General features: G+C 39.9%; 1 protein-coding gene and 1 non-coding gene across 2 annotated transcripts; both read left to right on the top strand.

The window, feature by feature from the left end:
* Positions 1-36,981: 36,981 nt before the first annotated feature.
* CDR2L (cerebellar degeneration related protein 2 like) lies at positions 36,982-99,236 on the top strand. The gene is made up of 6 exons (XM_053708880.1): positions 36,982-38,536; positions 42,825-42,937; positions 43,103-43,251; positions 44,492-44,656; positions 50,297-50,567; positions 95,334-99,236. Exons 1-6 carry the CDS (start codon positions 38,458-38,460, stop codon positions 95,916-95,918), a joined length of 1,362 nt encoding a protein of 453 aa, XP_053564855.1. The 5' UTR covers positions 36,982-38,457; the 3' UTR covers positions 95,919-99,236.
* On the top strand, positions 51,315-51,430 carry LOC128646331 (U5 spliceosomal RNA). The gene has a single exon (XR_008400276.1). It is a non-coding gene; the product is annotated as a U5 spliceosomal RNA (small nuclear RNA).
* Positions 99,237-128,244: the final 29,008 nt, after the last annotated feature.

Below are 128,244 nucleotides of genomic sequence, written 5' to 3' on the forward strand. Positions count from 1 at the left end.
ATATGCAAAAATCCATGGGGTATTATGTTATTATAGCTTTAATATAGGAAGTATATTTTGAGCCACGTACAACTCTGTTTACCCTTCACATTCAGAGACTGCTCTCCAGTGTACTATATGTTGCCATATTTAGTATTTCTATGTACTGCTATATTGGAAGTATGAGATGCCATTGCTGTTCCCTGAGTAAGGCAGTACTTGGTTAACTGATTCAGGGACATTATATAAATAATATGCTATATTTCCTTTATCTTATCTCAGAATGGAAGTTTATTCAACTTAGGATATCCCTGAATGAGGGCTCATGCTGGCCCATATAACATGCAAAAACCCATGGGGTATCATGTTATTATAGCTTTAGTATAGGAATTATATTTTTATTCAGTGTTAGCTAATGGAGGTAGGGGTTTCCTAATAATATCTTAGACCCCATAAGACTTCATATGATAAAGTATGCCTTTAAGAAAATAGTACTCGCATATTTTGCATATAGTAAAATAAAGAATACCCCTTTATCTTAAAAGGGGCACCTATAGCTATAACCCCTTACATTCGCCTATCATTTACTAGTAATACTCATGGGCTAAGATTGCCCACTACTTGTCAACTACTACTTCATCCCTAGTTTAGCATATATTAGGGGGGCTCTGTGGCAAAATGCATATACTATTATATTAGGGTAAAAATGTGTTGCTTTGTCTGCTAGATTATTCAACTGTGTGGACCTTTGTGCTTGAATGCATGTAGTTTCATGTATATATTATTGAGCTATATCCAAAGTTTAGGCTGTACTAGACATGCCGTTCACTACAATGTGCTGAACCCTATAGAGCAATCTGTTGGCATAATTTTAAAGTAAGGGTCCAATATATATCAGGTGCCATATAATGATTCCCCCCCCCCCCCCAAACTGTTTAAGGTAGAGAAAACACTATTATAGCATTGGGTCAAAGAGTGGCCCTGTTAACATTTGTTCCATTCTTTACCCATCACCTATATATTCTTTTTTTCCTTTTTTTTGCTAACACATCTTCTGTTGCCCAAACTGAACTGCATGTATTGCAAGTTATGTTGAATATATCAAGGACAAGTACAAGCCTGCATATGTTGCGAATTGGTCATTGAAATTAGGCTTATACTAAGTTGGTTGTTTTAATCTGTGTTATTTGTCCTTTTGAAAATGCACTTAGGTAAAATGAGGTAATATACATAGCTAGAAAATGTACCTTTGGGTAAGGATATACTTAGATTATACAGATGCGAAGACATGCTTGTTTAATCCACCATGTAAATCCTGATGTATGTCAAATGAGCATGTTGCCGTGATGTTTTTCTTTGCAATTTTATTTTTGTCTGCCATATTACCTCAATAAAAAATTATTTAAAAAAAAAACAAAAAAAACTGCAACGCAGCATTACGAGTCTTGTCGGTATAGGTTTACCGCAAGCCTTTTAGCCTATAACGCAAGGTCTTAAAAATGACGTTTTTTTAATGGGATTCCCATAGCGTTTGCCATTACGAGTTTTGCGTTCTGGCTAAAAAAACGCATTACAGCCTAAAACGACAAGATCCGTAACACCATCTAAAAGCAGTAGTTATGAGTTTTACGCTACAAATCTGTAACATAAAACTCATAACTAAACTGCTACAAAGTACACTAAATACCCATAAACTACCTATTAACCCCTAAACCAAGACCCTCCCGCATCGCAAATACTATATTAAACTTATTAACCCCTATTCCACCGCTCCCCGACATCATCACTACTATAATAAAGTTATTAACCCCTAAACCGCTGCCCTCCCACATCTTAAACACTATTTAAATATTATTAACCCCTAATCTGCCGCCCTGCCCACATCGCCCCACTATACTAAAAGTTATTAAGCCCTACACAGCTGCCACTATAATAAACCTATTAACCCCTAAACCACAAGCCCCCCACAATAAAATATACTAAAGTAAACAATTAACCCTTAAACCGAAAGCCACCGACATCACAATAAACTAAATTAAACTAGTAACCCCTAAACCTAACGCCCCCCTAACTTTAGATTAAAATTACAATTGCCCTAATTTAAATTAAATTAAAACTTATCTGTCAAATTAAAAGAACTAAGTTTAAACTGAGAATTAAACTAACATGACTATTTAACTAATATTAAACTAACTACAAATTAAATTAAACTAAAATACACATTAAAAAAATCCTAACACTACGACTAAATTACAAAAAATAAAAAACACTAAATTACGAAAAATAACAAATGAAATTATCCAAAATAAAAAAATTACACCTAAATCTAATAGCCCTATCAAAATAAAAAAGCCCACCCAAAATAAAAAAAACCTAGCTTACAATAAACTACCAATAGCCCTTAAAAGTGCCTTTTGTGGGGTCTTGCACAAAGATATCAGCTCTTTTACCTGTAAAAAAAAATACAAAAAGAAACCCACCAACCAACCAACCCCCCAAAATAGGCATTTAGTTCTTTTGCTGCCCAAACCCTATTCTAAAAAAAACACCAAAAAAAACCTTAAAAAACCTAACACTAACCTCCGACAATCCACTTACAGTTTTTGAAGTCCCGCTTAAACTATCTTCATCCAGGCGGCAAGAAGTCTTCATCCAGACGGCCTCTTCTATCTTCATCCAGACGGCGAAGTCCTCATCCAGGCGGTGAGAAGTCTTTATCCAGGCGGCATCTTCTATCTTGATCCCTGCGGAGCGGGTCCATCCAGAAGACATCCTGCGCGGATTATCCTCTTCATACTGTCGCCGCCATACACTGAATCTTCAATGCAAGGTATGCGATTCAAGATGGCATCCCTTGCATTCCTATTGGCTGAAAAATTTGAATCAGCCAATAGGAATTAGAGCTGCTAAAATCCTATTGGCTGTTCAAATCAGCTTAGGTTTTATTTCACAGGTAAGTTTGTATTTATTTTAACTAGGTAGTTATTAAATAGTTAATAACAATTTCTAACTAGTCTACCTAGTTAAAATAAATACAAACTTGCCTGTGAAATAAAAATAAAACCTAAGCTAGCTACAATATAACTATTAGTTATATTGTAGCTAGCTTAGGTTTTATTTCACAGGTATGTATTTAGTTTTAAATAGGTATTATTTAGTTTATAATTGTAAGTTTCATTTAGCTCTATTTTAATTATGTTAAAGTTAGGGGGTGTTAGGGTTACGTTAGGGTTAGGTTTTGGGGTTAATATAGTTTAATTTAGGTTGCTGCGATGTGGGGGGCTGGCGGTTTAGGGGTAATAGGTTTTTTAAGTGGTAGTGATGTGGGAGGCCAGAGGTTTAGGGGTTAATAGCTTTATTTAGTTGCATTATAGTGTGGGCGAAGTTTGGGTCGCGGGGTAATAGGGGTTAATAACTTTAGTATAGAGACAACGATATTGGGAGTGGCAGATAAGGGGTTAATAGTTTTATTTAGGTGGCGGCGATATTGGGGCGGCAGATTAGGGGTTAATAACATTATGAAGGTGGCGGCGTTGTCGGGGGCAGCAGATTAGGGGTGTTTAGATGTGGAGTTTATGTTAGGGTGTTAGGTTTAAACGTTATTTTTTTCCCATAGACATCAATTGTGTTGCGTTACGGAGCTTTTCATTCCGTGATCGCAGGTGTTAGACTATTTTTTTACACCTTCTCCCCATTGATGTCTATGGGAAAAGCTTGCACGAGCACGTCAAAACAGCGCTTGTTTTTGGTGCGGTATGAAGCTTAAAAGCACCATATGGCACGCACAAGCTGGGTTTTTGAAAACTTGTAATGGCTGCGCTATTGGGGGTTAAATAACGCCACTTTTGTTGCATTCATTAATTTCCCTATAGTGCGCATAACTCGTAATCTACCCGTAAGTTATTTAAGGTTTTTTAAGGTTTTTTAAAGGTTATTTATTCAATAAAGGAGCTGCGGCCAAGTTGCACCAACCATTAAAGGGACAGTCAACACCAGAATTTTTGTTGTTTAAAAAGAAAGATAATCACTTTATTACCCATTCCCCAGTTTTGCATATCCAACACAGTTATAATAATACACGTTTTACCTCTGTAATTATCTTGTAAATAAGCCTCTGCTGACTGCCCCCTTATTTCAGTTCTTTTGACAGATATGCAGTTTAGCCAATCAGTGCTCACTCCTAGGTTACTTTACGTGCATGAGCTCAATGTTATCTATATGAAACATGTGAACTAATGCCCTCTAGTGGTCAAAATGTATTCAGATTAGAGGCAGTCTTCAAGGTCTAAGAAATTAGCATATGAACCTCCAAGGTTTAGCTTTCAACTAAGAATACCAAGAGAACAAAGCAAAATTGGTGATAAAAGTAAATTGGGAAGTTGTTTAAAATTGCATGCCCTATTTAAATCATGAAGTTTTTTTTGGACTTGACTGTCCCTTTAAGTCTGCTGTCATTATTTACGGGGAGTGTTGGGGTTTTTAAAAGGTGGAAAAATGTGTGATTTTTTTGAAGGGGCCGGAAGTTGACGACATAAAAGGTCATGGTAAGAACTCCCATTTAACTAAAAGGAAACAAGTAAAAATCAAACTTGCGTTCACATTTACATTCCAAATTTACTTTGATCCCTTGGTATCCGTTGTAGAAAAAAATGCACATATCTTAACTAGGAAGTAGCTAGTGATTGGTGGCTACATGCATTTGTCTCTATTCATTGGCTCTTGGCATTGGCTCACCAGATGTTTTCATTTAGATCCAGTAGTGCATTGCTGCTCTGGGGCTATCTTTAACTATGAGTTTAATCTATTGGCAGAGAGTTAAACACAATGGTTTATACAAGCAATTGTGTAAAAAAAATACTCTAATATATTAGAGCATTTTCTTTTTGCACTTTTATATCAATTTAAATATGTTATTATTTTTTTTTTATATACCTTTCTCACTTAAAATAAGTGTAAGAGCATTTTCTTATTACCCCGTTGCTTGCATATAAGGGGTTAAACTGTTAGTCGACTTTTTAACAAAGGATACCAAGAGAATTAATTAAATTTGATAACAGAATTACATTGAACAGTCTGCTAAATTTGCATCCTCTACCTGATCCATAAAAGCTTCATTTTGACCCTCATGTCCCTGTAATTTGCTATTTCATGTGGCAGTTTGCTAGTGAAGAAATAACAACTGTGTATAAGTTTTGCCTTTTTCTATCTGTAAACTTCTGTCATTTATTTTCAATAAATACAAATAATAACAGGTGAACACAAGTAGCCCCAAGCAACAAATATGTGTAGTAATTGTCTGGTTGATGTATGAATCACCATAGTTGTTCTGGACATGACTCAGCATATTTGAACCTATTATTTAACCCCTTAAGGACCAAGGCCATTTTTCAATTTCTTTCCCTTAAGGACCAGGGCTATTATTACATTTCTGCGGTGTTTGTGTTTAAGCTGTAACTTTCCTCTTACTCATTTACTGTACCCACACATATTATATACCGTTTTTCTCGCCATTAAATGGACTTTCTAAAGATACCATTATTTTCATCATATCTGGGATCCCCTTTGTTCAGAAATAGCAGACTTGTATGGCTTTGGCATTGCTTTTTGGTAATTAGAAGGCCGCTAAATGCCACTGCGCACCACACGTGTATTATGCCCAGCAGTGAAGGGGTTAATTAGTGTAGTGTAGTAGACAACCCCAAGTATTGATCTAGGCCCATCTTGGTATATTTCATGCCACCATTTCACTGCCAAATGCGATCAAATGAAAAAAACGTTAAATTTTTCACAATTTTAGGTTTCTCACTCAAATTATTTACAAACAGCTTGTGCAATTATGGCACAAATGGTTGTAAAAACTTCTCTGGGATCCCCTTTGTTCAGAAATAGCAGACATATATGGCTTTGGCGTTGCTTCTTGGTAATTAGAAGGCCGCTAAATGCAGTTGCGCACCACACGTGTAGTATGCCCAGCAGTGAAGGGGTTAATTAGGGAACTTGTAGGGAGCTTGTAAGGTTAATTTTAGCTTTAGTGTAGTGTAGTAGACAACCCAAAGTATTGATCTAGGCCCATTTTGGTATATTTCATGCCACCCATTTTCCCCTTTCACAAACTTTTTCACAAAATTTAGGTTTCTCACTGAAATTATTTACAAACAGCTTGTGCAATTATGGATAAAATAAAAGGTTGAATATGAGCGCAGGGTGATACACCAAACTCCTGAAAAGACCTAAAAGTCCCTAATATAGGCCAGAAAATAGTACTATGAGATAACAGAAAACAGGAGCGCTAAAAAGCTAAAGGTGTCTCTAAACGTGAATATAATTAAACCAGGTGTATCCTGCAAATAAAGTGCTATCAAAAACCAAAAACTAAATGAATTCCAAAGTGCTGTTCATTAATGGGGTGTATATACAGTAGAAAACGAAATACTTAATATTTCAAGTTACAAAAGGGTATCCCTTTAAACAGTGCACTAGTGTTCTTAGAATGTATAAAATACTGAGGTTGAAAAAGAGACCCAAATCTTACATTTAAAAAAGGGACTATGCAATTTAAATATACTTCATAAAACATAAAAGAATGATATTAGACAATTCTCTTAAAATTTGTATAAATGCATAAAACTAACGGACGTCTCCGTTAAAAATAAAAATAAAACTCAGGTTGCCACCACATAAAAATATATAAGGAAGATCCGTTATTGGGGGCCAATGGAACTAATAACAGTTCAAGTTGGAAAGATATCAGGAGTAAATTCCAAAGTTCATACTCTAAGTTAGCGATCAACCGCAGGCTTACCCCCACACTGTGTGTGTTCTGAAGTTTCTGTGTTCAAAGTTACCGCCGTAGCGGGGTGACGTCACCTTTATGGGCGCTGTCCTGGATCGGCCTCCTGATTGGTCCTTTATCGGAGCGGCTTTAGAAGGTAACTGAAATTTCCGCTGCCAAAGTATCTGCTCTTAAGTGTATAACAACACGCAAGATACCTTTGAAAGAGTGATGTGTGAAAGAATTAACTCTGTCCAATCTCAAACTGAGGAGCTCTGATTTTTCTCTGCGGAAAAGTTCCGTGCAGTAGTGCCCTTGTCGGATTCCTGTCGACCTTGCTTGCCAATAATGTCAGTCTCTGCCGGTCCAGCTGACAGTTGCAGATTCTTTGTTATATCAAGGGTCATGACTTCCAACAGCAATGCACACTCACAAGTGTAGCTCCAGCTTAGAATGTGAATAAATAACTATAGTTGTGACTTCATCAACGCGTTTCCTCCCTATACAGGGCTTTTTCAAGATGAGTTAGTCACAGCAAATGCACCTTTTTAAAGGTATATCCCAAATTTCATTGGTCCAAAGTTAATTGGTAGTTTACTAAAGGTGGAATTTTATCTTGAATTGCAAAAAAGAATTTCTCTTCAATATTTAAGGTGGTATTGGCAGACCTGATTAGTGGGGCAACCAATCCTATGCAGTATATTTCATAATATTAAATAAATAATTTAATATAAGAATTAAAAATGTGAAAAATGAAAAATAAATAAGTATACTGAATTATTACTAAAATAATAATGTAACATAGTTTACTAGCAGCATAACTGTAATATATCATGATTTGACACTTAAGTAAATGCAATATACACGTGTGATATAAAGATAAAACAGATAAATATAGGGGACTTAAAATTAGTAATATCTTAGTCTAACCGGTAACGACATAGCTAGTCTAATAAAAAAGGGGAGATATCCAACTCAGAGTTTAGACCTGCAGGATATAATGTGTCATACTTATATATAAATTCAGCCTCTTTCAGTTTTAAAAATTTTTCTATGTTCCCTCCTCTCCAATTTTGTTTAATATGCATTATCGCCCAATATTTTAAATCTTTTGTATTCCCATTATGTGTATGTTTAAAATGTTTGTACAGATTAGTGTCTTCAACTCCTTTCTCAATGCATAAGAGATGTTCCCTTATTCTATCTCTTATCATTCTTTTAGTCTCTCCAAAATACACCAGATTACATGTGCATTTGATAACATAGACTACCCCTTTTGTTGAGCACCTTATACATTCCTTAATGATAATTTCATCTCCTGACTTGTGCAAATGTATAGTACTTCTTTTGTCGCTATGCTTGCACGCCTTGCAGGAGTAACAGGGGAAAAAAAACGGATATCTTTTCTCCATATAATTCTTTTGTGTGAAGCATTGTTTTTTATTTCCATTTCGAGCACTAGGTGCCAAAATAGATTTAAAATTTTTTGTTTTTTTAAAAATCATTCTGGGTTTGTCTGGGAGTGAACTTCCCAATATGGGGTCAGCTTTGAGTATGGACCAATGTTTGTTTAAAAATCTTCCTCATAATACCATGATCAATGTTATATTCCATAAATAAATGGGACATTTATCTTTTCTGTATTTCATTGGGGTGTTTTTGTTTATATGAAAGTAGTGCTTCTCTATCTGTCTCTCTTGCCCTATTTACAGCCCTATTTACAACCTCGTCATTATATCCCCTATCTTTAAATTTGTCAATTAGAGTTATAATTTGATTTTCAAAATCTGAGGGTCTGGAACAGTTCTTTTTATTCTCAGGCTTTGGCCAACAGGGATATTATCCTTCCATTGTTGGAGGTGGCAACTATTAGCATGTATAAAATTGTTGGAGTCCACCTCCTTAAAATGTGTCTTTGTTTCCAAACTCTTATTAATTACCATAATTTCTAAGTCTAAAAAGACAACACTTTCTTTACTATAATCAAATGTAAAATGCATACCCATATTGTTGGCATTCATATCAGAAAACAAATTTACTAACTCTACTTCGGACCCCCGCCATATTATCAGGACATCGTCTATGTACCGCTTATAGAGCACGAGGTTCGCACCATAGTCACTATCCTGGAAGAAAGACTCCTCCCAGCTGCCAACAAACAGGTTGGCGTAACTTGGTGCGAACCTCGTGCCCATAGCGGTACCCTCTATCTGTAGATAGAACTTATCGTTGTACATAAAATAATTATTTTTCAATATAAAAGCTATACTCTTTAGTAGAAAATCCTTTTGCTCTGACTTCATGTCTGGATCAGTGTCTAGATATTTCTTAGTAGCCTTAATACCCTTCTCATGATCTATTATAGTGTATAATGAAGTTATATCTCCAGTAACTAAGATGAGATTATCTTGCCAGTCTATCTGTTCTAAAATATTGAGGACTTGCGTTGAGTCTTTTAGATATGAATCTAGTTTTTTGACAAATTTCTGTAAATAAGTATCAACGTATTGTGAAAGATTTGAGGATAATGCCCCTATGCCCGAAATGATCGGTCTACCCCGGTGGTTGAGTCAGATTCTTATGTATCTTGGGAAGGAAGTAGAATACCGGGACCCTAGGATGAACAGGGTCCAGGAACTCCACCTCCTTCCCATTCAGTATTCCCACATTTTTTCCTTCTATTATTAATTTTTTTAAGAGCAGCGGCAAACTTATTTGTAGGGTTTAAATCAAGACGTTTATATGTTTTATTGTCACCCAACAGTCTCATAGCTTCTAATTCGTAATAGCTAGTGTCCATCACTACAATCCCGCCGCCCTTGTCGGCGGGCTTGATAGTGATCTCACGATTCTTTTGTAGTTTTTCTAAAATAAGTGTGTCTTTTTTGGTCATATTCTTTTTTAAAAATTTTGATGGCTGACTTTTCTTTAGATCCCTTAAGGGCCATTTGCTCAAAAGCTCTCCAGATAGTTTCCTTTTGCAGAGACTGGGTTAAACGTTGACTTTAATCTGAGATTGGTGTGGACAAAATTATCTTGTTTTTGTTTTAGCTCTATTGGTTGAGGCTATTTCAAGAGGACTTTTCATGTAGAAACGTTTTAAAGTAAGGTTTCTCACAAATTTTTTATATTGATATGAGTATTAAATTTATTTAATCTGCTACTGGGTGCAAAAGAAAGGCCATGACTGAGAATTCTTACCTCGTCGTCCTGTAGGGCAACACTACTAATGTTAAACACCCCATTTTTCTTCACCTCCCCCTTTTTGCTTCTTGTGCTGATCCTACTTCCTCTTGTCCCTCTAGAGGTCTTTTTTTGCTTTTGTTTGCCCATACATTTGTCTTGTTGCTTTCCACAAGTTCTTTTTGAAGTGCCCTCCCTCAGAGGGCTCTTCCCTAAAAAAGAGGCCTCATTCTCTCTATGTCTTATTTCATCAGTTACATAATTGAGGGGGGTATACCTATTTCTCACTGGTGTTTCCCATTCATCTTTGTTGTCCCCAAATGGGTCTATAGTCCTATGTGGTACTGGTCTATTTTGATCTGAATAATTATTATAGTTGTTATTTCTTGCCCCCCGAATAGTATTCATTCTGTCTATCATATCTATTGGAATTCCTATAGTCATAACTGTCTTTATAGTATGTCCTATTATTATAGAGTAGTCTGGTCTCCAAGATCTATTATAATCCCTACTGTCTCTCTCGCTATTTCTATAGTTATTATGCCTCGGGAAATTACTATTATAGTTATAGTTTCTATTTTCTTTTCTTTTATTATGGTTAACTACTGTCCATTCCTCTTTAGAGGTTTGGATTCTATATTACTGGTGACATTATCTGTGTCTAGATTTGGTTTCTTTGTGTCTCTATCCAGCTTTTTCCATTTGGTTTTTTAAGATATCCTTATTCAATGTGTCTAGCCTTTCAATCATATCTTTTTGTTTATCTTTAAAGGCCATCGACTTTTTATCTTTCAATTTATCTTTAATTTCTATTATATCTTTCTCTAGATCTACTAGAGTATCTTTTCTAGATTTCTTTAAGATTTCCATTAAATCTCCTGAAGCTTTAGATAGTACATCCTCCCATTCTTTTTGGAAAATCTCTTTTAATGGAAAAGCACATGTTTTAGTTAGAATCAAACCTTTAGGGATTAGACCCTTTCCAATATATTTATTAAGGAAGACAATCTCAGTTTTTTGTTTTAATTCCTTAACTAAGAGTTTTTCCAGTTTAATCATAATGTCTTCCAGACTTTCAAATTCTTTATTACTCTCTATCTCATCTTCTTTATGTTCATGTAATTCTTTATATAAGTGATCCCTAAATTCAAAGATGTCTTCCATATTAGAAGGAGGAGACATCACTATGTGAACTAGTAATTTAAATAAATGTGATATTCAATTAAGTCAATTTTAGAAAAAACTCTTCTAATAATTTATATTTATATTATATTGTGAAAAATTATAATAAAGTGTGAAGTATATTTATTAAGGAAGACAATCTCAGTTTTTTGTTTTAATTCCTTAACTAAGAGTTTTTCCAGTTTAATCATAATGTCTTCCAGACTTCCAAATTCTTTATATCTTTATATCACACGTGTATATTGCATTTACTTAAGTGTCAAATCATGATATATTACAGTTATGCTGCTAGTAAACTATGTTAACATATTATTTTAGTAATAATTCAGTATACTTATTTATTTTTCATTTTTCACATTTTTAATTCTTATATTAAATTATTTATTTAATATTATGAAATATACTGCATAGGATTGGTTGCCCCACTAATCAGGTTTGCCAATACCACCTTAAATATTGAAGAGAAATTCTTTTTTGCAATTCAAGATAAAATTCCACCTTTAGTAAACTACCAATTAACTTTGGACCAATGAAATTTGGGATATACCTTTAAAAAGGTGCATTTGCTGTGACTAACTCATCTTGAAAAAGCCCCTGTATAGGGAGAAACCGCGTTGATGAAGTCACAACTATAGTTATTTATTCACATTCTAAGCTGGAGCTACACTTGTGAGTGTGCATTGCTGTTGGAAGTCGTGACCCTTGATATAACAAAGAATCTGCAACTGTCAGCTGGACCGGCAGAGACTGACATTATTGGCAAGCAAGGTTGACAGAATCCGACAAGGGCACTACTGCACGGAACTTTTCCGCAGAGAAAAATCAGAGCTCCTCAGTTTGAGGATTGGACAGAGTTAATTCTTTCACACATCACTCCTTCAAAGGTATCTTGCGTGTTGTTATACACTTAAGAGCAGATACTTTGGCAGCGGAAATTTCAGTTACCTTCTAAAGCCGCTCCGATAAAGGACCAATCAGGAGGCCGATCCAGGACAGCGCCCATAAAGGTGACGTCTCCCCGCTACGGCGGTAACTTTGAACACAGAAACTTCAGAACACACACAGTGTGGGGGTAAGCCTGCGGTTGATCGCTAACTTAGAGTATGAACTTTGGAATTTACTCCTGATATCTTTCCAACTTGAACTGTTATTAGTTCCATTGGCCCCCAATAACGGATCTCTTCCTTATATATTTTTATGTGGTGGCAACCTGAGTTTTATTTTTATTTTTAACGGAGACGTCCGTTAGTTTATGCATTTATACAATTTTAAGAGAATTGTCTAATATCATTCTTTTATGTTTTATGAAGTATATTAAATTGGCATAGTCCCTTTTTTTAAATGTAAGATTTGATCTCTTTTTTCAACCCTCAGTATTTTATACATTCTAAGAACACTAGTGCACTGTTTAAAGGGATACCCTTTGTAACTGAAATATTAAGTATTTCGTTTTCTACTGTATATACACCCCATTAATGAACAGCACTTTGAATTCATTTAGTTTTTGTTTTTGATAGCACTTTATTTGCAGGATACACCTGGTTTAATTATATTCACGTTTAGAGACACCTTTAGCTTTTTAGCGCTCCTGTTTTCTGTTATCTCATAGTACTATTTTCTGGCCTATATTAGGGACTTTTAGGTCTTTTCAGGAGTTTGGTGTATCACCCTGCGCTCATATTCAACCTTTTATTTTATATATCAACTATTGGGTCCCTTTTTATGAGCTGCGGGTGTCTGCTTTAGGATTTGTAGTGATATTAATTTATACACATTCACTAACACATAAATTAATTTTCAAATAATTTTAAAGAATTTTCTAGTGGATTTTACTTCACACTTTATTATAATTTTTCACAATATAATATAAATATAAATTATTAGAAGAGTTTTTTCTAAAATTGACTTAATTGAATATCACATTTATTTAAATTACTAGTTCACATAGTGATGTCTCCTCCTTCTAATATGGAAGACATCCTTTGAATTTAGGGATCACTTATATAAAGAATTACATGAACATAAAGAAGATGAGATAGAGAGTAATAAAGAATTGAAAGTCTGGAAGACATTATGATTAAACTGGAAAAACTCTTAGTTAAGGAATTAAAACAAAAAACTGAGATTGTCTTCCTTAATAAATATATTGGAAAGGGTCTAATCCCTAAAGGTTTGATTCTAACTAAAACATGTGCTTTTCCATTAAAAGAGATTTTCCAAAAAGAATGGGAGGAAGTACTATCTAAAGCTTCAGGAGATTTAATGGAAATCTTAAAGAAATCTAGAAAAGATACTCTAGTAGATCTAGAGAAAAGATATAATAGAAATTAAAGATAAATTGAAAGATAAAAAGTCGATGGCCTTTAAAGATAAACAAAAAGATATGATTGAAAGGCTAGACACATTGAATAAGGATATCTTAAAAACCAAATGGAAAAAGCTGGATAGAGACACAAAGAAACCAAATCTAGACACAGATAATGTCACCAGTAATATAGAATCCAAAACCTCTAAAGAGGAATGGACAGTAGTTAACCATAATAAAAGAAAAGAAAATAGAAACTATAACTATAATAGTAATTTCCCGAGGCATAATAACTATAGAAATAGCGAGAGAGACAGTAGGGATTATAATAGATCTTGGAGACCAGACTACTCCTATAATAATAGGACATACTATAAAGACAGTTATGACTATAGGAATTCCAATAGATATGATAGACAGAATGAATACTATTCGGGGGCAAGAAATAACAACTATAATAATTATTCAGATCAAAATAGACCAGTACCACATAGGACTAATAGACCCATTTGGGACAACAAAGATGAATGGGAAACACCAGTGAGAAAATAGGTATACCCCCCTCAATTATGTAACTGATGAAATAAGACATAGAGAGAATGAGGCCTCTTTTTTAGGGAAGAGCCCTCTGAGGGAGGGCACTTCAAAAGAACTTGTGGAAAGCAACAAGACAAATGTATGGGCAAACAAAAGCAAAAAAAGACCTCTAGAGGGACAAGAGGAAGTAGGATCAGCACAAGAAGCAAAAAGGGGGAGGTGAAGAAAAATGGGGTGTTTTAACATTAGTAGTGTTGCCCTACAGGACGACGAGGTAAGAATTCTCAGTCATGGCCTTTCTTTTGCACCCAGTAGCAGATTAAATAAATTTAATACTCATATCAATATAAAAAAATTTGTGAGAAACCTTACTTTAAAACGTTTCTACATGAAAAGTCCTCTTGAAATAGCCTCAACCAATAGAGCTAAAACAAAACAAGATAATTTTGTCCACACCAATCTCAGATTAAAGTCAACGTTTTAACCCAAGTCTCGGCAAAAGGAAACTATCTGGAGACTTTTTGAGCAAATGGCCTTAAGGGATCTAAGAAAAGTCAGCCATCAAAATTTTTAAAAAAGAATATGACCAAAAAGACACACTTATTTAGAAAAACTACAAAAGAATCGTGAGATCACTATCAAGCCCGCCGACAAGGGCGGCGGGATTGTAGTGATGGACACTAGCTATTACGAATTAGAAGCTATGAGACTGTTGGGTGACAATAAAACATATAAACGTCTTGATTTAAACCCTACAAATAAGTTTGCCGCTGCTCTTAAAAAATTAATAATAGAAGGAAAAAATGTGGGAATACTGAATGGGAAGGAGGTGGAGTTCCTGGACCTGTTCATCCTAGGGTCCCGGTATTCTACTTCCTTCCCAAGATACATAAGAATCTGACTCAACCACCGGGTAGAAACCGATCATTTCGGGCATAGGGGCATTATCCTCAAATCTTTCACAATACGTTGATACTTATTTACAGAAATTTGTCAAAAAACTAGATTCATATCTAAAAGACTCAACGAAGTCCTCAATATTTTAGAACAGATAGACTGGCAAGATAATCTCATCTTAGTTACTGGAGATATAACTTCATTATACACTATAATAGATCATGAGAAGGGTATTAAGGCTACTAAGAAATATCTAGACACTGATCCAGACATGAAGTCAGAGCAAAAGGATTTTCTACTAAAGAGTATAGCTTTTATATTGAAAAATAATTATTTTATGTACAACGATAAGTTCTATCTACAGATAGAGGGTACCGCTATGGGCACGAGGTTCGCACCAAGTTACGCCAACCTGTTTGTTGGCAGCTGGGAGGAGTCTTTCTTCCAGGATAGTGACTATGGTGCCGAACCTCGTGCTCTATAAGCGGTACATAGACGATGTCCTGATAATATGGCGGGGGTCCGAAGTAGAGTTAGTAAATTTGTTTTCTGATATGAATGCCAACAATATGGGTATGCATTTTTCATTTGATTATAGTAAAGAAAGTGTTGTCTTTTTAGACTTAGAAATTATGGTAATTAATAAGAGTTTGGAAACAAAGACACATTTTAAGGAGGTGGACTCCAACAATTTTATACATGCTAATAGTTGCCACCTCCAACAATGGAAGGATAATATCCCTGTTGGCCAAAGCCTGAGAATAAAAAAGAACTGTTCCAGACCTCAGATTTTGAAAATCAAATTATAACTCTAATTGCACAAATGTAAAGATAGGGGATATAATGACGAGGTTGTAAATAGGGCTGTAAATAGGGCAAGAGAGACAGATAGAGAAGCACTACTTTCATATAAACAAAAAACACCCCAATGAAAATACAGAAAAGATAAATGTCCCCATTTATTATGGAATATAACATTGATCATGGTATTATGAGGAAGATTTTAAACAAACATTGGTCCATACTCAAAGCTGACCCCATATGGGAAGTTCACTCCCAGGACAAACCCAGAATGATTTTTAAAAAAACAAAAAATTTTAAATCTATTTTGGCACCTAGTGCTCGAAATGGAAATAAAAAACAATGCTTCACACAAAAGAATTTATATGGAGAAAAGATATCCGGTTTTTTCCCCTGTTACTCCTGCAAGGCGTGCAAGCATAGCGACAAAAGAAGTACTATACATTTGCACAAGTCAGGAGATGAAATTATCATTAAGGAATGTATAAGGTGCTCAACAAAAGGGTAGTCTATGTTATCAAATGCACATGTAATCTGGTGTATTTTGGAGAGACTAAAAGAATGATAAGAGATAGAATAAGGGAACATCTCTTATGCATTGAGAAAGGAGTTGAAGACACTAATCTGTACAAAACATTTTAAACATACACATAATGGGAATACAAAAGATTTAAAATATTGGGCGATAATGCATATTAAACAAAATTGGAGAGGAGGGAACATAGAAAAAATTTTAAAACTGAAAGAGGCTGAATTTATATATAAGTATGACCACATTATATCCTGCAGGTCTAAAACTCTGAGTTGGATATCTCCCCTTTTTTATTAGACTAGCTAATGTCGTTACCGGTTAGACTAAGATATTACTAATTTAAGTCCCCTATATTTATCTGTTTTATCTTTATATCACACGTGTATATTGCATTTACTTAAGTGTCAAATCATGATATATTACAGTTATGCTGCTAGTAAACTATGTTAACATATTATTTTAGTAATAATTCAGTATACTTATTTATTTTTCATTTTTCACATTTTTAATTCTTATATTAAATTATTTATTTAATATTATGAAATATACTGCATAGGATTGGTTGCCCCACTAATCAGGTTGCCGAATACCACCTTAAATATTGAAGAGAAATTCTTTTTTGCAATTCAAGATAAAATTCCACCTTTAGTAAACTACCAATTAACTTTGGACCAATGAAATTTGGGATATACCTTTAAAAAGGTGCATTTGCTGTGACTAACTCATCTTGAAAAAGCCCTGTATAGGGAGAAACGCGTTGATGAAGTCACAACTATAGTTATTTATTCACATTCTAAGCTGGAGCTACACTTGTGAGTGTGCATTGCTGTTGGAAGTCGTGACCCTTGATATAACAAAGAATCTGCAACTGTCAGCTGGACCGGCAGAGACTGACATTATTGGCAAGCAAGGTCGACAGAATCCGACAAGGGCACTACTGCACGGAACTTTTCCGCAGAGAAAAATCAGAGCTCCTCAGTTTGAGGATTGGACAGAGTTAATTCTTTCACACATCACTCCTTCAAAGTTATCTTGCGTGTTGTTATACACTTAAGAGCAGATACTTTGGCAGCGGAAATTTCAGTTACCTTCTAAAGCCGCTCCGATAAAGGACCAATCAGGAGGCCGATCCAGGACAGCGCCCATAAAGGTGACGTCTCCCCGCTATGGCGGTAACTTTGAACACAGAAACTTCAGAACACACACAGTGTGGGGGGTAAGCCTGCGGTTGATCGCTAACTTAGAGTATGAACTTTGGAATTTACTCCTGATATCTTTCCAACTTGAACTGTTATTAGTTCCATTGGCCCCCAATAACGGATCTTCCTTATATATTTTTATGTGGTGGCAACCTGAGTTTTATTTTTATTTTTAACGGAGACGTCCGTTAGTTTTATGCATTTATACAATTTTAAGAGAATTGTCTAATATCATTCTTTTATGTTTTATGAAGTATATTAAATTGGCATAGTCCCTTTTTTAAATGTAAGATTTGGTCTCTTTTTCCAACCTCAGTATTTTATACATTCTAAGAACACTAGTGCACTGTTTAAAGGGATACCCTTTGTAACTTGAAATATTAAGTATTTCGTTTTCTACTGTATATACACCCCATTAATGAACAGCACTTTGAATTCATTTAGTTTTTGTTTTTGATAGCACTTTATTTGCAGGATACACCTGGTTTAATTATATTCACGTTTAGAGACACCTTTAGCTTTTTAGCGCTCCTGTTTTCTGTTATCTCATAGTACTATTTTCTGGCCTATATTAGGGACTTTTAGGTCTTTTCAGGAGTTTGGTGTATCACCCTGCGCTCATATTCAACCTTTTATTTTATATATCAACTATTGGGTCCCTTTTTATGAGCTGCGGGTGTCTGCTTTAGGATTTGTAGTGATATTAATTTATACACATTCACTAACACATAAATTAATTTTCAAATAATTTTAAAGAATTTTCTAGTGGATTTTACTTCACACTTTATTATAATTTTTCACAATATAATATAAATATAAATTATTAGAAGAGTTTTTTCTAAAATTGACTTAATTGAATATCACATTTATTTAAATTACTAGTTCACATAGTGATGTCTCCTCCTTCTAATATGGAAGACATCTTTGAATTTAGGGATCACTTATATAAAGAATTACATGAACATAAAGAAGATGAGATAGAGAGTAATAAAGAATTTGAAAGTCTGGAAGACATTATGATTAAACTGGAAAAACTCTTAGTTAAGGAATTAAAACAAAAAACTGAGATTGTCTTCCTTAATAAATATATTGGAAAGGGTCTAATCCCTAAAGGTTTGATTCTAACTAAAACATGTGCTTTTCCATTAAAAGAGATTTTCCAAAAAGAATGGGAGGAAGTACTATCTAAAGCTTCAGGAGATTTAATGGAAATCTTAAAGAAATCTAGAAAAGATACTCTAGTAGATCTAGAGAAAGATATAATAGAAATTAAAGATAAATTGAAAGATAAAAAGTCGATGGCCTTTAAAGATAAACAAAAAGATATGATTGAAAGGCTAGACACATTGAATAAGGATATCTTAAAAACCAAATGGAAAAAGCTGGATAGAGACACAAAGAAACCAAATCTAGACACAGATAATGTCACCAGTAATATAGAATCCAAAACCTCTAAAGAGGAATGGACGGTAGTTAACCATAATAAAAGAAAAGAAAATAGAAACTATAACTATAATAGTAATTTCCCGAGGCATAATAACTATAGAAATAGCGAGAGAGACAGTAGGGATTATAATAGATCTTGGAGACCAGACTACTCCTATAATAATAGGACATACTATAAAGACAGTTATGACTATAGGAATTCCAATAGATATGATAGACAGAATGAATACTATTCGGGGGCAAGAAATAACAACTATAATAATTATTCAGATCAAAATAGACCAGTACCACATAGGACTAATAGACCCATTTGGGACAACAAAGATGAATGGGAAACACCAGTGAGAAATAGGTATACCCCCCTCAATTATGTAACTGATGAAATAAGACATAGAGAGAATGAGGCCTCTTTTTTAGGGAAGAGGCCCTCTGAGGGAGGGCACTTCAAAAGAACTTGTGGAAAGCAACAAGACAAATGTATGGGCAAACAAAAGCAAAAAAAGACCTCTAGAGGGACAAGAGGAAGTAGGATCAGCACAAGAAGCAAAAAGGGGGAGGTGAAGAAAAATGGGGTGTTTAACATTAGTAGTGTTGCCCTACAGGACGACGAGGTAAGAATTCTCAGTCATGGCCTTTCTTTTGCACCCAGTAGCAGATTAAATAAATTTAATACTCATATCAATATAAAAAATTTGTGAGAAACCTTACTTTAAAACGTTTCTACATGAAAAGTCCTCTTGAAATAGCCTCAACCAATAGAGCTAAAACAAAACAAGATAATTTTGTCCACACCAATCTCAGATTAAAGTCAACGTTTAACCCAGTCTCGGCAAAAGGAAACTATCTGGAGACTTTTGAGCAAATGGCCTTAAGGGATCTAAAGAAAAGTCAGCCATCAAAATTTTTAAAAAAGAATATGACCAAAAAAGACACACTTATTTAGAAAAACTACAAAAGAATCGTGAGATCACTATCAAGCCCGCCGACAAGGGCGGCGGGATTGTAGTGATGGACACTAGCTATTACGAATTAGAAGCTATGAGACTGTTGGGTGACAATAAAACATATAAACGTCTTGATTTAAACCCTACAAATAAGTTTGCCGCTGCTCTTAAAAAATTAATAATAGAAGGAAAAAATGTGGGAATACTGAATGGGAAGGAGGTGGAGTTCCTGGACCCTGTTCATCCTAGGGTCCCGGTATTCTACTTCCTTCCCAAGATACATAAGAATCTGACTCAACCACCGGGTAGACCGATCATTTCGGGCATAGGGGCATTATCCTCAAATCTTTCACAATACGTTGATACTTATTTACAGAAATTTGTCAAAAAACTAGATTCATATCTAAAAGACTCAACGCAAGTCCTCAATATTTTAGAACAGATAGACTGGCAAGATAATCTCATCTTAGTTACTGGAGATATAACTTCATTATACACTATAATAGATCATGAGAAGGGTATTAAGGCTATTAAGAAATATCTAGACACTGATCCAGACATGAAGTCAGAGCAAAAGGATTTTCTACTAAAGAGTATAGCTTTTATATTGAAAAATAATTATTTTATGTACAATGATAAGTTCTATCTACAGATAGAGGGTACCGCAATGGGCACGAGGTTCGCACCAAGTTACGCCAGCCTGTTTGTTGGCAGCTGGGAGGAGTCTTTCTTCCAGGATAGTGACTATGGTGCGAACCTCGTGCTCTATAAGCGGTACATAGATGATGTCCTGATAATATGGCGGGGGTCCGAAGTAGAGTTAGTAAATTTGTTTTCTGATATGAATGCCAACAATATGGGTATGCATTTTACATTTGATTATAGTAAAGAAAGTGTTGTCTTTTTAGACTTAGAAATTATGGTAATTAATAAGAGTTTGGAAACAAAGACACATTTTAAGGAGGTGGACTCCAACAATTTTATACATGCTAATAGTTGCCACCTCCAACAATGGAAGGATAATATCCCTGTTGGCCAAAGCCTGAGAATAAAAAAGAACTGTTCCAGACCCTCAGATTTTGAAAATCAAATTATAACTCTAATTGACAAATTTAAAGATAGGGGATATAATGACGAGGTTGTAAATAGGGCTGTAAATAGGGCAAGAGAGACAGATAGAGAAGCACTACTTTCATATAAACAAAAACACCCCAATGAAAATACAGAAAAGATAAATGTCCCATTTATTATGGAATATAACATTGATCATGGTATTATGAGGAAGATTTTAAACAAACATTGGTCCATACTCAAAGCTGACCCCATATTGGGAAGTTCACTCCCAGACAAACCCAGAATGATTTTTAAAAAAACAAAAAATTTTAAATCTATTTTGGCACCTAGTGCTCGAAATGGAAATAAAAAACAATGCTTCACACAAAAGAATTATATGGAGAAAAGATATCCGTTTTTTTTCCCCTGTTACTCCTGCAAGGCGTGCAAGCATAGCGACAAAAGAAGTACTATACATTTGCACAAGTCAGGAGATGAAATTATCATTAAGGAATGTATAAGGTGCTCAACAAAAGGGGTAGTCTATGTTATCAAATGCACATGTAATCTGGTGTATTTTGGAGAGACTAAAAGAATGATAAGAGATAGAATAAGGGAACATCTCTTATGCATTGAGAAAGGAGTTGAAGACACTAATCTGTACAAACATTTTAAACATACACATAATGGGAATACAAAAGATTTAAAATATTGGGCGATAATGCATATTAAACAAAATTGGAGAGGAACATAGAAAAAATTTTAAAACTGAAAGAGGCTGAAAGAGGCTGAATTTATATATAAGTATGACACATTATATCCTGCAGGTCTAAACTCTGAGTTGGATATCTCCCCTTTTTTATTAGATTAGCTAATGTCGTTACCGGTTAGACTAAGATATTACTAATTTTAAGTCCCCTATATTTATCTGTTTTATCTTTATATCACACGTGTATATTGCATTTACTTAAGTGTCAAATCATGATATATTACAGTTATGCTGCTAGTAAACTATGTTAACATATTATTTTAGTAATAATTCAGTATACTTAGTTATTTTTCATTTTTCACATTTTTAATTCTTATATTAAATTATTTATTTAATATTATGAAATATACTGCATAGGATTGGTTGCCCCACTAATCAGGTTTGCCAATACCACCTTAAATATTGAAGAGAAATTCTTTTTTGCAATTCAAGATAAAATTCCACCTTTAGTAAACTACCAATTAACTTTGGACCAATGAAATTTGGGATATACCTTTAAAAAGGTGCATTTGCTGTTACTAACTCATCTTGAAAAAGCCCTGTATAGGGAGAAAACGCGTTGATGAAGTCACAACTATAGTTATTTATCACATTCTAATCTGGAGCTACACTTGTGAGTGTGCATTGCTGTTGGAAGTCGTGACCCTTGATATAACAAAGAATCTGCAACTGTCAGCTGGACCGGCAGAGACTGACATTATTGGCAAGCAAGGTCGACAGAATCCGACAAGGGCACTACTGCACGGAACTTTTCCGCAGAGAAAAATCAGAGCTCCTCAGTTTGAGGATTGGACAGAGTTAATTCTTTCACACATCACTTCTTCAAAGGTATCTTGCGTGTTGTTATACACTTAAGAGCAGATACTTTGGCAGCGGAAATTTCAGTTACCTTCTAAAGCCGCTCCGATAAAGGACCAATCAGGAGGCCGATCCAGGACAGCGCCCATAAAGGTGACGTCACCCCCGCTACGGCGGTAACTTTGAACACAGAAACTTCAGAACACACACAGTGTGGGGGTAAGCCTGCGGTTTGATCGCTAACTTAGAGTATGAACTTTGGAATTTACTCCTGATATCTTTCCAACTTGAACTGTTATTAGTTCCATTGGCCCCCAATAACGATCTTCCTTATATATTTTTATGTGGTGGCAACCTGAGTTTTATTTTTATTTTTAACGGAGACGTCCGTTAGTTTTATGCATTTATACAATTTTAAGAGAATTGTCTAATATCATTCTTTTATGTTTTATGAAGTATATTAAATTGGCATAGTCCCTTTTTTAATGTAAGATTTGGTCTCTTTTTTCAACCTCAGTATTTTATACATTTTAAGAACACTAGTGCACTGTTTAAAGGGATACCCTTTGTAACTTGAAATATTAAGTATTTCGTTTTCTACTGTATATACACCCCATTAATGAACAGCACTTTGAATTCATTTAGTTTTTGTTTTTGATAGCACTTTATTTGCAGGATACACCTGGTTTAATTATATTCACGTTTAGAGACACCTTTAGCTTTTTAGCGCTCCTGTTTTCTGTTATCTCATTGTGCAATTATGGCACAAATGGTTGTAAATGCTTCTCTGGGATCCCCTTTGTTCAGAAATAGCAGACATATATGGCTTTGGCGTAGCTTTTTAGTAATTAGAAGGCCGCTAAATACCGCTGCGCATCACACATGTATTATGTCTAGCAGTGAAGGGGAGCTTGCAGGGTTAATTTTAGCTTTAATGCAGAGATCAGCCTTCCACCTGACACATCACACCCCCTGATCCCTCCCAAACAGCTCTCTTCCCTCCCCCAACCCACAATTGTCCCCGCCATCTTAAGTACTGGCAGAAAGTCTGCCAGTACTAAAATAAGGTATTTAAAAAAAATAATAATAATAAAATGTTACATATGCTGATGTGTAGGATTCCCCCTTAGGCCCCAACCTCCCTGAACCCCCCCCCCCCCAAACAGCTCTCTAACCCTCCCCCTCTACCTTATTGGTAGCCATCTTGGGTACTGGCAGCTGTCTGCCAGTACCCAGTTTACAAAAAAAAATGCTTTTTATTTTAATTTTATTCAATATTTCTGTAGTGTAGCTTCCCCCCCCAAGACCAACCCCCCACCCCTCCCAGATCCCTTAGATGCTTTTTTTATTATTATATTTTACCCACTTTATATAAAATCATTTTCTGTAGTGTAGCCGTTCCCACCCGCTTCCACCCTGTGCACCGCGCCCGCCCCCCTGTGCACATGCGCGCCTCTGTGCGCGCCCCCCGGACATCCCACCCACGATCCCGCCCCCTTCGACGTCATAGGTCACAGGGTATGTCGCTGGTCTTTAAAGACCAGGTTGTGTGCGACGTCCCCTGTACGACATGCGGCGTTAAGGGGTTAAATGAGATTTAAAGCTATACAACCTGGTACTGAGAAATAAGCCTGCACTGGCAGCGCAGTAATTCCCCACCCCCAGTGAGAGCGGGAGATTCAAGAGGAAGTTTTAGCACGGTGTGCTTTGCTCTTAGACTCAGAGCAGTTGGCTGTGCCGATAAGCTGTCTGCATATTACTTGACTTCCCCTTCTGGACACTCAGGTGACAGGTCTGATCTTTGTGTGGGGCAAGCAAGCGGGCCACTGATCCTGGGCCCAATACTGTTATGTCAGTATTGCAGGGCTGGAGTGGCCTAGCACCAGACAGTGCAGCAATACAGGCAGGTGGCCGTGGGATCAGGAGTCAACATGCCACTTGTCCCTTTGGGGCCTATCTATCAAGCTTGAGGACCCGTGTTTCTTGCGAGCCTGCAGGCTCGCCAGAAACACCAGTTATGAAGCAGCGGTCTAAAGACCTCTGCTCCATAACCCTGTCCGCCTGCCCTGATGAGGCGGACAAGAATCGCCGGCATTCAACCCGATCGAGTACGATCGGGTTGATTGACACTCCCTGCTGGCGGCCGATTGGCTGCGAGTCTGCAGGGGGCGGCGTTGCACCAGCAGCTCACAAGAGCTGTTGGTGCAATGCTGAATACGGAGAACGTATTGCTCTCCGCATTCAGCGAGGTCTACAGACATATGATAAATAGGCCTCTATAAGTCTTTTTATACAAAGTAAGTTTGGGTTTTGTGTGTATATCATAGGGGAAATGATCGTTATGACATTTTGTGCCAAAGAGAGGATCAATTGTTTTTTTGTATTTCAGTAATTAACAAAATAATCTTACTTAAGTACTGCTCACTTACATAATGTTCTTGGAATGGGTATAATGTGACATGCAAGGAAAAATACTAGCTCAATTGTTAGTACAAAGTATTTTGATCTCAGCAGTGTACGTTCCTCTTTTCTTTGATAAAACACCACTATCTTGTTTGATTTAGTGCCTTCCTGATCCTTTTTCTATTGTGCTTTATGCATTTTTTTCTGCCAGATTATAAGATAATTTATTAAAATACATATATAAAGAAAACAGACCTGTGGGGCAGAGATCAATAACAGCATTATTTAATAATTACATTTTGTGCAGAGGTTGTTTTGGTTGAATGCTGATCACAAGTTAATATGATTGTTTTTGTATGTGTTTGGTCATATTTTTGTATTATGAAGAAACAGAAGATATATTCATTAAAGCTTGGTAACCATATGAGAGATGTGGCAGGACTGTGAGGTCCCTAATAGGGAGCAAGAGAGGAAAATATGCTGGCCACTTAGTAGTGATTCAGGGTTAGGTTGCAAGGGTTTAACTAAGTCTTGTAAGTCTTGCACTGTCTTCAAACTACTTTAAACAAAAAAATACAATACAAAAAAATAAAATTAGAATAATTTATGTTGTTAAATATATATGAGTGTATGTGTGTTTATGTGAGTGTGTGTGTGGTTTGTGTATGTGAGTGTGGTGTGTATGTGGTTTGTGTATGTGAGTGTGTGAGTGTGTGTGTGTGTGTGTGTGTGTGATGCGTGCATGTGAGTGTGTGTGTGGTTTGTGTATGAGTGACTGTGTGTGTGTGTGTGGTGTGGGTGTGTGAGTGTGTGTGGTTTGTGTATGTAAGTGTGTGTGTGGTGAGTGCTTATGTGAGTGTGTGTGTGGTTTGTGTATGTGTGTGTGTGGTGTGTGTGTGTTGTGTGTATGTGAGTGTGTGAGTGTGTGTGGTGCGTGCATGTGAGTGTGTGTGTGTGTGTGGTGCGTGCATGTGAGTGTGTGTGTGGTTTGTGTATGTGTGTGTGTGGTGTGTGTGTGTGTGTGTGTGTGTGGTGTGTGTGTGGTTTGTGGATGTGAGTGTGTGTGTGGTTTGTGTATGTGTGTGTGTGGTGTGTGTGTGTGGTTTGTGTATGTGAGTGTGCGTGTGTGTGTGTGTTTATGTGAGTGTGTGTGTGGTTTGTGTATGTGAGTGTGTGGGTGTGGTTTGTGTATGTGAGTGTGTGTGTGGTGTGTGCGTGTGAGTGTGTGTGGTTTGTGTATATGAGTGTGTGTGTGAGTGTGTGTGTGTGGTGCGTGCATGTGAGTGTGTGTGGTTTGTGTATGTGAGTGAGTGTGTGTGTGTGGTGCGTGCATGTGAGTGTGTGTGGTTTGTGTATGTGAGTGTGTGTGTGTGTGTGTGTGGTGCGTGCATGTGAGTGTGTGTGGTGCGTGCATGTGAGTGTGTGTGGTTTGTGTATGTGAGTGTGTGTGTGTGCGGTGCATGCATGTGAGTGTGTGTGGTTTGTATATGTGAGTGAGTGTGTGTGTGCGGTGCGTGCATGTGAGTGTGTGTGGTTTGTGTATGTGAGTGTGTGTGTGTGCGGTGCGTGCATGTGAGTGTGTGTGGTTTGTGTATGTGAGTGTGTGTGTGTGCGGTGCGTGCATGTGAGTGTGTGTGGTTTGTGTATGTGAGTGTGTGTGTGTGCGGTGCGTGCATGTGAGTGTGTGTGTGCGGTGCGTGCATGTGAGTGTGTGGGTGTGGTGCGTGTATGTGAGTGTGTGTGTGTGGTTTGTGTATGTTAGTGTGTGTGTGTGCGGTGCGTGCATGTGAGTGTGTGGGTGTGGTGCGTGTATGTGAGTGTGTGTGTGTGGTTTGTGTATGTGAGTGTGTGTGTGTGGTGCGTGCATGTGAGTGTGAGTGTGGTGCGTGCATGTGAGTGTGTGCGTGGATTGAAAATGGGAAGGAGTGGGCTGCTTTGCCTTAAAATGCCAGGGCCTATTTTTGATCCCAGTCCGGCCCTGTTGTACACAAAGCAGTAACTAGGGATTGTACACAGGGACACTACATTAACCCCTTAATGACCACAGCACTTTTCCATTTTCTGTCCGTTTGGGACCAAGGCTATTTTTACATTTTTGCAGTGTTTGTGTTTAGCTGTAATTTTCCTCTTACTTATTTACTGTACCCACACATATTATATATCGTTTTTCTCGCCATTAAATGGACTTTCTAAAGATACCATTATTTTCATCATATCTTATAATTTACTATAAAAAAATTATAAAATATGAGGAAAAAAATGGAAAAAACACACTTTTTCTAACATTGATCCCCAAAATCTGTTACACATCTACAACCACCAAAAAACTCCCATGCTAAATAGTTTCTAAATTTTGTCCTGAGTTTAGAAATACCCAATTTTTACATGTTCTTTGCTTTTTTTGCAAGTTATAGGGCAATAAATACAAGTAGCACTTTGCTATTTCCAAACCACTTTTTTTCAAAGTTAGCGCTAGTTACATTGGGACACTGATATCTTTCAGGAATCCCTGAATATCCCTTGACATGTATATATTTTTTTTTAGAAGACATCCCAAAGTATTGATCTAGGCCCATTTTGGTATATTTGATGCCACCATTTCACCGCCAAATGCCATCAAATAAAAAAAAATCGTTCACTTTTTCACAAATTTTTTCACAAACTTTAGGTTTCTCACTGAAATTATTTACAAACAACTTGTGCAATTATGGCATAAATGGTTGTAAATGCTTCTCTGGGATCCCCTTTGTTCAGAAATAGCAGACATATATGGCTTTGGCGTTGCTTTTTGGTAATTAGAAGGCCGCTGAATGCCACTGTGCACCACACGTGTATTATGCCCAGCAGTGAAGGGGTTAGTTAGGGAGCATGTAGGGAGCTTGTAGGGTTAATTTTAGCTTTAGTGTAGTGCAGTAGACAACCCCAAGTATTGATCTAGGCACATTTTGGTATATTTCATGCCACCATTTCACCGCCAAATGCGATCAAATTGAAAAAAAACGCTACATTTTTCACAATTTTATGTTTCTCACTGAAATTATTTACTAACAGCTTGTGCAATTATGGCACACATGGTTGTAAATGCTTCTCTAGGATCCCCTTTGTTCAGAAATAGCAGACATATATGACTTTGGCGTTGCTTTTTGGTAATTAGAAGGCCGCTAAATGCTGCTGCGCATCACACGTGTATTATGGCTAGCAGTGAAGGGGTTAATTAGGTAGCTTATAAGGAGCTTGCAGGGTTAATTTTAGCTTTAGTGTAGAGATCAGCCTCCCACCTGACACATCACACCCCCTGATCCCTCCCAAACAGCTGTCTTCCCTCCCCCACCCCACAATTGTCCCCGCCATCTTAAGTACTGGCAGAAAGTCTGCCAGTACTAAAATAAAAGTTTTGTTTTTTTTTGTTTAAAAAAATAAAATAATTCTGCTGTGTAGGACCCCCCCCCTTAGCCCCAACCTCCCTGATCCCCCCCAAACAGCTCTCTACCCCCCTCCTCTGCCTTATTGTGCACCATTGTGGGTACTGGCAGCTGTCTGCCAGTACCCAGTTTGAAATCAAAAGTTTATTTTAAGATTTTCTGTAGTGTAGCTTACCTCCCTTAACACCCAACCCCCCACCCTCTCCCAGATCATTTATATTTTTTATTCCCACCCTCTCTCCCACTGAGTCCCACCTTGTGCCTCTTCCACTTCAATTTATTTTTTTGGCAGTTTCACACGTGCACGCGCGTGCACGCTCCCGTGCACGCGCGTGCACGCTCCCGTGCACGCGCACACGCTCCCGTGCACACGCGTGCACGCTCCCGTGCACGCGCGCGCACACGCGATCCCGCCCCCCTCCTCTACTGATGGCCTCCCTGGACACGCTCCCACCCACCAACGATCATAGCCGATGCAGAGAGGGCCACAGAGTGGCTCTCTCTGCATCGGACTGCTTAAAAAAGTTATTGCAGGATGCCTCTATATCGAGGCATCACTGCAATAACATGAAAGCAGCTGGAAGTGATCAGGATCGCTTCCACTGCTTTCAAAGACCAACGACGTGCAGGGTACGTCCTTGGTCGTTAAGGACATTTTTTTGGAGGACGTACCCTGCACGTCGTTGGTCATTAAGGGGTTAAAACAGTAAGGGAACAAATATAAATTAGAGGAATTAAACATTAGACAGATATTAACTCACCTTAAATTTTTTTTTAAAAAAAATGAAAGGGACACTAAAGTCAAAATTAAACTTTCATAAATCAGATAGAGCAGCAGTTTCAAAATACTTTACAATTTACTTCTATTATCACATTTTGCACATTCTTTGTATATAGCACCAGCTCCTACTAAGCATGTGCACAAGTTCACCGGGTATACGTATACTAGTCTGTGATTGGCTGATAACTGTTACATGATACAGGGGGCCGGCAAATGGTGGGGATAAAACTGTCAGAAAAAAAAGTGAAATTCAGAGTAAGTGTTATTGCATTGTCTTTTTATTATGTGCTTGTTAATTATCATTCTACTGTATTTAGTGGTCCTTTATGCATACAATAATAAAAATCTCTCAATTCTGATTTATGTTACTATTTAAAACAGAATTTGATTAGATAATTTAGCTTTTTGAGATATATGTGATATATATGTATATCCTCAAAATTAAATTGTGTTTAGGGCAACCAACACCAGACCACACCCAGGAATACCAGACACATAGAAACTCTAGAGCAGCATTGCACTACTGTAACCTAAACAAATCTAGTCAGCCAATGACAAGAGACATATGTGTGTAACCACCAATCACCATCTAGCTCCCGCTAGAGCCTTGCTGTATCTAAACCTATCTAGGTATGCTTTTCAATAAAGGGCTGTTTTTAAGGGCAGTTGAACCAGGCATCTGCCCAAGTGCCCCAATTTTTTTCTACTCGTGCTCACCCCTGCCTGTAGATTAGCTTGTGTTTAATGTTATGTGTGACACTATTGTTAACATTAAACACACTTGCTTCCTTATCTTATATATGTTTGTAAACCAAAGCTTAATACTTCAAGAGATCAATGGAAAATTAACACTTTATTCCTTAACTATCCTGCAACCCAAGTCTGGGAGTCTTATTTCTTCTGCTGCATGTGTTTAATTAGGCTTGTCAATAGCCTAGACTCCAGTATAGAACCTTTTTTTAGTGTAGGCTGGAATTCCACAGGCTAAATCAGCTATTTCAAATGCTGAAATAAAGGTAAATGAGATACTTGTAAACAATTTAATACACTCCAGCAGGTAAAATAGATAATTGGGAACAATTTAAAGGGGAGAACAATTTGGGGTAAACTTTCCATTTAAGCTCCACCTGGTGAAGCCCTCCATTGTCCTTACCCAGCTTAAGCTATAGCTGTACACATTAAACTGCATGGCCATTGATTGCAAGGATTTTTTATTCACATGTGCACGCCTTCAGTGCTGGCAGGAAAAGTGCCAATTTGTTTAAACAGAGGTCTAAGCAACCAGCGAATGGGTTAATCACTTTCTGCTCATTATATGCAGCTTGATTCCTATTAGCACATTTATTATTCTATTATTGTATTGTTTTATAACCTCTATAACACTTTGTCAGTATAAACCAGGTTATAAGTATACTTTATTTATTATTATTCTTTAAAATAACCTCCAATAAAAATGTATATACGAAACAATTGAAATTAATATTTATTCCTAAATTCTTGAGATTAGTTAAATTTATAAACACATTGAAATATTTTAAGTAGAGACTAGCTTATGAGTCAATTATACACGTTTATTCCATTATAATATTCTATACCTCAGATCATAAAATATATCTCTAAAATGAACCTTACTTACAATAAACCCCACGTATGAGAATCCCAGCACAGTCTATAATTATCCAGCTTAGTTCACTCCAAGAGGCCTATTTATCAAAGCTCTTGCGGACCTGATCCGACAGTGCGGATCAGGTCCGCAAGACCTCGCTGAATGCGGAGAGCAATACGCTCTCCGTATTCAGCATTGCACCAGCAGCTCACAAGAGCTGTTGGTGCAACGCTGCCCCCTGCAGACTCGCTGCCAATCGGCTGCCAGCAGGGAGGCGACAGGAATCGCCACAATTCTACCCGATCGAGTACGATCGGGTTGAACTGTGGCGATTCCTGTCCGCCTGCTCAGAGCAGGCGGACAGGGTTATGAAGCAGCGATCTTTAGACCGCTGCTTCATAACTGCTGTTTCTGACGAGTCTGAAGACTTGCCAGAAACACGGGCCCACAAGCTCCATACGGAGCTTGATAAATGGGCCTCCAAATATCAGAATATTCTTAGTTAAACAATATAACAAAATACTTTAACAGCCAATTGATATGTCAACTTTTGTGAGCTGAAATAACCTCTTATTTAGCCACCATAAAACAAGTTTTCAAATATATCACAATAGCTACAAATAACTTAATACACCAGAGAACCTTAACTACAATAACCAGTTATATGAGATTTTGCAATAGTAAAACTGATTTATAAATATAAGTACAAATTCTTTTATCTAGCAAATAAGATTATCTAGCATTGAATATGACTGGTTCGAATTTACACAGGACTATGGATATAACTTAAAACATCAAATATGCCCTTTAAATTACCAGCTGCAATCTAACTATAGCTATAGAATACCTTGGATTTAAATATTATATATATGTACTTAACAACTTTGTATACTTTACAAAATAACCAAATTAATGTTTCAGCTTTTTCAGAATTTCTTGTGGGTCATCTAAGAAGAATTTAGTCCTCTATTGCCAGGATACAGGCCTCAAAATTGTTATCTTCCTTTGTCCAAGAAAGTGTCCCAAAATGGCAGACAATATACTTGGCACAAAGCCTGTGTATTTTTCTCTCCAAACGTTATGCTTCTTTGAGTATGTCCCTTGTCTTAGTATGGGTGTGGGTTCTTATTCCACATAAAAGAATCCCTCATTCTTTTCTTGAATCATTCCCACAAGATTTTGATAGGCCCTCGGAGCTTGTCTCTTTGATGGGTCCTTAACGGAGCTTGTCCCTGATTGACTCTGGGAATGTAAACATCTCATAGGCTATTTGGGAAATGTATAGGCTCCAACAGTCAATTAATTTGGCTGTCATACCAGTTTTAGTCCTTTAGGGGGCGGCAGACAACCAGAAATGCAGTTTCATTATCACTACTGCTACAGCTTAATATCTCACCTTAAAATGTTTATTCAATATACTATAATTTCTTGTATCAGCAAACGATGCGTCCGATGCACATGGGACTATATAGTGCGATTTTATCTAAGTATTTTAATATCAAACATGATATATTTCTCATAATATTTTAGAAGATGCCTTTAAAGTTGTATTTGATTATTATCCCATATTCATATAAATACAGCACATTCCCCATTCAGTACACCTCTTGCTGAGTGCACAAAAACATATTACACAATTTACAGCACCAACTACACATGCACTTGTCAGATGCCTGAAAAATAAAAAGGATAGGTTATTAATTTTGAAATAAGTTGGGCATTTTAAATTGACCGTATAGCTACTTATTAGATTCAGCAAATATTTATCTAACATGCCACTGCTAGGCATTTTCACTCAGATCTACAAATATTCGTTTATACAATTTATTTGGACAGTCTGAGGCATATACTTAATGTTTGAAAACTATATATATAATTTGTCCAAACTTCAAATCCTTAAGACTTCTATGTTTTCAAAAATACATAGGTAAAGACATGTTAAAATCTTAACTCTCAAGCTTTCAACTTCCCATATTAATATAAATATTGCATATCTGTATATCTCTTTCTGAGTGTACCACTTTACTCTTGGAAAAATCAAGAAGATGTTATTTGTTTCATACATCTTTAAAATAAGGTTATACAGTTGTTCACTTAATGTATTACAAACCTGAAATGCATTTCTCAGATCCATGAATATATACTTTTATACAATACTGAGGTATACCTTAACTGAAAATTAAACATAAGTTGTACTTTAAAATGAATGTCAAAGTTACAATGCAACATGTGTTCCTGCTAGCCATCATGATGTGTATCTGGGGTTCAGGGGCAATTAACAGGTCTGTGCTAATTACTATATCCTCAGAATTTCGTTTGCATATCTGACTTATATATGTAGAGAATCGTCTCCAATGCCCCAGGATGCATCTTGGGTAATTATCAGCCCCATGTTTACCCTTCCTGTGGAGCTATGAGCTTCAGAGGCTTAATTAGTGAACAATTGTATCATCACTTTTGTTTTCCAACTTGTCTTAAGCAGTGAGGGGGCAGGGGCTATAGTGAGACCAATTCATATCAAATTAGATATTAGCCAAAATTAAATATTATATTATGTGATACATCTGTAGTTTATTTAATGTTACTTCACAGGTACCCTGACAACTTTTACTCATTTCCCCCAGTTAACTCACTTAATTTGACAATATCCTTTGAAACCTTGAAAATTATAGGATAAAATATGCTTTTCTTCTCTTTTTTTTCTCTTCATTCTCCAACCTTTCTCTTCTTTCTTTCGCTTAAATGTCAGACTCTCCTCTCTCTATCATTTATGCTCTCTTTACTCTCTGCCTTCTCTTAATCTCTGCCCTCTTCACTCTCTTTCTAATCTCCACTTTCTCTACACTATCCTCCCTCTCCATTCTTTCTCTTCTCACTCTCTTCCTCCTCTACTCTCCTGCTCTTCTCTATCTCTCTACTCACGGTCTCTCTCCATACCACCCTCTCTCTACCCACTCTCTCTCCCTTATCTCTTCTTTTCACTCTTTCTCATCTATCTTTCCCCTCCCAGTCTCCTCTTTCACTCTTGCTTCTTTTTCTTTCTTGCTCTCCCACTCTTTTCTTGCCACTCCCCCTTCACTTTCTCCTCTCTCTCTCTCTCCAATCTATCTATACCTCTATCCAGTTAGGAATAACTACAGGCTCTCAGGGGACTCCACTGCTACTGGGCCCATCCTTTTAGGGGGCCCGCTGCTGCTCAAGAAAAATTAGATTTTAGAGCAGCTTGATATGGGACTGTAGTTTCTAATCACCACTAGAGGTCCCTAAACTTGTGACTGAGGGCCTAATATTCAAAACCTCGTTGTCATGGAGAGAAATCACACAGAATCTGTGTAATTTTGATTTATTTTTTGCAATTGTAATGTAGGAGTCTCTGTTTCACATAAATAACACTACATGGCAACATAAACATGTCTCAAGATAAAATTTGTGTTTCTAACAGTTTTTTTGTTGTTTTTTTAAGTATTTTTATTAAGTCTCCAACAGTGCATAAAAACAATACAGAAACATCCAAAGGGCGAATGCATGAGCAATAAGAACAATGTTCTTGAAAAAAGAAAAAACAAAATAACCAGGTGTTACAATTGCTTGGACCTTTGGTGCCATAATGTTGGGGACCATTTTCATACAGTTTTATAATAAAAACAATTGAACAACATAACTGTTATTTAAACATGAATCTACATCCAAGAGCTGATATACACACCACACGTCAACATCCCACAATATCGGCCCGTACTAAGATTTTCATCATAACACAACGCATCTCCACCCAACCCTCTTCATGCGTTTCCTGAAATATGTCCATGAGTATCTGTTTGTATCCTCCCTATGACTCAAATCTCTGCGCCACATAAACCTCCCACAGAGCCTGCATCTGTGCGTATAAGTCTATACATTTGACCTTCATATAGTGATACTCCTCCAACTTCAATAAATCATTGCATTTGTGAACCCACTGAGCTATACTAGGCACGTGTTGTGTCTTCCACCTCTGCGCCAATAGTATTTTTATACTATTACTCAATATGTGAAACATCTTTTTTTTGAGCTGATGGTAACCTTTTGGGACTGTACATAAACAGCCACATCTTGGGATCTAGTGGTAACACTTTACCTATTACTTTAGAGGCCTCTGTGGCTATGTTTTCCCATATTAGTGCTATGGCAGTGCAGGACCACCATATATGAGTCATCATCCCTTTCTCTAAGCCACATCTCCAGCATACATCGTTTTGTGTGTTAAATAGCGTATGTATCCTAACTGGGGTCAGGTACCACCTGTGTAGAATCTTGAAATTTAGCTCAATTGTGTTAGCTGATACAGAAGATTTCGAAACATTATAAAAAATATTATTTGCTTCCCTGCGGTCAATATCAATGCCCAGTTCTTTATTCCATATCTCTACATAATAAGGAATGTGTCCCGGGGGTTGTAGCTGTAGGAGTTTATACAACAGTGACAGTGAGTGGTGCACAGGTTCCATAGCTGTGCACATTATTTCGAATTGTGTCATGGGTCTTATCAGATTCTTCCTATCACTGTGTCTAGAAATGTATGAGATGCATTGGTGATGAAACAACCAATTTTGAAAGATCAAGAGGCCTTTTTCCATCAACTCTCCTCTCGTGTATAATGCATTTTCTTTTCCCAATTGGAACACCTGTAGGGTCCCACGTGGTGTGCCTGAACTATAAGATGAGAGGCATAACCCCGGGGTGAACTCTCTATTTTCAAGCAAGGGTGTCAATGGTGAGTATTTAGATGATATGTGTGGAAACCTCATCAGCACCTTGTCCCATACTTTAAGTGTCTCCCCGCCTAGCATGTTTAAGCTATCATCCCTAGATGGACCTCCCTGAGCGGTCCAGCATTGTGATGCCAGATGGCTGATGCCCGCCACTTCATGTTCTATTTGGACCCAAATTTTATTGTGAGGACTATGTGACCAATCCAAAATCCTTTGCAAGTATATAGCAAGACTATACCTCGTGAGATCAGGGGCTCCCAAGCCTCCACTATGCAGAGGGGTGCACATGATATTTTTATTTATCCTTGCGTGTTTTTTGTCCCAAACAAATTCTAGTATTTTAGCTTGTAAAGATGGAAGGAAGGAGTTCGGTAAGGGTATGGGTAGGGCCTGCAATACATACAATATACGTGGCAAGACGTTCATTTTAAGTTTCTAACAGTTTTTAAGCGCCTTGCTGTACATACAAGACTTTCTAGAATATCTCACCTAAGCGGCAAGGTTTTGAATATTCGGCCCTCAGAAACACTCAGGAAAAAAATAGAGAGAAGACTGCCCAGAAAGCAAGCAGTTTAACATGATGGCATATAAATTCTAAAAGAAAATGACAATGACAAGAGACAGGTGTATCTACCAATCAGCAGCTAAAATTGCTGCTCCTGAGTCTTCCCAGGTATGCATTTCCCCAAAGGATACCAAGAGAACAAAGTAAATTTGTGTTATATAAATAGATTACAAAGTATTTTTATAGGACATTGTACACAAGAATTTTATTTGCATAAATGTTTTTTAGATTATCCATTTATATTGCTTCATATAGCCCACCTGGGAGTGTTTCTGTAACAATGTGTAGTTTTGCTTATTTTTAAATAACATAGTGCTGATTTTCAGACTCCTAACCAAGCCTCAAAGTTTTAGATGTATACTGATGTATATACAGACTCCAGCTTGCTCTTGTTTGTGTAAAGGGTCGTCTTTTATATACAGGGAAGGATGGAGTGTTTGCTCTTCCTTCAATCTCAGCCCCTTTCACTTGGTGTCCCAGCCTAACTTCATCAACAGTGCTAAACTGGGAGCTTCTAAGTACGTTTTTAAAAGTTTTTGTACTGGATGTTTAGATCAGTAATCTGTGCATATTATTCTTTATAGTAGTGTCTATTACATGTAGTTATATGAAAATTGGTGTACACTGTCCCTTTAAAGTGTCATGCTCTATAGCTGAACCACTAAAATGTAATCTTCACTTTCATGTCCCTTTAACCTGTTATATTAATTCATGATGTGAGCAATTTGAATAGTCAGAAAGTCATTTAAAAAGCTTCTCCCAAGATGTTTTAAAATGGCATGTACTGCTGCTGTTGAATCATAAGGTAAAAGGGGTATAACCGAGGGAACAACAGCCGCAGGGTGGGTGAATATTACTATTTAGCTTACAAAGGAGACATCACATATAGTGACACAGTGGTACAGCAGCAGATTTATTCTGCCGTCCAGCACAGCAATGGTTAAGGATGCAGCGTATTCCGGTGACGTGTAAGGGGCTGGTATTTAGATGACCAATAAGCGGCTAGCTATGCACACTGGGGATGTAGGGGGCGGGGTTTGTCGGTCCAGGCCTTGGGATGCTGCTGGGGGATATTAGCGGTCCTCGGGCTCAGTGACAGCGGGGCAGCGGCGGGGCTGGGGCAGTGAAAGGGAAGGGTGACACCGGGGCTGAGCAGGGTGACAAGAGGGTGGTACCGAGACCGTGACAGCTGAGTAACACGGGGACTGTGACAGGAGCGTGACACGGCGACAGGGAGAAATAGTAAACCCTTGTTGTATAGCTGATGCGGGGTAGCTGGCACTGAGCTTGGGCCGTGGTTATTAAATGACCGGGGGGTTGTTTATCAGTGACAATGTATTGCAGAGAACTATAGTGTGACAGAGACCAGGTAACGTTATATTGTGTGACAGGGACCAGGAATATTAGTATTGGGTCAAGGATAACTGTGGCAGATAATAAATATAGTGAGGAACAAACATGGGGTATTAGGGGAGACTAGACATATTGAGGGCTGGTGTATTTAAACACAGTAACAGTGTCTGACTATAGGGACACAAGTACCCCAGATACTAGAGGACAGGACCAGGGATATTAGTAGATTGGTATTTGACCAGGGATATTAGTAGATTGGTATTGGGTCAGGGATAACTGTGGCAGATAATAAATATAGTGAGGTACAAACATAGGGTATTAGGGGAGATTAGACATATTGAGGGCTGGGGGCAGGGGTATTTAACCACAGTAACAGTGTCTGGCTATAGGGACACAAGTACCCCAGATACTAGAGGACAAGACCAGGAATATTAGTAGATTGGTATTGGGTCAGGGATAACTGTGGCAGATAATAAATATAGTGAGGAACAAACATGGGGTATTAGGGGAGATTAGACACATTGGGGGCAGGGGTATTTAAACACAGTAACAGTGTCTGGCTATAGGGACACAAGTACACCAGATACTAGAGGACAGGACCAGGGATATTAGAAGACAATAACTAGGGTTATCAGAAACAGGGCCAGTATTAATAAGAGCAAGTGGTACTGGGCAAATGAAAAATACATGGAAATGGACCTAGCGTTAGGGAACTATTATCTTCTTTAACAATGATGTGACAAGCAATGTTTAACAGGAACAGTGCCAGCATATTTGCAAGGGATACAGGTACTGAAAAGATGAAGGACAGACGCACTAGGTCTGGATATAGCAAAGATAGTAACACAGGAGCTCAGTCATAGGATAGTGCCTTTATATACCAGACCCAAGGGCCAGTTGTAGCAGGGACAGTGACTCAGGACATATTCCAATGTATTAGGGACTGTGACATATGGGATAGGGAACATAGCCTAGTGCCATAGGGTAATTGACCAAGCATAAAGTAAATAGTGATCAAAGATCCACGGATACCCTGTTGCTTTCTGACATCCTGTAGACAGAACAGGGCAGGGACACATTTGAGGCAAGGTATTAGTGTGTTCCATCCACAGAGTTTCTGCTGGGCTTCAGCAGAGTTTTCACTAGACTAACTTCAGCACTTTCTGGTTGAGAGGGCAGATGCTGGGCGCAGGAAGAATGGAGGAGTTCCACAGTGAGGAGGAAGAGCCTTGGTACGACCACCATGACCTGGAGCAAGGTGAGGGCAAATGTAGGGTCTACTCATTTCACTGCAGCATCTCACTAATTGCTATTTGTGTAAAAGACACAGCAGATTCTTGGGGATGAAACAGCAGGAACAAAGGCATTAATAGATTATGTGAAACTATTATAGTCTGATCAATTTTAATTAAAGATAACGAAGACCAACTGTAAATCTTCCAACACCAGATTAGACAGCATCACTAGGGTTAATAGTCTGAGCTCACTTGACAGGTTGTGACAGCGGGAACGTGACAGAAGGAGCTTTGTGTCCCTGTGAGTGACACTGACCAATGTGATAGTGCTAACATTTACATGAAAATATACCAAGCTATAAAATAAGATACATTTATGGGATTTTTACATAATCTGTTCCAAATGTAAATATCTTATGGTCAAAAATATTCATTTGCCAAGTAAATGCTTCCGCATGAGAAATGCATTTCCTGCAGTAACATGGTCAGAATCACATACACGTTCCATAGAATTTTAGTAATATTATTACTTTCTCCTTTAAATGGAAATAGTAAGACCATCCTATTTTTGTTTTTTTTAAGTCTGCATAAACCATCCAGAAAATCAAAATGAAAAGAAGCGTAGCACCAATTAAACTAGGCACAAATATGTATGTTATGAACTAGTTGTTCAGCCTTTGTATAATAAAAGGTATTATTAATAGAAAGCATTAGTGCAGGGGTGTATTGCAAGTCATGCTTGCCCAAGGTGATGCACAATTTGTTATTGTAGCCCTATTGTTAGCACTATATTGTTTTGAGGATCATTTTTAAAAAGATTATTGCCCATTTTGGTGTACACTCTCAAAGTGGTTCTCAATCTAGTACAACCATCATAGGGAAACTACTAAGGTTGGTTGCTATAGGGCACACAGCTACAGGGAGACCCGTTTGGATGTGGATATAGTCACCTGCAATCATGATTAGAGTCTTGATGATTGTCATAACATTTGTATCTCATTCTACAACCAAGAGTTCTGTTCTTTCTCTGTACTATAAGATTAAAGGGACATAAAACCCCAAAAGTTTATTTCATGATTTAGGTAGAACATACCATTTTTAAACAACTTTCCAGTTTACTTCTATTATCAAATTTGCTTAATTCTCTTGGTATGCTTTGTTGAAGGAGCAGCAATGCACTACTGGTTTCTAACTGAACACATGGGTGAGCCAATGACAATCGGTATATATATATGCAGCCATCAATCAGCAGCTAGAAAATAGGTTCTTTGCTGCTCCGGAGCTTTCCTAGATAAAGATTTCAGCAAAGGATAACAAGAGAAGGAAGCAAATTAAATAATATAAGTAAATTGGAAAGTTGTTTAAAATTGTATTCTCTATCTGAATCACAAAAGAAAAATTGGGGGTTTCCTGTCCCTTTAAGCAAAAATATCTTCAGCGTCTTTGGACTTTGTATATCACTTAGGTTTTAAAGAGCCAAGCAAAACCTTTGGGAAGCCAAGATAACGGATTGACACAAACATAAAGACACTTTACGCTTTAGGATCCGGAAGTAAAATATTGGAAGCCACAGCTATAATGTTTCCCCTAATAGAAGGGGCTTTACACCAGACCATTTATGAGGTGTTACCAAATACTCAGCAAGATTACAAGTAGTGCGTAGTGAGTTTTCTGTGCACAATATGGTCTTTTCGCAATCAATTTAAATTGCGCAGGTATTACAAGACTTGAAAAATCACGATTGCGTGCGCACACGTCCGCCTTTTACGCAACAATCCTTTACGCACTCGTCGAAGAGATGTAGTTAATGCTTTCCGCAAAAAAAAAGTTTCACAAAACACTTCAAAAATACATTACACAGTAGACTTGCACTCATTAACACTGTCTATTAAAAAACATATTGCACACAAATGTTATAAGGGCTCAAAGATACAAGATTGCGGGATTTAGGGAAAAAAAAGCAGATGCAGGGATTTTACATTGACTTAGATACACATACATAGAGAAACATGGATTTCTATCATATAGAGATATGTTTAACTATGGAGATAATGAAAATATTTTACATTACAATCTTATGCACATTAAACAATATCTCAGATGTATTTTCAATCCGATATTCTCATATAGATCTCGAGATATCTACATATCTAGATAGAGATATATATATATATATATATATATATATATATATATATATATATATATATTAATATACATATCTCACAATAAATAGATATATCAGTCCATATATCATCAAATATAGAGAGAAAGTTATTTAGAAATAAATAGAACATATTCTGTTGCAAAAACATTTTCGCAATTTGAAATATTCACATTTTCATGTACCCTTTTTAACGAGAATACGTCATGGGCTTTGCGCATCATATTAGGGTTTTTGAGTTTTTCTCTATTTGTCTTCTCCATTGACTTCAATTGGGAATATGTGAGCACGCATGCAATTTCACGGTTTGCAACTTGTAATACCTGTGCAACCCCAAATGTGAAAAAGCCATAACACGCGTGGGGTTTTCACAACTGATTTGCCGCGTGACTTGTAATCTTGCTCACTGTGAGAACTGCATAACCAATAATAATAATTTGAGGCCATGGATCCTGCACTATAGCCTCAAATACAAATACCGAGTGCTCTTACTGAAGTTGGTGGAAAAGGTAGTACGGCTTTTGATTGGCTGTACCACCTGCTTTGTTTAGGTTAGAATAAACAACAAGATGCCTGTTTCACTTGCTGTGATGCATTGTTTAGTTTCTCCTTAAAGCGACAGTCTACACCAGCATTTCTATTGTTTAAAAACATAGATAAACCCCTTTATTATCCATTCCCCAGTTTTGCATAACCAACACAGTTATATTAATACACTTTTATCCTCTGTGATTACCTATCTAAGCCTCTGCAGACTGCCCCCATTATTTCCGTTCTTTTGACAGACTTTCATTTTAGCCAATCAGTACTGACTCCTCAGTAACTCAACGGCGTGAGCACAATGTTATCTATATGGCACATATGAACTAACGCCCTCTAGTTGTGAAAAACTGTCAAATGCATTCGTATAAGGGCTAAGAAATAAGCATATGAGCCTACCTAGGTTTAGCTTTCAGCTAAGAATACCAAGAGAACAACGCAAAACTGATGATAAAAGTAAATTGGAAAGTTGTTTAAAATAACATGCCCTATCTGAATCATGAAAGTTTATTTTTGTCTAGACTCCCTTTAAGTATGATTATAAAAAAATACTGTGAACATGGTTACATGGAAATAGGAGATAGAGCTGAGCTTTCCTTATGAATATTCAGAGATACTGTGGGTCTGTTTATAGCGTTTGAAATAAATCACTTGTCTGTACTGTTGTCATGTGATTTTTGAAATGTCAGAACAATGGAGTTTTTTGCGTTTGTTTTGATGCATTCCCATAGAACGTAATGTATAAGAGAGACTGTATTTGACTGATGAAATGTGAGTTAGGTTCATCCGGAAACTGACAGTTTGGTTTGTAGATCTAGAAGAAATGTCAGTCTTATTAGTACTGAAACACACCGGGACATAAATAATTTATATTATTACGTGATCTTCATCAATTATTTTATCCAGCGTTGAAAAGTTTTAACCCTGAGCATATATGCATAATAGATAGATAGGAAGAGTATTGTAACAAAAATGAAACCAGCATTATAAGCACTTAAATGTGTGTATATTTATACGAATAAAAGGTATAGTAGTGAAACGGAAGGTTTAAGTGTCTGCAATTATCCATTATCCCAATTGCTTCCGCTCAGCTCTTGGGAAGGCTCTGCAGATAGTCTGGTTTTGATTGAACATGCATTCTGTAGTACTGCTGATGTGAGGGAGCAAGGCCATACAAAAGGCTGCATGCTTATAGTGTTTCTGCCTCCTCATTGGTGGGGGAGGGAGTGAGGAATGCTGAAAACGGTTAACCCCTGCTGTCTGCTGACCTAAAAATGTTAATAAGAGAATGAAAACATACGAGTGGTAACAGAATAGCACATATAACTATGCTTGAAGCGTAGCAGAATTGACTCAGACTCTTTGGGTTTAAAGGGACAAGGGAGGATATTATTAGGGTAATTGTGCATGATGGAAGTGATTCTGGGTAAAAGGATAAACTAGAAATGTTGAGTTTTACATCTCCAAACGGGCACAAAATAAACATTGTGGTTGTCAGTATGGTGTTTGGTCCATGTGCTTCCACTACATGAGAGAACAAGGTGTAATATAAGGAGATTAGGTTGTACATGTGCAACGTCACTTCATCTCTGTAATCCGCTCCACAGATCTGCACCTGGCAGCCGAGCTGGGGAAGACTCTCCTAGAGCGCAACAAGGAACTGGAAGTGTCTCTGCAGCAGATGTATCTAAGCAATGAGGAGCAAGTGCAGGAAATCGAGGTAATAGGTGACACATTCCTATTGGTTTATAACAGAAGAATTCTAGTGCGGTGCATTATGGGTCACACAGTCTTGTTATAGTAATGCTGTTAGGGAAAATTTGCTGTAAAGTTTGGATAACCCTAAGGTTGTTACTTACTTTGTTCACATCCTTTCTGTTGGCAGTACCTGAGCAAACAACTAGACATGCTGCGCCAGGTGAACGACCAGCACGCCAAGGTGTACGAGCAGCTGGACACTATTGCACGTGATCTAGAAATGACCAATCAGAGACTGGTCCAAGAGAACAAGGTGGCTCAGCAAAAGATAGTAAGGTAAGGAGCATATTGAGATAAGGAGAGACCGAACGAGATGAGTGTGAGGGGAAATAAGGGGAGAGAAATACAGGGAGATCGGGTAGATGGGAATGTGGAAGAAAATTATATACAGAGAGAGGAAGAGCGCTGAGGATATACACAGAGAGCGTGGAAGTGGCGAAAAATGCTCAGCAGACCAAGATGAGGAAAGTGATGCAGTATAGACTGATATACAGTTAGAAAGTGATGCAGGGCAGACTGACATAAGGATGAAATGACATGCAGGACAAACTGACATACAGATGAAATGAGATGCAGGACGGACAGACAGACAGATTGAAAGAGATGCAGGACACACGGACAGACAGATGAAATGAGATTCAGGACAGACTGACATACAGATGAAATGAGATTCAGGACAGACTGACATACAGATGAAATGAGATGCAGGACAGACTGACATACAGATGAAATGAGATGCAGGACAGACTGACATACGGATGAAATGACATGCAGGAGAGACTGACATACGGATGAAATGACATGCAGGACAGACTGACATACGGATGAAATGACATGCAGGACAGACTGACATACGGATGAAATGACATGCAGGACAGACTGACATACGGATGAAATGACATGCAGGACAGACTGACATACGGATGAAATGACATGCAGGACAGACTGACATACGGATGAAATGACATGCAGGACAGACTGACATACGGATGAAATGACATGCAGGACAGACTGACATACGGATGAAATGACATGCAGGACAGACTGACATACGGATGAAATGACATGCAGGACAGACTGACATACGGATGAAATGACATGCAGGACAGACTGACATACGGATGAAATGACATGCAGGACAGACTGACATACAGATGAAATGACATGCAGGACAGACTGACATACGGATGAAATGACATGCAGGACAGAAAGAGGGTAAGAAAGTTATAAGAAGGTGCAAAGGGAAACACAAAAAGAGAGAAAGATAGAAAAAATAGAGAGTGAGAAAACAGTTGAGGAAAGAAAGACAAGAAGGACAGAATGTGACAGGTTTGAGAGACACCAATAGAATGAGAGCGCACAGGGGACAAACTATAGCACATAAAAGAGGGACAATACTGACGAATGCCAATAAAGCAGCAAATTTATGTGACATTGTTCCTTTTGTTTGTAAATTGTCGTTTTGCCTGGTTGCATTTGGTGCACGTGAGGCTTTACACTGTTTAATCTCCTACAGTCTAACAGACACTATAGAGGGGCTACATAGACAAGTGGAGGAGTTGCAAAAACAGCTGGAGGATTTACGCAGTCTGGACCAGGTGCGCATCAGGCGGGAGAAGAGGGAGCGGCGCCGCACAATCCACTCTTTCCCCTGCATTCGGGAGCTGTGTGGTAACCCAAGGTCTGTGCAGGAGGTCAGGAGACATAGCCTAAAACACTGGGAGAGGTCAGTGGGCTTAGCTGAGGTCTGTGCAGAAGGTCAGGAGATGTAGCCTAAAACACTGAGAGAGGTCAGTGGGCTTAGCTGGGGTCTGTGCAGAAGGTCAGGAGACGTAGCCTAAAACACTGAGAGAGGTCAGTGGGCTTAGCTGGGGTCTGTGCAGAAGGTCAGGAGACGTAGCCTAAAACACTGGGAGAGGTCAGTGGGCTTAGCTGGGGTCTGTGCAGGAGGTCAGGAGATGTAGCCTAAAACACTGAGAGAGGTCAGTGGGCTTAGCTGGGGTCTGTGCAGGAGGTCAGGAGACGTAGCCTAAAACACTGAGAGAGGTCAGTGGGCTTAGCTGGGGTCTGTGCAGAAGGTCAGGAGACGTAGCCTAAAACACTGGGAGAAGTCGGTGGGCTTAGCTGGGGTCTGTGCAGAAGGTCAGGAGACGTAGCCTAAACACTGGGAGAAGTCAGTGGGCTTAGCTTGGGTCTGTGCAGGAGGTCAGGAGACGTAGCCTAAACACTGGGAGAGGTCAGTGGGCTTAGCTTGGGTCTGGTCAGGAGACGTAGCCTAAACACTGGGAGAGGTCAGTGGGCTTAGCTGGGGTCTGTGCAGGAGGTCAGGAGACGTAGCCTAAAACACTGGGAGAGGCCAGTTGGCTTAGCTGAGGTCTGTGCAGGTCAGGAGACGTAGCCTAAAACACTGGGAGAGGCCAGTGGGCTTAGCTGGGGTCTGTGCAGGAGGTCAGGAGACGTAGCCTAAAGCACTGGGAGAAGTCAGTGGGCTTAGCTGGGGTCTGTGCAGAAGGTCAGGAGACGTAGCCTAAAACACTGAGAGAGGTCAGTGGGCTTAGCTGGGGTCTGTGCAGAAGGTCAGGAGACGTAGCCTAAAACACTGAGAGAGGTCAGTGGGCTTAGCTGGGGTCTGTGCAGAAGGTCAGGAGACGTAGCCTAAAACACTGGGAGAGGTCAGTGGGCTTAGCTGGGGTCTGTGCAGGAGGTCAGGAGATGTAGCCTAAAACACTGAGAGAGGTCAGTGGGCTTAGCTGGGGTCTGTGCAGGAGGTCAGGAGACGTAGCCTAAAACACTGAGAGAGGTCAGTGGGCTTAGCTGGGGTCTGTGCAGAAGGTCAGGAGACGTAGCCTAAAACACTGGGAGAAGTCGGTGGGCTTAGCTGGGGTCTGTGCAGAAGGTCAGGAGACGTAGCCTAAACACTGGGAGAAGTCAGTGGGCTTAGCTTGGGTCTGTGCAGGAGGTCAGGAGACGTAGCCTAAACACTGGGAGAGGTCAGTGGGCTTAGCTTGGGTCTGGTCAGGAGACGTAGCCTAAACACTGGGAGAGGTCAGTGGGCTTAGCTGGGGTCTGTGCAGGAGGTCAGGAGACGTAGCCTAAAACACTGGGAGAGGCCAGTTGGCTTAGCTGAGGTCTGTGCAGGTCAGGAGACGTAGCCTAAAACACTGGGAGAGGTCAGTGGGCTTAGCTGGCTGGATGAGGTTATAGAAAATACTTTAGAACTAGATATCTGCCCTTATTTCCTTCTAAAGTGTAAGTTAGTTTTTAGGCTAACCTTATGCATATGGGGGCCATTCTGTAGTTCCCTCATAGCATTGTCCATAGCACCTATTTTGGAAGTCTCCAGCTATGTACATGATATTCAAAATGAGGCCTAAGCAGTGATCTATTTAGTGCATAATAACCTCTGTTTCTGTGCTACTAACCCTCTTCCTATGTGACCAAGTACCTTACTGGCATTACATGCTAAGCTCCTGGGGCGCGATCCGATATAGATCGTAGTTTGCGGCGCAAGCGAGGGAACCCCCGCCGCCCGCAGTTTCAGCTCGCAACTCGAGCTATCCTATATACGGCGCCGTCAGAGGCTAAAGTGCCGTAAATCTGACAAACCAGCGATGTCCAGAAATCTGCGTAAGTACAAATTTCTGGAGTCGCCAGTGATTTACGGCACTTTAGAAACTGACGGCGCCTACAAAACCTGACTAAAGTATTAAATCCCCCCTACTGTCTAACACGCCTCCCAAACATAGCCCAACACGTCTAACCCTCTATCCGCTATCCCCCCTCACTATCCTAACAATAAAAAATGTATTAACCCCTAAACCGCCACTCCCGGACCCCTCCACCAGCTATATTAAATCTATAACCCCCTAATGTGAGCCCCTACCCCGCCGCCATCTACCTTACCTACCCCCTAAAGTGAGCCCCTACCCCGCCGCCATCTTACATTGTAGCTATTTTAGGGTTTATATTTATTTTACAGGTAACTTGGTATTTATTTTAACTAAGTACAATAGCTATTAAATAGTTAATAACTATTTAATAGCTACCTTGTTAAAATAATTACCAATTTACCTGTAAAATAAATCCTAACCTAAGTTACAAATACACCTACACTATCAATAAATTAAATAAACTACAAATATCTAAACTAAAATTCAATAAAATAAAATAAACTAAATTACAAAAACAAACAAACACTAAATTACAAAAAATAAAAAAATTACAAGATTTTTAATCTAATTACACCTATTCTAACTTTTAATTTAGAATAGGGTAGGGAATTTTTTTTATTTTGGGGGGCTTTATTATTTTATTAGGGGGCTTAGAATAGGTGTAATTAGCTTAAAAATCTTGTAATTTTTTTTATTTTTTTTTATTTTGTGTTTGTTTTTTTTTGTAATTTAGTTTAGTTTATTTTATTGTATTTTAGTTTAGATATTTGTAGTTTATTTAATTTATTGATAGTGTAGGTGTATTTGTAACTTAGGTTAGGATTTATTTTACAGGTAAATTGGTAATTATTTTAACTTGGTAGCTATTAAATAGTTATTAACTATTTAATAGCTATTGTACTTAGTTAAAATAAATACCAAGTTACCTGTAAAATAAATATAAACCCTAAAATAGCTACAATGTAATTATTAATTACATTGTAGCTATCTTAGGGTTTATTTTATAGGTAAGTATTTAGATTTAAATAGGAATATTTTAATTAATAATATTAATATTAATTAGATCTATTTTAATAAGAATTTAGTTAGGGATGTTAGTTAGATAGGGGTATTAAACGATATTAACTACGATATTAACTATATAAACAATATTAACTATATTAACCCTAATATAATTAGGGTTAATATAGTTAATATATATAATATAATAACTATATTAACCCTAATATAATTAGGGTTAATATAGTTAATATAGCTGGCGGCGGTGTAGGGGGATTAGATTAGGGGTTAATATTTTTAAAATAGATGGCGACGGGGTAGGAGCTCACTTTAGGGGGTAGGTAAGGTAGATGGCGGCGGGGTAGGGGCTCACTTTAGGGGGTAGGTAAGATAGATGGCGGCGGGGTAGGGGTTCACTTTAGGGGGTAGATAAGATAGATGGCGGCGGGGTAGGGGCTCACTTTAGGGGGTAGGTAAGGTAGATGGCGGCGGGGTAGGGGCTCACTTTAGGGGGTAGGTAAGGTAGATGGCGGCGGGGTAGGGGCTCACTTTAGGGGGTAGGTAAGATAGATGGCGGCGGGGTAGGGGCTCACTTTAGGGGGTAGATAAGATAGATGGCGGCGGGGTAGGGGCTCACTTTAGGGGGTAGATAAGGTAGATGGCGGTGTAGGGGCTCACTTTAGGGGGTAGGTAAGGTAGATGGCGGCGGGGTAGGGGCTCACTTTAGTCGGTAGGTAAGGTAGATGGCGGGGTAGGGGCTCACTTTAGGGGGTAGGTAAGGTAGATGGCGGCGGGGTAGGGGCTCACATTAGGGGGTAGGTAAGGTAGATGGCGACGGTGTAGGGGGATCACATTAGGGGGTTATACTTTTAATGTAGGTGGCGGCGGGATCCGGGAGCGGCGGTTTAGGGGTTAAATACTTTATTAGGGATTGCGGCGGGGGATCGCAGTTGACAGGTAGATAGACATTGCGCATGCGTTAGGTGTTAGGTTTTATTTAGCAGGTAGTTTAGGGAGTTACGGGGCTCCAATAGACAGCGTAAGGCTTACTACGGCTGCATTTTGTGGCGAGGTGAAAATGGAGTAAGATTTCTCCATTTTCGACGCGTAAGTCCTTACGCTGTATATTGGATACCAAACTGCGCTGGTTTGGTATACCTGCCTATGGCCCAAAAAACTACGGGCGAAGGCAGAAATATACGGGCGTAACTTCTATGTTACGCCGTATATAGGATACCAAACCAGCGCAAATTTTGGCGTCGCCGGCTTTTGCGGGGGACACTGCATATCGGATCGGGCCCCTGAACGGTTTAGCAAACTTCAAATCATCTGAATGAAGAATTTCCAAGTCCATATACCCTTTTGCAAATGACCATTTAGTCTATAATTTGCTTCCTATATTCAGAATTTTGCACTTTTCAATTTTCATAAAAATCGACATCTCCTCGAGCATCAACTATGTTAAAAAAAAATGGAATTACTTAAAAAAGACACACTTTCCCCTAAAACCCCGTATTGGTATCACTGAAGAATATGTTAAAGTGACATGAAACGCACAATTTTTCTTTTGTGATTCAGAGCGTGCAATTTTAAACAATTTTCCAATTTTGTTCTATTTAAGTTGCTTTGTTCTCTTTGTATCCATTGCTGAAAAGCATAACGAGGAAGGTTCACTACTGGGAGCTAGTTGAACACAATAGGTAAGTAATGTGCAGACACCAATGAGCAGCTAGATTCAAGTAGGCTGTTTATGAACCTTCCAAGAAAAGCTCTTCAACAATGGATACCAAGAGAACAAAGCGATTTAGACAGTGGAAGTAATTTGGAAAGTTGTTTAAAATTGCATGCTCTGTCTGAATCATAAAAGTTCAATTTTGACTTTACTGTCCCTTTAAACAAAACAGGCCTTGAACTAGCCCCTGATGTATAGCAATAATGACTTCCTACTCACTTGAATGGACTCTTATTAATTACCACCTTGCAGATGAGCTTTAAATTGAGTATCTGGTGCAACGCAGAAGTGGATTTTGTTCCTGTTAAAGGAGGTTAAGTCTGAAATTTATACACATCAAAACATGTATATACCAGCCCTAAAGGAATCTTATAGGGACAGTATATATCAATATTTATCTAACTGCATGTAATAGACACTACTATAAAGAAACATATATGCACCGATTTAAAAACGTACTTAGACGCTCCCGGTTTAGCACTGTTGATGAGGTTAGGCTGGGACACCGAGTAAAAGGGGCTGGGTAAACAAAAAAAGCCGACACTCCCCCACATATGAAAAGACAGATTACACAAACAGGAGCCCCAGGAATCTACAGACATCTGTATACATCTGAAACTTTGGGGCTTGGTTAGGAGTCTGAAAATCAGCACAATGTTATTTAAATGTAAGCAAAAATATACATTGTTGTTAGAAAAACACTCCCAGATGGGCTATATAAATGGATCATCTACAAAACATTTATGCAAAGAAAAAGTGTACAATATCCCTTTAAGCAAACTGCTATGGAGCTATAAAATATCCCGTCACAATAATCTGTTTGGGATATTTTAGTGCACAGAAGTCTTGAATGATAGATAAATATCTCCATAAATACTGTCCCAAACTACCATTAACCACTTAAACTCTTTGCCCACAGGTATGAGGACACACTGCACATGCACAGCTCCTGCATAGATCTGTCCCAGAAGCCATTGCAGCGGGAGAATGAGCGCCTGCAGGGAGCCGTGACGTCCTTGCGTGCTCAGGTAGCTGAGGAGCGCCAGAGGAAAGAAAGAGCCGAGCGTGCGTACCAGGCTGTCGTGCAGGAGTACTCTGAGCTAGAGCAAAGAGCTTGTGAGATGGAAAACTGCCGGATGCGTATCCGCGAGCTGGAGGCTGAACTGCAGGAACTACAGCAGATGAAACAGGTGAGCACGGAGTAACTATTGCGCAAGTTAAAGGGACATTTAACACTAAATACATTCTAGATTAAATGATGCATTCAAAGAAAAGATTTGTCTTAGAATAACATGCAGATGTATTTGTTACCTTCTCTGTTGTGACCAATTAGGGACAGTTATAAATAGGTCACTAGAAGTGTGGAGCCAATGGCTATTCCACACAGCCATTGGCTGCCAACTCTAGTGACCTATTTATAACAGTGTTCTGCAATTCCATTTAATAGGAACTGAAAAGCTCACAATTTCAGAATGGAATTACAGGAAAAGGGGACAAAATAAACAAAGAAAGTGTATTGCAGAGTTGTTGTTTTTTATATGAACATTTTAAAGAGAAAAGAAGTATTGGTTACTTAATTCCATGCTTAAAGAATGACACAAGTTGCACCACAGCTCTGGTTAAATGCTTGTTTAATTAAAGTGTATTGACATCACTTGTGCACTTTCAATGCTGCCAATTGCATATGGATATTCCTATACACAATATATCACTGTAGCAAGTACATTATCAACATGCTGTTACGTTTCTTGCTAATATAACAAGGAATAAACTAAACACGGTATCAAATACAAATATATGTAAAGAATTCCACTTAGCTCCACGGAGCACTTGGTGCCAAAGCACGCTCCCAAATTACACCAAGTGAAAGTCTATACGGAAACTCTGGGCACTTAGTGTAGACAGAGCTGTCTATGAGGATAAAGTGAGTTGTATATATACTCAGGTTTCTCTTCAGATCAAATAAATCTTTTGCCTTTTACTAAAGATTTCCGTGGAGAGGAACAACCATGAGTTTTCTTCAATTTTTTGAGGCTCTGCCGCATGCAAAGCTAAAAAAAAAAAGTGAGTTGTATATGTAAGCAGACACTTATATAGAGAGGCCTGTGTATTGCACAGGTAGGGCTGTGAATTGAAGTACAACTGAATACAGTATGTAATATGTTAGTAGGAATAATTTGTGTGCACGTAGAGAGCATGTGTGTGCCATAGAGAGTGTGTGTGTGGTGTGCGCATGTAGAGAGTGTGTGTGTGCGCGCATGTAGAGTGTGTGTGTGTGTGTGTGTGGTGTGAGCATGTAGAGAGTGTGTATGTGAGCATGTGTGGTGTGCGCACGTAGAGAGCGTGTGTGTGCACGTAGAGAGCGTGTGTGTGCACGTAGAGAGCATGTGTGCGCATGTAGAGAGTGTGTGTGGTGTGAGCATGTAGAGAGCATGTGTGGTGTGCGCATGTAGAGCGTGTGTGTGCACGTAGAGAGCATGTGTGTGCCATAGAGAGTGTGTGTGTGTGGTGTGCGCATGTAGAGAGCATGTGTGTGCCATAGAGAGTGTGTGTGTGGTGTGCGCATGTAGAGCGTGTGTGTGTGCATGTAGAGCGCATGCGTATATGCACATAGAGAGTGTGTGTGGTGTGCGCATGTAGAGAGTGTGTGTGTGCATGTAGAGCGCATGCGTATATGCACATAGAGAGTGCGTGTATGTGCACAAAGATAGCAGAACAGGCTTGTGTATGCAAGTTAGAAACCATATGCCTGTGTGCATTTTGGGAGGATCAGTGCTTGTGCCATAACACTAAGTGCAGCTCGCTCCTGCTCTGTCTGACAGCAGGAGCGAGCTGCACTGAGTATAATGGCGCGGTCGGGCCGGGCTGTGACTATACAGCTGGCCCGATGCGCTGTGTAATAAAAACAGACCCGCGCAGAGAGCGGGTCTGAAAAACTGAAATATTTTTAAAAAATTCAAAGGGGAAATAAGATTTTAGAACGATAACACTAATATAAAGGAAGCATTTTTTTACAGAAAGGGTGGTGGATTCATGGAATGAACTTCCATTTGAGGTGGTAAACACAAAGACTGTAAAGGAATTTAAAAATGCCTGGGACATGCATAAGGCTATCCTAAGGAAAAAGTAACATGTAATACGGGTAGACTTGATGGGCCTTTTTGGTTCTTATCTACTGTCAAATTCTATGTTAATGTTATATAATTCTGCACTATGTGCAGAATTATATAACATTATATTTTAGGTTTACTGTCCCTTTAAGTCAAAATTAAACTTTCATGATTCAGATAAAGCAGTCATTTTAAACAACTTTCCCATTTACTTCCATTAACAAAATGTGCACAGTCTTTTATATTTACACTTTTTTGAGTCACCAGTTCCTACTGAGCATGTGCAAGAACTCAGACTATACGTATATGCATTTGTGATTGGCTGATTGCTATCACATGGTACAGGGGGAGTGGAAATATACATAATTTTGAAATGTGTTAGAAAATAATCTACTACTTATTTGAAATTCAGAGTAAATGCTATTGCATTGTCTTGTTATCTTGCATTTGTTGATTATGCAAATCTACTGTGTTTACTGGTCCTTTTCCATTCTGTTCACCGCTGAAAATTTTGACTGTTTGTTTTTTGGGAGGGGAGATATAAAAGCAACACAGCTGTACAGCATGAGATCACTTCCTTATCTATATGTGTTTTCATTTCAACATACACTAAAGTAGACCTTCTGCTTAAAGGGACAGTCTACTCCAAAATTGTTATTGTTTAAAAAGATAGATAATCCCTTTACTACCCATTCCCCAGCTTTGCACAATCAACATTGTTATATTAATATACTTTATAACCTTTTAAAGCTCTACATTTCTGCCTGTTTCTAAGTCCCTGCAGGCCGCCTTTATCTCAGTGTATTTTTAGATTTTTTTTACAGCCAGAAAGTGCTAGTTCATGTGTGTCATATAGATAAAATTGTGCTCATGCACGTGGAGTTATTTATGAGTCAGCACTAATTGGCTAAAATTCAAGTTTGTAAAAAGCCCTAGATAAGGGGACAGTCTGCAGAGGCTTAGATACAAGGTAATCACAGAGGTAATAAGTATATTAATATAACCGTGTTTGTTATGCAAAACTGAGGAATGGGTAATAAAGGGATTATCTATCTTTTTAAACAATAACAGGAGTAGACTGTCCCATTAAGTGCAGCACAGTGAACCCTGTGATTTCAGTTGTCCGTGTGCACTGCAACCTCTTGTAGCCGCGAGACACCTGTCAACACAATTCCATGGTTATGTAGTGTCCGATGCTATGAAAGAAAGCAATGGCATTACTGTTCTTTTTTAATTGGCAATTTTATAAGGATAACAAAGAGACTGTACTTAGATATTTCTAGTATCCTTAAGAGGGGGCAGCATTTTAACATGTTAAATAGTGCTGTAAATGTTTTCAATGTATATTTAAATACTGCAGTATCAGTTGGGTACTTCATACAAACACTGTTTTCTCTTGTAAGGTGTATCCAGTCCACGGATCATCCATTACTTGTGGGATATTCTCATTCCCAACAGGAAGTTGCAAGAGGAAACCCACAGTAGAGCTGTAATATAGCTCCTCCCCTAACTGTCATAGCCAGTCATTCTCTTGCAACTCTCAACAAGCAAGGACGTTGTAGGAGAGAGTGGTTAAATATAGCTAGTTTATTTTCTTCAATCAAAAGTTTGTTATTTTTAAATAGTACCGGAGTTGTGCTATTTTTCCTCAGGCAGTAAATAGAAGACGAATCTGCCTGAGGTTTCTATGATCTTAGCAGTTTGTAACTAAGATCCATTGCTGTTCTCACATATGTCTGAGGGGATTACACAGATGAGATAAAACTTCAGCGAGAGAATGGCGTGCAGTTTATTCTGCTATCAGGTATGTGCAGTTATAATTTTTTCTAGAGATGGAAAACACTAGAAAATGCTGCTAAGTTAAGCCTGAATACAGTGATTTAATAACGACTGGTATCATGCTTACTCTCAGGGGTAATACCCTTATGATATTGCAATATAAAACGTTTGCTGGCATGTTTAATCGTTTTTATATATGCTTTGGTGATAAAACTTTATTGGGGCCTAGTTTTTTCCACATGGCTGGCTTAAATTTTGCCTAGAAACAGCTTCCTGAGGCTTTCCACTGTGTTACTATGAGTGGGAGGGGCCTATTTTAACGTTTTTTTTTTGTGCAGTTAAAATTACAAACTGTGACATCCAGCTTCCCTCAGGAGTCCCCTGTATGCTATAGGACATCTCTAAAGGGCCCAAAGGCTTTCCAAAGTCGTTTATTGGGGAAGGTAGGGCTACAGCTTGCTGTGGCAGTTGGTTGTGACTGTTAAAAAACGTCTATTTCGTTTTTTTGATCCGTTTTTTGCACTAAGGGGTTAATCATCCATTTGCAAGTGGGTGCAATGCTCTGCTAGTCTATTACATACAGTGTAAAAATTTCGTTTGATTTACTGCATTTTTTCACTGTTTTTCAAATTCGGACAAAATTTGTTTCTCTTAAAGGCACAGTACCGTTTTTTATATTTGCTTGTTAACTTGATTTAAAGTGTTTTCCAAGCTTGCTAGTCTCATTGCTAGTCTGTATAAACATGTCTGACATAGAAGAAACTCCTTGTTCATTATGTTTAAAAGCCATGGTGGAACCCCCTCTTAGAATGTGTACCAAATGTACTGATTTCATTTTAGGCAATAAAGATTAAAAAATGTTATCACCAGAGGAATCTGACGAGGGGGAAGTTATGCCGACTAACTTTCCCCACGTATCAGACCCTTTGACTCCCGCTTGAGGGACTCACGCTCAAATGGCGCCAAGTACATCTAGGGCGCCCATAGCGTTTACTTTACAAGACATGGCGGCAGTCATGGATAATATACTGTCAGCGGTATTAGCCAGACTACCTGAACTTAGAGGTAAGCGAGATAGCTCTGGGATAAGACAAAATGCAGAGCATACTGACGCTTTAAGAACCATGTCTGATACTGCCTCACAATATGCAGAAGCTGAGGAAAGAAAGCTTCAGTCAGTGGGTGATGTTAATGACTCAGGAAGATACCTTTTTCTAATATTTCTACATTTAAATTTAAGCTTGAACACCTCCGCGTGTTGTTTAGGGAGGTTTTAGCTGCTCTGAATGACTGTGATTCCATTGCAGTGCCAGGGAAATTGTGTAGACTGGATAAATACTTGCAGTGCCGGTGTGTACTTATGTTGTTCCAATACCTTAAAGGCTTACAAAAATTATTAATAAGGAATGGGATAGACCAGGTGTGCCGTTCTCTTCCCCTCCTATTTTTAGAATTTTTTTTCCAATAGACGCCACCACACTGGACTTATGGTAGACAGTCCCTAAAGTGGAGGGAGCAGTTTCTACTCTAGCAAAGCGTACTACTATCCCTGTTGAGGACAGTTGTGCTTTTTAGATCCAATGGATAAAAAATTAGAAGGTTACCTTAAGAAAATATTTATTCAACAAGGTTTTATTCTAAAGCCCCTTGCATGCATTGCCCCTGTCACTGCTGCTGCGGCATACTGGTTTGAGTCTCTGGAAGAGGCTTTACAGGTAGCGACTCCATTGGATGACATACTTGGTAAATTTAGAGCACTTAAGCTAGCCAATTCTTTTCTTTCTGATGCCATTGTTCATTTGACTAAACTAACGGCTAAGAATTCTGGTTTTGCTATACAGGCGCGCAGAGCGCTATGGCTTAAATCATGGTCAGCTGACGTGACTTCAAAATCTAAGCAACTTAACATTCCCTTCAAGGGGCAGACCCTATTCGGCCTGGTTTGAAGGAGATTATTGCTGATATCACTGGAGGAAAAGGTCATGCCCTTCCTCAGGACAGGTCCAAATCTAGGGCCAAACAGTCTAATTTCCGTGCCTTTCAAAACTTCAAGGCAGGTGCGGCATCAACTACCTCTAATAATAAACAAGAGGGAACTTTTGCTCAATTCAAGACGGTCTGGAGACCAAACCAGACCTGGAAAAAAGGTAAGCAGGTCAAAAAAGCCTGCTGCTGCCTCTAAGACAGCATGAAGGAACGGCCCCCTATCCGGTAACGGATCTAGTAGGGGGCAGACTTTCACTCTTCGCCCAGGCGTGGTCAAGAGATTTTCAGGATCCCTGTGCGTTGGAAATTATATCCCAGGGATATCTTCTGGACTTCAAAGCTTCCCCCCCAAAAGGAGATTTCACCTTTCACAATTATCTGCTTACCAGATAAAGAGAGAGGCATTCTTACACTGTGTACGAGACCTCCTAGTTATGGGAGTGAACAGGAACAGGGTTTTTACTCAAATCTGTTTGTGGTTCCCAAAAATGAGGGAACCTTCAGACCAATTTTGGATCTAAAGATCTTAAACAAATTCCTCAAAGTTCCGTCGTTCAAGATGGAAACTATTCGTAACATCCTACCACTGATCCAGGAGGGTCAATATATGACTACAGTGGATCTAAAGGATGCTTATCTTCACATTCCGATACACAAAGATCATCATCGGTTTCTCAGGTTTGCCTTTCAAGACAGGCATTACCAGTTGTAGCTCTTCCCTTTGGATTAGCTACAGCCCCAAGAATCTTTACAAATGTTCTAGGGTCGCTTATGGCGGTCCTAAGGCCGCGGGGCATAGTAGTAGCCCCTTATTTAGACGACATCCTGATACAGGCGTCAAACTTCCAAATTGCCAAGTCTCATACGGACGTAGTACTGGCATTTTGAGGTTGCATGGGTGGAAAGTGAACGAGGAAAAGTGTTCTCTATCCCCACTCACAAGAGTTTCCTTTCTAGGGACTCTGATAGATTCTGTAGAAATGAAAATTCACCTGACGGAGTCCGGGTTATCAAAGCTTCTAAATTCCTACCGGGTTCTTCTTTCCATTCCGCGCCCTTCGGTGGCTCACTGTATGGAAGTAATCGGCTTAATGGTAGCGGCAATGGACATAGTGCCGTCTGCACGCTTACATCTCAGACCGCTGCAACTATGCATGCTCAGTCAGTGGAGCGGGTATTACACAGATTTGTCCCCTCAACTGAATCTGGACCAAGAGACCAGGGATTCTTTTCCCTGGTAGCTATCTCGGGTCCATCTGTCCAAAGGTATGACCTTTCGCAGGCCAGATTGGACAATTGTAGCAACAAATGCCAGCCTTCTAGGTTGGGGTGCAGTCTGGAACTCCCTGAAGGCTCAGGGATCGTGGACTCAGAAGGAGTCTCTCCTTCCAATAAATATTCTGGAACTAAGAGCGATATTCAAGGCTCTTCAGGCTTGGCCTCAGTTAGCAACTCTGAGGAACATCAGATTTCAGTCGGACAACATCACGACTGTAGCTTACATCAACCATCAAGGGGGAACAAGAAGTTCCCTAGAGATGTTAGAAGTTTCAAAAATAATTCGCTGGGCAGAGATTCACTCTTGCCACCTATCAGCTATCCATATCCCAGGTGTAGAGCACTGGGAGGGGGATTTTCTAAGTCGTCAGACTTTTCATCCGGGAGAGTGAGAACTCCATCCGGAGGTATTTGCACAACTATTTCATCGTTGGGGCAAACCAGAACTGGATCTCATGGCGTCTCACCAGAACGCCAAGCTTCCGTGTTACGGATCCAGGTCCAGGGATCCCAAGGCGATACTGATAGATGCTCTAGCAGCGCCCTGGTCTTTCAACCTGGCTTCTGTGTTTCCACCGTTTCCTCTGCTCCCTCGACTGATTGCCAAGATCAAGCAGGAGAGAGCATCAGTGATTCTGATAGCACCTGCGTGGCCACGCAGGACCTGGTATGCAGATCTAGTAGACATGTCATCCTTTCCACCATGGTCTCTGCTTCTGAGACAGGACCTTCTACTTCAGGGTCCTTCCAACCATCCAAATCTAATTTCTCTGCGGCTGACTGCCTAGAGATTGAAAGCTTGATTTTATCAAAGCGTGGCTTATCTGAGTCAGTTATTGATACCTTAATACAGGCACGAAAGCCTGTCACCAGGAAAATGTACCATAAGGTATGGCGTGGATATCTTTATTGGTGTGAATCCAAGGGTTACTCATGGAGTAAGGTCAGGATTCCTAGGATATTATCTTTTCTCCAAGAAGGTTTGGAAAAAGGATTGTCAGCTAGTTAAGCGTCTGGTAGATGTTCCAGACGTTCAGGCTTTTTGTCAGGTTTTAGTTAGAAGCCTGTGTTTAAACCGGTTGCTCCACCATGGAGCTTAAACTTGGTTCTTAAGGTTCTTCAAGAAGTTCTGTTTGAACCTCTTCATTCAATAGATATCAAACTTTTATCTTGGAAAGTCCTTTTTTTTTTGGTAGCTATTTCCTCGGCTCCGAGTTATCTGCCTTACAATGTGATTCTCCTTATCTGATTTTTCATACGGATAAGGTAGTCCTGCGTACCAAATCTGGGTTCTTACCTAAGGTGGTATCTAACAAGAATATCAATCAAGAGATTGTTGTTCCATCCTTGTGTTACACAATTTGGACGTGGTCCGTGCTTTAAAGTTTTACTTACAAGCTACTAAAGATTTTCGTCAAACATCTGCTTGGTTTGTTGTCTACTCTGGACAGAGGAGAGGTCAAAAGGCTTCGGTAACCTCTCCTTCTTTTTGGCTAGGAAGCTTAATCCGCTTAGCCTATGAGACTGCTGGACAGCAGCCTCCTGAAAGGATTACAGCTCATTCCACTAGAGCTGTGGCTTTCACTTGGGCCTTTAAAAATGAGGCTTCTTTTGAACAGATTTGCAAGGCGGCGACTTGGTCTTCGCTTCATACACTTTCAAAATTTTGCAAATTTGATACTTTTGCTTCTTCAGAGGCTATATTTGGGAGAAAGGGTTTTACAGGCAGTGTTTCCTTCCATTTAAGTTCCTGCCTTGTCCCTCCCTTCATCCGTGTACTTTAGCTTTGGTATTGGTATCCCACAAGTAATGGATGATCAGTGGACTGGATACACCTTACAAGAGAAAACACAATTTATACTTACCTGATAAATTTATTTCTCTTGTGGTGTATCCAGTCCATGGCCCGCCCTGTCATTTTAAGGCAGGTAATTTTTAAATTTAAACTACAGTAACCACTGCACCCTATGGTTCCTCCTTTCTAGGCTTGTTTTCGGTCGAATGACTGGCTATGACAGTTAGGGGAGGAGCTATATTACAGCTCTGCTGTGGGTTTCCTCTTGCAACTTCCTGTTGGGAATGAGAATATCCCACAAGTAATGGATGATCCGTGGACTGGATACACCACAAGAGAAATAAATTTATCAGGTAAGTATAAATTGTGTTTTTCTGTACTGTACTTTATCTGTACTGTACTTTATCTTTATCTGTACTGTGCTTTATCTTTATCTGTACTTTATCTTTATCTGTACTTTTTATTAAAGCTTATTCTATGATTTAAATGTCTTGCTAATGTCCATTGGGTGAACAACCAGTGAGCTTTGCTTGGAAGTATCAGCCAGTGAACATTAGACTGAAATACAGAACTGATACTGTTGTATTAGTTTCATTTTAAATATAAACAGCTTTTACTTTGCTTTTCTCAGGTAAAAAGCAACCAGTGTGTAGTATGTGTCATGAATTGGATCTGCTCATTGCCGTGTCGCCGCGGCTCACAGATCCCCTCTGTATCACGTCACGTTGCCTAGCAACGTGACGCGGTATCTGGCTCTCCTCCTGACGTCAGAGTCTCCCTGCCTTCAAATCTCGGCGGGAGATCTGAATTTGCGCCCGTTTGTTTTCTCTTTTCTATCTCCCGGACCGGACCTGTAAGTGAGTAATTCTTTTTTCTCCTTGCCTGAATCCTTGCCTGAATATTCTCTGCCAGTTTGCCTAAACCTGCTAATAAGGATTTTATGTTTGTTTACTACCTGCATACAAGGACATTTGCTTTATCTGCTAAAGGGAATATCTGTTTGTTTGATAATCATCATAAAGGGACATTTGCTTTATTCAAATCTAATAAGAGGAGGATATTACTGTTTGTTCATTAACCTGCTTAAAGGAACATTTGCTTTATTCAAACCTGATAAAAGGAATCTCTGTTTGTTTGCTAACCTGCTTAAAGGGACATTTACTTTATCCAAACCTGCAAAAAGGAACCTCAGTTTGTTTACTAAACCTGCTTAAAGGGACATTTGCTTTATCCAAACCTGCTAAAAGGAATCTTTGTTTATTTACTAACCTGCTTAAAGGGACATTTGCTTTATCCAAACCTGCTAAAAGGAATCTTTGTTTATTTACTAACCTGCTTAAAGGGACATTTGCTTTATCCAAACCTGCTAAAAGGAATCTTTGTTTATTTACTAACCTGCTTAAAGGGACATTTACTTTATCCAAACCTGCCAAAAGGAATCTCAGTTTGTTTACTAAACCTGCTTAAAGGGACACTTGCTTATCCAAACCTGCTAAAAGGAATCCTTGTTTATTTACTAACCTGCTTAAAGGGACATTTGCTTTATTACTTGCTAAAGGAATTTCTCTTAGTTTATTTATCTTCTTAAAAGGACATTTGCTTTCTTCAATCCTGAGTGGGTCACGTCCAGGATATTTCTCAGTGTGCTAGCGTGTGTTTTTTACTTTTCACGCTAGCAGTTGGGTTGAATCCTGAGCTGGTCCTTTACGGCTGACATTACAAACGGGCCATAAAAATGGACCCCACTGAATTATCCATGGCCGTGACCCACCAGGGACAGTTATTGGGATCTCATGCTACCCACTTACAATCCTTGGACGCAAAGTTGGATCAGATAACTATTTTACTTCAGAATATGGCTGCTCCTATACCTCCTAATCCTATTCCTTTGGATCCCTCTCCCCCTACGAATCCTACCAATCAGACACAAGCTCAGCTCAGTCCCAGGATACCTCTTCCGGACAAATATGATGGGAATCCTGAGGATTGTAGGGGTTTTTTGAATCAGTGTCGCCTTCATTTTCGGAATAGTCCAGTTCTCTTTGCAACTCCCTCCTCTAGAATCACTTTCCTTATATCCTTAATGAAAGGTAGAGCCTTAGCCTGGGTATCACCTTTGCTTGAAAAGAATGATCCAATACTCCAGGATGTGGATACATTTCTCTCTGTCTTTTCAAATGTCTTCGATAAGCCAGGGAGGTCTGCCGCTGCTGAAGCTTCTCTTCTAGACTTACGACAAGGTGGTCAACCTGTATCTCAATATGCTATTGAATTTCGCACTCTAGCTTCTGAGACTACCTGGAATCAGGGAGCTCTTAGAGCAGCTTTTCGCAAAGGACTCTCTGAACGTCTCAAAGATGAGTTGGTCTATCGTGAAATCCCAGAATCTCTAGAGGCTCTGATAAATCTTTGTATTTGTCTCGATTCCAGATACCGCGAACGCCAACAAGAAAGAGAGAGAAATCGGAAAGCTTCTAATCGTCCTTTTCGTCTGGTACCTCGTATCTCTAACCCTTTAACTCCCGCTTCTCCACCTTCCGATCAGACTGAACCAATGGAAATTGGCACCATTAGATTAACTGAAACTGAACGTCTGAGGAGACGATCTCTTGGACTGTGTTTATACTGTGGCCTTAAAGGACATTTATTAAAAGATTGTCCTACCAGACCGGTAAAAGCCAGGGCTTAACTTCTGTCCAGGGAACTAAGTTAAGCCAAATAGGATCTCATTCCCTCAATAATAAACTTTTTGTCCCGGTTACTCTTCAAATTGGAGGAGACAGGATTCATACTCAAGCTCTTATTGACTCTGGTGCTGGAGGAGTCTTCATCGATTCCACATTTGTAACTACTCACTCTATTCCATTAAGCAAAAAGGAATATTCTATTCCAGTCTCCACTGTTAGTGGAGATCCTTTGGGTCCCGGACTTATCCAGTTTGCTACTAGACCCATTCTCTTTTCTGTTGGAATTCTTCATTCAGAGACAATATGTTTTGATGTAATCTCGACTCCTCAATTTCCCATAATATTGGGTCTTCCCTGGCTCCAGTTACATAATCCTGTATTCTCCTGGACTCAAGGCGAACTCATTTCCTGGGGATATACTTGTCAAAATAGGTGTCTTCAGATTCCCACGAAAGTGCCTCTCACCATTGCTCTCACTATTGACACCTCCGGGTCGTTACCCACACCTTATCAAGATTACGTTGATGTTTTTTCCAAGAAAGAAGCAGAACGTCTTCCCCCACATCGTACTTTTGATTGCCCCATTGATCTACTTCCTGGGGCAACCTACCCTCGTGGCAAGACGTATCCGCTCTCAAGGCCAGAGAATGTTGCCTTAGAGGAATATATCCAAGATAGTTTGGCTAGAGGTTTTATTCGACCTTCCTCTTCTCCTCTTGGGGCTGGTTTCTTTTTTGTGGGAAAGAAGGATGGAGGACTGCGACCTTGTATTGATTATCGGGGTTTGAATCAAATCACAGTCAAGAATAGTTACCCTCTGCCTCTTATTCCTGAACTGTTCACTTATCTTCAAGGAGCTACAATATTTACCAAACTGGACCTTCGTGGTGCTTATAACCTTATTCGCATGCGCAAAGGAGACGAATGGAAGACAGCCTTTAACACTCGATTTGGGCATTATGAATATCTGGTTATGCCTTTTGGGCTGTGTAATGCCCCTGCTGTTTTTCAACACTTCGTCAATGAGATCTTTCGGGATTTTTTGAACTCCTTCGTCATTATCTACCTTGACGATATTTTAATTTTTTCTCACAATTATCAAGATCATGTACACCATGTCAGGAAGGTTTTGCAACGGTTACGAGACAATCATCTGTTCGCCAAATTGGAGAAATGTTCATTTCATCAAAGATCCATACCCTTCTTGGGTTATGTAATATCTGAATCTGGATTTGAAATGGATCCGAATAAACTTTCTTCCATTTTGGATTGGCCTAGACCTGATTCTCTTAAGGCTCTACAACGGTTTCTTGGCTTCGCCAATTATTACAGGAAATTTATCAAAGGATTTGCTACTATTACTTCTCCTCTCACGTCACTCACTAGAAAGGGGCAAGATTGTAAAAAGTGGTCCCCAGAGGCTATTAAGGCCTTTGAGTCTCTCAAAAAGGCCTTTTCTTCTGCACCCATACTCCGTCACCCAAATCCGGATTTTCAATTTATCCTAGAAGTGGATGCTTCTTCTGTTGCTGCTGGGGCTGTTCTTTCCCAACGAATACCTGACACGGGTAAGATTCATCCTGTAGGTTTCTTTTCCAAGAAATTTACTTCTTCTGAATTAAATTATGACGTTGGCAATAAGGAATTATTAGCCATCAAGATGGCTCTGGACGAATGGAGGCATTGGTTGGAGGGTACTACCTTTCCATTTTCCATACTCACGGATCATAAAAATCTTCTTTATCTCCAAACTGCCAAACGATTGAATTCCAGACAAGCTCGTTGGTCTTTATTCTTTTCACGTTTTAATTACAATCTTTCCTATATACCTGGTTCTAAGAATATAAAAGCGGATGCCTTATCCAGGCAGTTTCAATCTACCTCTACTCCAGAATCCGGTACCATACTTCATCCACAAGAAGTCATAGCTCAATTATCAACCTCTTGTTTACAGGAGTTACAGTCTGCTCAAAAGGATCTTCCTTCTTCCTTTAAATCTCCTGACGGTTTATTATTTGTTCCTGAACATCTCCGTCCAAAGATTCTCCATTGGGCTCATGATAGTCCTCTCTCTGGACATCCTGGCGTCAGTAACACGACTCGGAATCTTAAACAGTATGTCTGGTGGCCTACTCTCTCTCAAGATGTTAAAGATTACGTCTCAGTTTGCACTCAATGTGCTACAAATAAAGCTCCTCGTCAACTCCCTTCTGGTTTACTTCAACCTTTACCCATTCCTCACCAGCCTTGGACCCATCTATCTATGGATTTTATTACAGACCTTCCTCTTTCTGCCGGAAACAACACTATTTTAGTGGTGGTTGACAGGTTTACGAAGTCTGCCCATTTCATTCCTTTGCCTGGTCTTCCATCTGCCAAGGGACTTTCTGAGCTTTTCCTTTTGCATATCGTGAGATTACATGGTTTTCCTTTGGACATCGTTTCCGATAGAGGGGTACAATTTGTTTCTCGGTTCTGGAAATGGCTCTACAAACATTTTGGCACTACAATCTCTTTATCAACCTCTCATCATCCACAGTCTAATGGTCAAACCGAGAGAGTAAACCAATGTCTGGAGACTTACCTTAGACATTATGTGGACCATCATCATTCTAATTGGACTCGTTATCTTCCTTTAGCGGAGTTGGCCCATAATGCTCGTTACAATTCATCTCTTCAATCTTCTCCCTTTTTTGCAGCTTATGGATTTCAACCCAGAACATTTCCTCTGTATACTTCCTCTTCTGAAAATCCTGCTTCTGATCAAACTGCTCGGAGATTAACTCGACATTGGCGTAAAATACGTGATCTTCTTTCCAAAGCTTCTAAAAGATACAAGTTTTTTGCTGATCGCAGACGGAAGAAGGCTCCTAATTTTCGTCCTGGAGACAAGGTGTGGATTTCTACTCGTCACCTTCATCTCAAGCAACCTTCTATCAAATTGGGGCCTCGATATGTGGGTCCTTTCCGAATACTGGGTCAAGTTTGTTCTACTGCATATCGAGTTGCTCTTCCCAAGACTCTCAAAGCTCACCCTGTGTTCCATGTTTCTCTCCTGAAACCGGTGAAATCTAATAGATTTTCTAAATCTCTACCCAAACCTCCGCCTCTCTTGGTACAGGGACAGCCTGAGTTTGAGATTGCTCACATTCTGGATTCCAAACTTCGTGGCAAGAAACTATACTATCTCATCCATTGGAAGGGTTATCCGGTCACGGAACGGACTTGGGAACCAGCCCGGCATGTTCACGCCCCTGCTTTGATTAAGGCCTTTCACAAAGCTTATCCTGCTAGGCCTGGTCCTGTCCCCCGGAGGGGTCCTTGAGAGGGGGGTGCTGTCATGAATTGGATCTGCTCATTGCCGTGTCGCCGCGGCTCACAGATCCCCTCTGTATCACGTCACGTTGCCTAGCAACGTGACGCGGTATCTGGCTCTCCTCCTGACGTCAGAGTCTCCCTGCCTTCAAATCTCGGCGGGAGATCTGAATTTGCGCCCGTTTGTTTTCTCTTTTCTATCTCCCGGACCGGACCTGTAAGTGAGTAATTCTTTTTTCTCCTTGCCTGAATCCTTGCCTGAATATTCTCTGCCAGTTTGCCTAAACCTGCTAATAAGGATTTTATGTTTGTTTACTACCTGCATACAAGGACATTTGCTTTATCTGCTAAAGGGAATATCTGTTTGTTTGATAATCATCATAAAGGGACATTTGCTGTATTCAAATCTAATAAGAGGAGGATATTACTGTTTGTTCATTAACCTGCTTAAAGGAACATTTGCTTTATTCAAACCTGATAAAAGGAATCTCTGTTTGTTTGCTAACCTGCTTAAAGGGACATTTACTTTATCCAAACCTGCAAAAAGGAACCTCAGTTTGTTTACTAAACCTGCTTAAAGGGACATTTGCTTTATCCAAACCTGCTAAAAGGAATCTTTGTTTATTTACTAACCTGCTTAAAGGGACATTTGCTTTATCCAAACCTGCTAAAAGGAATCTTTGTTTATTTACTAACCTGCTTAAAGGGACATTTGCTTTATCCAAACCTGCTAAAAGGAATCTTTGTTTATTTACTAACCTGCTTAAAGGGACATTTACTTTATCCAAACCTGCCAAAAGGAATCTCAGTTTGTTTACTAAACCTGCTTAAAGGGACACTTGCTTATCCAAACCTGCTAAAAGGAATCCTTGTTTATTTACTAACCTGCTTAAAGGGACATTTGCTTTATTACTTGCTAAAGGAATTTCTCTTAGTTTATTTATCTTCTTAAAAGGACATTTGCTTTCTTCAATCCTGAGTGGGTCACGTCCAGGATATTTCTCAGTGTGCTAGCGTGTGTTTTTTACTTTTCACGCTAGCAGTTGGGTTGAATCCTGAGCTGGTCCTTTACGGCTGACAGTATGTTCAAATGCTGTTTTTTTTTGTGTGTGTGGATGACAGAAGTCCCTTTAACTCTTTCACTGCTAAGCCATTTTCACACCCCAGCACTGAGCCAATGTTGAGCTTTTTTTGATACCTACATTTAAACACTACTGTAAGACAAATTTTAGTGAATGACCCACTCAAACTATACACATTTTTTTTTCAGCAGGCCCAGCAACTTCAGAATATACCGTTAATATATTTGTATTTTATGTGAGACATGTGAGATAGCCGTGGTAAAAACGGAACAGGCTTTTGGGGGTTATAATATAGATTAGAGAGGCTCTTTTATGCAGTGCAGAAATAAAAGCACTTTATTTCTTGCAATGTGATCAACTGTCTATACAATTACATGCAGAATTCATATGTGTTTTTAAGAGAGAGTCTTGTCTACTTGAAAACAAACTTTATTAGGGGTCCCCTTCATGATGAGAATGGGTCTTCATGCACGCACAGGCTGTAGTTTGCATGACCACCTTTTCTCATCATGCACAGGCAAGTGGATAAAACAGAAAATTTGCCACATCGACTGTTACATGAACCGCCCCACACAAAAATCATTGTTTCTGAGTTGTATAGCTCTAGAAATATAGTGCTACACCTGTATTGTTAGTGAGTGTTGTTAAGTGCATATACCTAGAAAAAAGTTTTCTCCAACATAGGTGTGTCCGGTCCACGGCGTCATCCTTACTTGTGGGATATTCTCCTCCCCAACAGGAAATGGCAAAGAGCCCAGCAAAGCTGGTCACATGATCCCTCCCAGGCTCCGCCTACCCCAGTCATTCTCTTTGCCGTTGTACAGGCAACATCTCCACGGAGATGGCTTAGAGTTTTTTAGTGTTTAACTGTAGTTTTTATTATTCAATCAAGAGTTTGTTATTTTGAAATAGTGCTGGTATGTACTATTTACTCAGAAACAGAAAAGAGATGAAGATTTCTGTTTGTATGAGGAAAATGATTTTAGCAACCGTAACTAAAATCCATGGCTGTTCCACACAGGACTGTTGAGAGCTACTAACTTCAGTTGGGGGAACAGTATGCAGTCTCTTGCTGCTTGAGGTATGACACATTCTAACAAGACGATGTAATGCTGGAAGCTGTCATTTTCCCTATGGGATCCGGTAAGCCATGTTTATTACGATCATAAATAAGGGCTTCACAAGGGCTTATTAAGACTGTAGACTTTTCTGGGCTAAATCGATTCATTATTAACACATATTTAGCCTTGAGGAATCATTTTATCTGGGTATTTTGATATAAGAATATCGGCAGGCAGCGCCGGTGTGGCGCACTTGTTTTTGAGAGGCATGGCATGCAGTCGCATGTGTGAGGAGCTCTGATACTTAGAAAAGACTTTCTGAAGGCGTCATTTGGTATCGTATTCCCCTTTGGGCTTGGTTGGGTCTCAGCAAAGCAGATACCAGGGACTGTAAAGGGGTTAAAGTTTAAAACGGCTCCGGTTCCGTTATTTTAAGGGTTAAAGCTTCCAAATTTGGTGTGCAATACTTTTAAGGCTTTAAGACACTGTGGTGAAAATTTGGTGAATTTTGTACAATTCCTTCATGTTTTTTCGCAATTGCAGTAATAAAGTGTGTTCAGTTTAAAATTTAAAGTGACAGTAACGGTTTTATTTTAAAACGTTTTTGTACTTTGTTATCAAGTTTATGCCTGTTTAACATGTCTGAACTACCAGATAGACTGTGTTCTGAATGTGGGGAAGCCAGAATTCCTATTCATTTAAATAAATGTGATTTATGTGATAATGACAATGATGCCCAAGATGATTCCTCAAGTGAGGGGAGTAAGCATGGTACTGCATCATTCCCTCCTTCGTCTACACGAGTCTTGCCCACTCAGGAGGCCCCTAGTACATCTAGCGCGCCAATACTCCTTACTATGCAACAATTAACGGCTGTAATGGATAATTCTGTCAAAAACATTTTAGCCCAAATGAACACTTGTCAGCGTAAGCGCGGCTGCTCTGTTTTAGATACTGAAGAGCATGGCAACGCTGATACTAATATCTCTGAAGGGCCCCTAACCCAGTCTGATGGGGCCAGGGAGGTTTTGTCTGAGGGAGAAATTACTGATTCAGGGAACATTTCTCAACAGGCTGAACCTGATGTGATTGCATTTAAATTTAAGTTGGAACATCTCCGCATTCTGCTTAAGGAGGTATTATCCACTCTGGATGATTGTGACAAGTTGGTCATCCCAGAGAAGCTATGTAAAATGGACAAGTTCCTAGAGGTGCCGGGGCTCCCAGAAGCTTTTCCTATACCCAAGCGGGTGGCGGACATTGTTAATAAAGAATGGGAAAGGCCCGGTATTCCTTTCGTCCCTCCCCCCATATTTAAAAAATTGTTTCCTTTGGTCGACCCCAGAAAGGACTTATGGCAGACAGTCCCCAAGGTCGAGGGAGCGGTTTCCACTTTAAACAAACGCACCACTATACCCATAGAGGATAGTTGTGCTTTCAAAGATCCTATGGATAAAAAATTAGAAGGTTTGCTTAAAAAGATGTTTGTTCAGCAGGGTTACCTTCTACAACCAATTGCATGCATTGTCCCTGTCGCTACAGCCGCATGTTTCTGGTTCGATGAGCTGATAAAGGCGGTCGATAGTGATTCTCCTCCTTATGAGGAGATTATGGACAGAATCAATGCTCTCAAATTGGCTAATTCTTTCACCCTAGACGCCACTTTGCAATTGGCTAGGTTAGCGGCTAAGAATTCTGGGTTTGCTATTGTGGCGCGCAGAGCGCTTTGGTTGAAATCTTGGTCGGCTGATGCGTCTTCCAAGAACAAGCTACTTAACATTCCTTTCAAGGGGAAAACGCTGTTTGGCCCTGACTTGAAAGAGATTATCTCTGATATCACTGGGGGTAAGGGCCACGCCCTTCCTCAGGATCGGCCTTTCAAGGCAAAAAATAAACCTAATTTTCGTCCCTTTCGTAGAAACGGACCAGCCCGAGGTACTACGTCCTCTAAGCAAGAGGGTAATACTTCTCAAGCCAAGCCAGCTTGGAGACCAATGCAAGGCTGGAACAAGGGAAAGCAGGCCAAGAAACCTGCCACTGCCACCAAGACTGCATGAAAGGTTGGCCCCCGATCCGGGACCGGATCTGGTGGGGGGCAGACTCTCTCTCTTCGCTCAGGCTTGGGCAAGAGATGTTCTGGATCCTTGGGCGCTAGAAATAGTCTCCCAAGGTTATCTTCTGGAATTCAAGGGACTTCCCCCAAGGGGGAGGTTCCACAGGTCTCAGTTGTCTTCAGACCACATAAAAAGACAGGCATTCTTACATTGTGTAGAAGACCTGTTAAAAATGGGAGTGATTCATCCTGTTCCATTAAGAGAACAAGGGATGGGGTTCTACTCCAATCTGTTCATAGTTCCCAAAAAAGAGGGAACGTTCAGACCAATCTTAGATCTCAAGATCTTAAACAAGTTTCTCAAGGTTCCATCGTTCAAGATGGAAACCATTCGAACTATTCTTCCTTCCATCCAGGAAGGTCAATTCATGACCACGGTGGATTTAAAGGATGCGTATCTACATATTCCTATCCACAAGGAACATCATCGGTTCCTAAGGTTCGCATTCCTGGACAAGCATTACCAGTTCGTGGCGCTTCCTTTCGGATTAGCCACTGCTCCAAGGATTTTCACAAAGGTACTAGGGTCCCTTCTGGCTGTGCTAAGACCAAGGGGCATTGCTGTAGTACCTTACTTGGACGACATTCTGATTCAAGCGTCGTCCCTTCCTCAAGCAAAGGCTCACACGGACATCGTCCTGGCCTTTCTCAGATCTCACGGATGGAAAGTGAACGTGGAAAAGAGTTCTCTATCTCCGTCAACAAGGGTTCCCTTCTTGGGAACAATAATAGACTCCTTAGAAATGAGGATATTTCTGACAGAGGCCAGAAAAACAAAGCTTCTAGACTCTTGTCGGATACTTCATTCCGTTCCTCTTCCTTCCATAGCTCAGTGCATGGAAGTGATCGGGTTGATGGTAGCGGCTATGGACATAGTTCCTTTTGCGCGCATTCATCTAAGACCATTACAACTGTGCATGCTCAGTCAGTGGAATGGGGATTATACAGACTTGTCTCCGAAGATACAAGTTAATCAGAGGACCAGAGACTCACTCCGTTGGTGGCTGTCCCTGGACAACCTGTCACAAGGGATGACATTCCGCAGACCAGAGTGGGTCATTGTCACGACCGACGCCAGTCTGATGGGCTGGGGCGCGGTCTGGGGATCCCTGAAAGCTCAGGGTCTTTGGTCTCGGGAAGAATCTCTTCTACCGATAAATATTCTGGAACTGAGAGCGATATTCAATGCTCTCAAGGCTTGGCCTCAGCTAGCGAGGGCCAAGTTCATACGGTTTCAATCAGACAACATGACAACTGTTGCGTACATCAACCATCAGGGGGGAACAAGGAGTTCCCTAGCGATGGAAGAAGTGACCAAAATCATTCTATGGGCGGAGTCTCACTCCTGCCACCTGTCCGCTATCCACATCCCAGGAGTGGAAAATTGGGAAGCGGATTTTCTGAGTCGTCAGACATTGCATCCGGGGGAGTGGGAACTCCATCCGGAAATCTTTGCCCAAGTCACTCAGCTGTGGGGCATTCCAGACATGGATCTGATGGCCTCTCGTCAGAACTTCAAAGTTCCTTGCTACGGGTCCAGATCCAGGGATCCCAAGGCGGCTCTAGTGGATGCACTAGTAGCACCTTGGACCTTCAAACTAGCTTATGTGTTCCCGCCGTTCCCTCTCATCCCCAGGCTGGTAGCCAGGATCAATCAGGAGAGGGCGTCGGTGATCTTGATAGCTCCTGCGTGGCCACGCAGGACTTGGTATGCAGATCTGGTGAATATGTCATCGGCTCCACCTTGGAAGCTACCTTTGAGACGAGACCTTCTTGTTCAGGGTCCGTTCGAACATCCGAACCTGGTTTCACTCCAGCTGACTGCTTGGAGATTGAACGCTTGATCTTATCGAAGCGAGGGTTCTCAGATTCTGTTATCGATACTCTTGTTCAGGCCAGAAAGCCTGTAACTAGAAAGATTTACCACAAAATTTGGAAAAAATATATCTGTTGGTGTGAATCTAAAGGATTCCCTTGGGACAAGGTTAAGATTCCTAAGATTCTATCCTTCCTTCAAGAAGGATTGGAAAAAGGATTATCTGCAAGTTCCCTGAAGGGACAGATTTCTGCCTTGTCTGTGTTACTTCACAAAAAGCTGGCAGCTGTGCCAGATGTTCAAGCCTTTGTTCAGGCTCTGGTTAGAATTAAGCCTGTTTACAAACCTTTGACTCCTCCTTGGAGTCTCAATTTAGTTCTTTCAGTTCTTCAGGGGGTTCCGTTTGAACCCTTACATTCCGTTGATATTAAGTTATTATCTTGGAAAGTTTTGTTTTTAGTTGCAATCTCTTCTGCTAGAAGAGTTTCAGAATTATCTGCTCTGCAGTGTTCTCCTCCTTATCTGGTGTTCCATGCAGATAAGGTGGTTTTACGTACTAAACCTGGTTTTCTTCCAAAAGTTGTTTCTAACAAAAACATTAACCAGGAGATTATCGTACCTTCTCTGTGTCCGAAACCAGTTTCAAAGAAGGAACGTTTGTTGCACAATTTGGATGTTGTTCGCGCTCTAAAATTCTATTTAGATGCTACAAAGGATTTTAGACAAACATCTTCCTTGTTTGTTGTTTATTCTGGTAAAAGGAGAGGTCAAAAAGCAACTTCTACCTCTCTCTCTTTTTGGATTAAAAGCATCATCAGATTGGCTTACGAGACTGCCGGACGGCAGCCTCCCGAAAGAATCACAGCTCATTCCACTAGGGCTGTGGCTTCCACATGGGCCTTCAAGAACGAGGCTTCTGTTGATCAGATATGTAGGGCAGCGACTTGGTCTTCACTGCACACTTTTACCAAATTTTACAAGTTTGATACTTTTGCTTCTTCTGAGGCTATTTTTGGGAGAAAGGTTTTGCAAGCCGTGGTGCCTTCCATTTAGGTGACCTGATTTGCTCCCTCCCTTCATCCGTGTCCTAAAGCTTTGGTATTGGTTCCCACAAGTAAGGATGACGCCGTGGACCGGACACACCTATGTTGGAGAAAACAGAATTTATGTTTACCTGATAAATTACTTTCTCCAACGGTGTGTCCGGTCCACGGCCCGCCCTGGTTTTTTTAATCAGGTCAGATAATTTATTTTCTTTAACTACAGTCACCACGGTACCATATGGTTTCTCCTATGCAAATATTCCTCCTTAACGTCGGTCGAATGACTGGGGTAGGCGGAGCCTGGGAGGGATCATGTGACCAGCTTTGCTGGGCTCTTTGCCATTTCCTGTTGGGGAGGAGAATATCCCACAAGTAAGGATGACGCCGTGGACCGGACACACCGTTGGAGAAAGTAATTTATCAGGTAAACATAAATTCTGTTTTTTTTGTTTTCTTTTGCATACAAGAACTTTACCACGTTACCAAACCTTTTTTAGATAGTGTCCAAGCTAACAACAATCTTCTAAGCTTGTGGTCCCATGGTACCGTTTCTTATAAATTTAAAGGGACAGTCTACTCAAAATTAAACTTTCATGATTCAGATATGGCATGCAATTTTAAACAACTTTCCAATTTACTTTTATCATCAAATTGACTTTGTTCTCTTGATATTCTTTGTTGAAAGCAAAACCTAGGTAGGCTCATATGCTAATTTCTAAGCCATTGAAGGCCACCTCTTATCTCAGTGCATTTTGACAGCTTTCCACATCTAGACAGCGCTAGTTCATGTGTGCCATATAGATATGCTGTGCAAGAACACGTAGTATAAAGACTTGCTGTGCAAGAACACGTAGTATAAAGACTTGCTGTGCAAGAACACGTAGTATAAAGACTTGCTGTGCAAGAGCACGTAGTATAAAGACTTGCTGTGCAAGAGCACGTAGTATAAAGACTTGCTGTGCAAGAGCACGTAGTATAAAGACTTGCTGTGCAAGAGCACGTAGTATAAAGACTTGCTGTGCAAGAGCACGTAGTATAAGGACTTGCTGTGCAAGAGCACGTAGTATAAAGACTTGCTGTGCAAGAGCACGTAGTATAAAGACTTGCTGTGCAAGAGCACGTAGTATAAAGACTTGCTGTGCAAGAGCACGTAGTATAAAGACTTGCTGTGCAAGAACACGTAGTATAAAGACTTGCTGTGCCTGATGCCAGATTGTAGGAACTTGCCACAGTAAGTTAGAGCACAAACTAGTGCTCGGGTAACAAGCTAGTTGAGACACTAGAAAAACCTTAAAGGGACACTGAACCCAATTTTTTTCTTCATGATTCAGATAGAGCATGCAATTTTAAGCAACTTTCTAATTTACTCCTATTATAAATGTTTCTTCATTCTCTTGTTATTTTTATTTGAAAAAGAAGGCATCTAAGCTAAGGAGCCAGACAATTTTTGGTTCAGCACTCGTTTATTGGTGGGTGAATTTATCCACCAATCTGCAAGAACAACCCAGGTTGTTCACCAGAAATGGGCCCGCATCTAAACTTATATTCTTACTTTTCAAATAAGTATACAAAGAGAATGAAGAAAATTTGATAATAGGAGTAAATTAGAAAGTTGCTTAAAATTGCATGCTCTATCTGAATCCCGAAAGAAAAATTTTTGGGTTCAGTGTCCCTTTAAAGGTATGTTCAGTTTTTTTCTATCATGATTCAGAAGGAAATATAAAAAAAAAAAAAAAACTTTTCAACTGACTTATATTGTCAAATTGGTTCATTCTCTTGGTATCCATTGTTGAAAGAGCAACAATGCAGTACTGGGAGGTAGCTGAGCACATCAGGTGAGCCAGTGACAAGAGGCATATACTGTATGTGCAGCCACCAATCACCGGCTAGCTATCAAAAGTGCATTGCCACTCATAAGCCTACCTATTCAACAAAGGATACTAAGTGAACAAAGAATTTTAGATAATAGAAGTAAATTGGAAAGTTATTTTAAAATTAAATGTTGTATCTAAATCATAACATTTTGTCAGATCCACTAGAATAATGGATTAGTTGTGCAAATGATCAGGGGGAAATATCCATCTTCATACAATAACATGTGCTGTTTCACCTCACTGCAGAGACATTTCTTTTGAATTTGCATTGTATCTTAAAGGCATTTTCACGGTTTTCTTCACATCCTGTTTGAGACAAGAGGTAGCGTACTGATATTACTGTTTCGTAGGAAATATTTAAGGTAAACCGCCTTATCCTGAAAACATATCAATAAATAATTAGTTTACTATAAAGAGCTCTCCGTTTTCATGGGGTGAAAAATGAATTACTTACAAAATGTTAAATCAGTGGAGGTATGATGAATGTTGTAAGCACTTACTTGGTTTATTGGTCCTAGCTTCTGCCATTTAAAGAGAAACTCATTTTTGCAGATTACAAGCACATAACAAGAAACAGGCCAAGATTTGTAGCCATTAGTTAAGGCTGATAGATAACCAGGGGCCACAGCCTGAGAATCACAAGCCGGTATGGTCACAGATGTCAGTCAGATGAGAAGCAGAACTAGAGTGAGGAACCAAAGCCAGGGGTCAGGATTGGTATGGTCACATGTGTCACAGTCAGCAGAAGCAGATTCAGGAGACAAAGCCAAATGGTCAGAACTTGGTATGGTCATGTGTCACAGTCAACAAAAGCAGAGTCAGGAGACAAAGCCAAGTTATCAGAACTTGGTATGGTCATGTGTCACAGTCAGCAGAAGCTGAGTCAGGAGACAAAGCCAAGTGGTCAGAACTTGGTATGGTCACGTGTCACAGTCAGCAGAAGCAGATTCAGGAGACAAAGCCAAATGGTCAGAACTTGGTATGGTCACGTGTCACAGTCATCAAAAGCAGAGTCAGGAGACAAAGCCAAGTGGTCAGAACTTGGTATGGTCATGTGTCACAGTCAGCAGAAGCTGAGTCAGGAGACAAAGCCAAGTGGTCAGAACTTGGTATGGTCACGTGTCACAGTCAACAGAAGCAGATTCAGGAGACAAAGCCAAATGGTCAGAACTTGGTATGGTCACGTGTCACAGTCAGCAGAAGCAGAGTCAGGAGACCAAGCCAAGTGGTCAGAACTTGGTATGGTCACGTGTCACAGTCAGCAGAAGCAGATTCAGGAGACAAAGCCAAGTGGTCAGAACTTGGTATGGTCACAGTCAGCAGAAGCAGATTCAGGAGACAAAGCCAAGTGGTCAGAACTTAGTATGGTCACGTGTCACAGTCAGCAGAAGCAGATTCAGGAGACAAAGCCAAATGGTCAGAACTTGGTATGGTCACGTGTCACAGTCAGCAGAAGCAGAGTCAGGAGACAAAGCCAAGTGGTCAGAACTTGGTATGGTCACAGTCAGCAGAAGCAGATTCAGGAGACAAAGCCAAATGGTCAGAACTTGGTATGGTCACAGTCATCAAAAGCAGAGTCAGGAGACAAAGCCAAGTGGTCAGAACTTGGTATGGTCACAGTCAGCAGAAGCAGATTCAGGAGACAAAGCCAAATGGTCAGAACTTTATATGGTCACGTGTCACAGTCAGCAGAAGCAGAGTCAGGAGACAAAGCCAAGTGGTCAGAACTTGGTATGGTCACGTGTCACAGTCAGCAGAAGCAGATTCAGGAGACAAAGCCAAGTGGTCAGAACTTGGTATGGTCACAGTCAGCAGAAGCAGATTCAGGAGACAAAGCCAAATGGTCAGAACTTGGTATGGTCACGTGTCACAGTCAGCAGAAGCAGAGTCAGGAGACAAAGCCAAGTGGTCAGAACTTAGTATGGTCACGTGTCACAGTCAGCAGAAGCAGATTCAGGAGACAAAGCCAAATGGTCAGAACTTGGTATGGTCACGTGTCACAGTCAGCAGAAGCAGAGTCAGGAGACAAAGCCAAGTGGTCAGAACTTGGTATGGTCACGTGTCACAGTCAGCAGAAGCAGAGTCAGGAGACAAAGCCAAGTGGTCAGAACTTGGTATGGTCACGTGTCACAGTCAGCAGAAGTAGAGCCAAAAGACAAAGCCAAATGGTCAGGAGTTGCCATGGTCACGTGTCACAGTCTGCAGAAGCAAAGCCAAGTGGTCAGGAGTGGTATGGTCACATGTGTCACAGTCAGCAGAAGTAGAGTCAGGAGACAAAGCCAAGTGGTCAGAACTTGGTATGGTCATGTGTCACAGTCCGCAGAAGCAGAGCCAAGAGCCAAAGCCAAGTGGTCAGGAGTGGTATGGTCACATGTGTCACAACCATTAGAGAGACTGTTGAAATGTCAAGAGCTTAAGACAGGATGTTAGGAGACCATGTGCCTACAGGTGTGGGAAGCAGGAACATGAAAACTAGAAGGAAAGAGGAGAGGACGCATGAGCACTAGGAACACTATCGGCAGACTAAGCAATATGCACTTTCCAGTGGGTGCCATGGGTTTATACAGATTGCTCTCCAGTGAAAACACAAGTGTAATATGGGCATTTCAGCACCACTGGGTATGAAGATTGATGCCTGTGGCAGAATGCCTTCCTCTGCCATCCCTTTAAAAGAACAGCAAAGTCAAAAATAAACTTAATGGATTTGAAAGAGAATTCAATTTCAAACAACTTTCCAATGTATTTCTATTATCAGTTTTGCTTAGTTCTCTTGGTATCATTTGTTAAACAGTAATCCTAGGTGAGCTCAGGAGCATGCATGTGCATTTAGCCATGTGTACGCTCCTAAGCTTCTATAAGCCTACCTAGGTTATACTCTTCAACAAAAGTTACCAAGAGAGCAGAGCAAATTTGATAATAAAAGTTAATTGCATGTTCCATTTGAATCATAAACATTTAAGTGAGTGTGTGACACAATGGATGCAGCCCTGAGAGTTTGAGGTGTTATTGGGGCAGTTGCTGTCATTGTAAGTTTTGTCTACGCCAGGATTTATAGGCATCCTTCCCCATATGCTACACAGAAAAAGGTAAGCTCTCTGTCAGCCTCTTGCGCTCCTTACTGATTTTCACTTTCCTGGTTTTTCCTGGTCTACCATGAGAGCCGTCTTTCCAAATCAGACATAACAGAGCTGTATAAAAAAACTACAGCACAGACTATAGCCTGGAGAATGTTTTCTTTGTAAACTTGACCATAAAAGCTGAACATGTTTCATAAAGTAGAACTAAATGATGATAGAATGTGAACATTTAGCCTGAGAGACAGCACCAATCAATTCATTGCTTACTGAAAGGCATGGTGCATCTTGATGGTCCTGCTTCCATTAATTTATAATTATGTGAGTGACATTCATAATTGAGTGACATTAATAATTCAACAAATGTTATCCCTGTGCATCTCTCGTGTTCAGCGCTGCTCAATATTACTGCTCAATCCAAACACTTTGACCAATATTGGGTAGAATGGGTGGTGTATACTCATTCCAGGTCTCTCTTAGACACTGGCTTCATAAGCATAGGAGGTTAAACTGAGAGAAAACATAATTTATGCTTACCTGATAAATGTATTTCTCTTGTAGTGTATCCAGTCCACGGATCATCCATTACTTATGGGATATTAACTCCTCCCCAACAGGAAGTGCAAGAGGATTCACCCAGCAGAGCTGCTATATAGCTCCTCCCCTAACTGCCATTACCAGTCATTCGACCGAAAACATGCAGAGAAAGGAAAACCATAGGGTGCAGTGGTGACTGTAGTTTAATGGAAAAATTACCTGCCTTAAAGTGACAGGGCGGGCCGTGGACTGGATACACTACAAGAGAAATAAATTTATCAGGTAAGCATAAATTATGTTTTCTCTTGTTAAGTGTATCCAGTCCACGGATCATCCATTACTTATGGGATACCAATACCAAAGCTAAAGTACACGGATGACGGGAGGGACAGGCAGGCTCTTTATACGGAAGGAACCACTGCCTGAAGAACCTTTCTCCCAAAAACAGCCTCCGAAGAAGCAAAAGTGTCAAATTTGTAAAATTTGGAAAGAGTATGAAGAGAAGACCAAGTTGCAGCCTTGCAAATCTGTTCAACAGAAGCCTCATTCTTAAAGGCCCAAGTGGAAGCCACAGCTCTAGTAGAATGTGCTGTAATTCTTTCAGGAGGCTGCTGTCCAGCAGTCTCATAGGCTAACCGTATTATGCTATGAAGCCAAAAGGAGAGAGAGGTAGCCGAAGCTTTTTGACCTCTCCTCTGACCAGAATAAACGACAAACAGGGAAGACGTTTGTCGAAAATCCTTAGTTGCCTGTAGATAAAATTTCAGGGCACGGACTACATCTAGATTGTGTAGCAGACGTTCCTTTTTCGAAGAAGGATTAGGACACAAAGATGGAACCATAATCTCTTGATTGATATTCCTGTTAGTGACCACCTTAGGTAGGAACCCAGGTTTAGTACGCAGAACTACCTTGTCTGAATGAAAAATCAGATAAGGAGAATCACAATGTAAGGCAGATAACTCAGAGACTCTTCGAGCCGAGGAAATCGCCATTAAAAACAGAACTTTCCAAGATAACAACTTGATATCAATGGAATGAAGGGGTTCAAACGGAACCCCCTGTAAAACATTAAGAACTAAGTTCAAACTCCATGGTGGAGCAACAGTTTTAAACACAGGCTTGATCCTAGCTAAAGCCTGACAAAAAGCTTGAACGTCCGGAACTTCTGACAGACGTTTGTGTAAAAGAATGGACAGAGCTGAAATCTGTCCCTTTAAGGAACTAGCGGATAAACCCTTTTCTAAACCTTCTTGTAGAAAAGACAATATCCTCGGAATCCTAACCTTACTCCATGAGTAACTCTTGGATTCGCACCAATATAAGTATTTGCGCCATATCTTATGGTAAATCTTTCTGGTAACAGGCTTCCTAGCCTGTATTAAGGTATCAATAACTGACTCAGAAAAACCACGTTTTGATAAAATCAAGCGTTCAATTTCCAAGCAGTCAGCTTCAGAGAAATTAGATTTTGATGTATGAAGGGACCCTGGATCAGAAGGTCCTGTTTCAGAGGTAGCGACCAAGGTGGACAGGATGACATGTCCACTAGATCTGCATACCAAGTCCTGCGTGGCCATGCAGGCGCTATTAGAATCACTGATGCTCTCTCCTGTTTGATTCTGGCAATCAATCGAGGAAGCATCGGGAAGGGTGGAAACACATAAGCCATCCCGAAGGTCCAAGGTGCTGTCAAAGTATCTATCAGAACCGCTCCCGGATCCCTGGATCTGGACCTGTAACGAGGAAGCTTGGCGTTCTGTCGAGACGCCATGAGATCTATCTCTGGTTTGCCCCAACGTCGAAGTATTTGGGCAAAGACCTCCGGATGAAGTTCCCACTCCCCCGGATGAAAAGTCTGGCGACTCAAGAAATCCGTCTCCCAGTTCTCCACTCCCGGGATGTGGATTGCTGACAGGTGGCAAGAGTGATACTCTGCCCAGCGAATTATCTTTGATACTTCCATCATTGCTAGGGAGCTTCTTGTCCCTCCCTGATGGTTGATGTAAGCTACAGTCGTGATGTTGTCCGACTGAAACCTGATGAACCCCCGAGTTGTTAACTGGGGCCAAGCCAGAAGGGCATTGAGAACTGCTCTCAATTCCAGAATGTTTATTGGTAGGAGACTCTCCTCCTGATTCCATTGTCCCTGAGCCTTCAGAGAATTCCAGACAGCGCCCCAACCTAGTAGGCTGGCGTCTGTTGTTACAATTGTCCAGTCCGGCCTGCTGAATGGCATCCCCCTGGACAGATGTGGCCGAGAAAGCCACCATAGAAGAGAATTTCTGGTCTCTTGATCCAGATTCAGAGTAGGGGACAAGTCTGAGTAATCCCCATTGCACTGACTTAGCATGCACAATTGCAGCGGTCTGAGATGTAGGCGTGCAAAGGGTACTATGTCCATTGCTGCTACTATTAAGCCGATCACCTCCATGCATTGAGCTACTGACGGGTGTTGAATGGAATGAAGGACACGGCATGCATTTTGAAGCTTTGTTAACCTGTCTTCTGTCAGGTAAATCTTCATTTCTACAGAATCTATAAGAGTCCCCAAGAAGGGAACTCTTGTGAGTGGAAAGAGAGAACTCTTCTTTTCGTTCACCTTCCATCCATGCGACCTTAGAAATGCCAGTACTAACTCTGTATGAGACTTGGTAGTTTGAAAGCTTGAAGCTTGTATCAGAATGTCGTCTAGGTACGGAGCTACCGCAATTCCTCGCGGTCTTAGTACCGCCAGAAGAGCACCCAGAACCTTTGTGAAGATTCTCGGAGCCGTAGCCAATCCGAATGGAAGAGCTACAAACTGGTAATGCCTGTCTAGAAAGGCAAACCTTAGATACCGGTAAAGATCTTTGTGAATCGGTATGTGAAGGTAAGCATCCTTTAAATCCACTGTGGTCATGTACTGACCCTTTTGGATCATGGGTAAAATTGTCCGAATAGTTTCCATTTTGAACGATGGAACTCTTAGGAATTTGTTTAGGATCTTTAAATCCAAGATTGGCCTGAAAGTTCCCTCTTTTTTGGGAACCACAAACAGATTTGAGTAAAACCCTTGTCCTTGTTCCGACCGCGGAACCGGATGGATCACTCCCATTAATAAAAGATCTTGTACGCAGCGTAGAATCGCCTCTTTCTTTATTTGGTTTGTTGACAACCTTGACAGATGAAATCTCCCTCTTGGGGGAGAGAATTTGAAGTCTAGAAGGTATCCCTGAGATATGATCTCTAACGCCCAGGGATCCTGGACATCTCTTGCCCAAGCCTGGGCGAAGAGAGAAAGTCTGCCCCCACTAGATCCGTTCCCGGATCGGGGGCCCTCGATTCATGCTGTCTTAGGGGCAGCAGCAGGTTTCCTGGCCTGCTTGCCCTTGTTCCAGGACTGGCTAGGTCTCCAGCCTTGTCTGTAGCGAGCAACAGCTCCTTCCTGTTTTGGTGCAGAGGAAGTTGATGCTGCTCCTGCTTTGAAATTACGAAAGGAACGAAAATTAGACTGTCTAGCCTTAGGTTTGGCTCTGTCTTGAGGCAGGGCATGGCCTTTACCTCCTGTAATGTCAGCGACAATTTCTTTCAACCCGGGCCCGAATAAGGTCTGCCCTTTGAAAGGTATATTAAGCAATTTAGATTTAGAAGTAACGTCAGCTGACCAGGATTTTAGCCACAGTGCTCTGCATGCCTGAATGGCGAATCCGGAATTCTTAGCCGTAAGTTTAGTTAAATGTACTACGGCATCTGAAATAAATGAGTTAGCTAACTTAAGGGCTTTAAGCTTGTGTGTAATCTCATCTAATGGAGTTGATTCAAGTGTCTCTTCCAGAGACTCAAACCAAAATGCTGCTGCAGCCGTGACAGGCGCAATGCATGCAAGAGGTTGCAATATAAAACCTTGTTGAACAAACATTTTCTTAAGGTAACCCTCTAACTTTTTATCCATTGGATCTGAAAAGGCACAGCTATCCTCCATCGGGATAGTGGTACGCTTAGCTAAAGTAGAAACTGCTCCCTCCACCTTAGGGACCGTTTGCCATAAGTCCCGTGTGGTGGCGTCTATTGGAAACATCTTTCTAAATATCGGAGGGGGTGAGAACGGCACACCGGGTCTATCCCACTCCTTAGTAACAATTTCAGTAAGTCTCTTAGGTATAGGAAAAACGTCAGTACTCGCCGGTACCGCAAAATATTTATCCAACCTACACATTTTCTCTGGTATTGCAACTGTGTTACAATCATTCAGAGCCGCTAACACCTCCCCTAGTAATACACAGAGGTTTTCCAGCTTAAATTTAAAATTTGAAATATCTGAATCCAGTTTGTTTGGATCAGAACCGTCACCCGCAGAATGAAGCTCTCCGTCCTCATGTTCTGCAAATTGTGACGCAGTGTCTGACATGGCCCTAATATTATCAGCGCACTCTGTTCTCACCCCAGAGTGATCACGCTTACCTCTTAGTTCTGGTAATTTAGCCAAAACTTCAGTCATAACAGTAGCCATATCCTGTAATGTGATTTGTAATGGCCGCCCAGATGTACTCGGCGCTACAATATCACGCACCTCCCGAGCGGGAGATGCAGGTACTGACACGTGAGGCGAGTTAGTCGGCATAACTCTCCCCTCGTTGTTTGGTGAAATATGTTCAATTTGTACAGATTGACTTTTATTTAAAGTAGCATCAATACAGTAAGTACATAAATTTCTATTGGGCTCCACTTTGGCTTTAGCACATATAGCACAGATATCTTCCTCTGAATCAGACATGTTTAACACACTAGCAAATAAACTAGCAACTTGGAAATACTTTTCAAGTAATTTACTATAATATGAAAACGTACTGTGCCTATAAGAAGCACAGAAAAAGTTATGACAGTTGAAAATTAATAAACTGAAAAGTTATAGCATCAAATCTTTGTAAAAAACACAATTTTAGCAAAGGATTGCTCCCATTAGCAAAGGATAACTAACCCTGATAGCTAACAGTGAGAGAGATCAGTAAACTGTCAGAAATTAAATAAAACGACTGCCAAGTGGAAAAAAATAGTGCCCAAAACATTTTTTCACCCAGTACCTCAGAAAATTAAACGATTTTACATGCCAGCAAAAAACGTTTAACATTAATAAATTGAGTGTTATTAAAAAGCCTGTTGCTAGTCCCTGCAAATTAGGCTAAAGTTTTATGCATACAGTATAATTCCAGTGAAGTGCCATTCCCCAGAATACTGAAGTGTAAAATATACATACATGACAGCCTGATACCAGTTGCTGCTACTGCATTTAAGGCTGAGTTTACATTATATCGGTATGGCAGAATTTTCTCATCAATTCCATTGTCAGAAAATAATAAGCTGCTACATACCTCTTTGCAGATTAATCTGCCCGCTGTCCCCTGATCTGAAGTTTACCTCTCCTCAGATGGCCGAGAAACAGCAATATGATCTTAACTACTCCGGCTAAAATCATAGAAAAACTCAGGTAGATTCTTCTTCAAATTCTACCAGAGAAGGAATAACACACTCCGGTGCTATTATAAAATAACAAACTTTTGATTGAAGGTATGAAACTAAGTATAATCACCACAGTCCTCTCACACATCCTATCTATTCGTTGGGTGCAAGAGAATGACTGGTAATGGCAGTTAGGGGAGGAGCTATATAGCAGCTCTGCTGGGTGAATCCTCTTGCACTTCCTGTTGGGGAGGAGTTAATATCCCATAAGTAATGGATGATCCGTGGACTGGATACACTTAACAAGAGAAAGAGAGTCCACGGGTCTTGCTTGAATAAAAAGTTTCTTTATTGTAGTAAATACTTTTAAAAACAGTTGCAAACCATCACAGAGACATAACAGCTTCCTACCCAGAGCTTTGGCTGTCACATAGGCGAACGCGTTTCGCCTGTATGAGCCGTAATCATAGCTTGATTAGTGACAGACAAGCTGGGCGTTTTAAAACATGAAAACACCACATGATTGGTTAAAATCAATTGACAATGCTCTACATGCTTGTATACCAAGTATTTAATGTATTTAAGGGGCCAGTATTGAAATCACTGCAATGTGACTAAAATCCCTATTTTAGGAAGTGTATGCCATTAGGTAAAACAGGGTTATTGTATACTCAAAATCCATATACATTGTTCATGAAATAGTACATTATAAACTCATAGATAATGCAGGTTCAATTGTTGCTATAAATTCTTGCATTCGCTCCATTTAAAGGACATTATTGTATCAACATACATATTTTTACATATTTTTACAAATTAACACGCTTAACCATAAACATTAGGAACTATTCCATTATGAATTACCATTGACTATTATAGCTCAATCAAATTATACTGGTTCGTCTGAAATTGTTATGCGGTAGTTATAGAATACACTTTCTGATTATTCTTAGGGACCCACTTTTTTAAAATTTGTGGACAAAAAACTAAGTGGTAGGTCTGGACTGTTACCTAGGAGCTCAAAGCCAACTCTAAAATAAACTGTGATCCCTCTAACACAGTTAATAATATCGCATTTGAAAAAGGTGGGTTATAGAGTGACGCACTAGGCTTGAGCTCATAGCATTTAAAATAAAAAATATAAATATATCAATATACTATAAAAGATAAGTAAAAAATATATGGATATGTCAATATAATATGATATATAAATATAGGATAATATATGGATATGTCAATATAATATATAAATATAAGACCTAAAAAAGGAGAAGCATAAAAAGGGACATATAAAAAAAACAGAGGTGTATATATAAATAAATGAACTAACCATCAATTAATAGTACCAAAGTCAAAATCAATTTAATAACAGATATGCACAAGATCTAAGGCTAAAAGTTCATACAGTAATTATAAGATGCTAAAATATGAGACTAAATAAATCAACAACCAGTAAGATGTGGCCACATCAATAAATAACTAAATAGACAATAAAAAGTGATATAATAGTACCTCTAAATAAATAACATCATAAAAATAAATTAAATCATAAAATCTGTCTAATAGATAGGAACACAAAAAACAAATAAATGCAACTATATGGTATGTCTGGTATCAGAAACGGACAAGAAATAGCAATCAGATGTATCCAATTTGGTGTGTCAAAATCCGTATGACTGTTAATATTGTAGATACAAGTAAATAATGTAGATAAAAGTTAATAGTGTAGATAAAAGTTTATAGTCTGCAACTTATTTGCTAGGAGAGGAAAAAATGTCAGTATAAATACAGACCCAATTGTCTCTTATATAGCGTCCGTTTTGTAATCTCAGTGGGGTATTCCCATACATTCCAGTTAGTAAGATAGATCACATAAGTCACTGACCGGTCAGTAGTAAGTTAGAGCATCAATGATGGAATAGTGGATATGTTGTTTAACGTACCTGACAGACTTAGTGGCTGCAAGCGGCTCCGAGGCTGTTACCACGCTCTCGACAGAGCAATCAGCTGTGAGCACTTCACGGTGAGTTTCACTTTACTCCCAAGCGTGACTCCAGCGTCTTCACTGTCAGCGTGTACGTTTCTTCGCCACCTGACTTGTTCATCGAATCCGAATAGCGGAAAAGCGGTCCAAATTTGAAAACACTCCCTCATGTTCCAGACAGCAAAAATATGTATTACAATTATCGTACTTGTTAATTCACAGGTTGTAAGTCATTCATCTACGCGTTTCGGCACGTAGTGCCTTTATCAAGATGACTTACAATAGGTCCTAATCGTCTTTTTATGGGCTTTTGTTGTACCTCCTTTTTAACTGTATGTTGCCATTTTCAATAAACTTTATTCATCGAACAATGTCCATTTCAAGCTGATGAATATATCAATTGCTGGTCTTATTATTTATTACTTGTATCAACAGCCTTATTCCCCATAATAGTATATCAGATATTTCCAAAATGACAAATTAGTATTATAATAGGTCTGATTTATAAAAAGTGGTAATTTATGTCTTATAGCCATAATTTATTATACATTTTTCTACATTATACTATAGAGGAAAAGTATCTCAGGTATATAAAAACTAAGAATTTAGAATTTTGGTAGAAGAGAAATACTAATGCACACAATCTCTAATATAAATGACTAACTATAGCACTAATACTAACTAATCACTTAAAATTCTCACTCGCCCAATAATTATGAAAACGATGAAAAAATCTGGTCTATCATTATGTGGCCCATAGATCATATATTATATTATGGTTGTAGGTATCATAATAATAAGTCTGTAAAGGTAAAATAGCAGATTAGAATATACAAATAAAATTTTAAAATGTATGTTTTTGGATCTTCTATAGATCACTCTAAATAAAAAACCTCTGATTTATTGATAGCTTATGATTCTACAGTAGAGAATATAATATTTAATAATAATTAAAAGAACAAAGAACGCGTAGATGAATGACTTACAACCTGTGAATTAACAAGTACGATAATTGTAATACATATTTTTGCTGTATGGAACACGACTGAGTGTTTTCAAATTTGGACCGCTTTTCCGCTATTCGGATTGTATGAACAAGTCAGGTGACGAAGAAACGTACACGCTGACAGTGAAGACGCTGGAGTCACACTTGGGAGTAAAGTGAAACTCGGCGTAAAGTGCTCACAGCTGATTGCTCTGTCGAGAGCGTGGTAACAGCATCGGAGCCGCTTGCAGCCACTAAGTCTGTCAGGTACGTTACACAACATATCCACTATTCCATCATTGATGCTCTAACTTACTACTGACCGGTCAGTGACTTATGTGATCTATCTTACTAACTGGAACGTATGGGAATACCCCACTGAGATTATAAAACGGACGCCATATAAGAGACAATTGGGTCTGTATTTATACTGACATTTTTTCCTCTCCTAGCAAATAAGTTGCAGACTATTAACTTTTATCTACATTATTTACTTGTATCTACAATATTAACAGTCATACGGATTTTGACACACCAAATTGGATACATCTGATTGCTATTTCTTGTCCGTTTCTGATACCAGACATACCATATAGTTGCCTTTATTTGGTTTTTGTGTTCCTATCTATTAGACAGATTTTATGATGTCATTTATTTAGAGGTACTATTATATCACTTTTTATTGTCTATTTAGTTATTTATTGATGTGGCCACATCTTACTGGTTGTTGATTTAATTAGTCTCATATTTTAGCATCTTATAATTACTGTATGAACTTTTAGCCTTAGATCTTGTGCATATCTGTTATTAAATTGATTTTGACTTTGGTACTATTAATTGATGGTTAGTTCATTTATTTATATATACACCTCTGTTTTTTTTATATGTCCCTTTTTATGCTTCTCCTTTTTTAGGTCTTATATTTATATATTATATTGACATATCCATATATTATCCTATATTTATATATCATATTATATTGACATATCCATATATTATCCTATATTTATATATCATATTATATTGACATATCCATATATTATCCTATATTTATATATCATATTATATTGACATATCCATCTATTTTTTACTTATCTTTTATAGTATATTGATATATTTATATTTTTTATTTTAACTGCTATGAGCTCAAGCCTAGTGCGCCACTCTATAACCCACCTTTTTCAAATTCTTGAAATATGTGAATCTTTGAGCTTTTGAATATCTAAACATGCGTATCATTTTCAAAGAAGTGTTTTTATATTGTTCACACGGTGTTCTTACAAGTTTAGGGGTCAATAATAAAAGCTTAATTTAAGACAAAGAGTACGTGGGGTAAGTATTAGTATTCATAGGTAAATCAGCCAAAGTACTTCTGCCATTGGATATTGAAGGGAAAATATATATACTGTGTGTATGTGTGTGTGTATGTATATATATATATATATATATATATATATATATATATATATATATATATATATATATATATATATATAGATCAAAAGAACATATGTGGATCAAAAATACATATATACATATTAGTTTAGTTCCAGTAATAATTTCCATTCAAAGCCCTCCAGGAAATTGTTTCAAGTTAAATGTGCAAAGAGAGTAAATGTTTCCCTGAAAGTGGATCGGGGACGCAGCGGGTTAAATCTGCAAGGATTTCCTCAGGATGTGAGTGCGCACCAGTTCTCTTGTATGGCCATTTATATGACTATTCAGCTACAGACAGCTAGGTTAGTTAAAGGCTGAAGGGTTGAGATGGATGTGTGAGAAAGTGAAAATGTTCCCTGGCACAATTCTATTAAATTAACTAACTTACTAAAGGTTATAGTATAGCTGACCTGTTTAATAAGATCACATGAATCCAGTTTACTTCAAAGATATAATGTACAAGGTGCTTTTTAATTTTATTTAAAATTTAGTGTAAATAATTAATTATCTTACTGAGTAATGCCTCTGCTGCCCCCCTCTAAAGCATGTTCTTTGTAAGACGTTACGTAGCAGCCCTCTCAGCCAATGTAAAGCCGCACCACATGGCTGCAAGCTCCCGATTATACACCAAGCCGGACTGAACATGTGTATTGGTTCACAAAGACAATTCCGTTGGGTGGATGTAAATAGTTTATTGGCTCTTTAATTGCAATTTACTGTTTACTGAGATTGTCAGCCAGCATTTCTAAACAAGTTATAAACCTTATTTAAAAATAGCATTATTTACTATAACTTTAATACAAGAGAGTAGATTTATGAAGCTGGATTCACAGTTTTTTAGGCTATGCAGCACAGGTTTGCATGAGTGAGCCTGCAGCCACATATTTTAAGAAGCAGAAATGGCTCCAACTATCTCTCCGCCTTCTTAGACACTTGCACATTCAGGGTGATTGACATGCCCTGCTCTAGTGCAATTGGTTGTGTAGGAGTAGTGGGCTACATTGCACGAGAAACTTCTTGTGCAATGTTACATTTAGCTGTGTGATGTGGCGATTGCAAGTAGTGAACCTGTCCGCCTCCGGAGAGGGTAAATTATGCTCATACAGAAATCCTCAGTTTGTAGGGGGGAAAAAGATCCCTAAATTTTAATATTCATTATTCAACTCATTTAGGGACAACTTGAGGACCACGAGTGTAATATTCTAATGCAAAAATGAAATTAGTGCATGTTATTTTTTTCACTTGTGTTACAGAGGGGTTAAAGGGACAGTAAACACTGTGTCATTACAAGACCTTTCTGTTGTTGCTACAGAATAAAATATCAGCCAAGTCTTAATGTCTTCAAAACAAATTCACATCCTTTTTACTGCAGTGTTTTTTCAATAGACAAACTCCACCTATCATTATCTTATTTAGAGGAGCCAATCCGGGCATTAGTCTGCAGACAACAAGGCTAGGCACTGGTGTAAGGTCTGTATAAAGTGAATTGTTTTGCAGTTGTTAAAGCCAATTAAGGGACAGTTATGTAGCAGAGTTGTGGAGTCAGCAGAGTGCATTTCAAGCTCTGAGAGTTAGAAACTGCTAAATTATAAGAAAGAGGGAGCAACATAAAAAATGAAAATATATTGCAAAGTTTCATTATGAATAAAATAACTAAACATTTTATATAAAATCTCAAGGAGTTTACTTTCACTTTAAACACATAGCTAAAGCCTTGTTACAACTTCTGAGCAGGGTACAGTCAGTGTTTGGTGTCTATATGTGTATGCCAGAAACATGCCCACAGTAGTTTGCTGAACAGGTGGCTGCCCTTTACCTACTTATGAGCTAGCTGTTCTGCATTTTACCATATGACAAGGACCCCGATTGGGGGTAAGGAAGTGGGAGGAGCAGAGATAGCACTCGGTACCTGACTGCCACATTCACCGGAAGCTGCAATCTGCAGGAAACTGCATACTGCTTCATAATGAAGAAACATTCTGAATAATGCAACTTTGCTTTTCCAATTGAGTATTTTTTATGCTTTTTAGTTTCCACTGATTTCCCTGTTCCCCAGCACTAAGGCGCCCTTGCTAACTAGTCACAACCTTCTGCATGCGTATGTGGTATGAATGTGTATTGTTATTCACACATGCGCAAGAGGAGAGGGGTGACTCCTCCCCTTTCTGTAAGGTGGTTTAGCACTGATGCTGCTCAGTTAAATAATATATATTGTATATACAAATTAGTATGCATACTGTATATCAATAAGACACATTCATATATTCAGAGGTTCACAATTTATAGGCGCTGAAATGCAGTTCTTGTGCAAGCCCATATAAGTGATCTTACGTCTACAGTAATATTTACACATAAATATATGAATGTTTTGTTTTCATTAATTAAGCATTTTTTGTTGGGATTAAACAGTGAGTTCATGTCCCTTTAACACTGCAGTGTGCCAGGAAAGAGTGTTGCCATTGTTAGCTATAAAGGGGGAGGTGGGTTTAAAGGGACACTAAATCCAAATTTTTACTTTCATGATTCAGATAGAGCATGTCATTTTAAGAAGCTTTCTAAATTACTCCTATATCAATTTTTCTTTGTTTTCTTGCTATCTTTATTTGAAAAGCAAGAATGTATGCTTATGAACTGCCCCATTTTTGGTTCAGCACCTGGGTAACGCTTGCTGATTGGTGGCTAAATGTAGCCACCAATTAGCAAGCATTATCCAGGGTACAGTACCAAAAATGGGCCAGCTCATTAGTTTAGATTCCTGCTTTTTCAAATAAAGATAGCAAGAGAACAAAGAAATTGATAATAGGAGTAAATTAGAAAGTTGTTTAAAATGTCATGCTCTATCTGAATCATGAAAGTAAAAATGTGGGTTTAGTGTCCCTTTAACTGTGTGCTGCTTGGTTTTTTTTCTGGGTCCTTAGTTCCTGGTCATGGGCCGGTTTCTGGACCAGTGGCTGGTGGTTGAACATCTGATATACACAAACAAGAGTTTCTGACATTGTCTATTTTCACTTCATAGGTTGCGCCCACTACATTTATTCTATGCAAAAAAAAAAAAAAAACAGACTCCTCCTAGTAGTGTTACCGATTCTTCCATAAAATTCAGACTGATAGGTAGACTTTTATGAAACTAGATGTATAGTGACTTTCTTTCATGTAATTGGCAAGAGTCCATGAGCTAGTGACGCATGGGATATACATTCCTACCAGGAGGGGCAAAGTTTCCCAAACCTCAAAATGCCTATAAATACACCCCTCACCACACCCACAAATCAGTTTTACAAATTTTGCCTCCCATGGAGGTGGTGAAGTAAGTTTGTGCTAGATTCTACGTTGATATGCGCTCCGCAGCAGGCTGGAGCCCGGTTTTCCTCTCAGCGTGCAGTGAATGTCAGAGGGATGTGAAGAGAGTATCGCCTATTTGAATTCAATGGTCTCCTTCTACGGGATCTATTTCATAGGTTCTCTGTTATCGGTCGTAGAGATTCATCTCTTACCTCCCTTTTCAGATCGACGATATACTCTTATATACCATTACCTCTACTGATTCTCGTTTCAGTACTGGTTTGGCTATCTACTATATGTAGATGAGTGTCCTGGGGTAAGTAAGTCTTATTTTGTGACACTCTAAGCTATGGTTGGGCACTTTATATATAAAGTTCTAAATATATGTCTTTAAACTTATATTTGCCATGATTCAGGATAATCAGTATTCCTTTAAAATTCAGACTGTCAGTTTCATTATTTGGGATAATGAATTTCAATTATTTTTTCTTTACCTTAAAAATTTTCAATTGACCATTTTTTCCTGCGTGGTTCTATTTGGTCCAAATTTCTTTGATTTTATTAGAGTAAGGCTAACACTTTCTTTAAGTGTGTTTCGGTCCTATATATTTTGGGTACTGTTGAAGCATGGCTGATCACCCGTGGGGTTCAAGCGCTGCTCAGACCGGGAATCTTCTGGGGTATTTCTTCCAGTTCCATTTTTAGGAACTGGGCTTTGGAGTTTTATTCAAACTATTCTGCCTTTTTTTGGTCAGTGATAGCATTATTTGTTTTCATTAGATACAATAAATGCATATTTTCATTTTTCTGTTTTCATTCAGATTATTTTCTGAGGATGCGGAATCTCATATGATTCACTTTGTTCTTCCAGGACATAGTTAGAGGATCTTTTTTTCAAAAGCTCTTGATTCCTCACACAAGGGTCTCCTTTTTTAGGTTTCCAGATAGTTTGTGTCACTGTCTTTGTCTCTATCAGACAAGGGACAATTTTATTGGGTTCCGTCTGTCGGTACCTTTAGTCTCTATTATTTCCTTCAGTTGCTATATATGCATAGAAGTTTTAGGTCTTATGGCCACAGCATTGGATTCAATTCCCTTTGCTAATTTTCAATAGAAAGAACCTTTCCAGTCTTTTATGCTGAATTATGGTGCAGGGATTCTAGGATTTCACATTTTAAATCTTCAAATCCTAATATTTATCTCTCTTGATTTGGTGGTTAAGATCACCATCATTTAGTTCTACAGGTCTCTTCGTTTCTTTCAACCTGGACCATGATCTCTACAGATGTGAGTCTTTTTGGTTGGGAGGCCGTCTGAGGATCTCTGTCAGCACAAGGGGTTTGGAAATCTCAGGAGGCGAGATTACCATTTGATATTTTAGAACTCTGTGCATTCTCAGAGTTTTTCAGTTAGTTTCTTTTTGAAGAAGAGACGTTTATTGTTTTTCAGACAATATCACAACTATGGTGTATGTCAATCATCAGGGTAGGACTATCAGTCCTTAGGCTGTGACAGAAGTGTCTCGGATATTAGCTTGGGCTAAATCCAGCTCCTATCTAAATTCTGTGGGTTTTTTCCCAGGTATAGATATTTGGGAAGCGGATTATCTCTGTTAATCAAGCTTTACATCCGGGAGAATGGTCTCTTTACCCAGATATGTTTTTCAATTTTTCAGATGTGAGCATTTCTAGAAATAGATCTGTTGGCATCTCATCTGAATAAAGTACTTCCCAGGGGCCTATTCAGGTTCGGGGATCCTCAGGCGGAACTAGTGTATGCATTGACATTTCTTTGGAATTATCTTTTTGCCTATCTCTTTCCGCCTCTAGTTCTTCTTCCAAAGTGATTTCCAAAATTCTTATAGAGTATTTGTTTGTTCTGCTGGTGGCTCCAGCATGGCCTCTCAGGTTTTGGTATGCGGATCTCATTCGGATGGCCAGTTGCCAACCTTGGACACTTCCGTTTAAACCAGACCTTCTTTCTCAAGGCCCATTTTTCCATCAGGATCTCAAATCATTAAATTTGAAGGGATGGAGATTGAACGCTTGATTTTTAGTCATAGAGGTTTCTCTGACTCATTGATTAATACTATGTTTCAGGCTCGTAAATCTGTCTCTAGAAAGATTTATTATTGAGTCTGGAAGACCTACTTTTCTTGGCATTCTTTTAAAATTCATAGAATTTTATTATTTTTTCAGGTTGGTTTGGATAAGGTTTTGTCTTCAGTTCTTTGATAGGACAAATCTCTACTCTTTCTGTTCTTTTTTCACAGAAAGATTGCTAATCAGCCTGATATTCATTGTGTTGTACATGCTTTGGTCCGTATCAAGCCTGTCATTAATTCAATCTCTCCTCTTTGGAGTCTCAATTTGGTGCTGTGGGCTTTACAGGCTCCTCCGTTTGAAACTATGCATTCTCTGAACATTAAATTACTTTCTTGGAAAAGTATTGTACCTTTTGGTTATTTCTTCTGCTAGAAGAGTTTTTGAGTTATCTGCTCTTTTTTGTGAATATCCTTTTTTGATTTTTCATCAGGATAAGGCAGTGTTACTTCCTGATATTCATAATTTTGTTCAGGTTTTGATTCGTATCAAACCTGTCATTAAGCCAATTTCTCATCCTTGGAGTCTTAATTTGGTTCTGAAGGCTTTTCAGGCTCTTCTATTTGAGCATATGCTTGCTCTGGACATTAATTACTTTCATGGAAAGTATTGTTCTTTTTGGACATCTCTTCAGCTAGAACAGTTTTTGAATTATCTATTCTATCTTGTGAATCTCTTTTTTCTGATTTTTTCATCAGGATAAGGTGGTTTTTGCTGTCCTCATTTCAATTCTTGCCTAAAGTTGTAAATTCTAACAAACATTAGGGAGGAATTATTGTTTTCCTAAGACTTCTTTGGTGAGATTCTTACTTTCTTTGGATATGGTAAGAGTCTTTGAAATTCTATGTTGAAGCTATTAAGATTTCAGATAGACTTCTAGTCTATTTTTTATCTTTTCTGGTTTTAGGAAGGTCAAAAGGCTTCTGCCATTTATTTGGCATCTTGCTTAAACTTTTGATTCATCATGCTTATTTGGAGTCGGGTGGATTCCCGCCTCAGAGGATTACGGCTCATTCTACTAGGTAAGTTTCTACTTCCTGGGCTTTTTAAGAATGAAGCTTCTGTTGATCAGATTTGCAAAGCAATGACTTGGTCTTCTTTGCATACTTTTACTATGTTCTACCATTTTAATGTTTTCTCTTCTTTAGAAGCAGTTTTGGTAGAATGGTACTTCAGGCAGCTGTTTCAGTTTCATTCTTCTGCTTATAATTTCAGTTTTTTTTTCATTATAAAAATTGAAACTTTTTTGATTTGGGTAGTGGATTAATTTTTCAGCGGAATTGGCTGTGTTTATTTTATCCCTCCCTCTCTAGTGACTCTTGCGTGGAAGTTCCACATCTTGGGTATTTGCTATCCCATACGTCACTAGCTCATGGACTCTTGCTAATTACATGAAAGAAAACATAATTTATGTAAGAACTTACCTGATAAATTAATATCTTTCATATTAGCAGGAGTCCACGATGCCCACCCTTTTTTGTGGTGGTTAGGATTTTTTTGTATAAAGCACAATTATTCCAATTCCTTATTTTTTGATGCTTTCGCTCCTTTCTTATCACCCCACTTCTTGGCTATTCGTTAAACTGATTTGTGGGTGTGGTGAGGGGTGTATTTATAGGCATTTTGAGGTTTGGGAAACTTTGCCCCTCCTGGTAGGAATGTATATCCCATACGTCACTAACTCATGGACTCTTGCTAATATGAAAGAAATTAATTTATCAGGTAAGTTCTTACATAAATTATGTTTTTTTTTTTCTTTTATATATAAACAGTAATTTATTGCGAGTTTCAAAAACCTCTAAGTTTAAAGAATGTGTCAAATATAATTCATTTGAAACTATACAGTCTCTTTTTCTGGGGAACAAGATCCTACTGTGCACAAGCTCACAGGGTATACGTATACTAATCTGTGATTGGTTGATGTATGTCACATGATACAGGGGGCTGGAAAATGGGGGGGAATAATTTGCCAGAACAAAATCTACTGCTTATTTGAAATTCAAAGTAGGTGTTAAATCATTGTCTTATTATGCAATTCTACTGCAGTTAGTGGTCCTTTAATGTTAGGCCTTGTTTGATTTATTCTAAATTCAATCAATGTTGGTCCCATTGTAATTTCCCTGAATGTTTGGACCTCTATAAGTGAAGAGATCGCTCATTGTGCCCTTTTGTTACAGGTGAAGCGATATCTGCTAAGCCGGGGTGACAGTTTCTCCCAAGCCCTCCTGGAGCCACTAAACAAGACCCCAGAGACTGATGACCCGGAGCCATCCTTGGAGGGGGAAGGAGATTTGGGCAGGAGTCAAGCCCCGCTGAGCCCGTCTGTCAGGAAGAGCTGCAGTGACACTGCTTTGAGTGACATTGTGGGGAGAGATGCCGCCAGTCGGCATGAGGGCAACTACACCCTACATGCCAATAACACCCGTCGCCGGGGCATGTCCATCCTGCGGGAGGTGGATGAGCAATACCACGCACTTTTGGAACGTTATGAAGAGCTGCTAGCCAAATGCAGGAGGCACGAGGACAGTCTGTGCCACGCAGGAGTACAGACCTCTCGTCCTGTGTCACGGGACAGCTCCAGTCGTGATCTCCCCGCAGAGGAGGAGGAACCGGAACGTGCCCTGACCCTGCAACTGGAGGCAGCAGATCGGAGGCTGGAGCAAAGTCAGCCAGAGTATAAGGCTCTATTCAAAGAGATCTTCAGCCGCATCCAGAGAACCAAACAGGACATCAGTGCAGGCAAAGGGCCAGGAGGCAAATGATGGATGCCAACCTGTCCCCATAAGTGTTAACTAACTGCTGCACACCCGGCCTTCACATTTCAACTGCCCCTTTAACACAAATATCTGCACATATGAACACTCGCTGCCCCCTCTTAGCTAATGTCATATGATCAGCCATTGCTTTCTGAGCCTTAAGATCCTTCTACATTGGCTGCACCTTGAATATTAACCCCTCTCTAAACATCACATATGTAAGCTCTGCTTAGCTCTATGCGCACCCTGTGTGTGTGTTGTTCTGCGGACACAGTTTTATACACAGATCTTAGTTGCCACCTCAGTCATGTTTTCCTGCACAGTTATGAGTTACACATGGTGCAGGGAGCAAAATAGATATTGCTACACTGGGGCACAATGCAGCATGTGTAACTCATAAATGTTCAGAAAAACACGGTTTAGGTGGTAACCCGATCTGTAACTTTACACTGCTTTCTAGATGCACATACTGCTTCACATTTACATAGAGTCCATTCTGTGCACAGATTTTATGTCTACACTACTGTGCAGGCACGTACACTACACGGTACACCATGTTTGCACATGTATCTTAAGACAGCCGACCTACACTACACTGCACATAGATAAGCACTGTGTATATCTATGTACGATGCTGTACACATGCTCGCTCTCAGGGGTTAATGTTCTCTTTACTCCTAAGTAATGCGGCACTGTAAGAGATAGCAGAAAATAATTTGTCTCTCATGTTTGCTGCTAACACTAATTAATATCTCCAGCAGTCTGACTGATTCCTCTGACCAATTACTAGAGAAAATTAACTGACATAAAGACGTATGTGAAATGCTGTTAGTCTGCCAAGAAGAAAAATGTATACACCAGTCCTAATAACGTATCAAACACAAGGGGAACAGCAGACACCAGAGCCATCGGCTCAGAGCGGCTTCATCACATAGGGGGCACTTTGTGCCATCCCAAGCAATTTCTGCCAGTGTTTCCAGGACCTGCCACTGCCGTCCTGCTGTTTTTGATATTTTTCCTGTCCCAGTGATAAGGGGGACTCTCTCTAACTTCTGAAAAGCCATGCTCTGCCAGCACCCAGGGGGTTAACAGTGGCCGACATTCTATGGGAAGCTGGCGGAGCCAAAACTCTTATGCAATTCAGCAGAGTCTAAAATGGTAGAACCTTCTTAACCCGGACACACAAAAAAGTGGAATAATCGGTTCTGGGATTTTGTGTAACAGAAATAAGTACGTTGTTGTTCTAATTATTTTTCAGATTTAATGAATTCTCTTGGTATCCTTTTGTTGCATAGCATACCTAGGTAGGCTCGGGAGCAGCAATGCACTGTTGGGATTTATCTGGTGATTGATTGCTATACACATATGCGTCTTGTCATTGGCTCACCAGCGGTGTTCAGCTAACTCCCAGTTGTGCATTGCAGGCTGTTGAGCTTTTGCAGGGGGTAAAACAGAGCATTTTATTATTGCTTGCCTTTAACAAATACATTACAGCATTTTCTTTTTGCACCTGTATGTCCCCTTAAGAGGAAGGTAAATCTACCATTAGTCCTGCAGTTGTTGTGACTATGACCTGACCTATGACCCGAGAGGTTACATAGGTTTCTGGACACTTCATATACTAATTTACAGTCATTACATCTCAAATTGATACTGAGCTATTGAGAATATGGATCAGTATTTTGCTTTTGGTTTTAAACAAGTTCCTGAAAAAGAACACAAACCCACAGAAGTGACCGCTCCACTCTTTCGCTTGTGCCTCGGATGCACGTGTATGTTTCATGTATTGCAGCCCATTTTCAGACCTAACTTTGGGAATGTCTCATGCCGGTGCATATTTACATATTGTTCCTCCAGGACTCCCATCCCTAGTACACATTACTGACATATACCTGCTTTATTATTATTATTATTTAAAAAAGAGGGTTTTTTTGATACAGTAAAGCAATAAGGTACAGTAATGGTGCGCAGTAGCCAGTACACAGTATTACTGTCCGTTACCCAGAATTTCAAGTTAATTTCATTGTCAGTATTAAAGTCTTCTTGTTACAAAGCAGTAGGTCTGTATAGAATGGTGTAATAAGCTACAGACCCATTAGACACAATGGCCCCTATTTATGAAAGTCTGGCGGACCTGATCCGACAGTGCGGATCAGGTCCGCCAGACCTCACTGAATACAGCGAGCAATACGTTTGCTGTATTCAGCATTGCACTAGCAGCTCACAAGAGCTGCTGGTGCAACGCTGCCCCCTGCAGACTCGCGGCCAACGGGCCGCCAGCAGGGGGCTGTCAATCAACCCGATCGTACTCGATCGGGTTGATTTCCGGCGATGTCTGTCCGTCTGCTCAAAGCAGGCGGACAGGTTATGGAGCAGCGGTCTTTGTGACCACTGCTTCATAACTGCTGTTTCTGGTGAGCCTGAAGACTCGCCAGAAACACGGCCCTTCAAGCTCCGTACAGAGCTTGATAAATATGGGCCAATGTGTGAATCTAATATGTGGGGCTTTCAGCAGTCCACTGAAAGCTAACACTACCTAATTGTATTTCATGTAACCCTTTTCTGTCATACAGGGCTACAGTATATTGCTAAACACTTCATAAAGTATAGGAAAAACTCAGACATTCCGTATCAGTTATGACAGTCACTGTGCTAAACATACACAAACGTTTTCTATAATGCATGCAAAGCTGTTTACAGGTTTAGTAAGTCCAGCTTTGTGCGTAACTGATACTTGTGTATTAATTGCTCACTGGCTGATAAAGGCAACCCCGACAGTTTTGTGTGAGCGTAACAAACCTAAATAAGTCATTTTTTCAGCACACTAATTTCCATTAAAAAAAAAAAATGTTGACACTCTTTCAGAAGTAACATGAGGTTAATGTCTCTTTAAGTTATTTGTCTACATATAATTGTTTTGACTTGTACAAGAAAAGTGATGAACATTTGGCGCTCATAAATCAAGCGTTCACGTAAAACGTTTCATTTGGCGCACCTTTGCCATGCACCTAAGTCATAGAAATACACAAAGGTGTCACCCTGTTCCTACCAGTCATGAGCGTGTACGCTCTTCTGAAGAAAAGCCACTTTAAAGAACATACAGAGGACCAGATTCAAACATTTTGAGCTTTCTCAGGTTGAGGTGACTGAGAAGCCTCACATGTCAGTATTATTTGCGTCACTGCAGGACTAGAGTCACAGTGACGTCACAGTAGTCTATGCTTTGCATTGCGGAAAACTCTCTGAAACGAGAGAAAAAAAAATAAATTATACACTATGTATGTAAAGTTGCTTTATTCTCAAAATAATAAAGATTTAAAATTATTCTGCCACGTGTCCTGAAATTTTCACTTTTATAAAGTAAAGAAAATCTGTAATGTTTTTAGGATGTGAACATGTAGACCTTTATTACTATAAATACTGATTTGTATTTGCTTTTTTATGTTTAACCCTTTTAATGACAGGGTTAACTTGTCTACATCGGAACAACTTTCAAATTGAAATCCCGAGACCATTCACGTGATCGCGAGATTTCAATGATGGGATCGGGTCAGGGGGGCGTCCCTATGAATCTAGGCATGCCCTCCAGAGTGTGATCTCATCCAGGAAGCGCCATTGGCTTCAGGACAGCCAAATGGCTCGGACGCTTTATTCCGTCCTAACGGCGCTAAAGCCTGGCGCGGTTAGGACGGAATAGAACGCTGCAACGGCGTTAAAAGATTAAAGGAATATTGTACTTTAAAACTGGATTCCGAATTACTTTTTATAGAAACATAGATATTGACGGCAGATAAGAGCCATAGGCCCAGCAAGTCTGCCCGACCTTACCTAACAGTATAAACGTATCTAGTTCGTAGGATAGCCCTATGCTTGTCCCATGCATTTTTAAAGTCCCCCACAGTGTTTGTTGCTACTACCTCTTGAGGAAGTTTATTCCATAAATCAATCACTCTTTCTGTAAAGAAGTGCTTCCTCAAATTACTCCTGAATCTACTACCCTTCAGCTTGAGATCATGACCCCTTGTTCTTGAATTTTCCATTTTATGTAAAATACCCACAGCCTCAGTTTTACTAAACCCTTTAATGTACTTGAAAGTTGCTATCATATCACCTCTTTCCCTTCTCTCCTCTAAGCTATACATATTTAGGTCATTGAGCCTATCCTGGTAAATTTTATTTTTTAGACCATGTACCATTTTGGTAGCCCTCCTTTGCACAGATTCAAGTTTGTTAATAGAAGATCTGAATATATGGTCTCCAGAACTGCACACAATACTCAAGATGAGGCCTAACTAATGATCTATAAAGTGCATAAGAACCTTACTATTTCTGCTGCAAATACCTCTACCAATACATCCAAGCATTCTGCTACCCTTACTCGCTGCATTACTACATTGTTTACTAAGTTTTAAATCATCTGAAATAATAATTTCCAAGTCCTGTTCCTCGTCTGTAACAGTCAGTAAAGTGTCATTGAGTCTGTAATTAACATTTGGATTTTTCTTCCCTAAATGCATTATTTTACACTTTGCTGTGTTAAACTTTAGATCCCAGTCGTTTGTCCAATCCTCCAATTGTTGTATATCACTTCTCATTTTGTCTACCCCCCCCCCCCCCCCGGAACATCCACTCTGTTGCAAATTTTTGTATCATCTGCAAAGAGACATACTTTCCCCTGTAGCCCTTTGCTGATATCGCAGATAAATATGTTAAACAAAACAGGCCCCAGAACTGACCCCTGAGGAACACCACTAGTAACAGCCCCCTCTGCTGAATGAACTCCATTTACTAAGACACTTTGTTTTCTGTCCTTAAGCCAGCATTCCACCCAGTTCACAATTTTTGAATCTAGACCAAGGAGATATAGTTTGTAGCATCAGAGTATAAAATGTATGGGAAATTGATCCTTTAGTTTTTTTATCAGTATATGAAATAGTTGTCTCATTCTCAAAGCATTGTTTTCAAGAACGTGCCCATATAAATGGGCTGAGCATGCAGAAATAGCAGACCTAATCCTATCTATAACTGTATCCATAAAGGCCTTATCTTTTATGTCTGCACACAATGGCTAATACATAAGAGAGAGCAATTAAAAAGGAAAATGTTATTACCACTCTTCCCCCTCCCCACACACTGGGAACTTGATTTATGCTTGCTGATTATTGTTTATTATCACCTAGATTACAAGTTTTGCTTAAAAAGCAGCGTTGGCCGGTCCCAACGCTGCTTTTTAACGCCCGCTGGTATTAAGAGTCTTGCAGGTACAGGTGTACCACTCGCTTTTTTGCCAGACTTGGAAATACCGCAAATCCACTTACGTAAATTGCGTATCCTCTTTTTTTTCAATGGGACTTGCATAGAGCCGGTATTACGAGTCTGCCAAAAAGTGAGCAGAAGACCCTCTCCTGTCAAGACTGGTACCGCATTTTAAAGTCAGTAGTTAAGAGTTTTACACTACAACGCCGTAGCATAAAACTCTTAACTAAAGTGCTAAAAAGTACACTAACACCCATAAACTACCTATTAACCCCTAAACCGAGGAGGACCACTTCTGCCGGATTCGTTGAGGACTTGGGCCCGGTTGGATGAAGACTTCTCCCGGTAAGGTGATCTTCAAGGGGTTAGTGTTAGGTTTTTTTAAGGGGGTATTGGGTGGGTTTTAGAGTAGGGTTGGTTGTGTGGGTGGTGGGTTTTAATGTTGGGGGGGATTTGTAATTTTTTTTACCGGTAAAAGAGCTGATTACTTTGGGGCAATGCCCCACAAAAGGCCCTTTTAAGGGCTATTTGTAATTTAGTGTAGGGTACAGCTTTTTTATTTTTGGGGGGCTTTTTTATTTTGTTAGGGGGATTAGATTAGGTGTAATTAGTTTAAAAATCTTGTAATATGTTTATTATTTTCTGTAATTTAGTGTTTGTTTGTTTTTGTACTTTAGCTAATTTTATTTAATTGTATTTAATTTAGGGAATTAATTTAATTATAGTATAGTGTTAGGTGTTATTGTAACTTAGGTTAGGTTTTATTTTACAGGTACTTTTGTATTTATTTTAGCTAGGTAGTTTATTAAATAGTTAATAACTATTTAGTAACTATTCTACCTAGTTAAAATAAATACAAACTTGCCTGTAAAATAAAAATAAAACCTAAGATAGCTACAATGTAATTATTAGTTATATTGCAGCTATCTTAGGGTTTATTTTATAGGTAAGTATTTAGTTTTAAATAGGAATAATTTAGTTAATTATAGTAATTTTATTTAGATTTATTTAAATTATATTTGTTAGGGGGGGTTAGGGTTAGACTTAGGTTTATGGGTTAATATGTTTATTATAGTGGCGGCGACGTTGGGGGCCGCAGATTAGGGGTTAATAAGTGTAGGTAGGTTGCGTCGACATTTGGGGGCGGCAGATTAGGGGTTAATAAATATAATGTAAGTATCGGCGATGTTGGGGACAGCAGATTAGGGGTTCATAAGTATAATGTAGGTGGCGGTGGTGTCTGGAGCGGCAGATTAGGGGTTAATCATATAATGCATGTTTCGGCGATGTCGGGGGCGGCAGATTAGGGGTTAATAAGTGTAAGATTAGGGGTGTTTAGACTCGGGGTTCATGTTAGGGTGTTAGGTGTAGACATAAATGTTATTTCCCCATAGGAATCAATGGGGCTGCGTTAGGAGCTAAACACTGATTTTTTTTCAGCCGGCTCTCCCCGTCGTTTCCTATGGGGAAATCGTGCACAAGTATGTTACACCAGCTCACCGGGGCCTTTATTAAAGCTTTTGAGAGGACGGATGTATGAGATAACTGTACTGGAGATTTTATTCCCTAGCAACTTGGCACATTAAACTTTTAGCAGTCGCAACGTGAGTATGGCATGCTTTTTTTGCACTCTTCTCATCTCAAGCTAGGGACCACCCTCTACGTGTCGCCACGTGACTACACGCGTGCATTGCCTTCCTTCAGACACTACGGAGGCGGCGTGTTCAGCCTGGTAGTCGGCACCGGAGCCTAAGGTTGGTAAGTGCCCCAGTCACTGCTGGGACTTATAGAGGTGCCAAATAAAGAACTTTATTTCAAAGTTTTTGTTAAATAATTTCTGCAAGTGTTTATCACTCTTCTGAGTTGAGCTTTAATTTTTTTCTTCTTAAAAGGGAAGAGTCCACAGCTGCATTCATTGCTTTTGGGAAATACAGAACCTGGACTCCAGGAGGAAGCAAAGATGCCACAGCCAAAGGCTTAAATACCTCCCCCATTTCCCTCATCCCCCAGTCATTCTTTGTCTTTTGTCACAGGAGGTTGGCAAAAAAGTGTCAGAAGTTCGAGATAGTCTCTCATGGAGGGTAGGACTCTTCACAATGGGACTGGAGTTTTAAGTAATCCTGTCAGCCTCTCTGTGAGAGCATGGATGAAAGTTAGAGTCCGGAGATGCAGAGAGAGTTTTCCTGCAAACCCATTTCGACTCATATTAACAGCTCCTTGGTAATCAGCGTAGTCGAGTTTCGCTGTCTACCTTCACTCAAGTCCATGTCAGAAGCAAGGCTACTATATGTCACAAATGAAGGGCCGTGTTCCTATTCCACGGCGTAGATTCTGGTAAGATTTTTTCATTTTATTTCGATATGTGAATGTAATGTTAACGAAACAAGGTAGGGTCCCAGTGGGACTCCTTTTATCTTAATAAGGAATCATGGGTTAATATCTCCTGAGGGGGGTTATTAAACAGGGGGGGGGGACTTTTAATCATGTTTGTTTTATGGTTCTATCTGCAAATGTGTAGCTATACTTAGGCTCATGGCCTTTACTGAAGATAACGGCCTTCTTTTAATGATGCAATCTTTCCAGATTGCGAGCCCTTTTTCGTGACTGGCATGGTGCACCTCGTGGCAGGTGTGGTTACGTTGTTTCTCACTTCCGTATGCTGACTGTGTGCGACCAAGAGAGTCTTGCTCGTGGGTTGTCTGGGTCACAGGAGGTGGTGAGTGCCCCAGCCATTGGGGGTGTTAAAGGGCGCCAGTTAGTTTTTGTCTTTTTTATAATCCCAAGATTATGGAGGATTCTGATATGTGCGACACGGATGCCTCTGATACGGAGGATCTGTCTTGTGATGAATATGAAATGGCCTGGGTATTCAAGGCCCATCAGTTATGTTCCGATTGCCGTTCTAGAGTACTCTCTTCTCCTGAAGCAGGGAACTTAGAGTGCGTTGAGCCATCCGCCTCCAAGGTTTCCATGACCCGTGAAGCGAGTGTCCAAGTCCATTTCCCGGCTACGCAAGCAGGTGTCCCTATGGCCTTTACTCCTCCGGAGGGTGGCTTGTTTCCTCCAGAGGTTACGGCCTAGTTCCGCATGGCCATCTCTATGGCGCTGAATCATTTATACCTCCCAAGTGAAGTATTTCTTAGATACTGTCCATGTTCCGTTAACTAGGGCCCATCGAGCGAGGGATTGCCCGATTCAGTTTGGCCTTCTGCGGAAGCGTTGGCCCCTGAGGCTTCAGGGGCCCCTATCTCTGAGTCAGGGTCTTCAGTTGATCCGGCGAGGGATGATTTTGCCTTCCGTTATAGGCTGGCTCGCCTTCATGGTCTTGTAGACCTGTTTTGGCAATGTTGGAGGATCCCAGTCCTAGCGGACCGAGGGATCCGAGGTCTTAGAAGTTGGATGGCAAAATGTATATGACTTTGGGGATGAAGCCAATCTCCTTAATGTCGCTGTTTTTCTTTTACTTTATGTTTTTTGGTTCCAGTTCTGAGCTTGGGTGAATGGGGTTTTTAATCGGCTGGTTCCGTTGTCTTTCTCATTCACCTTGGGCGTTCACCCGATGGGTGCTGCCTTCATTTTAATTTTTGATCCGGATGGATGTGTTTAATTTGTTTTTTCTTAAGCTCATGTCTGTTAGAATTTCGTTTTTATGAACGGTCTTCTCTGGAACGGATACTTGCGACTTAGGTCGCGTGGGCACTTTCTCGGAAGTTAAGTACTTGTTGAATAATAGAATTATGTTTTTCTAGTTCACTTATCGATCCTTCGGGATGAATTTTCTTGAACCTTGGGCAGTGCCTTATACCAGGCAGGTACTGGTCGGATACTTTTTTTTGGCTGTTACCAGGGTTCATGTCACCCTCGTGGTGCTGATTAATCCTGCTGGATTTTGAATGTCTCTTGGCCTATTCTTTGGACTCCGGGCTCGGATCCCACCGAAGTATGAGGCCTGTTGTTTAAATACAACCCCTCCAAACAGAGGGTTATGAGTGCCAATCTAGGTTGGATATTCAGGCTTCTCCCCTGGGATATGGATCTGTTTTTGCAGACGACATCATGGTTCTTCAGGTCCCTGGGGACTCAGAACCCTTATTCCATTCTTGGAGTGGGAGATGTGTGTGACCTGTATGTTCTGGTGTGCTGAGTGATTAATAATTTGCATTTTCACTTGAGGTTCTTCCAGACGCTAACTCTTTAGCCTATTAACCCCTTAAGGACAAGGCCATTTTTCAATTTCTTTCTCTTAAGGACCAGGGCTAATTTTTACATTTCTGCGGTGTTTGTGTTTAGCTGTAATTTCCCTCTTACTCATTTACTGTACCCACACATACTATATACCGTTTTTCTCGCCATTAAATGGACTTTCTAAAGATACCATTATTTTAATCATATCTTATAATTTACTATTAAAAAATGATAAAATATGAGGAAAAAATGGAAAAAAACGCACTTTTTCTAACTTTGACCCCCAAAATCTGTTACACATCTACAACCACCAAAAAACACCCATGCTAAATAGTTTCTAAATTTTGTCCTGAGTTTAGAAATACCCAATGTTTACATGTTCTTTGCTTTTTTTTGCAAGTGATAGGGCCATAAATATAAGTAGAACTTTGCTATTTCCAAACCACTTTTTTTTCAAAATTAGCGCTAGTTACATTGTAACACTGATATCTTTTAGGAATCCCTGAATATCCCTTGATATGTATATATCAAAGTATTGATCTAGGCCAATTTTGGTATATTTCATGCCACCATTTCAACGCCAAATGCGATCAAATAAAAAATATTGTTCACTTTTTCAGAAATTATTTCACAAACTTTAGGTTTCTCACTGAAATTATTTACAAACAATTTGTGCAATTATGGCACAAATGGTTTTAAATGTTTCTCTGGGATCCCCTTTGTTCAGAGATAGCAGACATATATGGCTTTGGCGTTGCTTTTTGGTAATTAGAAGGCCGCTAAATGCCACTGTGCACCACACGTGTATTATGCCCAGCAGTGAAAGGGTTAATTAGGGAGCATGTAGAGAGCTTCTAGGGTTAATTTTAGCTCTAGGGTAGTGTAGTAGACAACCCAAAGTATTGATCTAGGCCCATTTTGATATATTTCATGCCACCATTTCACCGTAAAATGCGATCAAATAAAAAAAATCGTTCACTTTTTCACTAACTTTGGGTTTCTCACTGAAATTATTTACAAACAGCTTGTGCAATTATAGCACACATGGTTGTAAATGCTTCTCTGGGATCCCCTTTGTTCAGAAATAGCAGACATATATGGCTTTGGCATTACTTTTTGGTAATTAGAAGGCCGCTAAATGCCGCTGCGCACCACACTTGTATTATGCCCAGCAGTGACTGGGTTAATTAGGTAGCTTGTAGGGAGCTTGCAGGGTTAATTTTAGCTTTAATGTAGAGAACAGCCTCCCACCTGACACATCACACCCCCTGATCACTCCCAAATAGCTCTCTTCCCTCCCCTACCCCACAATTGTCCCCGCCATCTTAAGTACTGGCAGAAAGACTGCCAGTACTAAAATAAGTTTTTTTTTATTTTTTTTATTTATTTTTAACAAAAAAAAAAAACATATTCTGCTGTGTAGGATCCCCCCTTAGCCCCCAAACTCCCTGATCCCCACCAAAGACCTCTCTAACCCTCCCCCCACTAACTATTCCCCACCATTTTGGGTACTGGCAGATAGCTGCCAGTACCCACTTTGCAATAAAATGTAATTTTTTTAATAAAAAACCCTCACTTTTTCTGTAGTGTAGCTGCTCCCCTCCCAGATCGCTTTTGATAGTAACCCCCCTCCTCCTCTGCCACCCACCACCCTCTCTCCCACTGCCCAGCACTTTCAAATGTTTAGTGGTTCTGTGCTAGATCGCAGGTGCGTGCGCACGCGCGCGCACCCGCCCATCACCTCCCGCGCGCGCACCCGACATATCTGCTGGCCAGTTGGAAGTTTCCCAGCGATGGGCCACCCACCCGCCTCCCTGAAATGGCTCCCACCCACCAACGATCGGCACCATCGCACAGAGTGGCCCTCTCTGCATCGGTGTGCCAAAAAAGGTATTGCAGTGATGCCTCAATATCGAGGCATCACTGCAATACCTTGAAAGCGGCTGGAAGCGATCATGATCGCTTCCAGCCGCTTGAAAACCTTAACGACGTACAGGGTACGTCACTGGTCTTTAAAGACCAGTTTGTGTGTGACGTACCCTGTACGACATGCGTCGTTAAGGGGTTAAGCATTTTATTGTGGTGGCAGAGTTTCCTTCCTTCCCGTCTTGGGACAGATAGTTATGTGCCTATCTGTGCTGGGCTGCCTGAAAGGGTCTCTCTATGAACTCCTGAGCCTGACTCAGTAAAGCAGATGGATCATATGGTCGGGATGCGCGGGCATATTCTTTCTCTGCTCAGAATTGTGTTACTCTAGGAGTTGGTGTGCAGGGGTTCCCTGACTTCTGTGGGGAGCTGTTTCCTGCTTAAAGAAGATTTTGGAAGATAGATCCTTCAAGGATCTCTGGCTGTTGTCTCTTCCATTACCCTTGGTCTGACCATGGTCTTGACATTCGGGTGTATTTCCGTCCTCTTTGCAACTCTAGCCTTGGGGCTTGTCAGTGAAGGGGCAAGGTCGGTTACAGAGAGCCGTCCTTCTGGGGTCAGGTAGTTGACCATTTATCCCCGATGCTCCGTTGGGGGCTTCGTGGGCGGTGCTTTAAGTTTGGATGGTGAGCAGGGTACTGGGTTTTCATTCGCCTTCGGGTGTTGGTTGCTCCCTTGCCTGTGTGTGTAGCATGTAGTAATTCTTGCCAACGACATTTCTGTGCGATCCAAGTGCCCTGGGTGCTGGATCTTAGACCGTTAAGGAAGTCCTTTGTGACTCTTGGGTTTGAGGCTATTGCTAGATCGCCAAGTCTACGGACCTTAGAGGTGCGCTCCTCCTTGTATGAGGCAGCTTAGGGTTCACCTGGAAGTTGGATCTTCGTTTGATTCCTTTTTTGAGGACCCTGACCCAGGTCCATGTCTCTCCTTGGATGGGTGTGGACGGTTCGATCTCACACTAGATGTTTGTGGTCTCGCGGGCCTCTCTCCGTAGAAGCTGGGGCTCTGTGAGAGATGGCTCGTTTTGTGGCTTAGGTTTTAGGTCTCTCTGACGGTTCCCTAGTGGTCTTCTGGTGCATTTACGCTGTTCCTATAGACTCCAGGTATCGTCACTTGGGTTTGCGATATGGCCGAGGGGGTCTCGCCTCTATGGTAGGGTAGGTTTCCATTGTTTATTTATTTCCCTTCTCTTCTGGAGCGGGGGTTCTTTGGGTTCGGAGTTACCTTAGTATTTGGAGCGACCTGTGGGTCTTGCCTTGTAAGGGTTTTATCCCTTCTTGCGTTCCAGAATCCTGGTAGAGGAATTGCGATGTAGTGTCTGGTTCCTCCATTCCTGCAGTGGGAGGATGAGGGTTTGATCCCTATGGGGCTCCTGCTATATTTGAATTCTGATATATGGATGCGGAGGATCTGAGGGCCTTCTTCCCTTGGGAAGTGTTCCTTGGTTTTAGAGAAGACAGCCGTGTAGAGGGTTTCGTACCCAAGCACAATGTCTATCCTGACTCATGGTAGCATACCATTTGTTGTAATGGTCAGCAGTCTAACCGAGGGCTTTGTTCCTACATTGACCCTTCCTTTCTCTTCCGGAAGTCTGGGATTCTTGTGTTTGGTTTTGACTAGCCTTTGGGCTAGTACCATTATCCTAGAGGGAAGATTGGGAGGTCGGTTACTCTATGCAGGGTTGATCGTTTTCTCTAGAGTCGGTTCTCTCCTTTGTGGGAGATCTTGGATGTCCTCCTCTTTTCCACTGGCGTTCGGTGCTGGGAGGGGGCACTCCTTGGAGCCCGATATTCAGAGGGCTGTGAACCCTTGAAAGGTTTGCAGTTGACCCAAACTACAGCTATTGCACTTTGAGGGTGTAACCAGCTATGGCTAATTGCACTTTGACTGGGTGCTAGCAAGCTTTGAAACGCCTTTGGTGTTTGGGTTTAGCAACAGTGAGTCAGATTTCTACTTGGAAGCTGGCCATTGGGAGTTCCTGTTCAGATGGTGTGTTTTCTTTTTGGAGAACTCTTTACTAGCTGCTGGGATAGTTATTTTATTTCTGCTGTCTCTGCTGTCTAGCTTGCAGATCTAGATCTGATATGAGGCATCAGGGAACTCATGGTTTTCCTGGAATACCTTTTGGGTATGGTTCAGGGATATGAGGCTGTTTCTCAAGTCCTTTTTGGGACATGTTTCCCTGTGTATGGATCTCTTTTTCTTCGGTCCTTGTACTTCTATGGAGTTTGTCTCCCTGGGTGTTGCTATTGTACGACAACCATGGGTTGTTCTATGTTCTGCAGAGTGAAATGATCCTTTGGATTTTTTTTGAGATTCTGTTCCCCTTTTTGGGGGCAGATAGCGGTACTTGTCTTGGCTGGGTACCTTCATGGGAGTCATGTTTCGCAAAGGCTGACTCCTCTGAGGTTGTTTGGGCTTGACAGGCTCTGGGACAGTGGTTTAATTCAGCTTTGCCGGCGGTGTAACTAATGTGCAGTTAATGGGCTTCGGGTTTTCGCCCCTGTCGTCTATACTTTTTAGGGTGTTGAGTTATCGGGCTGTGGTGCCTTTCGAAGGCTCCTTTCGAAGCCGCCTTTTGTACCCACCCTTTGTTTGCATTCAGTGTCCTCTAGCTTGAGTATTCTTTTCCCAAAAGTAATGAATGCAGCTGTGGACTCTTCCCTTTTAAGAAGAAAAACATAAATTATTAAAAGAGTCCACAGTTCCCGCCCATGTTTTTATCTATGAGGCAGCTGTAATTTTTGTTCTTCTGGCACCTTTATTCACCCTGATGTTTCTCTACTGTTCCTTGTTCCCTCGACAGAGTGTCTGGGGGATGAGGAAAGTGGGGGAGGTATTTAAGCCTTTGGCTGCGGTGTCTTTGCCTCCTCCTGGTGGCCAGGTTCTGTATTCCCCAAAAGTAATTAATGCAGCTGTGGACTCTTCCCTTCAGAAGAAAATGAAATCATCATGTAAGCATAATTTTTGTTTTTCTGGGGGATCCTTTTTCCTACTATGGAGGACGGAATAAATTTGGGTAATAATTCTTACTCTTTATCTTTGGCTGATAAATATTTGTTCTGTGAAGAGGCCCATGTTATTCCCCCTTCACAGCTATGTTCCACATGTTTAGCTTTCATGTTACAGTCAAAATCCAGAAAATCTAAGCCCTTGACTACTGCCTTTGGGAAATGTAACCCCTCTGAGCCCTCTGCCTCTCAGGACTCTGTTGCCCTTGACATGCCTCAATTGTTTCAGTAGTTCCATGGAGTTTTCATCTTATTTATCTGTTTCCTCCATTTGCCCTTCTTCCCCAGGTCATAGCCCATATCAAACAGGAGCGGGCCTCAGTGATCCTAATTGCTCCAGCTTGGCCTTGCAGGACTTGGTTCGCAGACCTGGTGAAGATGTCATCCTCTCCTCCATGGAGGTTGCCTCAGAGAGCGGACCTTCTACTTCAAGGTCCATTTATTTACCAAAATCTAGATTCTCTGAGGCTGACTCCGTGGAGATTGAACGCCTAGTCCTGTCTAAAAGAGTATTTTCTGACAAGGTCATTGATACTCTGATCCAGGTTCGTAAGCCAGTGACTCGTTGGATGTATCACAAGGTGTGGCACACCTACCTAACCTGGTGTGAGTCTCGAGGTTTAATTTGGCGCAAGGTGAACGTTCCTCGGATGCTATTGTTTCTCCAAGAGGGTTTTGAGAAAGGTTTGTCTACTAGAGTTCTTAAGGGTCAGATTTTTGCCCTTTGTATCTTGTTACACAAAAAGTAAGCAAGTCTTTCAGACATTCAGTCTTTTGTTCAGGCCCTAGTTAGAATCAGGCCTGTGTTTAAGCCTATTGCTCCCCCTTGGAGCCGTAATCTTGTCCTTAAACAGGCTCAGTTTGAGCCTATGCATTATGTTGATATTAAACTTTTTTTCTTGGAAAGTTTTGTTTTTGTTGGCTATTTCTTCTGCTCGTTTTAGAATTATCGGCCTTACAGTGTGATCCCCCTTATCTGGTTTTCCATACGGATAAGGCTCTCCTAAGTACAAAGTTGGGTTTTCTACCTAAGGTGGTCTCTGATCACAATATCAATCAGGAGATCGTAGTTCCTTCCTTTTTGTTCTAATCCTTCTTCCCAGAAGGAGTGTTTGCTGCACAACCTGGTTGTGATGCGTGCTTTGAAATTCTATTTCTATTCTACCAAGGATTTTAGACATTCTTAAAGGGACATAATACTCATATGCTAAATCACTTGAAACTGATGCAGTATAAGTGTAAAAAGCTGACAGGAAAATATCACCTGAGCATCTCTATGTAAAAAAGGAAGATATTTTACCTCACAATCTCCTCAGCTCACCAGAGTAAGTTCTGTGTAAAAAGTTATACTTCACCTGATCCCAGCTGCAGGTAAAAATAAAAAAAAAATGAAGAAATGAACAGCAGCCAATCAGCATCAGCAGTGCTGAGGTCATGAACTCTTACTGTGATCTCATGAGATTTTACTTAACTCTCATGAGAATTCATAGTAAGCTTCCTTTACCTGATTGGTGAAATAATATGAGAGTGCACGATGCTCATCCCTTCAGATGTCCCAGGACAGACACACTAAAATGCTGCTTAGAAATCCTTTACAATGGGAGGTGGCTACTGAGGAACTTTTGAGGTAAAATATCTTTCTTTTTTACATAGAGATGTTCAGGTGATATTTTCTAATCAGCTTTTTACAGCTATGCTGCATCACTTTCAAGTGTTTAAACATTTGGGTATTATGGCCCTTTAATCCTTGTCTGTTGTGTACTCTGGTAAGCACAAGGGTCAAAAAGCCACTGTGACTTCCCTTTCCTTTTGGCTAGGGAGTGTCATTCGTTTGTCTTATGAGGAAGCTGGTCAACCGCCTCCTGAGAGGATTACGGCTTATTCTACCCGTGCTGTGTCCTATTCTTGGGCTTTTAAGAATGAAGATTATATGAGTAGATGGGGGGAGCGCCAAAAAGGCTAAGGTAAGTGAAATAGTAACCTAAATAGCTTGATAAAGGCCTTGTTTTAGGCCGAAACGCATCGACATATCAAAGTAAGCACATTACCTATATTAGAACATAACAGTTTATATATCCTGCAGTATTGTTTTTTCTTTCTTTTTTAACAGGTCATCCCCCAAAAAAAAACTTTGTTTATACACTGGTATTATTTAAGGACTTTTGAAGACACAAGGAATTTACCACACCACTCTTCTAACATTGGCATTTTTTACACATTTTCTAGTGATATCACCTTTTTTTTAATTTTTTTTACTTTTTTGGATATTTTTTGACACCTCTATTTGTTTGACACCACTATTGTTTGTTAATCACCCACAAGTAACTTTGCATTGACAAACTTGGATTTGGGACAAATTCGGATTTGGACAATTGGCTTTAACTATCAGAACCCTCACTATAACATTTTTTATCAGGAAAAGACAGCTCACTTACTAGGAGCAACACTTTGCTTATTACACACCATTTTCACCAACCTTATTTATATAAAATTATTTAAAAAACTGTTTGTATTTATATGCAATATCGAGGATTGTGACACTGTGATAATTATCTATTTTAAGGTTCACTAGGGAACTTATTGAGGAGAGCCTAAGGTACCTTATTTGTGCAGAGTAAACTCAGTAATATATTAGTTACTTTTAAGAATGAAGCTTCTATGGATCAAATCTGTAAGGCGGCTAACTGATCCTCTCTGCATACCTTTTCTAAATGTTACAAGTTTGATGTTTTGCCTCAGCTGAGGCTTTTTTGGGAGAAAGGTACTTCAAGCGCTGGTGCCTTCAGTTTAGGTCCGCCTGCCTTATTCCCTCCCTGTTGTTTCTGTGTCCTCTCTAGCTTGGGTATTGGATAACCAACAGTAATAAATTATTTTTTGGACGCACGGTGCCATTGGAAAGAAAACAAAATGTATGTTTACCTGATAAATTATTTTCTTTCCTGGCATGGAGAGTATTTTCTTTCCTGGCATGGTTGATTGACCCCTCCCTGCTGGCTGCCTATTGGCCACGAGTCTGCAGGGGGGCGGCGTTGCACCAGCAGCTCTTGTGAGCTGCTGGTGCAATGCTGAATACGGCGAGCTTATTGCTCGCCGTATTCAGCGATGTCTGTTGGACCTGATCCGCACTGTCGGATCAGGTCCGACAGACATTGATAACTATAGGCCTTTGTGTTTAATTTAGCTATTTTACATACACAATCTCTCCGTCATACCGCATTTCCCATTTCAGACCACCACCTGTTCACCTATAATCTTAATGTCCCGGCTAAACACACTTCTCCATCTCACCCCTGCACCTGTAGAAATCTGCAGACTGTGGATCTTCTCCAGTTTTCCAAACCTATTCAACACCTCCTCCCTCATACTTTCACTATAACCCGCCCTGATCTTGCTACAGCCCACTATAACAATACTCTCTCCTCTGCACTAGACACTCTTGCTCCTCCCCAACTGCACAAAAACCCTCGCCCTCAGTTACAGCCCTGGCACTCTCAGTAGGGATGGGGGAATGTGTTTATATTCAAATTCGAATGTTAGAACCAATGTTATTGTAGAAATTCGATTTACATAATAGAATGTTGATAAGAACGAATATTCTTAAAAATTCTATTATCGAATGTTATTTACAGTTTTCGAATGTCACTTTCAAATTTGAATGTGACATTCGAATGTCACATTCAAAATCGAATATTACATTTATAAAACACAATTGTAGCCTAGAAATACTATTTCGAATTCGAATGTTGCATTCAAATTCGAATATTACATTTATTAAACACAGTTCTAAACTAGAAATACTATTTTGAATTTGAATCTTACATTTAGAAATTTAATGAAAACATAGCTAAACATTCTATTATTCGATTGAATATTTTCAAATTTTATTGAAAAATTCGAAAAAGAAAATTTGAAAATAGAATGTTATATAAACATTCGAAATTCGAACGAACAATTGTATCAAAGTTCTTTTTTTTTTTTTTTTTTTTTGTGTCTGGTTGATTTTTTTTTTTTTATTGAGGTTTTTCCAGGAAACAGCGAAAAGGTTACAAGCTTGAGAAAAAAAATAAATACAATTTATATGTACACAATGTTTTGGTATCTTCTCATTAGTAAGAACTGACTGAAATACAGCTAAGCATATTGAGAATACACATGTCTAAATAAAAGCAGGATGCTATGGACAGAGATCATACTACAACACATTCTTAACGGTAATAACTGTCTGAGATACATACAAACAGGTTGTGTATACATATATTAAAATAGAAGAGGGAATCTATGCTCAAAGATTGCACAATGATACGTTCTTAAAGGCAATATCTGTCTGGAAAACGAGTAAACAAGCTGTATATAATGAAACCTCGGTTTTCTTTTAAAGGAATATCACTGGAGTAACTACATCACCGGCCACTGTTGGACAGACCAAAACATAAAGAATAAATTAAATGGTAGTTACATAAATGTATTTGGTTCTTACACCTCCATGACACACTAAGTCACTCTTGGACTTACAACTTATTGTATGATAAATAACGGAGGTGGGTAACTGATGATATAGGGCCACTTTTGGACCCTCTAGAAAAAATAGGAAAAGAGGTAAACTAAGGAAATGTGGAGATTGGTTACAAACTAAATAGGCTAATACCAACTTACTTCCAGCTAAGAATACTTAAATACGAGCCCATAAGCTATTGGTTCGTGTGTTCCAGTAAAGGAATAAAAGTTATACACCTAAATAATAATTAAGTTTTTTGGGCAACTGAAAATGGGGTTGTACTATTGGAGGAAATTTGGAGGACTAAGAAGGCCTTCGCAAGAAATATAATAAAGCAGATATATATATATAATTTTATGTTATATAACCTTTGTTTATACAAAAAATTACCCAGAGACATAACAATTAATATACAGATTAATGCGGATAAAGACTGTTCAATAATACTCTACAGTACTAGGAATAGTGGGCCCCAGCGCTACGGCCGCTGGCACCAAGGCCACCAATAAGAGAACTTACTATGCTCAGTAATGTATCCAGCTTTGCAAAAGAAAAATACAGTCATATTACATTTGAGTATGAGTATAACCCGGGTTATATGTTGTTATCAAGGTTAATAATATAGGCTAATGAATAGATCAACATACATAGAAAACAAAGGTGTCATTTCTTAATCAATCAGATCTTTAGGGGATATAGAGCTTATACTAGTTGGCAGGGACTGAGACCTATAAAAGAAGTTTATGACCTGTGAGTGCAGGAGATGTAACTGGGAGGAACAGAAGCCATCAACACTAAGAAGAAGAAAAAATTAATAAGTAAAAAGATAATATATAAAATAAACAATAAACCATTTGGCTCAATTTGTGGGAATTGGCATATATTATCTATAAAGACTTTAGCCTACTCCCACCTTCAGGCCTTTTGAGAGGGAGGTAGTAAAATTGGGGGTACAGTATGGAGACACACAGTCCAAGTAAAGCGACTGCACCCGCAAGCGAGGGACAAAAGTCTGTGGTGGTACTACCTGAGAGCGTCCCAATTCAAATCCCACTATCTGTGGAGCAAAGATGAAGGAGACCGAAAACCTCGGGCCGTCCGCACAAGCTCCGAGCAGGGCCACCAAACCTGTGCGTATCACCTGGGAGACAGAGTTCTCCTTAATCTGACTTATGGGGCTGTAAATGTCAATGGGTCCTATAGCTGAAGCTGCAATGACTTCAGCTGACAAGTTTCTGAGCTTTCATCTCCGGGCTGGAGAAAGCTTTCCTCACCTTTCGTGACACCAGATGCAGCCGCTCAGCAATCACCGCCCTTACTCAGCAGTGTGACCGCACCATGCTCTATCTCAGTCTGCTCCGCCAAAGACCGCAAATCCCCTCTGGAAAAGATCTCATCCTCCAGGGGACAATGCCATTAGTGTCACCGACATCCAGCTGGTCCAAGAGCTATGACAATACAGGTCCTCGTTCAGAAGGTGGGTCGGGGATCTCCGGCAGCGCAGCTGGGGGTTGCGGCCTCCGAATTAAAAGGTTGCACTCTTCTCTCAAGGAGTTAAATTCTCCCGTAATCACTGCGCTGAGCTTTACAAAGTGCGCCACAAGCATTGCCTCTATCTCCTGTAATTGTAAGTTGATGACTGCCTCCATTTTAGCTAGGCCAATAAGTAGTTGCGTAATTCTTCCTCGGTGGGATTTTTCCTCTCCTCTAAACCTTCGTGTTCTTTTGCTGGCTGTAAGGCAATCTCAGGTATTTATCTCCACATTTCCAGTTAATGCAGCAACCAGTACTGCTACACCCGGAATACCGGGGGGTGGGGTGTCAGAGAAAATGTAATGTGGCCGCCGCCTTTCCTCTAACGGTCCGGACTTGTGCTCCTGGAGAGGCAGTTCTATCACAAATGGTAGCAATCGGTAGGTTTATGTTTTAGATAGCCTAAATAGTAAGTTATTAATGTAGATGGGTCTCTCAGCCTCTAATAATCGGCGGATTATCTTGATGATAAACGGAGCTCCAAGTATTGCAGCCGCTCCTGGCTGCCGCCCAGACACGCCCCCCCTCAAAGTTCATTTTACATTTTCAATTTTAGGAAACATTCGCCCATCCCTAACTCTCAGCAAATGTGCTACTTGCAAAAATGCTCTCGCACTGCTGAGTGTGTCTGGAGGAAATCTTGCTCTTAAAGGGCCATGATACCCAAATGTTGAAACACTTGAAAGTGCTGCTGCATATCTGTAAAAAGCTGACTAGAAAATATCACCTGAACATCTCTATGTAAAAAAGAAAGATATTTCTCTTGTAAGCTGTATCGACTCCACGGATTCATCCATACTTGTGGGATATTCTTCTTCCCAACAGGAAGTGGCAGAGAGAGCACCCACAGCAGAGCTGTCTATATAGCTCCTCCCTTAGCTCCGCCCACCCAGTCATTCTCTCTGCCTGCTTAACTGCTAGGAAGGGCAAAGTGAGTGTGGTGACAAAAATGCTAGTTTTTATTTTCTCAAGCAAAAGTTTGTAATTTTAAATGGTACCAGTGTGTACTATTTACTCTCTGGCAGAAAAGGGATGAAGATTTCTGCAAGGAGGATGATGATCTTAGCATTTTGTAACTAAAATCCACTGCTGTTCTCACAAGGGCTGAAGAGTACAGGAAAACTTCAGTTGGGGGAACAGTTTGCAGGCTAAACTGCATTAAGGTATGTTCAGTCTATTTTTTTCTAGACAGACTGTGTTATTTCTAGAAAAGGCTGGCAATATCCCCATGAGGGAAAGGTAAGCTGTATTCAGTAAAAGAGGAATCCAAGCTTGTATAAAGGGCTCATAGTTACTGATGACACTGATAGGAAAAAACGTTTTGGTTTAATTACAAATATAGCCTTTTTTGAGGGACTTTAAGGGGTCTTTGTGGCTTGTTTAAGGGTTATTAACCCACATGGCTAGTTTAAGAAACACTCTGTGGAGTTTCTTTTAGGCCCCATAACATCGAGTGAGGTGGGAGGTGCCTAGTTAACTTTACCTCAGAAGCATCCAGCTACTTCTCCAGAGGTTCCTGCTGTATTTGAGGGCTTTAAAGAGGTTTTTTTCCCCCCCACAAATCGTTCCTAAAGGGCAGGTAGGCGCCACAGCAGAGCTGTGGCAAGGTGCTGAACGTTATTTTACCGGTTTTTAAGTTTTTTTTAATCCGGTTTTTACTTTAAGGGGTTCATTGTTTATTTGCATAGTGGTGCAAAGTTACTAAGGCTTTATGATGCTACTGTAAAAATTTTGTTTTGTTTACTGCTTTTTTACACTGTTTTGCAGAGTTTGTGCAGCTTTTTTTCTCTTAAAGGCACAGTACCGTTTTTGTTTAAAGTGTTATTTACTTTGATTAAAGTGTTTTCCAAGCTTGCTTGTTACATTACTAGCTTGTTTAAGGGGACTTTAAGGGGTCTTTGTGGCTTGTTTAAGGGTTATTAACCCACATGGCTAGTTTAAGAAACACTCTGTGGAGTTTCTTTTAGGCCCCATAACATCGAGTGAGGTGGGAGGTGCCTAGTTAACTTTACCTCAGAAGCATCCAGCTACTTCTCCAGAGGTTCCTGCTGTATTTGAGGGCTTTAAAGAGGTTTTTTTTTCCCCCACAAATCGTTCCTAAAGGGCAGGTAGGCGCCACAGCAGAGCTGTGGCAAGGTGCTGAACGTTATTTTACCGGTTTTTAAGTTTTTTTTAATCCGGTTTTTACTTTAAGGGGTTCATTGTTTATTTGCATAGTGGTGCAAAGTTACTAAGGCTTTATGATGCTACTGTAAAAATTTTGTTTTGTTTACTGCTTTTTTACACTGTTTTGCAGAGTTTGTGCAGCTTTTTTTCTCTTAAAGGCACAGTACCGTTTTTGTTTAAAGTGTTATTTACTTTGATTAAAGTGTTTTCCAAGCTTGCTTGTTACATTACTAGCTTGTTTAAGGGGACTTTAAGGGGTCTTTGTGGCTTGTTTAAGGGTTATTAACCCACATGGCTAGTTTAAGAAACACTCTGTGGAGTTTCTTTTAGGCCCCATAACATCGAGTGAGGTGGGAGGTGCCTAGTTAACTTTACCTCAGAAGCATCCAGCTACTTCTCCAGAGGTTCCTGCTGTATTTGAGGGCTTTAAAGAGGTTTTTTTTTCCCCCACAAATCGTTCCTAAAGGGCAGGTAGGCGCCACAGCAGAGCTGTGGCAAGGTGCTGAACGTTATTTTACCGGTTTTTAAGTTTTTTTTAATCCGGTTTTTACTTTAAGGGGTTCATTGTTTATTTGCATAGTGGTGCAAAGTTACTAAGGCTTTATGATGCTACTGTAAAAATTTTGTTTTGTTTACTGCTTTTTTACACTGTTTTGCAGAGTTTGTGCAGCTTTTTTTCTCTTAAAGGCACAGTACCGTTTTTGTTTAAAGTGTTATTTACTTTGATTAAAGTGTTTTCCAAGCTTGCTTGTTACATTACTAGCTTGTTTAACATGTCTGATACCAAGGAAAATCCTTGTTCTATGTGTTTAGAAGCCATTGTGGAACCCTCTTAGAATGTGTCCCACTTGCACTAATATGTCTATAAATTATAAAGAGCGTATTTTAGCACTTAAAAATACTGCAATAGATGATTCTCAGTTAGAAGGAAATGAGGGTTTAGCATCTAGCTCTCCCCAAGTGTCACAACCAGTAACGCCCGCACAAGTGACGCCAAGTACCTCTAGTGCGTCTAATTCATTTACATTACAAGACATGGCCACAGTTATGAATAAAACCCTCACAGAGGTTTTCTCTAAACTGCCTGGTTTACAAGGAAAGCGTGACAGCTCTGGGTTAAGAACAAATGCTGAGCCGTCTGACGCTTTAGTAGCCGTATCCGATATACCCTCACAATGTTCTGAAGTAGGGGTAAGGGATTTGTTATCTGAGGGAGAGATTTCTGATTCAGGAAAGACGCTCCCTCAGACAGATTCTGATATGACGGCCTTTAAATTTAAGCTTGAACACCTCCGCTTATTGTTCAAGGAGGTATTAGCTACTCTAGATGATTGTGACCCTATAGTGGTCCTAGAGAAATTGTGTAAAATGGACAGATACTTAGAGGTTCCTGTTTACACTGATGTTTTTCCAGTCCCTAAGAGGATTGTGACTATTGTTACTAAGGAGTGGGATAGACCAGGTATTCCGTTCGCTCCCCCTCCTGTTTTTAAGAAAATGTTTCCCATATCTGACACCATACAGGACTCATGGCAGACTGTTCCTAAGGTGGAGGGAGCTATTTCTACTCTTGCTAAGCGTACAACTATACCTATCGAAGACAGTTGTGCTTTCAAAGATCCTATGGATAAAAAATTAGAGGGTCTCCTAAAGAAAATGTTTGTTCATCAAGGTTTTCTTCTTCAACCTATTGCATGCATTGTTCCTGTAACTACTGCAGCTGCTTTCTGGTGGTTTGTGGCTCTAGAAGAGGCTCTCCAGGTGGAGACACCATTAGAGGATATTATGGATAGAATTAAGGCCCTTAAGTTGGCTAATTCTTTCATTACAGATGCCGCTTTCCAAATGGCTAAATTAGCGGCAAAGAATTCAGGTTTTGCCATTTGAGCACGCAGGGCGTTATGGCTTAAGTCCTGGTCTGCTGATGTGTCATCAAAATCTAAATTGTTGAACATCCCTTTCAAAGGAAAGACCCTATTCAGGCCTGCACTGAAAGAAATTATTTCAGACATCACTGGAGGGAAAGGCCATGCCCTCCCTCAGGATAAAACAAATAAGATGAGGACCAAACAAAATAATTTTCGTTCCTTTCGGAACTTCAAGGGTGGTCCCGCTTCAGCTTCCCCTGCAGCATAGCAAGAGGGGAATTCTGTCCAATCCAAGTCAGTCTGGAGACCTAACCAGGCTTGGAACAAAGGTAAACAGGCCAAGAAGCCTGCTGCTGCCTCTAAGACAGCATGAAGGGGTAGCCCCAGATCCGGGACCGGATCTACTAGGGGGCAGACTCTCTCTCTTCGCTCAGGCTTGGGCAAGAGATGTTCACGATTCCTGGGCTTTAGAAATTGTGTCCCAAGGATATCTTCTGGACTTCAAAGACTCCTCCCCCCCAAGGGGGAGATTTCACATTTCTCAATTGTCTGCAAACCAGACAAAGAGAGAGGCGTTCTTACGCTGTGTAGAAGACCTACATACCATGGGAGTGATCCGCCCAGTTCCAAGAGCGGAACAAGGGCTAGGTTTTTACTCCAACCTGTTTGTGGTTCACAAAAAAGAGGGAACTTTCAGACCGATCTTGGATCTCAAAATTCTAAACAAATTCCTCAGAGTACCATCTTTCAAGATGGAGACTATTCGGACTATTCTTACTCTGATCCAGGAGGGTCAATATATGACTACCATGGATTTAAAGGATGCGTATCTACACATCCCTATTCACAGAGATCATCATCAATTCCTCAGATTCGCCTTTCTGGACAGGCATTACCAGTTTGTGGCCCTTAATTTCGGGTTGGCCACGGCTCCCAGAATTTTCACAAAGGTGCTATGGTCCCTTTTGGCGGTTCTAAGACTGCGGGGTATAGCAGTGGCGCCTTATCTAGACGACATCTTAATTCAGGCGTCGACTTTCCAGCTAGCCAAGTCTCACACAGACATCGTGTTGGCTTTTCTGAGATCTCACGGGTGGAAGGTGAACATAAAAAAGTTCTCTCGTCCCTCTCACAAGAGTTTCCTTCCTAGGGACTCTGATAGACTCGGTAGAAATGAAAATATGTCTGACGGAGGTCAGAAAATCAAAACTTTTAATCACTTGCCGAGCTCTTCATTCCATTCCTCGTCCATCAGTGGCTCAGTGTATGGAGGTAATCGGACTCATGGTAGCGGCAATGGACATAGTTCTTTATGCCCGCCTACACCTCAGACCACTGCAACTATGCATGCTCAAACAGTGGAATGGGGATTATGCAGATTTATCTCCTCAACTGCATCTGGACCAAGAGACCAGAGATTCTCTTCTCTGGTGGTTGTCTCAGGACCACCTGTCTCAGGGAATGTGTTTCCGCAGGCCAGAGTAGCTCATAGTAATGACAGATGCCAGCCTGCTAGGCTGGGGTGCAGTCTGGAAATCCCTGAAAGCACAGGGCTTATGGTCTCGGGAGGAATCTCTCCTCCCGATAAACATTCTAGAACTGAGAGCGATATTCAATGCGCTGCAGGCGTGGCCTCAGCTAGCTGAGGCCAAATTCATCAGATTTCAGTCGACAACATCACGACTGTAGCCTATATCAATCATCAAGGAGGAACACGGAGTTCTCTAGCGATGATGGAGGTAACCAAAATAATCCAATGGGCGGAGGATCACTCTTGCCATCTCTCAGCAATCCATATCCCAGGGGTAGAGAACTGGGAGGGGGATTTCCTAAGTCGTCAGACTTTTCATCCGGGGGAGTGGGAGCTCCATCCGGAGGTATTTGCCCAGCTGACTCAGCTATGGGGCACACCAGAATTGGATCTGATGGCGTCCCGACAGAACGCCAAACTTCCTCAGTACGGGTCCAGGTCCCGGGATCCCCAGGCGGTACTGATAGATGCTCTAGCAGTGCCCTGGTCCTTCAATCTGGCTTATGTATTTCCACTGTTTCCTCTCCTCCCACGTCTGGTGGCCAGAATCAAGCAGGAGAGAGCTTTGGTGATTCTGATAGCGCCTCCGTGGCCACGCAGGACTTGGTATGCAGACCTGGTGGACATGTCATCTGTTCCACCGTGGACTCTGCCAATGAGGCAGGACCTTCTAATCCAAGGTCCGTTCAAGCATCCAAATCTAATTTCTCTGCGTCTGACTGCTTGGAGATTGAACACCTGATTCTATCAAAGCGTGGTTTCTCTGAGTCTGTCATTGATACCCTGATTCAGGCTAGAAAGCCTGTCACCAGGAGAATCTATCATAAGATTTGGCGCAAATATCTTTGTTGGTGTGAATCCAAGGGTTACTCATGGAGTAAGATTAGGATTCCTACAATTTTGTCCTTTCTCCAAGAAGGATTGGAGAAGGGATTATCAGCTAGTTCCTTAAAGGGACAAATATCTGCTTTGTCTATTCTTTTACACAAACGTCTGGCAGATGTTCCAGACGTTCAAGCATTTAGTCAGATCTTGGTCAGGATCAAGCCTGTATTTAAACCTGTTGCTCCACCATAGAGCGTAAACTTGGTTCTTAAAGTTCTTCAAGGGGTTCCGTTTGAACCTATGCATTCCATTAAGCTTCTATCTTGGAAAGTTTTGTTTTTAGTAGCTATCTCTTCAGCTCGAAGAGTTTCTGAGTTATCTGCTTTACAGTGTGACTCCCCTTATCTTGTTTTCCATGCAGATAAGGTGGTTTTACATACCAAACCTGGATTCCTTTCTAAGGTTGTTTCTAATAGGAATATCAATCAGAAAATTGTTGTTCCTTCGCTGTGTCCTAATCCTTCTTCAAAGAAGGAACGTCTGTGGCACAATCTTGATGTGGTTTGGTGCTTTAAAGTTCTACTTACAAGCAACCAAAGATTTCCGTCAAACATCTTCATTGTTTGTTGTCTATTCTGGTAAGTGGAGAGGTCAAAATGCTATGGCTACCTCTCTTTCTTTTGGGCTGAAAAGCATCATCCGTATGGCTTATGAGACTGCTGGCCAGCAGCCTCCTGAAAGAATTACTGCTCATTCTACTAGAGCAGTGGCTTCCACATGGGCTTTTAAAAATGAGGCTTCTGTGGAACAGATTTGTAAGGCGGCGACTTGGTCTTCGCTTCATACTTTTTCCAAATTCGATACTTTTGCTTCTTCGGAGGCTATTTTTGGGAGAAAGGTTCTACAAGCAGTGGTGCCTTCCGTTTAAGGTCTTGTCCCTCCCTTCATCCGTGTCCTAAAGCTTTGGTATTGGTATCCCACAAGTATGGATGAATCCGTGGACTCGATACATCTTACAAGAGAAAACAGAATTTATGCTTACCTCTTGTGATGTATTGAGTCCACGGCCCACCCTGTCTGTTTAAGACAGGTAGTATTTTTTTGTTTTAAAAACTTCAGTCACCACTGCACTCTATAGTTTCTCCTTTTTCTTCCTAGCCTTCGGTCGAATGACTGGGGGGCGGAGCTATGGGAGGAGCTATATAGACAGCTCTGCTGTGGGTGCTCTCTCTGCCACTTCCTGTTGGGAAGGAGAATATCCCACAAGTATGGATGAATCCGTGAACTCGATACATCACAAGAGAAAGAAATTTATCAGGTAAGCATAAATTCTGTTTTTACCTAAAAAATTGCTCAGTAGCCACATCTCATTGTAAAGGACTTCTAAGCAGTAAATCAGTATGTCTGTCCCAGGACAGACAAAGGAGCGAGCTTTGTGCAGTCTCATCTTATTTCCCTATTCAGTTTAAGGAAGTTTACTATGAAATCTCATGAAATCACAGTAAAAGAGTTCATGACCTCAGCACTGTTGATGCTGATTAGCTGCTGATCATTACTTGAAGGGACACTGAACCCAATTTTTTTCTTTCATGATTCAGATAGAGCATGCAAATTTAAGCTACTTTGTAATTTACTCCTGTTATCATTTTTTCTTCGTTCTCTTGCTTTCTTTATTTGAAAAAGAAGGTATCTAAGCTATTTTTTGGTTCAGGACCATGGAAAGCACTTGTTTATTGGTGGGTGAATTTATCCACCAATTGGCAAGAACAACACAGTGTGTTCACCAAAAATGGGCCGGCATCTAAACTTACATTCTTGCATTTCAAATAAAGATACCAAGAGAATGAAGAAAATTTGATAATAGGAGTAAATTAGAAAGTTGCTTAAAATTACTGCTCTATCTGAATCACAAAAGAAAAAAATTGGGTTCATTGTCCCTTTAATTTTTAATTTTATTTTTTACCTGCAGCTGGGCAGCAGCTGAGTATAACTTTTTACACAGAAGTTACTCTGCTGAGCTGAGGAAATTGTGAGGTAAAATATCTTTGCTACAGAAGCATTAGTTATTTTGTTGTGAAGAGCTTATTTCCCAGCAGCAATGCCTGAACCAGCCAAGCCAGCGCCTAAGAAGGGCTCCAAGAAAACCGTAACAAGTATCATTTCATAAAGAGTTAACTTTGATCAGCTTTTAGAAACTATTTTCTAAATACAAGTTTGCTGGCCTCAGCTCTAATTAAGTTTAGTGATAAACATTCCCATTGTCTAATCACCTCCGGAGTCAGACTGCTAATTGATAGATGGACTGCATTGTTTTCTTATGTGTAACTTGTTATCTGAAGTACTGTAATCCTATTGTGTCCTGTCAAAGGACATTGTCTCTCTATCTAAATGTGTGATGGGGGATTTTATGCTTCCCCCCTGGGAGTGCCCTGTGTGCATGTAACCTCAATAAAAAGCAGGCTGGGCATCGCAGTCCTGAGTTCTTGGTTGACCCTCAATCGCAGCGTTGACTCGTTTTTGTGGGCAGAAGGGTATCCTAGCTGTACTACAGCTAAGGGGGATTATTCTACATTTGCGAGACTCATATAGAATACTATGGAAAGCAGCTTCTCCCCTCTTCAGCAATAGGGATCCAGGCTACTAAGCGGTCCATCTCTCAGCGAGACTAAGGGTAACCGTAACAATCTTCCTTTTTACATAGAGATGCTCAGGTGATATTTTCCTGTCAGCTTTTTACAGTTATACTGCATCAGTTTCAAGTGATTTAGCATATGAGTATTATGTCCCTTTAACCTGAGTTCATCCAGTATAAGTTAATTCTTCATTCATGAACATCTTCCCTTCATTAAGCCTAGCAAACCTACTTATCTTCTCTTCTAGCTACTTTTTCCTCCAACCCTAAATATATTCTTCTCTACTTTCAACTCTCTCCTCTACCCACCTGCATCACCCCCTTTGTCCAGGGCCGGATTTACCATTAGGCAGAATAGGCATGTGAATACAAATAATAAAGATACTCAGTTCCCACTATGAAACAGTGACGGTGAAAATCACAGAGGCGCCACACAAAAGGCTGATTATAATTCCAACAATCCAACCAAAGGGCAGCTCTTCAAAGAAGTGAATATTATCTGGATAACAAATGAAGCGAAAAAGAAGGTGCTCCAATGGCATATAATCTCTAGAGTAATGTTCCCCAAAACCGCATTTAATGACCCCAAAGGAAATATTCTCACAAATTACAAACACTTATCACAAAGTGAATATCAGGTGGTCTAGGTGATTAGGAGTTCCCCAGATAGCTCTCATCCGGTATAAGTAATGTCCTGTGTACCCACAGTGTTTACAAAACACCATAAAGGATCCCAATATATGGATAAACATACCTTAAATCATTTATAAGTGAGAAGTGATTTATTAAAAGTGCTGACAGGACATATAAAAGATAGCCAAACGTGTTTCGCAAGATAAACTTGCTTCTTCAAGCAGCATACATGAACATAGCTTATACACAAATACATATATACACACACAACAATTACAATTAAGCATCTTAAGTTGCAAACAGGTTTATCATAATTATCCTCATATAAACATATGTAAAAAATCATCTGACCACAATCGAAATGACACAACACAGAGGCCCAAACTCAATGTTTGGTTCGCACACATAACACCTATTAACGTTTATACAAATCCACCAAGCCTGTAAGATATACATCAGACCGGAAATGTTAGCTGCAACCTGGACTACAACTAGCGGTTACCATGGCAATATCCAGACCCATGTATCCATAGTGACAAGAATGTGTATATCGCAGCATACTTCCATTAAGTACACCGGACCAGATCTAATAAATACTCGTGGTGGGAAATTGATACATGTGATGAAATGATTTCACTCATATTGATACATATACAATTACAATCATCCAAATAAAGAATACAATTAATGAGGTGATTCAACATAAAAAATAATTATATATATATATATATATATATATATATATATATATATATATATATATATATATATACACACACACACAATTATATCTTATATATAAACAACAATTATATACAACATAATTCACAACCAACAATTTTATAATATAAGAAGAAGATTTAAAAGAGTACATCAACATATATAAAAAGCACACCCCTAAAGACTATCACTCAATTTAGTTAAATGCTGCTAGGTTGATATTATCATTAGGACCCTCTAGAGAAAAAGATCTTAATTTCCAGAACCAGAAGGTTTCCCCTCTGTCTCAGCCTAGTTAACCTATTATAATGGTTAGATGGAGGGATAAACTCTATGTGTCTAATTCTATAGATACCCATTTTACCCTGGTGCTTGCATATACTATGGAGAGAAACACTGTGTTTGAGGAATTTATGTTTAATATTCCTCAAATGTTCGCCCCAACGAGTTCTTAAAGGTCTACTAGTGCAGCCCCAATACTGTAGCCCACAAACACAGTCAAGTAAGTAGACCACGTAACAACTTTCTCAACTGAACCTAGACTTGATGGGAAATTTTTCACTGATTACATTTGATTTAAATTCTGTACATTTATTCTTTAAGAATGTTCAAGTTCCACACCTGGACTTTCCACATTTAAAAAACACCTTTAATAGTACCTGCAAATGAAATAGAATTATTTTTCTTACACCTATTCACTTGAGTTGATACAACCTTACTCGGTGCCAAAGCATTTTTCAAGGTAGGAGCCCTCTTAAATACACATATTGGTCTCTCCCCAATCAAATACTTCAAAAATCGGATCCATAGATAAAACAGGCCAATGTCTATTTAAAATTTCAATAATCCCTCTATAATTGCTGTTAAATTTAGTAATGAATTTGGTAGAATTAACAAATCTATTATCATGCCATTTGGTGTTATCTTTCCTTGTACAATGCCAACACCATTTGTTTGCTTACATTAATGGACTTGGGGTTATATTTTTTATCTAAAAATCTTTTCTCTAATATTTTCGATTCATCTAAAAAGTCCTCAACCCTAGTTCAATTACGTCTAATCCTTCGAAATTGACTGAACGGAATATTGTCCAACCATTTCATGTGATGATTGCTCTGGCGATTGAGGTAACTATTTAAGTCCACTTTTTAAAAAAAACAATTTTTTAGAGATTAATCGGCCATCAACATCCCATTTTAAGGATACATCCAAAAAAATAATAGTGTCAGATTCAATCACATGTGAGAAAGAGATCCCCCATGTGTTAGAATTCGGACAGAGCAGCCTGAGAGTAAGGGTGTGGAGGTTGGTTCTTTTATGGGGAGTGAGTTACTATTTGTGCGCTATTACAGAGTGCTCTGAGTGCACGGGGGGCATGTATCAGCTGCAGCAGCAGCGGCTGTCAAAATTTAAAATGACAGATTGTACAGTCAGAGGGCAGCCTTTCATATAAAATACCATAGATATGAATATTATTACTAAAATGCAAAATGCCAGGGCTGTTACACAGGATAAACTCACTTTGAAAAAAACAACTGCAGGCTTGGTCTA

Source organism: Bombina bombina, chromosome 1 (assembly GCF_027579735.1).
Source record: "Bombina bombina isolate aBomBom1 chromosome 1, aBomBom1.pri, whole genome shotgun sequence".
Classification (NCBI taxonomy): Eukaryota; Metazoa; Chordata; class Amphibia; order Anura; family Bombinatoridae; genus Bombina; species Bombina bombina.

Excerpts from the sequence above, each read along its gene's own strand:
- CDR2L (XM_053708880.1), top strand. The coding sequence starts at position 38,458 with ATGCTGGGCGCAGGAAGAATGGAGGAGTTCCACAGTGAGGAGGAAGAG. Across the intron at positions 42,938-43,102 it reads AGCAAGTGCAGGAAATCGAG|TACCTGAGCAAACAACTAGA; the intron begins GTAATAGGTGAC and ends TTCTGTTGGCAG. Across the intron at positions 43,252-44,491 it reads GCTCAGCAAAAGATAGTAAG|TCTAACAGACACTATAGAGG; the intron begins GTAAGGAGCATA and ends AATCTCCTACAG.